The 144,179-nt window shown below is 37.6% G+C and overlaps 2 pseudogenes; both read right to left on the reverse strand.

The window, feature by feature from the left end:
- Window positions 1–7,481: 7,481 nt before the first annotated feature.
- Window positions 7,482–91,828, reverse strand: LOC143671840 (UV excision repair protein RAD23 homolog B pseudogene; annotated as a pseudogene).
- Window positions 91,829–98,033: 6,205 nt separating this feature from the next.
- On the reverse strand, window positions 98,034–99,934 carry LOC143671841 (dolichyl-diphosphooligosaccharide--protein glycosyltransferase subunit 1 pseudogene; annotated as a pseudogene).
- Between the last annotated feature and the right edge of the window lie 44,245 nt (window positions 99,935–144,179).

Here is a 144,179-nt window from a genome sequence, read left to right on the forward strand (position 1 = left end):
CACAACTTTAGGTTTTTGCTTCTAGCTGCTCTAAACTACTGGAGACTAAAAGAGATATTGATTTAATGATCCAGCCTTCATATTCATTTGTTAAATCCTATCTTCTCTGTTTAAATCCACCATCACCTTTGGTTTTTCCATCCCTCTCTTTATGGGTGTTTAGGCTATGACAATTCTAAATTTTTCATATTGGAAGTGTCTGTCACTAATATAGGGTGGGGAGATGGAACTATCTGATGTTCTGGAGAGGCTAGGCTAGGTTTCAGGACTTATCTGGACCAGGGACCCATCTGGAGGTTGTAGGTTTCTGCAAATATATGATAGTGCATGGAACCCTTGTGGAATTTCATATATTGCCTTAGGTGTTTTTAGGATTGGCTGGAATGGTCCTGGTTGAAGGACCTGTTTGGCAAGTTATGATAGGTGGCAATGTCTAACTGAAGCTTTTGTAAGAACAACCTCCAGAGTAGCCTCTCAACTCTATTCCAACTCTCCCTGCCACTGATACTTCTTTTCCCCTTTTTGGTCAGGATGGAATTGTTGATCCCACAGTGCCAGGGCCAGACTCACCTTTGGGAGTCATCTTCCATGCCACCCCACTGGATGTCATGTCCCATGTAGTGGGGAAGGCAATGATTTCACTTACAAAGTTAGGCTTAGAGAGAGTGAGGCCACATCTGAGAAACAAAAGAGGTCCTCCAAAAGTAACTCTTAGGCATATCTATAGGTAGGCTAGGATTCTCCACTACCTACATAAGCTTCACAAGAGTAAGCCTCAAGATCAAGGGCTTGGTCTATTGACTTGGGTTTTCCTAAATTTTGACAGAGTATCAGGGGATTCCATGATGGTAAAGTTTAATAGTTCCATATTTTTTTGTCCCAATCCTCAAGGGACTTTGCCAATATTTTTAATCATCTGGCTAATATACTCTAGGATATATCCAGGCATTACATTAAGCTATACAGGATTAAAGGACCACTTTCTTATTCTGGGCTTCTTGTGTTTAAACTGCTCAAATGAGGTATAGAGATAGGTTGAGTTAGATTATGTGCTAAAGAAAATTCAGGTTCCAGACCAAATAAACTTTCTTCCTTTGGTCTCAAAGAACATGTGTGATTCTGAAATATAGCCAATGTCTTCCTTAACCCTGGGTTGTGAATTACTTTAACCCCAACCTGATCAGCTTCATTCTTATCTCTAAATACCAGGTTACATATATATATAAAACAGCCTCTCAAAATCCAGAAATAATAATTACCACTCCAGACTAAATGGGTCTGCTATAGGATCTTAAAATTTAGGCCCCTGTTTTCTCATAAGCATTTTCTAAAAGAGACCATGCCATAATTGTTTTTTCATTTCTAGCTTATTTTGCCTCACTAAATGCCCCATGTATTCATCCACATCATTGCCTGCCTCACGACTTTGTTCCTTTTTGTAACAGTACAACATTTCATTATATGTATGCACAATCATGCACCAATCTACTTCTCAGTCAGTGCATCCTTCAGCTCCCTGCATTTATCAGGCATCATGTATAATGCCCAAAGTCCACAGTTCATCAATACTCTCAATTTTACATAATTTCATTGTTCCAAAAAGAAAGAAAACCAATAACACACCCTAGCCATATAGGAAATCTAAAACTCTTCTTAAGTCTTGTCTTGGGTATATACTAAGTAGTGCTATTGCTGGATCATTGGGCAACTCAGTATTTAGTTTCCTAAGGAAAAACCAAACAGTTTTCCATAGTGGCTGTACCATTATGCATGCCCACCAGCAGTACATAAATGTCCTAATTTCTCCACATCGTCTCCAGCATTTAGTGTTTTTTTTGGTTTAATAGCATCCATTCTTATAGGTGTGAGGTGGTATCTCATTGTAGTCTAGATCTGCGTTTCCCTAATGCTAATGAAAAAAGAGCATCTCTTCATGTGCTTTGAGCCATCTGTATTTGTGCTTCAGAAAAATGTCTATTCATATCTTCAGCCATTTTTTATTGGTTGTTTGTTCTTTTGTTGTATGATTTCTTTATGTATACAGGATATCAAACCTTTGTCCAATATGTGATTTCCAAATATTTTCTCCCATTGAGTTGGCTGCTTCTTCATCTTTTTGACAAAGTCTTTTGAGGTGCAGGAGCTTTTGATTTTGAAGAGTTCCCATTTATCTATTTTTTCTTTTGTTGCTTGTTCTTTCTGAGTAAAGTTTAGGAAGCCACCTCTTATTACTAGGTCTTGAAGATGTTTCCCTACATTTTCTTCTAGTAGCATTGTGGTGCTAGTTCTTATATTTAGGTGTTTGATCCACTTTGAGTTAATTTTTGTATAAGGTGTAATATAGAGGTCCTCTTTCATTCTTTTGGCTATTGGTATCCAGTTTTTCCATGCCCATTTATTGAAAAGGTTATTTTTGTCCCAGTTCAGTGGATTTGGAGGTCTTGTCAAAAATCAGTTGACCATAGATATTTTTTATCTGTTTCTGTACTCTAAATTCAATTCCATTGGTCAATACTTCTATCTTTTTGCCAATACCATGCTGTGACTTTGTAATAGGTTGTAAACTTAGGGAGTGTTAATCCTCCCACCTCATTTTTCTTTTTAGGATGCTTTTAACTATTCAGGGTCTCTTTCCCTTCCAGATGAACTTGGTAGTTAGTTTTTCCAAATCTTCAAAGTAGGTTGTTGGAAATTTGATTGGTACTGTGTTGAGTCTGTAGATCAATTTCAGAAGTATTGACAATTTAACTATATTTAGCCTTCCTATCCATGAGCAGGGAATGTCTTTCCGCTTATTTCTATCTTCTTTATTTTTTTTTAGCAATGTTATATGGTTTTCTGTCACAAGTCCTTTATGTCTCTAGTTAAGTTCATTCCTAAGTACTTGATTCTTTTAGTTGCTATTTTGAATGGAATTTTTTCCTTAACTGACTCCTCAGCTAGGTCATTGCTTGTGTATAGAAATGTTATTGATTTTTGCACATTAATTTTATATCCCATCACCTTGTTGAATTTGTTGATTAGCTCAAGTAACTTTGCTGTAGATTTCTCAGGATTTTCCAAGTGTAGCATAATGTCATCTCCAAATAATGAAAGTTTTATTCTTTCTTTCCAATTTGTATGCCTTTTATTTCTTTGTCCTGCCTGATAGCTCTAGTTAGAATCTTTAGCACAATGTTGAATAATAGTGGTGACAGTGGGCATCCTTGTCTCATTCCTGATCTTAGGGGGAAAGCTTTCAATCTCTCACCATTAAGTATGATGTTGGCTATGGGTTTTTGATGCATGCCCTTTATCATATTGAGGAATTTATCTTTGATTCCTATCTTTTGAACAGTTTCTATCAGAAAAGGATGTTGAATTTTGTCAACTGCTTTTTCAACATCAATTGAGATGATCATGTGAGTTTTCCCTTTTGATTTGTTAATGTGCTGTATTACATTAATTGATTTTCTAATGTTGAACCATACTTGCATTCCTGGTATATACCTCACTTGGTCATGGTGTATAATTCTTTCATTGTGTTGTTAGATTTGATTTGCTGCTATATTGTTGAGAATTTTTGCATCTATGTTCATTAGGGAGATTGGCCTGTTGTTTTCCTTTCTTATAGCGTCTTTACCCAGTTTTGGTATTAAAATGATAGCTTCATAAAATGAGTTAGGTGATGTTCCTTTTTCTTCAATTGTTTGGAAAAGTTTGAGCAGGATTGGTGTTAGTTCCTTTTGAAATGTTTGATAAAATTTCCCTGTGAAGCCACCTGGCCCTGGGCTTTTCTTTGTAGGAAGATTTTGATGACTGAATCTCTTTACTTGTGATTGGTTTGTTGCGATCTTCGATTTCTTTCTGAGTCAGTGTAGCTCGTTTGTGTGTTTCCAGGAATTTGTCCATTTCATCTAAGTTGTCTAGTTTGTTCACTTATAATTTTTCACAGTAGCCTTTTATGATTTGTTTTATTTATTCTGGGTCTTTGATAACACACCTTTTCTCCTTTCTGATTTTGTTTATTTGCATCTTTTCTCATTTTTTCTTTGTCAGTTTTGTTAGTGGGCAATCATTTTATTGATTTTCTCAAAGAACCACTTTTTGTTTTTATTAATTCTTTCTATTGTTCTCCTGTCCATTTATCTCTGCTTTAATCTTTGCTATTTTTCTTCTTCTTTTTGCTTTGGGGTTAGCTTGCATTTTTTTCTCAAGTTCCTGTAGGTGAGCAGTTAAGCCCTCAGTTTTTGCTCTTTTCTTGTCTTTTAATATAGGCATTTAGGGCAATAAATTTCCCTCTCAGCACAGCCTTTGCCAAATCCCATATGTTCTCATATGTTGTATTCTCATTTTCATTCATCTCCAGATAGCTACTGATTTCTCTAGTGAGTTCCTCTTTGACCCACTGGTTGTTTAAGAGTGTGTTATTTAATCTCCATATATTTGTGAGTGTTCTTGTTCTTTGGTGGTTATTGATATGCAACTCCATTTCATTGTATTCATAAAAAGTGCTTTGAATAATTTCAATATTTTTAAATTTATAAAGACCTGTTTTGTGCTGCAGCATATGATCTGTCCTCGAGAATATTCCATGAGCATCAGAGAAAAATGTATATCCTTGTGTTTTGGGTGCATTGACCTATATATGTTTGTTAGGTCCAATTCTTTTATCAAATTGTTTAACTTCTTTATTTCCTTGTTGATCTTCTGTCTGGTTGTTCTATCTATAGAGAGAGTGATGTACTGAAGTCTCCTACTATTACTGTTCAAACATCTATCACTCCCTTCAGTTTTGCCAGTGTCTGTCTCATGTATTTTGGAGCTTGGTGTTTGGGAGCATAAACATTTATGATTGCTATTTCTTCTTGATGAATTGTCCCTTTAATTAGTATATAGTGTCCTTCTTTGTTTCTTACATGTCTTTACATTTAAAGTCTATTTTGTCCAATATTACTAAAGCTACTCCTGTTTTCTTTTGGTTTCAACTTGCATGGAAAATCTTTTTTCGTCCTTTCACCTTCAATCTATTTGTATCCTTGAGTCTAAGATGAGTCTCTTGTAAGCAGCATACAGCTGGATTATATTTCTTAATCCATTCTGCCAATCTGCATCTTTTAATTGGCCAGTTTAGTCCGTTAACTTTCAAAGTTATTACTGAAAAGGTGTTTCTTGAGTCCACCAATTTATATTTTTTATTTTATTCATCAGATCTATATATTCTTTTCCCTCTTTCTCTTTTTATCCTTTAAGTTACCCTAACTGGTGCTCTTCAAATCTGTGCCCTCCTCCAGATCTCCCTATCATGTCATTTTTTTTTCAACTGGCAAGGCTCCCTTTAGTATTTCTCATAGATCTGGTCTCTTGTTGACAAATTCTTTCAGGATTTGTTTGTCTGTGAAGATTTTAATCTCTCCCTTAGTTTTGAAGGACAATTTGGCTTGGTGTAGAATTCTTGGCTGGAAGTTCTTTCTCTTTCAGGATCTTAAATATATCATACCACTGCCTTCTCACCTCCATGGTGCCAATTGAATAGTCTGAACTCAGTCTTTTGTGGTTTCCCTTGTATGTAGCAGATTGCTTTTCTCTTACTACTTTCATAATTTTCTGTTTCTCTTCAATGTTTGACAGACTGATTCATATGTGTCTTGGTGAAGGCCTATTTGGATTTATTCTATTTGGAGTTCATTGAGCATCTTTGACTTATATATTTATTTCCTTTATAAGGGTTGGGAAGTTTTCCCCCATTATATCTTCAACTACCCTTCCTAAAAATTTACTCCTCTCTTCTCCTTCTGGGACACCAATGATTCTTGTATTTGTGTGGTTTGTTTTGTCCATCATTTCCCTGAGATTTTATTCAAATTTTTCCATCTTTTTTGCCATTTACTGTTTTGAGTGTTCAAAATCAGGTATCCTGCCCTCTAGTTCACTTATTCTTTCTTCTTCCCCTTCAAATCTGCTGTTTTGTGTCTCTAGCATGTTTTTTATTTGGTCTACAGATTCTTTAATCTCTGTGATATCTGCTACATTTCTATTTATTTTTTCAAATTCCTGCTTATGTTCTTCTTGTGTCTTCTTGATCTCCTTTATGTCATTAACCATCCCACTTATTTTATTTGGTAGAGTTGTACGAACATCTTTGATTAGGTTTTCCAATGCCTGTGTCTCCTCTGGAGTTTTAATTTGGTCATTAGGCTTGGCCATATCTGTGTGCATTATGATACGCTTAGTGATCTTCTGTTGTTTTTGACACATGTAAACATCTTGATTGATTTACTTTGGAAGTTGATTTCCTTCAGCAGTTGAAAGACTTGTGTTTGCTGGATGGATGTGTAGCAGGATGCAGAGCACAGAGTGGGGCACAACAGTAGAGTGATGCTTTGCAGATCAGGAATAGGTGCAGGTTGGGGAGGCTATGCTGATGCTTGTGAATGTGGGTACCCAGCGGCTGGGGCGGACGTGGCTCTGTGGGTGCACAGGTCTGGACGGTGTTGCCCATTGTGTGCATGCACAGAGCTATGGCAGTGGATCTGTGTTATGTGGGTATGGGCTGGGGGCAGATGTGACCTGGCTTTGAAGGTCAGCTCTTTTCCAGAACTGAGGGCATGACTGGGGGCCAATATGAATGCGTGGATATAGGAGTGCCATAATCTGCTGTACCTGTGCAGAGAGCTCAGGGGAGGTGTGGGGTGGGACAATGTGATTATACGTGCTAAGGGTGGGTGTAATTTTGTATGAAGGTAAGCACCTGCAGCCTTTATGCACTGGCGACAGCCTGCAGGGTGCCGGGAGGGGGAGGTAGTGCCCAGTAGATGTGCTGGAGAAGTGGGTTGAGCTGCTCTTGAAGTGGAGATGTGGGTTGGGTAAACATGTGAGGGGTTGACAGGGTGGGTGCACTTGGGGCATAGGGAGTGGGGATGGGTGACAGGGTTCCGGTGCATGGGGTTTGGGGTGAGTCAGGGGTCATGGGACTGCATTGGTGAGGTTAGTGCATTCAAGGAATGTGGCTTGGCTTACTTCCTAGTCCCTGCCTCCCTGTCTGCACACACCTGAGGGCTCTGGGTTCTGCGCTATGTTTCTTGCACCAGATGGATGTCTCTGGCTCTCTGCTTCTCAGTTCCTCAGCTTTTTCAACTAGGACCACCCTATGTAGAGCAGAAGATTCTCCCAGGTCAGTTACACTCTGGAATTGCCATCCTAGTTGTCCTCCTACCCTTCACTAAGTTTTCCTTGGAGCAGGGCTGAACTTGATCTGTCCTATTCCACCATCTTCCTGGAATTTGGTTGTATAATATTTTACAGGTTGTATGGATCTGCAGCATCTGCTAATAAGCAGACATGCACTCTATTTATCACTGCCCTATGTCCACCCCCAACAATCTATTAACTTATACAAAGCATTGTGGATATGAGTCCAAATCATCGCAGACAATCCAGTGAACAAAGTTAGTGTAACTCTGCAATGCTGTGAAATGTAAGGTAAAAAAAAAAATCCCCTTTCAATCTTCATCAAAGTTCTCCTGTAGAAGAAAACTGGTTGCTAAATTCACATTCCTTTCACCAGCAAAATGTGCTTATATCACAATTCCTTCCTTCAGGAAATCCTAATGCCTTTAACCTTTCTTTCTTTTTTTTAGCATGGGCAGGCACCAGGAATCGAACCTGGGTCTCTGACATGGCAGACGAGAATTCAGCCACTGAGCCACCATTGCACAACCCCCTTTAACCTTTCTATAGTTTCTTTTTTTCCTGAGACATCACCTGAATGTAGTTCACATGACCACCTCCAGCTTCTGCCATTCTTTCACTGCCAGCTCCACCCCCTCTCTTTGACTACCTGCTTCTTGAAATGGTTCATTTAATATCCAAATAAAATACTCCTGGTATTGGCTAATTTAATGAAGGAACTGAGAATTCTGTTGACCTATCTCTTCCAGCAATACTGTAAGCAGAGTAAGATTCTGTTGAATGATTTGTCTCATCTGTTGGAACTGAGGCTGATTTTATAAAAATTCAAGCAAATGTCTTCCAGAAATTGTTGTACTTGTTGGGCTGCATCCACTGCTGAAGAATGAAGAGCCTAAGTACTAGCTGCTTGAGGGGGGTCCACCACAGCCTGTCATTCGCTATCTCCAGGGATTCCCATAAAAAGATTCTCCACTGTTCTGTCAGGGTTGTTGAAACTGGCTCTCAGGGCTGCAATTACTTGCTCTCATTCATGACCCATTGACATGATCTCAGTTACCATATTCTCAGGACTGACCTATCACAGGTGCACTTGTTGCATCTTCAAAAGACTTGACTGAGAATAATTTCCTGATGTCAGTTGATGTTGGGCTAATAGCTGCTGCTATCTCTGCTGGCTTTTCTGCAGGTTTCTCCTATTTAATTGCAGATGTAAGTTCAGAAGATGCTGTTGTTGATGCTGAAGTGATGGATGTAGATAATGAAATGGGAGCCAAACCTGGGGCAGGGGTTAGGGCCTGAGCCAGGGCTGCTGCTGTGGAGGAAGTAACTGCAGCAGTGGTGGCAAGGTTTGTTTGCTGAATTGTAACTGGTGCTGGTATTGTCACTGCTTTTGACTTCATCACTATAACCACCACGAAGTTTTTCTCATTAATTTCATTTTCTTTGAGAGCAGTATCATCATTAAGGATTTTGCGTGCATTAATTAATTTTTGACCAGCTATTGGAAAGGTATCTTTCCCTTTTTCAGATTCAATCTTTTCTATCAGTGCTTTCACTGTCTCTTCCATGTCATTGTCAATTTGAAGGTCTGCTGCTGTAATGTCTTCAGGGTGACCTGTATGGTGCTGCCATGCTGCTCCTCTTATGGGTCTGCTCTGGGCACTGACCACTGGGTGGGGTCTGTGGCCTGGGGTCACCACACTCCTCACACATTTGGGAGGGAGACGGGGGGGGGGGTGATGATGTTGCCAGACAAAGGCTGGGATTCTTTTGCTTGATGTGTTCAATAACCAATTCCTGAGACATTCGGGTTTCAAAGAGAGAGTTTATTACTAAGCACATTGTAGGAGAGCAGATGGCCTATAAGTGAAAATTTGTCTCCATGAACTGCAGTAATTCTGATAGTTTTATTAGAGAAAAAGATGAGCAGGTTTTAGGATAATGAGCAGTGGCCCCAGATGATGTAATTAGAGTGATCTAATTATTGAGCATGTGCAGATTTGATGACATGCTTAGTCACTAGTAAGAAAATGGTGGAATGAGGTATTGGCGACTTATATGTAGGTTAAAGTCTAAGCTTCTGTACATGTCAAGTGAGCCCATTTTAGTTAGATCCAGTATAAGTTATCGAGATTAATTTGAATTTGGGGTGGGCTAGTTTTGGACTGACACAGGACCCTTCATTAATAAATATTAGGGGTTGTCTTTGGGGATGACAAGACTCTAAAGTTGAACAACTGGATAACTTGGTACAAACGAAGGTTAGTCACATGATTGTAACAATCACAGGGACAAAAGGTAAGGGCTATACAATCATTATCAGATCAAAGCAGCTGGATTACAATTTAGAGATTTCAAGAATTTCCCTCTGTCTACTCCAATATACCAGAAAACACAAAGGAATACCTTTAAAATGAATCAGTAATCAAAATCATGCATTAAATCCTAACTTCTTGGTTACAGGGGCTTGTACAGGAGTGACCTTTCCCACAACCCTGCACAGGGCTGTGCCACTGCCTCTGCAACTTCAGCCTTTCCTGTGATCTTGGGCCACTGTGCTTCCTTACACATGCAGCACCAGCCACTGGGTCTGCAGGGGGCCAAAGGGCTCTGAGGGATGAGCAGAGAATCTGCTAGCTCACCCCAGGATCACTGTGAATCACCAAGACCTATTTATTTATTTGTTTATTATTATTTGTTTTGTATGGGCAGGCACCAGGAATTGAACCCACGTCTCCAGCATACCAGGTGAGAATTCTGTTTGCTGAGCCACCGTCACAACACCCAAACATCAGGAGTAAATATTTTTAAACTAACTTTCTTGCAGGTTATTTCATTCATACAAAATGTTGATTGAAACCTTGGCAGTGGAAAGTTAAGAGGATTTTAGTTTAAAAATAAATAAGGCACAGATTGATATGACAACTACATAAAGGTTGCATAGTAGATACTTTTGTAAAAAAAAGTCTCATATTTAACTGACAAGTGTTAAAACCTCCCCATTGGTAGGTGTTTTCATTCCTACAGCCATCCAGTGCCTTTCTTAAAGTATCATTCCCCCCACTTTTTTTTCTTACAGCTGAGAAATGACACTCAGATAACTTATTTATGAAGCAGAAACAACTCAAAACAAGAGAAATACAATTTTAATCCAGATCTAACTCCAAAGTCCATGTTCTTTTTTACCTGCTTCTGTTTATGATCAATAGACAATATATAGCTGTGAGATGATTGACAAATGACCATGTGACAGAGTTCAGTTAACTGGCTTATGTGCAAAAATGAAACTGTGACTTGTTTCACAGCACGCAGTTTCAATCCATTGTAGTGCCTTCTAAGGTACAGATGTCATAATTCAATATATGGGAGATCACTTTTATAGAGTTCCATTAGAGAAAAGAAGGAGAGAAGAGAAAAACTGTTAAAAGTGGGTGGTGATATATGAATTGACAGTCATTTCATATTAGAATATATTAGGGATTGAACTATTTACATTTCCTGCATGTAAATGACGTTGAATCTCATGGTAAGGCCTCAGGTGAACACATACGTATCACTGACAGTCACTTTAAATTTTGAAACAGGAACCATGCTATGTTATAGGTGTTACTTCTAGACTGTTTTACTGTGCCAGTTTGAAACTGTTGCATACCCCAGAAAAGCCATTTTCTTTAATCTTCATTCAATATTGCTGAGTGGGATCTACTTTATTGTTTCCGTGGAGATGTGACCCAACCAATTGTGGGTGGTAACTTTTGATTAGTTGATTTCCATGGAGATAATGTCTCCACCTATTCAAGGTGGGGTTGCTAACTCCAGAAACCATTTCAGAGAAAGCCTTTAGAGCCCACACAGCCAGATAACTTTGGAGATGCAGAAGGAAATCATCCCAGGGGAAGCCTTATGAAATGAGGAAATAAAATTAGCAGACATTGCCATGTGTCCTCCCAGCTGTCAAAGGTGTCCAGAAGCAAAAGACCCCAGCAGATACCAGCCACATGTCTTCCCAGCTGATAGAGGTGTTCCAGACAGCATCAGCCTTTCTTGAGTGAAGGTAACCTCTTGTTCATGCCTTAATTTGGACATTTTCTTGGCTTAGAACTGTAAACTTGCATCTTAATAAATACCCTTTGTAAAAGGTGCTCCATTTCTGGTATATTGCATTCTGGCAGCTTAACAAACTAACATTTAATATACTTTCTTTCCTGGTATATATTTTTCTTATACTTCAGTTATAAAGAACAAATGCCCATTCAGTGCAAATTATTAAATGGACACAATAAATATTAATAGAAACTGTTTTCTAAAAATGTCAGCATTTGTCCTCCTGGAAGAAGATTGTTTTTTTATCCCTATGTGATGGTTAAGGTCACATATTAACTTGGCTAGTTATGGAATCAGTTTTCAGTTAAATAAGCACTGGCCTAATTTGTTACTGTGGTGATATTTCCTGGATTTAAATTTTGAATAAATTGATCACATCTATGGCTGATTATGTCTACAATCACCTAAGGAGATTGCCTTCAGAAATTAAAGAAGTCCTATTTAATTAGTTGAGGCCTTAAAGGGAGAAGTGATGATTTCAGCTTTCAGAAGGAAGAATGTTTATCTCTATTTCAAAAAGCCAGCTTCTGCTGTGAAATTCATGGAAAACCTACATCAGAGTTCTCAGCTTATGGTCTACCCTTCAGAATTCAGATTTGCCCTTCCCAACAGCCACAGGAGCCAATTCCTATAATAAAATCTCCTGTCAGTTCTGTTTCTCTGGAGAAACCTGACTTACACATGCTATAAATTTGATTAGCTTTTAGCTGGAGAAAATCCACCAGATGGCAACCTTATCTGCATGAGAAACATGATGTGCAATCCTCTGCTACCCATTACAGATCCCTTGAGCCAGATGCTCCCTGATTAGTGGCTGATTTCTATAGTGATCCCAGTTAAGGGATGCTTGGTAGTCACTTGGAAGTGTTTTTTAGAAGGTAGGGGATGTGCAGAGTTGGGGCATACTCAGTATCAAGCATGAAATATTTTAGTAGCATTATTTTTTAGTAATTAAAAGGAGAAAATTAATAGTGTTTGTTTCCTTGTTACCATCTAAAAATATTTCTGATTTGAAGGTAAAGGGAACCACATTCATTTCTACAGTATATGATGCTGCAGATAGTATTATTTCCTCATAGATCAAAGGTTATTCTGGTTGGATTTTTTTGTATTTAATAGCAATCTGGTAGCTCACTGGCTTGTAGCTTAAAATGCAAACTGTCTTCCTTATTTCTAAAGCTGACAGTATGCAGAGAATACTGCTGGGGCTATTTAACATGTCCTTTATTATTTTCTGTTTCTAAACAACCTGCCCTGAGGTACTAATTAAATGGAAAACTATTGCATATACTTAGCAAATACTGTTGTGTTTTTCCATACAAATAAACTTGTGGTCAAGGTGAAAGTCATTAATGGGTTAGTTATATGAACTGCAAATTTCTGAAAATATGCATGATAGTCAATGTTTCATGAAAGGAAAGATAGTGAATTTTTGAAATTTTCATTTCTGAATAACTAGAGTTTTAATTACATCTGGCATTTCATCAATGAATCTGTTTCCAAAGCAGTATGTTTGACCTAGAGTAGAATATAGCTATGTAGGACATTTACTTAGATATTTATGATACCTAACAGATTGTCTATTTTTATCACTGTAATTGACTTTTTGCATCTGTATGTTTTCCAAAATTCATATATAACTTGCCAAATATGTTTTTTTCTCAGTCTTCTGGTTACTTTTTATATCTTTATAGAGGCATATTTTACATGTATATATATAATCCACCTATTCAACGACAATTCAATGATATTTAATAAATTTAAGTCTACTGAACATTTTAAAAGCTGATATAACCATACATACATGTTGTTCCTCATTACATGACAAGTAACTTTGCATTTTGGCAGTTCATCTATCCTTGGTTCCTAACATGCCTACTTTTAGATATCGTTTACATGAATGAAGGTCAGAAAATATGACTGTGTGCCTGAAATTTGGTAGTGTCAGTACCTCGGAGCCTCATCTTCTAGATTGAGGGGACACCTTCACATCATATTTCAGGCTTCGTTTTCAGATAATATTAACAAATTTAATCTTCAGTACTATCTAGACTTCTGGAACTAGTGACTATTATTTTAATATAAGACTTGTGCAGTACTGACTTTATGTTAAGTATTTTGTAACAGATTAAAAACTTCTTGCTCTTGAAGAACTTACAAAGTAATTGAAAAATTAATCTAGGTATAAAGAGACCTTCAGAAAAGTCATTAGACTCCATTCACTTATTCCTTTATCCCTTTCTTTCCTAATTTTTCTTTTCCCATTCCATAGATATATATATTACTTTCTGTCTTTTGTTCTGCCTCCTAGATTTGCCCCAATGGTTCCAAGTTTAACTTGCATCAGCAGAATGTACAAAAAAACTGATGTCTATCTTCTATTAAATATTAGTTCCCTTCTTCATATGTGTGGACCAAAGGCTATATTGTAAAATAGTAGAAAATATCCAGGTCAGTGTTACTATTGGTTCTTTCACTGATGTTGGTCAAGTACTGATGATGTCCCTCTCATTTGAAAGAGTTTCTTTGTCCTCAATCCCCCACTATTTGAGCAAATAAATTCCTGAGCTTAAGAACTTTATACCTATATGCATAGCAGTGAAAGAGCCGTACAAAACTGTCAAAAACAACCATTTCAGCACTCTGCAGATGGATTCAAGGATACCTCAAATTGAGAACTTCTGAACTTTGGGTGAACAATTCTATGGCATTCTTACTGCCACCCCTCCCTCCACCCAGTTATGTAGATATAGTAGTTCAATCATGGTGGGATAAGCTGTAGAAACTAGCAACTTTGTGCTGTGCCTGAAAGGAACTCACTTGACTTGGAGCATTGTCAATTAAAGTGGCAATCTCAATGGCATGCGAACAGGGAGAGCTGCTAGCCTAAGGTTGCAGGACATTTGGAGCAGGCAAAGGAGCAGTAAACTATCTAGGCATTCCAGGAAACAAGATGACACATATCCTGGGTTGACTGGAGGCTGTCCCCATGCATAACAGAGACAACTGGTGGGCCCAAACTACCCATACATCACTGACCTATGGTGTCTGTGTGCATGCACAAAGGAGAATCAAAGACCAGCGGAAAGTAAAAGGTGGAGTAGAATTGAAAGCAATCCAGATACAGATCCACATACAGATCCATCAACAGATAATGGAAGCACACTGGCTGGAGTGTTCGAGCACAACTTTGGAACAGTCTTTGGCTAAACACTAAGCTATACAGACACAGGAGTATCTTCTAGGAATTAAGGCTTAAAAAATATAGAAGGTGGAAAAATCTAAGCAGAGACATCAGCAACCCCATTGCAGTGGAAGCATACATCATAAATTTAATCCAAACAACTTAATAAGCAATCAATCAACCAATCAAACAAGTAAAAGCAATCTTCAGGAGGCAAAATCAGAAACCAGAGTTGTTACAGTATATTATCTAAAATGTCCAATTTTATACATTCATAAAAATATATAAGATATAAATGATAAAAACATTGCTTTAGCAAGTTAAAATTTCCTGCAAAGAAAAGTCCAGGTCCACATAGCCACAGCGATAAATTCTGTAAAATATTTGAAGGAAAAAAATCACACTAGTCCTTCACAAACTCTTTCAGAAAACAGAGAACTGAAGACTTCCCAATTCCTGCTATGAGGCCAGTTTTTCTCCTATACCAAAGACAGATAAAGACATTACAAAAAAAGAAAACTACAGGCTGATATCCCTTGTGAACATAGATGTAAAAATTCTGAACATAGTATTAGCAAACCAAATTTGGCAAAATATAAAAATGATTATAAAATGTGACTAAGTGGGATTTATTTCAGAAATACAGTATTGGATTAATATTGAATAATCAATCAATTTAATATACTATGTTAATAGAATAAAGGACAAAAATAAATGATTATCTCAATAGACACAGAAAAAGCATTAGACAAAATCCAATACTATCTTATTGCTAACATCATACTTAGTGGTGAGATACTGGATGCTTTTCCCCTAAGATAAGGAATAAGATAATGGTGTCTGCTTTTGTCACTTATTTTCAATATTTTACTGGAGGTTCTAGACAGGGTAATTAGGCAAGAATAGAAAATAGAAGGCATCAAGATTGAAAAGAGGTAAAACTGCCTTTAGTCACAGATGAAATTATCTAATGTATAGAAAACACTAAGTAATCTATGAAAAACCCTGAGAATAATAAAAGAGTTCAGCAAGATTATAAGATAAACAATCAATATACAAAAATCAATTGTGTTTTTATACACTTGGAGTGAACAACCCAAAAAGCAAATTAGGAAAATAATTCAAGAGCATCAAAAATAATAAAATACTTAGGAATACATTTAATGAAAGCAAATATTATACTCTGAAAAATATAAAACGCTTCTAAGATTAAAGATGATCTGAATATATAGAGAGATGTTCGATGTGAATAGATTTGGAACCTCAATGTTGTAAGATTGCAATTTTTCCCCAAGGTGACTTATAAATTTTGCAGTCCCTATCAATATCCCAGCTGTCTTTTATCTTTGGTAGAAATTGACAAGCTACTTATAAAATTAATATGGAAATGCAAAGTTTCTAGAATAGCAAAACTAAATTTGAAAAATAACAACAAAGTAAGAAGACAGATTATATCCTATTTCAAAATTTACTATAAAGCTACAGTAATCAAGATGGTATGGTATTGGCATAAAGATACAGATCAGTGGAAAAAAACTGTAAGTCTATAAATAAACCCATTATATGTGGTCAGTCGAACTTTGACCAAGGTCCCAAGACAATTTAATAGGGGAAGGATGGTCTTTGCAACCATTTGACTATCCACATTATGTCCCAAAGTGAACTAACACAAAAAAGTTACTCAAATAGTTCATAGGTCTATATATAAAAACAAAAACTTCTAGAAGAAAATATTGGACAAAATCTTTGTAAACTTTGGTTAGGCAAAGAATTCTTAGACATGACACCAAAAATATGAGTGACAAAAGAAAAATTTGATAAATTGGATTTTATCAAAATTTAAAACTTTTGTGCTTCAAAGGATACCACTATGAGTTGAAAAGACAACCAATAGAATAAGAGAAATTATTTGTAAATCATATATCTGGTGAGGGACTCATATATAGAATATATAAAGAACTCTTACAACTCCATGATAAAAATACAAATAAAAAGTGGGCAAAATAATTGAATAGGCATATAAAGGTGAATAGGCACATAAAACAGTGTTCAGCATCATTAGTCATCATGAAAATGTAAAGGAAAACCACATTGAGATATCAATTCATACCCACTAGGATGATTATAATAAAACAATACAGACAATAACAGCTTTGTGCAACAGAGGATGTGGATAAAGCACAACCCTCATGCATTGCCGGTGGGAAGGTAAAATAGTATATCCTAATTGGAAAACAATTTGGCAGTTCCTTAAAATGTTGACCATAAACTTACTATATAACCCAGCAATTCAAGTCTTAGGCATACACCAAAGAGAATTGAAAACATATCACACAAAAATTTGTATGCAAATATTCAAGTAGCATTATTCATAATAACCAAAATCTGGGAGCAACTCAAATGTCCATCAATTTGTAAATGGATAAACAAAATATGTATATATCCATACAATGGAATACTATCGAGCAATAGAAAGAATGAAATAATGATACATCCTGCAACGTGTATGAACCTCAAAAACATTACGCTAAGTCAAAGAAGCTAAACAAAAGATTCCATTTATGTAAAATATCCAGAAAAGACAAATTTACAGTTAGAAAGCAGATCAATGATTGCCTGGGCTTGGGAGTGGGGGTTGGGATTGACTTCAAGAAAATTATTTGGGAGGTGATAGAAATATTTGAAAACTGGATTTGGTGATGGTTGCAAAAGCCTATAAATTTACTGGAAATAATTGACTTGTGTACATACAATGGTTGAATTTTATGATATATAAATTACAGTTAAGTGAATCTGAAAAAACAATACCAATCATATTCCAAAGAACTAACTACAATAAGATAACTCTCATCAGTTCATTCACACCTATGATATTAATTCTTGTTCCACTTGGGTCCACTGCATTCTGAGCAGTTGGCATTCATGAACTACTTATATTTTTGGACTTAAAATGAGTCCTTAAAACTCTTAGTCCATTAATTTAGTCCAAAATCCATCTAAGCAATGTCATCTCAGAAACCTGTAGCAAACAGTCCTTATCCACAAACCTCTGGGAATCTCTTCCTTTGTTGAAGACACAAATTTCAATCAGTACTTTACAGCAAAGATTTCATGCAAGCATCAAGAAGAATAAACCTGTTAAATACTGAGATGGAGGGGCTATGGTTAACTGATTACAGTAACCAATAATATTAGAATGAAGTGGAGTAAAAGTCTCTACTGACATACAGTACATAAACATTTCATAAGAATTTGATCAATGTTTCCCCTGGGAGTAAGAACATATTTAATAACTAAGGCATTGACTAGTCTCCAGTGCCTTTTCATAAAGTGTACAGTTTCTGAAATACTTAAATTAGTAACTTGTCATCCATACAAATTCAACCTAGAAATGACTGAGCAACTCTTCCTAACTGACGGTTCTTCCCATTCAACTCTTACATTAGTGTTGTATTGATTATGAAATATGGAGAAGGTATCCTGAAATTTTTCTTTTTTTTAAATTGAGGCTTCTATCTTGGGAATACAAAATAAAACAATTTGTCAAAGGAGATTAAGATAGAATCATGTGTACCTGCGAAACAATACTTGGTTATTTAGTATACAGAAGGATAATAAAATGTTTTAAAGTAACCATAGAGGAAGGTAACATGGTTATAAGAAAACTTAGTTCTTTCACAAGTAAGGAACATTTGTTCTCTGTTTGCACCTTTGGGTGTATTTTGTTGTTGTTTTTAATCAAGGACATATTAAAGACAATAAATGCAGACAAAATTATACTCATGTTTTCTGAAATCTCTGCTAATAAGTCAGGTTAGGCAGAAGGTAAATAATAACCTCCTATTACCCTTTGATAAGAGTGTGAAGACCAAATTATCATTTTTTAAACTTTGTCCTTTGAAGTAACTATAAGTTTACATAAGCTTGCAAAAAATGTACAAGAAAGGTCTGTACATCTTACCCCTAACATTCTCTAATATTAATTGATATTACTAAAACCCCATGAAGTTTATTCAGATTTCACTAGTTATACTTGAACCCGTGTGTGTATGTGTTTGTATGTAGCTCTATGCAATTTTATCACATGTGTATCTTTTTATAACCACCATCACAATCAAGATACTCAGCTGTACTATTACCACAAGAATACCTCATGTTACCCCTTTTATAGTCACATCAATCTCTAATCTCTTCTCCATCTCTATAATTACGTTATTTCATAAATCTTACATAAATGGAATCATACAATGTATGAACTTTTGGAGATTTTATTTTCTCTCAAGATAATGCCTTTTGGATTCATCCAAGCTGTTTCATGTATCAGTATTCATTCCTTTTTACTTCTGAGTAGTATTCCATGGTATGGATATAACACAATGTGTTTAATCATTCATCCACTGAAGCATATTTGGATAATTTCCAGTTTTTTCACAATTACAAATAAAACTGTTATGAACATTTGTGTATAAATTTCTGCATGGAATTAGGTCATCTTTTCTGTAGGATAAATGCCCAAAAGTACAATTGCTAAGTTGGATAAGTCAATTCTTAGATTTCAAAGGAAATGCCAAACTATTTTCCAGACTGCTTGTACCATTTTACATTCCCACTAGCAATATATGAGTGACCCAGTTTACCTGTATCTTCACCACCATTTGGTGCTATCACTATTTTTCACTTTAGCAATTCTGGTAGGTGTGTAGTGATATCTCATTGTGGTTTTAATTTTTCATTTCTCTATTGGCTAATTATGTTGAACTTCTTTTCATGTGCTTATTTGCCATCTGTATATTCTATTGGGTGAAATGTCTGTGCATGTAATTTTTCCATTTTCTAATTGGATTATTTGCATTTTAAAAAACGTTTTGTGAAAGAGTCCTTTGTTTGTTAACTTTGAAGTTTGAGAGTTCTTTATATATTCTAGATAAAAGGCATTCACCAGATATGTGATTTACAAATATTTCCTCTGAGGCTAATATTTGTCTTTTCATGCTCTTAACAGAATTTTTCACAGAGAAAAAGTTTTAAATTTTGATGAAGTACATTTTGTCAATATTTTCACTTAAAAATTTTTTTATTAATTAAAAAAATACAAGAAAGCAACACAAACATTCTTAATATATGATCATTCCGTTCTACCTATATAATCAGTAAGTCACAATATCATCACATAGTTGCATATTCATCATCATGATCATTTCTTAGAACATTTGCATCAATTCAGAAAAAGAATTAAAAAGACTACAGAAAAATAAAACAAAATCAGAAAAAAATATATACATAACATACCCCTTACCCCTCCCTTTCATTGATCGCTAGCATTTCAAACTAAATTTATTTTAACATGTGTTCTCCCTATTATTTATTTTTATTCCATATATTCTACTCGTTTCTTGACAAGGTAGATAAAAGGAGCATCAGAGACAAGGTTTTCACAATCACACAGTCACATTGTGAAAGCTATATCATTATTCAATCATCATCAAGAAACATGGCTACTGGAACACAGCTCTACATTTTCAGGCAGTTCCCTCCAGCCTCTCCATTACATCTTGGATAACGTGATGATATCTACTTAATGCGTAAGAATAACCTCCAGGATAACCTCTTGACTCTGGAATCTCTCAGCCGTTGAATCTTTGTCTCGTTTCACTCTTCCCTTTTTTGTTGAGAGGGTTTTCTCAATCCCTTGATGCTGGGTCTCAGCTCATTCTAGGGTTTGCTCAATCCCTTGATGCTAATTTCCTAGAAATTCTAAGATTTCTGTCCCACTTGCTAGGAAGGTCCACACACCTGGGAGTCATGTCCCATGTAGACAGGGGGAGGGTCGTGAGTTTGCTTGTTGTGTTGGTTGGAGAGAGAGGCCACATCTGAGCAAAAAAAGAGGCTCTCTTGGGGCTGACTCTTACACCAAATTTTAAGTAGGCTTGACCTATCCTTTGTGGGGTTAAGTTTCATATGAACAAATCCCAAGACTGGGAGCTCAGCCTATAGCTTTGGTTGTCCACACTGCTTGTGAGAATATCAAGAATTCAACTTGGGGAGGTTGAATGTTCCCCCATTCTCACCATTCCCTGAAGGGGACTTTGCAAATACTTTTCCAGTCACTGATCAAATCACTCTGGGATTCATCGGGGCATCACTCTGGACAAACCAACAAAATCTCATGTCCTACCCAAGTTTCCATGTACTTATGGTGTTCAACCAAGCTATCTACATGAGTTATATTAGGAAATGCACTAGTCAAAATATAAATTTTACCAAATAAACAATTTTTGTTTTAGTCACACATAAGTTGAAATTTTAAAATATTGATTACCATCTATTTTCAACACCCTGCAGTAATGACATTCCTTTGTTCTTCCTCATGCAAAAACGTTTTTTAAATTTGTACATTTAGTCACTATCGTTATATGCTCTAAGCATTCCTAGCTTATACCATCTCAATATTTATTGTCTATCTTTCTTTCTGATTTCATTTATGTCCCCAGCCCTCTTCCCTCTATCATTCTCATATTTAGCTTCATTCAGTGTTCTAACATCATTGTATTACACTTAGGTGGTATTATGCTGTTCATTTCTGAGTTTTTATATTCAGTCCTGTTGCACAGTCTGTATCCCTTTAGCTCCAGTTACACAATATCTTACCCTATTTCTATCTCCTGATGATCTCTGTTACCAATGAAATATTCCAAGTTTATTCACTAATGTCAGTTCATATCAGTGAGACCATACAGTATTTGCCCTTTTGTTTTTGGCTAATCTCACTCAGCATAATGTCCTTAAGGTCCATCCATGTTGTTACATACTTCATAACTTTATTCTGTCTTACAGCTGCATAATATTCCATTGTATGTATATGCCACAGTTTGTTTAGCTGCCCGTCTGTTGATGGACATTTTGGCTGTTTCCATCTCTTGGTAATTGTAAATAATACTGTGATAAACATTGGTGTGCAAATGTCCATTTGTGCCCTTGCCCTCATGTCCTTTAAGTAGAGACAGCATATAGATGGATCCTGTTTTTAAATCCATTCTGCCAGTCTATGTCTTTTGATCGGGGAGTTTAATCCATTAACATTTAGTGTTATTACTGCATGGGTAGTACTTTCTTCTACCATGTTACCTTTTGGATTTTATATGTCATATCTAATTTTCCTTCTTTTTACCTTTACTCATAGTCTTCCTTTCTACACTCTTCTCCAGACCTCTCTCTTCTGTCTTTTCATATCTGTCTCAAGTGCTCCCTTTAGTATTTCTTGCAGAGCTGGTCTCTTGGTCACAAATTCTCTCGTTGACTTTTTCGTCTGAAAATGTTTTATTTTCTCTCTCATTTTTGAAGAACAATTTTGCTGGATATAGAATTCTTGGTTGGCAGTTTTTCTCTTTTAATAATTTAAATATATCATCCCACTGTCTTCTTGCCTCCATGGTTTCTGCTGAGAAATCTACACATAGTCTTATTGGGCTTCCCTTGTATGTGATGGATTGCTTTTCTCTTGCTGCTTTCAAGATTCTCCCTTTCTCTTTTACCTCCAACATTCTGAGTAGTAAATGTCTTGGAGTATGTCTATTTGGATCTATTCTCTTTGGGGTACACTGCACTTCTTGGATGTGTAATTTTAAGTCTTTCATAAGAGTTGGGAAATTTTCAGTGATAATTTCCTCCATTAGTTTTTCTCCTCCTTTTCCCTTCTCTTGTCCTTCTGGGACACCCACAACACGTATATTCATGTGCTTCATATTGTCCTTCAATTCCCTGAGTCCCTGCTCATATTTTTCCATTTTTTCCCTATATTTTCTTTTTCTTGTCAGATTTCAGATATTCCATCCTCCAGTTCACTAATCCTATCTTCTGCCTCTCTAAATCTACCATTGTAGGTTTCCATTGTTTTTTTCATCTCTTCTACCATGCCCTTCATTCCTATAAGTTCTGTGACTTGTTCTTTCAGACTTTTGATTTCTTCTTTTTGTTCATTCCTTGCCTTCTTTATATCCTCCCTCAATTCATTGATTTGGTTTTTGATTTGGTTTTCCATGTCTGTTCGTATATTCTGCATTAATTGTTTCAGCTCCTGTATTTCATTTGAATTGTTGGTTTGTTCCTTTGACTGGGCCATATCTTCAATTTTCATAGTATGATTTGTAATTTTTGCTGGCATCTAGGCATTTAATTACCTTAATTAGTTTATTCTGGAGATTGCTTTCACTCCTTCTATCTAGGGTTTCTCACTGGATGAATTTGTTGTCTATCTGTTCTTTGACATTCAGTTCAGCTTTTTCTGGACCTCTAGCTTAGGTTTTGTTTAACAGAGGAGAATTTTTCAGTTCTTGTTTTCTTGTTTCTTGCCCTGCTTGTTTGGTGCCTTTCCCCCCCACTCTTAGAAGGGTCTACGTATGTATTATAGACCCCAGCCGGATTTCCCCAGACCAAACTGGCCTTCTATCAGGAGGAAAGAGTCGCCTGCATCGGTTTTCCCTGAAGGTGAGACCCAGCATGTTGAAAGACTTTCCTGTGAAGTCTCTGGACTCTGTTTTTCTTATTCTGCCCAGTATGTGGCACTTATCTGCCTGCAGGTCCCACCAGCATAAGCTGATGTGGTACATTTAACTTTGGCAGACTCTCCCTGCTGGGGGCATGGTGGAGACAGAGGAGACGTTGTAGGCTGGTTTTAATGGTTTCAAATTACCAAGTCCTGGTGTCTGAATTCCTTGAGGGAGGGACTCCACCTGAGTTGGCCTTCACCCCTCCCCTGGGGAAGGCACAGGCTCCAGACAAGGCCTCAAATGAGCTTGTTTCTGCCTATGCCTGGTGCAGTTGCAGCCTGAGAAGCCCTGCCACTGTATCCAAAGGCAGTCACGCCTTTGTAGAAACACAGGCACAAAAACCTCTGTTTCCTTTTTTTTTTTTTTCCTTTTTCCATCAGCCCTGCCCCCTTGGCACCAGGGCAAAAATGAGCAACCTCTGCTTTGACCAGGTTTACCTGAGCTGGGGGCCTATTTTTAGTAGTCAGAATTTGTTAATTAATTCCATGATTCGCATTTAGTTGGGCTCAGCCCCTGCTGCTTGTAAAGTTCCTTTCCTTTCCCCTCTGGGAAGCAGCCTGTGGGGCAGTGGCACTGTCCACTGTGGCTTGGGGAACTCACAATTCTGGGGGGGCTTGCAGCTGGTCCAGTTGGTCCAGACTGGGGTATGCTGTGTGTCCAATCACTGACATTGCCCCTGGAGCTGTTCTGTACTGTTTCTGGTTGTTTAGTAGCTGTTCTGGAGGACGAACTAAAACGCGCACATTGTTAAGCCACCATCTTGATTATCTATCAACATTTTCACTTTTTAACTGTGCTATTTGGTCTCCAGTCTGAGAACTTTCTTCAGTCCCAGACATTTTTGTCAATATCCTTTTCTAGAAACCTTATACTTTTGTATTTTAAATTCATGTCCTTTATCCATTTTGAGTTAAATTCACGTAAAGCCTGAAGTATATGTCATGTTCTTTTCTTTTTTTATTACTAATGAATATCCAATTTTTCCAGTACCATTTATTGAAAAAGCTATCCTTCCTCCACTGAATTGTTTTTGTGCTTTGTCAAAAATTAATTTGGCATACTTGTGGGGATAAGTTCCTTGTTCTCTGTTTTGTTCTATTGATCTGTGTCTATCCTAGGCAATTTTTCATTAATAGAGGGTAAACCAAATTCTAGTTTTGCAATATTGTAATATTTGGAAGTAATATTTCACAAGCTTTTATTTCTTATGAAAAAGTTCATTAAAACGGAGGCAACTTTAGCAAAATTTTCACACATTTCATTGCTTATTATCAGATTTAGCATTATAAGACAAGGCAAATGAAAATTTCCACTCTAGAAGCCTTCTACAACTTTCTATAACCTTTCAGACTTTGTCTTTCCCTCTCCTCCTGTTCTAGTTTGCTAGCTGCTGGAATGCAACACACCAGAGATGGATTGACTTTTAATAAAAGGGGATTTATTTCATTAGTTCTTCAGAGGAAAGGCAGATAACTTTCAACTGAGGTTCTTTCTTACATGGGAAGGCACAGGGTGGTCTCTGCTGGCCTTCTCTCCAGGCCTCTGGGTTCCAACAACTTTTCCCAGGGTAATTTCTTTCTGGATCTCCAAAGGCCTGGGCTGAGCTGCGAGTGCTGAGATGAGGTAGGCTGAGCTGCTTGGCCTATGCTACATTGAACTCTGTCATTTAAGCACCAGCCAATTAAGTCAAACATCATTCATTGCAGCAGGCATGCGTCTTAGCCAACTGCAGATGTAATCAGCAACAGATGAGGTTCACGTACCATTGGCTCATATCCACAGCAAGAGAACTAGGTGCCTTCACCTGGCCAAGTTGACAACTGAATCTAACTACCACATGTCCACCACTTGTCACCTTGGCAACTACATGCATCCCCTTAAACAACATTAAGGTGCAAAAAGTTCTCTTCTGGCCGTGGACCTGTGAATCTCAAAACAAGTTGCCTGGTGCCAATATGCAAAGGAAGGACAGTCACAGTTTCCATAGGGAGAAATTGGAAGGAAAACCTGCAGGGCAAACACCATTGGATTTCAAAGTCTGAAAGTCATTTATCCTTCAGCTTTAGAAAGTGGCAGTCCCACCCTCTCAAAGGGCCTATGCCATGGCCCATCTCTTTCCAAATCAACCTCGGGGAACATTGAGAAGACCACTTTTTTCTTGGCTCCACTCTCTCCAGGCATCAGGGCCACCCCTGGGATCTCCACCATTTCCAGGGCACATGCTCAACCCCTCCATGTGGTGGCAGCCAGGCTCTCCCCAGTCCCCTAAGGAGTATGCTGTACCTTCTCCAAGGCCTGAGGCTGCACAACTCTTCCACTGTAATAAAGTGCAAAATATCCTCACCCTTCAGGGTAAATTCACCCTCTCCATGTATATGGGTGAGTCCACTCTCCTGGCCAAGGTTTCTTGACTTCAGATCCAAACTTCCATGGTTCTCACTCTGCGAACTCCAATCTCTCCCTTTTGCATCCACCTCTGTCCAGGTTGGCAGTGATTCAATTTACACCAACAGTCTCTTCAAACAATCCAGGACTTCTCCATCATTATCTTCACAATTCCTCCAAAATCTTCCCCTTAGCCACCTGAAAAACTATTCCAACATATCTCATATTTGCAAACTGCAGCAGCACCCCACTCTCCGGTACCAAATCTGTTCTAGTTTGCTAGCTGCTGGAATGCAACACACCAGAGACAGACTGGCTTTTAATAAAAGGGGATTTATTTCATTAGTTCTTCAGAGGAATGGCAGCTAACTTTCAACTGAAGTTATGTGGGAAGGCACAGGGTGGTCTCTGCTGGCCTTCTCTCCAGGCCTCTGGGTTCTAAAAACTTTTCCTGGGGTAATTTCTTTCTGCATCTCCAAAGGCCTGGGCTGAGCTGTGAGTGCTGAGATGAGGTAGGCTGAGCTTCTTGGGCTATGCTACATTGAACCCTCTCATTTAAGCACCAGACAATTAAGTCAAACATCATTCATTGCAGCAGGCACGCCTCCTAGCCAACTGCAGATGTAATCAGCAACGGATGAGGTTCACGTACCATTAGCTCATGTCCACAGCAACAGAACTTGGTGCCTTCACCTGGCCACATTGGCAACTGAATCTAACTACCACACCTCCTTTCCATTCTAGGACAAGAAAAATGCTTTTAAGAAAAAAAATGACTACTTTTACATTGATAAACAAACCACAAGTATTGCCTTATATAGTCAGATTTATTTTCTTGTTGTTCCTACTATAGTTTCAACCACTCATATTCTACCTTTTAACTAAATTAACTAACCTCCATTTCACAGAAGAAAATCTGAGGAGTAAATAATTGAAAATTGTCATCCATCACAATTTAGACAAATTAACAAAACTTATGGATACCCATAACACAACTTTCTACAGCTTCACACATGTCTTTACTCTTTAAAGTGTCAAAAATAATCATTACAGTAACATGACCTAAGACATAACAACCCTATGGTATATAAAGGCAGAAAGAAAATTTATATTACCTTGAAATTATACTTAGTAATCATTTTATAGTATTGCATTTCACTTATAAATTAAAAAGTAATCAAATATTATTCACTAATTAGCTTGATTTGCTATTAATTTAAGTATTTACTTTACCTAAGGATCTTGAAAATTATGTTCAAACTACAAAACATGATTATGTTGATGTAAAACATTTTTCAGAATATAAAATAACTGAGCATAAGAAAAATTTACATCTTTCATAATCTGTAAGATTATGTAAGAGTAATGTCAGCCTATTTGATTAGCAAACTGAAATTAGAAGTTTAGGAAACTCATATTAAGTAGTCTCCTTGTAAAAGAAAAAATCTAATGAAAAATAAAATGTATACTTTATTATACTTACTATACATTTGAGAAGATGCTTAGACCTATGTTTTACTTTATTACTCCAAAATTACAAACCCAATCTCAATTGTCCAAAGATTGACCTTGATTATGCAAGCATGAATTCTTAAAATAATTCTGCACTAGCTGTCATGGTGAGGTTCATGTGTCACCTTGGCCAAGTGGTGGTACCTGTTTGTCTGGTTGGGCAAGTGCTGGCCTGTCTGTTTCTATGAGGACATTTCATAGAATGAAATCACGATCATGCCAGCTGCATCCACAGCTGATTTCATTTGTAATCAGCCAAGGGGAGTGTCTTCTGCAATGAGCGATGCTTAATCTAATCACTGGAAGCCTTTTAAGGTGGATTCAGAAGAGACAGACTCTCTTCCTGCTTTGGCTGGTGAGCCTCTCCTGTGGAGTTCATCCAGACCCTCCATCGGAACCGTCAGCTTCACAGCCTGCCCTACAGATTTTGGACTCTATGTTCCCATGGTTACATGAGGCACATTTACAAATTTTATAGTTACAAATATTTCCTGTTGATTCTGCTTCTCTAGAGAACCCTAACTAATACAACTTGGTAGCAGAAGTGGAATTGTTCTTAAGAAGCAGAATCTTAAAAATGGGTTTTTATGAATGGTTTTCTACTCTGACTGGACTCAAAGGCACTAAGGACTCTGATTCCCATAATCAGAATGACACTGCCAATCCATGGAGTGAGTTGGCAGAAGAGATAGTCAAAATATCACCATTCGATTCTTCTAATGCTTTGCTTGTACAAAGCCAGGCTTTGGGGGATAATATTTTTGACACATTTATGGAGTTCTGTGGAAATAGGAGGTATAGAGATGTTGGCTGCTTGTTGGTAGATGCAACGGATACATTAATGAGTGAAAGAGATGGGGTTAAGTCTTCAAACGAGAAGCTTAAGCAACATCTGACAGAGGTAGAAGTTTCTATGAGTGTCCTGAAGAAAAATCTTATTTTCTGTAGCTGTAGACTTGAGATCTCTGAAAGCAAGACTCAAAATCTTATTGTTAGAGTAGCAACTTTAGAATATAAACTGAAATCTCAATCTTGCATGGGGTCTGCTGTTAAAGTGAGGGCATTGATTGGAAAGGAATGGGTCTCTGAAAAATGGGATGGTGACATACGGATTGATAACGATATTGGGGGCGAGGTTGAAACCCTAGGTCATGCTGAGTCTTCTCTAGATAACCCTGTAATAGTCTGTCCTGAGGACATAGCTGCCCCACCTCCAGCTAGCCTTGAGGAATTGGAACACCCAATCTTCTCCTGAAAGGATTAGCCCTAGAGTGATTAATCCTGTTTCACAAGATGAAACTGAAAGTGAATGTCCTGAAGCAAATGGTTTGGAAGATATCTTTAATTCTGTTCATGACCCACCCCCACCACCCCTCATTTCTTCCAAACCTATAACTAGACTAAAGTCCCAAGAGGCCCCTAAAGGTGAGGGACAAAGTATCACACGTGAGGAGGTACATTATACTCCAAAAGAACTGTGAGTTTTCCAATTTATATAGACAGAAATCGGGAGAACATGTGTGGCAATGGATTTTAAGGGTGTGGGATAATGGTGGGAGGAATGTAAGGGTGGATCAGGCTGAAGTTATTGATATGGGCCCACTAAGCAGAGATTCTGCATTCAATGTTATAGCTTGAGGGGTTAGAAAAGGCATTAACAGTTTGTTTGGATGGTTGGTTGAAACATGGATCAAAAGGTGGCCAACATTACCTGAGGTTGAAATGCCAGAACTTCCCTGGTATAATGTAGATGAGAGGACCCAGAGGCTTAGAGAGATTGCAATGTTAGAGTGGATTTATCATGCAAAGCCTGCTCTTACACCCCAGGAATGTCCGGAGGATGCACCTTTCACCAGAACAATGAGAAATAAACTTGTGATACTAGTGCCAACATCCCTGAAGCGCTCTGTAGTTGCACTTCTCTGTCGGTCAGATATTACTGCGGGAATTGCTGTCACAGAGCTGGAGTCCTTAAACACGATGGGGATGACTGGATCCTCAGTTTGCAAAAGCCAGGTGGCAGCACTTAATCACCAAAGACAGGGTGGACATGGCTATTATAATAGACTGCAAAATCAATGCGGGAGTCAAAATAATCTGACGCACAGAGATTTGTGGTATTGGCTAGTAAATCATGGGGTACCTAGAAATACAATAAATGGGCAGTCTACGAAACTCTTGTTTGAGATGTATAAACAAAAGAGTTCTAGATCAAGTGAACAGAAGTCTAACCTGAATTACACAAACACAGAGTCACGGCCCCTTAATCAATTTCCAGAGTTGAGACAGTTTACAGACCCAGAGCCCCTTGAATGAAGGGGAGGCCAGGTCCCTTTGGGGGAGAATGATGTTACACTGCCACAAATTTATACTGTTAATCTTCGGCCAAGCCTTCCCCAAGGAAACTGATGGCTTTTTACCAGGGTAACTGTGCATTGGGGAAAAGGAAATGATCAGATATTCAGGGATTATTAGACATTGGTTCAGAAATGAAATTAATTCCAGGGAACCCAAATGTCACTCAGGTCCACCTGTCAGAGTGGGGGCTTATGGAGGCCAGGTGATCAATGGAGTTTTGTCTCAGGTCCATCTTACAATGGGTCCAGTGGGCCCCCAGACCCATCCTGTAGTTATTTCCCCAGTTACAGAATGTATAATTGGAATAGACATACTGAGCAACTGGCAGAATCACTACATTGGCTCTCTAACTCATGCAGTGAGGGCTATTATGGTGGGAAAGGCCAAGTGGAAGCCACTAGAACTGCCCCTACCTAGTAACATAGTAAATCAGAAGAAATACCAATTCCTGAAGGGATTGCAGAGATTACTGCCACTCTTATGGACTTGAAGGATGCAAGGTAGTGATTCCCACCACATTCCCATTCATCACTCCTATTTGGCCTGTGCAGAAAACAGATGGGTCTTGTAGAATAGGAGTGGATTATTGTAAATTCAATCAGGTGGTAACTCCAATTGCAGCTGCTGTTCCAGATGTGGTATCATTGCTTGAACAAATCAATAAATCCCCTGGTACCTGGTATGCAGCTATTGATCTGACAAATGCTTTTTTCTCAATAGTTGTTAGTATGGACCACCAGAAATAGTTTTCTTTCAGCTGGCAAGGCCAGCAATATACTTTCACTGTCTTACCTCAAGGGTATATCAACTCTCCAGCTGTAAGTCATAATCTTGTCTGCAGGGACCTTGATCGTTTCTGCCTCCCACAAGACATCACACTGGTCCATTATATTGATGATATCATGTTGATTGGACCTAGTGATAAAGAAGGAACAACTACTCTAGACTTACTGTTAAGGCATTTGCATGTCAGAGGATGGGAGATAAATCCAAGAAAAATACAGGGGCCTTCCACCTTACTGGAATTTCTAGGTGTCCAGTGGTGTGGCACATATTGAGATATCCCTTCTAAGGTGAAGGATAAGTTGCCACATCTGGCCCTTATTATGACCAAAAAAGAGACGCAATGCCTAGTTGGACTCTTTGGATTTTGTTGACAACATATTCCTCATTTGGGTGTGCTACTCTGGCCCATTTATCGAGTTACCAGTAAAGATGCTAATTTTGAGTGGAGATGTGAACAAGAGGAGGCATTGTGACAGTTCCGGGCTGCTGTACAAGTTGCTCTCCACTTGAACCATATGATCCAGCAGATCCATTCATACTGGAAGTGTTGGTGGCAAATAGAGATACTGTTTGGAGCATTTGGCAGGCCCCTATAGGAGAATCACAACACAGACCCTTAAGATTTTGGAGCAAAGCATTACTGTCTACTGCAGATAACTACTCTCTCTCTCTCTCTCTCTCTTTTTGTTTGAGAAACAGATTTTGGCCTGCTACTGGGCCTTAGTAGAGACTGAACACTTAACCTTGGGCCACCAAGTTATCATGAGACCTGAGCTGCCTGTCATGAGCTGAGTGTTGTCTGACCGACCAAGCCATAAAGTTGTGCATGCACAGCAGCACTCTATCATAAAATGAAAATGGTATATACGAGATAGGGCCAGAGCAGGTCCTGAAGGCACAAGTAAGTTACATGAGAAAGTGGTGCAAATGATCATGGTCTCCACTCCTACCACATTACCTTCTCTTTCCCAGACCAGAGCTATGGTCTTTTGGGGAGTTCCTTACAGCGAACTGACTGAGGAAAAGAAAACCCAGGCCTGGTTTGCAGATGGTTGAGCATGATACACAGGTACCACCCAAAAGTGGACAGCTGCAGCACTACAACCCCTTTCTGGCATGTCCTTGAAAGACAGTTTTAAGGGGAAATCCTCCCAGTGGGCAGAACTTCGAGCAGTGCACCTGGTTGTTCATTTTGCTTGGAAGGAAAACTGGCCAGAGGTGCGTTTGTATACTGACTCATGGGCCGTTGCTAATGGTTTGGGCTGGATAGTCAAGGACTTGAAATGACCATAATTGGAAAACTGGTAACAAAGAGATCTGGGGAAGAGGTATGTGGATATACCTTTCTGAGTGGGCTAAAAACATGAAGATATTTGTGTCGCATGTGAATGCACACCAGAGGGTGACTTCAGCAGAAGGTTTTAATAGTCAAGTGGATAAGATGACCCATTCTGTGGATACCAGCCAGCCTTTTCCCCAGCAATTCCAGTCATCACCCAATGGGCTCTTGGACAAAGTGGTCATGGTGGTAGGGTTGGAGGTTATGCATGGGTTCAGCAATGTGGACTTCCACTCACAAAGGATGATCTGGCTACAGATACTGCTGAGTGCCCAATCTGCCAGCAGCAGAGATCCACACTCAGACCCCAATATGGCACCATTGCTCTGAGGTGATGGCATGTTGGGTAGCTGATGGCTGGTTAGCTGATGGCTGGGTGTAAGTGGCCATACTGAGTCAGTCACACAGACACATAGCACACAGCACACGACTCAGGAGACAACCTTCAGGGGTGAGTGGAAGGCGTCCACTTTATTGAAGAAGTGCACAGGCTTATATAGGCTGGGAGCATGCAGGAACACATGTCGGATGGAGATTGGTGGCCATTGTTGCTAGGGCGGAGGGCAGATTTCTGGGATTGGTCATCATTGTTGCCTTGCATCAACCACGGCAGCCAGGTGAGTGATATTTTATGGCTTCTCCAACAATGGCAGGTTGATTACATTGTACCACTCCCTTCATGGAAGGGGCAGCAATTTGTTCCAACTGGAATAGATGCATACTGTGGATTTGGGTTTCCTTTCCCTGCATGCAATACTTCTGTCAAAACTACCATCTGTGGGCTTTCAGAATGCCTTATCCATCATCATGGCATTCCACACAGCATTGTTTCTTATCAAGGAACACACTTCACAGTAAATGAAGTGTGGAAATGGGCACATACTCATGAAATTCTCTGGTCTTAACATGTTCCCCGTCATCCAGAAGCAGCTGGATTGTTAGAATGGTGGAATGGCTTTTTGAAACTCAATTACAGTGCCAATTAGATGGCAATATCTTGAAGGCATGAGGTAATGTTCTCCAAGAAGCTGTGTATGCTCTGAATCAGCATCTGCTGTATGGTGCTGTTTCTCCCATAGCCAGGATCCATGGGTCCAGGAACCAAGTGGTGGTAATGGGAGTGGCACCACTCACTATTACCCCTAGTGATCTGCTAGGAAAATTTTTGCTTCCTGTCCCTGCAATCCAGTGAGCTCTGTTGGTCTATAGGTTTTCATTCCAAAAGGGGCAGTGCTTCACCAGGAGAAACAACAATGATTCCTTTGAATTGCAATCTAAGACTGCCACCTGGTCACTTTGGGCTACTCATGACCCTATATCAACAAGCCAAGAAGGGATTACATTATTGGCTGGGGTGATTTGACCCTGACTATCAAGGGGAAATAGGTCTGCACCTACACAATGAAGGTAAAGAAGTGTTTTCCTGAAATATAGGAGATCCCCTAGGATGTCTTTTATTACTACCATGCTTTGTGATTAAAATCACTGGAAAACTGCAACAACACAATCTCGGCAGAACTACCAATGGGTCTGAAACTTCAGGAATGAAGGTTTGGGTCACCCTACCAGACAAAGAACCATGGGCAGCTGAAGTGCTTGCTGAAGGTCAAGGGAACATGGAATGGGTAGTGGAAGTAGGTAGTGATAAATATTAACTGCAACCACATGATCAGTTACAGAAACAAGGGCTGTAATGTTGTTTTGTTCATGTTACACTATTTAAGTTATAAGATATCAAGTTTAAGAACGAATATTACCCAAGGACTTGCACCCTATTCTGGAGAGATTTAATGTGTTTCCAGTTATTTTAAGGACAGTTGAGTATTGTCAGGTGAATGAAAAAAATGTGTTTGATTTTTTATTTAGAAATTAGGTATAGATTAAGGTGATGTGTATAGCTGCCAAGTTGACAAAGAGTGGACTGTCATGGTGAGGTTCATGTGTCAACTTGGTCATGTTGTGGTACCTGTTTATCTGGTTGGACAAGTGCTGGCCTGTCTGTTGCTATGAGGACATTTCATAGAATTAAATCATGATCACATCGGCTGCATCTGTAGCTGATTCCATATGTAATCAGCCAAGGGGAGTGTCTTCTGCAATGAGTGATGCTTAATCTAATCACTGGAACCCTTTTAAGGATGATTCAGAAGAGACAGGCTCTCTTCCTGCTTCAGCCAGTGAGCCTCTCCTGTGGAGTTCATCCAGACTGTCCATCAGAATGGTCAGAATCACAGCCTGCCCTACAGATTTTGGATTCTATGTTCCCATGGTTACATGAAACACTTTTATAAATTTTATATTTATGAATATTTCCTGTTCATTCTGTTTCTCTAGAGAACACTAATTAATAAACTATCCATATCTGTAAGGATTTTTACAAATGTATAGGACATATAAAGTATTAGAAGTTCATCTTTTAAAAGCTTTCTTACATTTATAGGATTATTAGATTTGTATAAGTGCTTCTTTACCTATAAACAAATCATAACTGACTTTCTTTAATTGATGTTATTATATAATTTGTTAGTACCTCTTGTTGGGGATTGAATCATGTCCCCTACAAGACATGTTTTAAGTCCTAATCCCTGGTCCTGTGGGTGTGAACTCATTTGTAAATGGGATACTCAAAGATCCTATTCAGATGAGGCCAAATAATATCAGGTGGGCCTTAATCCAATATAACTTGTAAATAAAGGAAATCTGGACTTGGAAGTAGAACCTTCAGGAGGAGACTGAGAAAGAGAAATGGTCATATGGCAGAGGCAGAGATCGATTGCCCGCAAGCCACCACCAGAATGCTATAGACTTCAGGGAAACTATAGCCTGCTGGTACCTTTATTTTTAACTTTTAACCTCCAACACTGTGAAACAATAAATTCCTGTTGTTTAAGCAACCAGTCTATGGTGTTTGTCATAGCAGCTTTGGCAAACTTAAGACAACTTTCATAAGTAGGGAAATAGTTCATGCTTATATACTTAGAGAAAAAGACATTTTTGAATTACAGCCACATAGAACACATATACATGGAGAATTTTTTGTCTTAGGTCTACAACTTCTGCCACAGATCAAGAGTTGACACATAACAGGTGGGGCAGGATGGTGGGGCAGAGAGGTGTGGAATTTAGTTCATCCTCCAGGGCAGTAAGTAAATAGCCAGGAACTGAATGGAACAACTTCTGGGAGGAAATCAATGATTGGACACATAGTGTACACCAGTCAGGAATGGGTGAAACTGTGAGTCTCACAAGCTGCAGAGGCTGGCATCCCTCCTCGATGGGCATGGCAGTCAGATTCCCAAGGGAAAAAGAAACAGGTCTTACCAGGAACAAGGAACGTAGCTCAGCCAAGCTCCAATTGCAGAATTAATTAACAAATTTGGACTACTGAAAATAGGTCTGAAGCACAGATAAATCTGGAGTAATCCCTAAAGGAACCAGGAGTTTTCACCCCAGCAGATAGGGGACAGGGATGATGGAAAAAAATGAGGCTTTTTAATTTTTTTAAATTTTATTTATTAAACATACCAAAATACAACACAAACCTTCTTACCATATGATCATTCCATTCTACATATATAATTGGTAATTCATAATATCATCACATGGTTGTATATTCATCATCATGATCATTTCTTATAACATTTGCATCCATTCAGAAAAAGAAATAAAAAGAAAACAGAAAAAATTCATACATGCCACACCCCCACCCCTCCCTTTCACTGATCACTAGCATTTCAATCAACTAAATTTATTTTAACATTTGTTCCCCCTATTATTTATTTATTTTTAATCCATATGTTTTACTCGTCTGTTGATAAGGTAGGTAAAAGGAGCATCAGACCCAAGATTTTCACAATCATACAGTCACATTGCAAAAGCTCTATCATTATACAATCATCTTCAAGAAACATGGCTAGTGGAATACAGCTTTACATTTTCATGTTCCCTCCAGCCTCTCCATTACACCTTAACTAAAAAGGTAATATCTATATTATGTTTAAAGAATAACCTCCAGGATAACTTTTCAACTTTGTTTGGACTCTCTCAGCCATTGACAGTTTATTTTGTCTCATTTCACTCTTCCCCTTTTTTGGTGGAGAAGGTTTTCTCAATCCCTTGATGCTGAGTCTCAGCTCATTCTAGGATTTCTGTCCCACTTTGCCAGGAAGGTCCACACCCCTAGGAGTCATGTCCCATGTAGCCAGGGGAAGGGTGGTGAATTTGTTATTGTGTTGGCTAAGAGAGATAGGTCACATATGAGGAACAAAAGAGGTTCTCTTGGGGGTGACTCTTAGGCCTAATTTTAAGTAGGCTTGACCTATTCTTTGTGGGGTTAAGTTTCATATGAACAAGCCCCAAGATTGGGGACTCAGCCTATTGCTTTGGTTGTACCCATTGCTTGTGAGAATATCAAGAATTCCCCACTTGGGGAAGTTGAATTTCCCCCCCTTTTCACCATTCCCCCAAGGGGACTTTGCAAATACTTTTTTATTCACTGTTCAAATCACTCTGGGATTTATCAGGGCATCACTGTACAAACCTACAGAATCTCATGCCCTACTCAAGGTTCCATGTACTATGGTGTTCAACTAAGCTGACAACATAAATTATATTAGGAAATGCACTAGTCAAAATATAAATTTTGCACCAAACAAACATTTCTTGCTTTAGTCTCAAGCATAAGTTAAAGTTTTAAAATATGAATTACTATCTATTTTCAACACCCTACAGTACTGACATTCCTTTGTTCTTCTTCATGTGAAAGCATTTTTAAATTTGTTCCTTTAGTCAGTACCATTATACACACACCACAGGACTTTTGAATTGGAGAGCACAAAATAAAGGAAAAGTGCTGGGCCTCAAGAAAAAGGGTCACATAGAGTCTGGAGACACATAGAGCTGTATTCCAAATCCAACTCTTGATTGGAAAACCTGGGGAGCTGGGGTCCAGCTCTGAAAAGTCTCTCTCTCTCTCTCTCTCTCTCTTTTTTTTTTTTTTTTTTTTACTTTTTAGCAGCTCATTAGATAGAACTTCCAACACTCTCAGGCTTCAGCACTGCTCCAGGCAAAGGCAGAACTAAGGCATTTCTGAGAGACAAAGTAACTAGTCAGGTGAATTGGTATAATTCCCTAAAGGGTGCATCTTCCCCAAGGAAACGGTCATGGGGAAGCTCAAATGGCTGCCCTCTTTTAGAGAATTCAGGCCCCAGGGTTTGGAAAACAGAAGCTATGAAATCTTGCCTACTACTTCAGCCTCTGTGTCAACTATACCACTGACAGGGAGAGGCTGCAGAGAATTAAAAGCACTGCATCACTTTACAATGGTGAGAAGCTGCAGGCTCACAGGCACCATAAACTGGGCAGGATAGGAAAAGCATAGATTCTAGAAGCTTAATAGGAAAGTCTGCCAACCTGCTGGGTCTTATCCTCAGGGAAACTTAATACTGATTACAGCCTCCTCCTGAGACGTAGGCCTGTCTTGTCTGGGAAAATCTGCCTGGGGTCAGTCATCTGAGGAGACCCTCTTAAAAAAAGGTTTCGTATAGGCAGGGCAAGAACCAGAAAAACAAGAGGTGAAAAATGATGATCAGTTAAACAGTACCTATACTAAAGATGTAGAATAAGTTGAACTGAATACCAAAGAACAGATAGAGAACAAAGCCAACCAACAAGGAAATAGATAAAACAACTTCCAGAATAAACTAATTGAGGCTATCAAATGCCTAGACTCCAGCAAAAAATAATGAGTCTTACTAGGGAATTCAATAATATGGCCCAGTCAAAAGAACAAGCCAACATTTCAAATGAGATACAGGAATTGAAGTAACTAATTCAGGATGCTCTAAATACTGAATTTAGATGCTCTGAATTACACACATATAGAACATTTATGATGTGAAAAATCACATAAAAAATCAAATCAATGAGTTGAGGGAAGATATGACCAAAGAGATGAAGGACATAAAGAAGACATTGGGTGAACATAAAGAAGATCTTCAAAGTTTAATAAAACAAATGGCAGAACTTATGGGAATCAAAGGCACAACTGAAGAGATGTAAAGAAAAAATGGAGATGTACAACAGCAGATTTGAAGAGGCAGAAGAATGGATTAGTGAACCAGAGGACAGGACATCTGAAATCCTACACACAAAAGAACAGATAAGGAAAAGAATGGAAAAATATGAGCAGGATCTAAAGGAATTAAATGACAAGATGAAATGCATGAATATACATGTTATGGCTGTCTGTGTCAGTTTGAATCTGTTGTGTACCCCAGAAAAGCCAAGTTCTCTAGTCTTCATTCAATATTTCTGGGTGGGATGTTTCTGATTGTTTCCAGGGAGGTGTGACCCACCCAACTTTGGGTGGTAACTTTTGATTAGATGGTTTCCATGGAGTTGTGTCTCCACCAATTCAAGATGTGTTTACTTACTGGAACCATTTAAGAGGGAACCATTTTGGAAAAATCTCAGAACCAAGAAAGCCCACACAGCCAGAGATCTTTGGAGATACTGGAGAACATCTCCAGGGAATCCTTTGAAATGACAAGCCAGGAGAGAAAGCTAGCAGACCTTGACATGTGCCTTTCCAGATGACAGAGGTGTTCTGAACCCATCAGCCTTTCTTGAATCAAGGTATCTTTCCCTGAGTGCCTTAGTTTGGAAATTTTCATAGCTTTGGAATGGTAAAACATGCAATTTGTAAATTCCTCTTATTAAAAGACATCCCATTTCAGGTGTATTGCATTCTGGCACCTTATATACCAAAAGGTAATTTACATACTGAAAATTTCCCATCATTTATAAAAGACATAAAATTTCAGATCCAAGAAATGCAGCATACCACAAACAGGATAGATTCAAATAGATCTCCTCCAAGACACTTATTAATCAGATTGTCAAATGTCAAAGACAAAGAGATTATTCTCAAAGCAGCGAGGGAAAAGCAATCCGTCACATACAAGGGAAGCATGATAAGACTATGTGTGGATTTCTCAGCAGAAACCATGAGGGCAAGAAGACAATGGCATGATATATTTAAAATTATGAAAGAGAAAATCTACCAATTAATAATTCTATATGCACCAAAACAGTCCTTCAAATATGAGGGGGCATTGTGTAGTGCAATAGTGGCTCAGTGGCAGAATTCTTGCCTGTCATGATGGAGACCCGGGTTTGATTCCCGGAGCCTGCCCATGCCAAAAAAAAAATTAGAAGGAATTAAAATCTTTTCAGACAAACAGTCAATGCGAGAGCTTCTGACTAAGAGACCAGCTCTACAAGAAATATTAAAGGGAGCACTACAGGCAGGTAGGAAAAGACAGGAGAGAGAGGTCTGGAGAAGAGTGTAGAAATTAAGACTATCTGTATAGATAAACAAGAGAAAAAAATTAGGTACTACTTAAAATATCCAAAAGACAAAATGGTAGAAGAATGTACTATTCCAGTAGCCTTGATTTTTGAAGATGATTGTGTAATTATACAACTTTTACAATGTGACCATGAGACTATGAAAACCTTGAGTCTGATGCTTCCTTTATCCAGGATATGGACAGATAAGTCAAAAAAAACTAAGCACAATAAATACATAAATAATAGGAGGGCTAAAGGGTAGAAAAAAATTGGGTAGATTGCAATACTAGTGGTCAGTGATAGGGAAGGGTATGGGGTATGGGATATATGGTTTTTTTCTTTTGTCTTTTTATTTCCTTTTCTGGGGTGATTCAAATGTTCTAAAAATGATCATGATGATGAATACACAACTATGTGATGATATTGTGAACCATTAATTGTATACTTTGGATGGACTGTTTGGTGGGTGAGCACACATCAATAAAAATATAAAAAGAAAAAGTTAACACATAACAGAATGTTCAATAGGGCTGATTGTAAAAAGTCAGAAATAGATAACACTATAATATCTGATGGTAGCAACGTAATATAAGTACACTGTATGTAGCTGAATGTGAGTATGCTTGAGGGAGAAGGGCTGAGGGCATGTATGACACCAGAAGGAAAGATAGAGGATAAAGATTGGTATGCTATAATTTAGTGATGCCTGTAGTGTACATTGATGATGATTAAATATATGAGTGCATGAGTGTTTTTGCATGCAGGAGAACAAATCATTTTTTGTTTTTTGAAATCAACATTTCAAAGGTGTTGAAATGGGATGGTATATGGGGAAAAATACAATCAATGAAAACTAGGGTCTATAGTTAACAGTAATGTAATATACTTCCACTGAATGTAACAAAAACAATATGCCAAAGCTAAATGTCAGTTACCGGGGAATATAAGGGAGGGGTATAGGGATTACTTATGGAGGAAAGGGAAATATCCTCATATAGATTGTAGTTCTGAAGGCATGACTATACTATTGTACTAGGGACCAATGACTTTTTATTTAGGTGGGATTGAATGATTTCTGAATAAAACTGTTTAAAAATGAATAGAAAGAAACAAGTGCTGGGAAAAATGTGGAGAGAGAGATGTACTACTTACTATTGGTAGGGTAACAGAGTGATGCAGTCCTTCTGGAGGGCAATGTGGTGGCTCCAGAGGAGGCTAGGTGTGGAGCTTCCAGAAGATCCTGCAATCCCATTGCTAGGTGTATATTTGGAGGACCTGAGGGTGGGGATAGGAATGGACATTTGCATACTGGTGTTTATGGTGGCAGTGTTCATGATTTGCAATGGATGGGGGTGGCCTAAGGGTACTCCACTGAGGAATGGAAGGGGAAACCACGTGTGTACACATACAATGGACCACTGAGGGGCTGCAAGAAGGAATGAAGTTATGAGGCATGCAAGGAAGTAAATTAACCTTGAGGACAGTATGTTGAGTGAAATAAGCCAGAAACAAAATGACAAATATTAGTACTCCTGACTAATATTGACTAATTATCATGTGCAAACTCTGAGAATTGAATTCGAGAGCATAGGTTATCTGGTGAAGGCCTATTGTAAAATTCCTAGAGTGTAAGCTCTTATAGAAGTCACATCTATTCCTGAGATATAACTGTTATTTCTAAATTCTGAGAGGTGGAGCTCTTTGTGTATAACCTGGTAATTCTCTGGAACTTTGGATATCTGTGTGACACCTGAAACTCAGAGTTAGAAGTCTGTAGCTATGAAAGTCAGCAGTACCCAATACAGCAAGTGTTTAAAAACTGAAAAAGAGATCAGACTTTATTTAGACATATTAATGAAGCTGATCTGGTTAGGACTAAGGTAAATTAGACTAAAGGGTAAAGGATGATATTCACTGTATTTTAATACTTCAGGTTCTGTGTGAGACCAAAGGAAGAGATGTTTATTTGGTGAAAAATTTATAAATTTTGGTAGCATACTATCTAGTTCAACTTGTATGATCAGTTTATCTGAACACCATAAGTATATGGAAACTTGAATAGAGAGTTGAGATCTTGCTGGTTTGTACAGGTTGGTGTGGTGCCGCATTACATCCCAAAGTAATCTGGGCAGAAGATTAAAAGCATTTGCATTGTCCTCTTGAGGCACAGGGGAAAATGGTGGAATATTAAACTTCCCCACCCAGGGAAGACCTGAGATTCCCACAATCATTGGAGAGTGCCAATTTGATGGGTCAAGCCCTCTATCTTGAGGTTGCCTTTATGAAACTTATTCCTACAGAGGGGAAGTTAAGCCTACTTATGATTTTACCTGAGAGTCACCACCAGAGAACTTCTTTTGTTGCTCAGATGTGGCTTCTCTCTTTAAGCCAACTCCACAGTTGAATCCACTGCCCTCCCTATGTGGGACATGACTCCCAGGAATGTAAATCTCCCTGGCAACATGGGACATGACTCCCAGAGATGAGCCTGGCCCCGACAATGTGGAAGTTAGAAAGTCTTCTTGTCCAAAAGGGATAAGAGAAAGGAGAGAAAATAAAATTTGGGTGGCTGAGAGATTTCAAATAGAGTTGAGGGGTTATCCTAGACGTTATTCTCATGCAATATATAGATATCCCTGTTCAATTTTTGTGTAATGGAGTAGCTAGAGAGAAATACCTGAAACTGTTTAACAGTAATCAAAAACTTTTTAAATTGTATAACATAACATATATACAAAGCAAAGAGAGAAAAAAAGCAATAGTTTTCAAAGCACTCTTCAACAAGTTGTTATAGGACAGATCCTAGAGTTTGTCATGGGCTACCATATCATCATCTCAGAATTTTCCTTCTAGCTTCTCCAGAAGATTGGTGCTAGAAGGAATAAACATTTTTTTCATCATCATAATCGACTTTTCTTGTTGTTAAAAATAACATATATAGAGTGCCAAGATGGTGGCTTAGCAAGGTGTGGGATTTAGTTCATCCTCCAGAACAGCTACTAAATAGCCAGGAACAGTACAGAACAACTGCTGGGACCAAGTAAGTGACCGGACACACAGCGTACCCCTGTCTGGACCGGCTGGACAGGTTGAGTGCCACCCAGAACAGTGAGTGCCCCAAGCCACGGCGGCTGGCGCCCCTCCCCCACAGGCTGCTTCCCAGAGGGGAAAGGAAGGAACTTTACTGAGGCTGAGGGCAACTAAGTTTCAATTGTGGAATTAATTCACAAACTCTAACTACTAAAAATAGGCCCCAGCTCAGCTGAACCTCAACAGAGCAGAGGTTGCTGATTTTTGCCCCAATGCTGAGGGGGCAGGGCTGAAAGTAAAAGAAAAAAGAAAAAAAGAAACAGAGGTATTTTGGATTGGATAGCACATAATACTTGAAAGGGTCTGGGCCCTGAAGGAAAGGAGGGGGCATATAGGATCTGAAGGTACACAAAGCAACATACCAATTTATGCTCTTGATTGGCAAACCCGAGGAATATGGGTCCTGCTCTGGGAAGGATTTTTCTCTTTCTTTTTTGTGCCTATGTTTCTACAAAGGCTTGACTGCCTCTGGATACAGCAGCAGGGCTTCTCAGGCTGCAACTGCCCCAGGCATATGCAGAAACAAACTTGCTTGAGAGCTTGTCTGGAGACTGTGCCTTCCCCAGGAGAGGGGTGAGGCCCAGGTCAGTTGTATTCACTGCCTCAAGGAATTCAGACCACAGAGTTTGGAAAAACTGAAGCAATTAAAGTCAGCTTACAACCTCTCCTCTGTCTCCACCATGCCCCCAGCAGGGAGAGTCTGCTGACGTTAAAGGTACCACATCATCTTATACTGGTGGGACCTGCAGGAAGAAAATTGCCACATACTGGGAAGAATGGGAAAAACACAGAGTCCAGAGACTTCACAGGAAAGCCTTTCAATCTGCTGGGTTTCACCCTCACAGCAAACTGCTGCAGGTGACTCTTTCCTCTTGACAAGAGGCCAGTTTGATCTGGGAAAGTTGGGCTGTGGTCTATAATAACTAAGTAGATCATCCTAAGGGTGTGTGTGTGGGGGAAGGCACCATACAGGCAGGGTAAGAAACAAGAAAACAAGAATGAAAAATTCTGCTCTGTTAAACAAAACTTAAACTAGTGGTTCAGAATAAGCTGAACTGAATGTCAAAGAACAGATAGACAACAAAGTCATCCAGCAAGAAAATCCTAGGTAAAAGAAGTGAAAACAATCTCCAGTAAAACTAATTAAGGTAGTTAAATGCCTAGATGCCAGCAAAAATAATGAATCACACTAGGAAAATTGAAGACATGGCCCAGTCAAAGGAACAAACCAATAATTCAAATGAGGTACAGGAGTTGAAACAATTAATTCAGAATGTTCGAACATACATGGAAAATGTCATCAAAACTCAAATCAATGAATTGAGAGAGGCTATAAAGAAGGTAAGGAATGAACAAAAAGAAGAAATAAAAAGTCTGAAAAAAACAAACTGCAGAAGTTATGGGAATGACAGGTACAGGAGAAGAGATGAAAAAAAAATGGAAAGTTACAATGTCAGATTTCAAGAGGTAGAAGATAGGATTAGTGAACTGAAGGATGGAACATCTGAAATCCTAAAAGCAAAAGAAAATATAGGGAAAAGAATGGAAAAATATGAGCTGGAACACAGGGAATTGAATGACAACGTAAAGTGCACAAATAGATGTGCTGTGGGTGTTCCAGAAGAAGAAGAGAAAGGAAAAGGAGGAGAAAAACTAATGGAGGAAATTATCACTGAAAATTTCCCAACTCTTATGAGAGACTTAAAATTACAGATCCAAGAAGTGCAGCATACCCCGAACAGAATAGATCCAAATAGATGTACTCCAACACACGTGCTAATCAGAATGTCAGAGGTCAAAGAGAAAGAGAGAATCTTGAAAGCAGCAAGAGAAAAGCAATCCATCATGTACAAGGGAAGCCCAATAAGATTATGTGTAGATTTCTAAGCAGAAACAATGGAGGCGAGAAGATGGTGGGAAGATATATTTAAATAACTAAAAGAGAAAAACTTCCAACCAAGAATTCTATATCCAGCAAAACTGTCCTTCAAAAATGAGGGAGACATTAAAACATTTTCAGTCAAAAAAATCACTGAGAGAATTTGTGACCAAGAGACCAGCTCTGCAAGAAATACTAAAGAAAACACTAGAGGCAGATACAAAACGACAGGAAAGAGAGGTGTGGAGAAGAGTATAAAAATGAAGACTACCAGTAAAGGTAAAAAGAAGAAAAATTAGATATGACGTATAAAATCCAAAAGGTAAAATGTGAGAAGAAAGTACTACCATACAGTAAAAACACTAAATATTAATGGATTAAACTCCCCAATCAAAAGACATAGTCTGGCAGAATGGATTAAAAAACAGGACCTATCTATATGTGTTCTACAGGAAACACATTTTAGACCCAAGGATAAACATAGGTTGAAAGTGAAAGGTTGGTAAAAGATATTTCATGCAAATAACAATCAGAAAAGATTGTTTCTGTAAAACAGTTAAAACAGCCAGTTGAAAGAGACAAAGAAGGATACTATGTACTGATAAAAGGAACAATTCAACAAGAAGACATAACAATCATAAATATTTATGCACCAAGCCAGAATGCTCCAAAATATATGAGGCAAACATGGAAAACCCTGAAAGAGAAACAGATTCATCTACTATAATAGTTGGAGACTTCAATTCCCCACTCTCATCAAGGACAGAACATCTAGACAGAGGATCAATTAAGAAACAGAATTTGAATAATACAATAAATGAGCTAGACCTAACAGAGATTTATAGAACACTACACCGTACAACAGCAGGATACATCTTTTTCTCAAGTGCTCATGGATTATTCTCAAAGATAGACCATTTGCTGGGTCACAAAGCAAGTCTCAATAAATTTAAAAAGATTGAAATCATACAAATCACTTTCCCAGATCTTAAAGGAATGAAGTTGGAAATCAATAATAGGCAGAGTGCCAGAAAACTCACAAATATATAGAGGCTCAGCACCACACTCTTAAACAACCAGTGTGTCAAGGAAGAAATTACAAGAGAAATCAGTAAATATCTCGAGGCAAATGAAAATGAAAACATGACATCAAAATTTACGTGATGCAGCAAAGGCAGTGCTAAGAGGGAAATTTATTGCCCTAAATGCCTATATCAAAAAAGAAGAAAGGGCAAAAATTGAGGAATTAACTGTCCACTTGGAAGAACTAGAAAAAGATCAGTAAAGTAACCCCAAAGCAAGGAAAGGAAGGAAATAATGAAGTTTAGAGCAGAAATAAATTAAACTGAAAGCATGAAAACACTTGAGTAAATCAATGAAACCAGAAGTTGATTCTATGAGAAAATCCATAAACTTGATGAGCCCTTAGCAAGGTCGAAAAAAGAAGAAAAGAGAGGATGTAAATAAATAAAATCAGAAATGGAAGAGGAGACATAACCAATGACCCCACAGAAATAAAGGAAGTAAAGAGAGGATACTATGAACAACTTTATACTAATAAATTCGACAATGTAGATGAAATAGACAACTTTCTAGAAAGGTAAGAACAACCACCATTGACTCGAGAAGAAATAGACGACCATAACAAACCAATGACAATTAAAGAAATTGAGTGTGTCATCAAGAAGGTCCCCCAAAAGATGGCCTCACTTGTGAATTTTACCAAACATTCCAGAAAGAATTAGTACCAATCCTGCTGAAACTCTTCAAAAAAATTGAAGAGGAGGGAAAGCTACCTAACTCATTCTATGAATTCAAAATCACCCTCATACCAAAGCAAGACAAAGATATTACAAAAAAGACAAACAAAAAAACTACAGACCAATCTCTCTAGTGAATATAGATGCAAAAATCCTCAACAAAATTCTTGCAAATATAATCCAGTAGCACATTGAAAGAATTACACACCATGACCAAGTAGGATTCATCCCAGGTATGCAAGGATGGTTCAACATAAGGAAATCAATCAATGTAATACACCATATCAACAAATCAAAGCAGAAAAACCATATGGTCATCTCGATTGATGCAGAAAAGGTATTTGACAAAATTCAACATCCTTTCCTGTTGAAAACACTTCAAAGGATAGGAATAGAAGGGAACTCCCTCAACATGATAAAGGGAATATATGAAAAACCCACAGCTAACATCATCCTCATTGGTGAAAAACTGAAAACTTTCCCCCAAGATCAGGAACAAGACACAGGTGTTGACTATCACCACTGTTATTCAACATTATGTTGGAAGTTCTAGCCAGAGAAATTAGACAAGAAAAAGAAATAGAAGACATCAAAATTGGAAAGGAAGAATTAAAACTCTCACTGTTTGCAGATGATACGATACTGTGTGTAAAAAACCCTGAAAAATCCACAGCAAAACTACTAGAGCTAATAAATGAGCACAGCAAAGTGGCAGGTTACAAGATCAACTCTCAAAAATCTATAGTGTTTCTATACACTACTAATGAACAATCTGAAGGGGAAATCAAGAAAAAAATCCATTTATGTGTTAGTTAGATTCAGTTGTCAACTTGGCCAGGTGAGCATACCTAGTCTTGTTACTGTGAACATAAGTCAATGGTACATGAACCTCATCTGTTGCTAATTACATCTGCAGTCGGCCAGGAGGTGTGTCTGCTGCAATGAGTGACATTTGACTTAATTGGCTGGTGCTTAAATGAGAGATCGCAATGTAGCACAGCTAAGTAGCTTGGCATTCCTCAGCTCAGCACTTGCAGCTCAGCCCAGGCCTTTGGAGGTGCAGAAAGAAGTCACCCCGGGGAAAGTTGTTAGAACCCAGGGACCTGGAGAGAAGACCAGCAGAGACCATCCTGTGCCTTCCACATAAGAAAGAACCTCAGTGGAAAGTTAGCTGCCTTTCCTCTGAAGAACCAACAAAATAAATCCCCTTTTATTAAAAACCAGTCAGTCTCTGGTGTGTTGCATTCTGGTAGGTAGCAAACTAGAACAATTTACTATTGCTACCAAAAGAATAAAGTATTTAGGAATAAATTTAACTAAAGAGACAAAAGACCTCTGGAAAGAAAATTTACAAGAAATCACAGAAGACCTAAATAAATGGAAGGACATACCATGTTCATGAATTAGAAGACTAAATATAGTTAAGCTTACAATTCTACCTAAATTGATTTACAGATTCAATGCAATATCAATTAAAATTCGAACAACTTACTTTTCAGAAATAGAAAAACCAATAACCAAATTTATCTGGAAGGTCAGGGTGCCTCGAATAGCTAAAAGTATCCTGAGAAAGAAAAATGAAGTTGGAGGTCTCACGCTACCTGACATTAAGGTGTATTATGAAGCTACAGTGGTCAAAACAGCATGGTACTGGCATAAAGATAGATGTACTGACCAATGGAATCGAATAGCATGTTCAAATCTAGACCCTCCCATTTATGGACAATTTATCTTTGATAAGGCAGTCAAACCAACTCACCTGGGACAGAGCAGTCTCTTCAATAAATGGTGCCTATAGAACTGGATATCCATATGCAAAAGAATGAAAGAGGATCCATATCTCACACCCTATACAAAAATTAACTCAAAATGGATCAAAGACCCAAACTTAGATCTAAGACCACAAAACTGTTAGAAGAAAATGTAGGGAAATATCTTATAAATCTTATAATAGGAGACGGTTTCCTAGACCTTACACCCAAAGCATGAGCATTGAAGAAATAAATAAATAAATGGGAACTCCTCAAAATTAAACACGATGGTGCATCAAAGAACTTCATCAATATATTAAAAAGATAGCCTACACAATGGGAGACAATATTTGGAAACAATATATCAGATGAAGGTCTAGTATCCAGAATATATAAAGAGATTGCTCAACTCAACAACAAAAACACAGACAACCCAATTGCAAAATGGACAAAAGACTTGAACAGATACTTCTCAGAAGAGGAATCACAAATGGCCAAAAGGCACATGAAAAGATGTTCAACTTCTCTGGCTATTAGGGAAAGGCAAATCGAAAACACAATGAGATATCATCTCACACCCACCAGAATGGCCATTATCAATAAAACAGAAAATGACAAGTGCTGGAGAGGATGTGGAGAAAAAGGCACACTTATCCACTGTTGGTGGGAATGCCAAATGGTACAACTGCTGTGGAAGGCAGATTAGTGATTCCTCAGGAAGCTAAGTATAGAATTGCCATATGACCCAGCAATACCATTGCTAGGTATCTATTCAGAGGACACGAGGGCTGTGGTATTTAGATTCAGTTGTCAACTTGGCCAGGTGAAGGCACCTAGTTTTGTTGCTGCAGACATGAGCCAATGGTACGTGAACCTCATCTGTTGCTGATTACATCTGCAGTTGGCTAGGAGGCGTGCCTGTGGCAATGAATGATGTTTGACTTAATTGGCTGGTGCTTAAATGAGAGAGCGCAACGTAGCACTGCCCAAGCAGCTTGACATACCTCATCTCATCACTCGCAGCTCAGCCTGGGCCTTGGAGATGCAGTAAGGAATCACCCGGGGAAAGTTGGTGGAACCCAGAAGCCTGGAGAGAAGGCCAGCATAGATTACCCTGAACCTTCCCATGTAAGAAAGACCCTCAGATGAAAGTTAGCTGCCTTTCCTCTGAAGAACTAACAAAATAAATCCCCTTTTATTAAAAGCCAATCTGTCTGTAGTGTGTTGCATTCTGGCAGTTAGCAAACTAGAACAAGGGCAAAGACATAAATGGACATTTGCACCCAAATTTTATAGCAGCATTATTTACAATTTCAAAGAGATGGAAACAGCCCCCAAAGTTCATCAACAGACAAGTGGCTAAACAAGCTGTGGTATATACATATGATGGAATATTATGCAACTGTAAGAAAGAATAAAGTTATGAAGTATGTAACAACATGAATGGACCTTAAGGGCATTATGCTGAGTGAGATTGGCCAGAAACAAAAGGACAAATACTGTATGGTCTCACTGATAAGAACTGACATTAGTGAATAAACTTGGAGAATTTCACTGGTAACAGGGACCATCAGGAGATAGAAATAGGATAAGATATTGATTGTAATTGTAATTGGAGCTGAAGGGATACAGATTATGCAACAGGTCTGATTTTAAAAACTCAGGAAAGGATAGCAAAATACCCCTAAGTGTAATACAATTATGTTAGAACAGTGAATGAAGCTGAATGTGAGAATAATAGAGGGAGGAGTGTTGGGGGCACAATGAAATCAGAAAGAAAGATAGATGATAAAGACTGAGATGGTATAATCTAGGAATGCCTAGAGTGTATAATGATAGTGACTAAATGTACAAATTTTAAAATGTTTTTACACTAGGAAGAGCAAAGGAATGTCATTACTGCAGTCTGTTGAAAATGGATGGTAATTAATATTTAAAAATTGTACCTTGTGTGTGAGACTAAAGCAAAAAATGTTTATTTGGTACAAAATTTATATTTTCACTAGTGCAGTTCCTAATATAACTTATGTGAACAGCTTAATTGAACACCATAAGTAAATGGAACCTTGAATAAGGAATCAGATTTTGTAGGTTTGTCCAGAGTGATACCCCAATAAATCCCAGAGTCATTTGAACAGTGAGTAAAAACGTATTTGTAAAGTCCCCTTGAGAGAATGATGAGAATGGGGGAAAATTCATCTTTCCCAAGTGGAGAATTCTTGATATTCTCATAAGCAGTGGGGACAAAAAAAGCAATAGGCTGAGTCCCCAATCTTGGGGTTTGTTCATATAAAACTTAACCCCACAAGGGATAGGCTAAGCCTACTTAAAATTGGTCCTAAGAGTCATCCCAAATAGAACCTCTTTTGTTGCTCAGATGTGGCCTCTCTCTCCAGCCAACACAATAACAAACTCACCGCCCTCCCCCTGGCTAGGTGGGACATGATTCCCAGGGGTATGGACCTTCCTGGTAATGTGGGACAGAAATCCTAGAATGAGATGAGACTCAGCATCAAGGGATTGAGAAAACCTTCTCGACCAAAAGGGGAAGAGTGAAATGAGACAAAATAAAGTGTCAATAGCTGAGAGATTTCAAACAGAGTTGAGAGGTTATCCTGGAGGTTATTCTTATGCAGTAAATAGAAATCACCTCATTAGTCAAGATGTAATGGAGAGGCTGAAGGGAATTGCCTGAAAATGTAGAGCTGTGTTCCAGTAGCTATGTTTCTTGAAGATGATTGTATAATGGTACAGCTTCCACAATGTGACTGTGTGATTGTGAAAACCTTATGTCTGATGCTCCTTTTATCTACCTTATCAACAGATGAGTAAAACATACAACATAAAAATAAATAACGTGGGAACAAGTGTTAAAATAAATTTAGTAGATTGAAACACTAATGATCAATGAAAGGGAGGGGTAAGGTGTATGGTATGTATGAATTTTTTTCTGTTGTCTTTTTATTTCTTTTTCCGAATTCATGCAAATGTTCTAAAAAATGATCATGATGATGATGAATATGCAACTATGTGATGATACTGTGAATTACTGATTATATATTTAGAACGGAATGATCATATGTTAAGAATGTTTTTGTTTGTTTGTTGTTATTTTTTTAATAAAAAAATCCATATATACAAAAAAGCAATAAATTTCAGAGCACAATGCAACTATCAGTTGTAGAACAATTGCACAGTTTGGTATTCATTTCAATTCTCCTAATTTAGGTTTTTACTTCTAGCTGCTCTAAGATACTGGAGACTGAAAGAAATATAAATATGGTGATTCAGCAATCATACTCATTTATTAAACCCTACCTTCTCTATAACTTCACCACTACATTTGATCACTCTCCCACTTTCTAGGGGAATTTTGGCTATGTCCATTCTAACCTTTTCATGTTGGAAGGGGTTGTTAATAATATGTGTTAGGGAAAAGAAACTAGCTGATATTCTTTAGAGCCTGGCCCCTCTGGGTTCCAGGACCTATTTGGTCCAGGGACCTATCTGGAGAATGTAGATTCTGGAAAGTAATCATAGTGCATGGATCCTTTTTAGAATCTCTAATAGAGGCCCAGGTGTTATTTAGGTTTGACAGGAATGGTTTTGGCTGGGCTTTGGCAAACCATGGTAGATAGCTATATCTAGCTGAGGCTTGCATAAGAGTAATTTTCAGAGTAGTCTCTCGACTCCATTTGAACTCTCTCTGCAACTGATACCTTATTTGTTACATTTTTTCCCTTTTTTGGTTAGGATGGCATTGTTGATTCCATGGTGCCAGTGTCAGATTCATCCCTGGGAATCATCTCCCATGGTGCTGTGCCAGGGATACTTTCATCCCTGGATGTCATGTCCCATGTAGGGGGTAGGGTAATGATTTCACTTGCAGAGTTGGACTTAAAGAGAGTGAGGCCACATCTGAGCAACAAAAGAGGTTCCCCAAAGTAACTCCTAGGCATACCTATAGGTAAGCTAAGCTTCTCCACTACATAGATAAGCTTCACAAGAGCAATCCTCAAGATCAAGGCTAGCCCTCCAATAACCTTTATTCTTGAAGGTGATTGAATAACTATAGGGCTTTTAAGGTGTGTCCATGTGAGTGTGAAAACCTTGTGGCTCACATTCCCTTTCTCCAGTGTATGGACAGATGAATATGAAAAAAAAAAAAGACAAAAACTTAAATAATAAGGGGGGTGGGGGAATGGGAATGGGATTGTCAAAAATACATTGTGATGATAAATGTGCAGCTATTTGATGATACTGTGAACCACTTTTGTACACTATGGATGATTATATGGTATGTGAATATATCATATATCTCAATAAAATTGCTAAAAACGTGAACACATAAATACAAAATGTCAAAGTCTGACTATGAAAGAACCATTCTCCTTCAGTGGACACAAAATATTGATTTGTGTTCACAAAAAGACAAACAGAAAATCTAATCAAACAAGATTCTCTGTTTTTCATCCAACAGAGACTAGACCTCCACCATCCATCAAACATAAATCACAAAATGGTCAGGCAGGCAAAACAAATTCCCAGTCATTGCTGCCACCAAAATGGAATAACTTTTTTGTTCTGTGTAAACATGAAACAAAAATCAGCAGAGAAGGGGTGAAAACTTAGACAAACAGTGTGCTGGCTTGAAAGGATGTATGTATGCTAGAAAAGCCATGATTTAATCAAAATCCCATTTCATAAAGGTAGAATAATCCCTATTCAATACTGTATGTTTGAAATGTAATCAGATCATCTCCCTGGAGATGTGATTTAATCAAGAGTGGTTGTTAAACTGAATTAGGTCATGACATGACTCTACCCATTTGGGTGGGTCTTGAAAAGTTTCTCGAGTCCCATAAAAGCAGAAACATTTTGGAGAATAAGAGAGATCCGGAGAGAGCAGAGAATGCCACAGCACCATGAAGCAGAGAGTCTACCAACTGGCGACCTTTGGAGATGAAGAAGGAAAATGCCTCCCAGGGAGCTTCATGAAACAGAAAGCTAGCATATGGTGCTGTGTTCACAATGAACCCTTTCAGCTGAGAGAGAGAAGCCCTGACTATGTTTGCCATGTGCCTTCTCACTTGAGAGAGAAACCCTGAACTTCATTGGCCTTCTTGAACCAAGGTATCCTTCCCTGGATGCCTTAGATTGGACATTTCTATAAACTTGTTTTAATAAGGACATTTTCTCGGCCTTAGAAGCTGTAAACTAGCAACTTATTAAATTCCCCTTTTTAAAAGTCATTCCATTTCTAGTATATTGCATTCTGCCTGCTAGAGAACTAGAATAAACAGAATCACCAAAGTTAAAGTTCTATGGCTCCTTGGAATTCACTCTGATAACCAAGAAAAATGTGCTTGGGCTTAAATGGATGATGAGGTACATTTCTTAAGTAATGACTTTCACTTGTCTCTATCAGGTGAGTCAATCTAGGCATCTCTGTGGACCTTACAAAACTGCTAATGTATAATTTTCAAACAGGTAAAATCACAACTCTTGAGCAAATATATAATGAACACATGTCAAATATTTTATTTAATTCATTAATTAATTAGGGAACCAAGAAGATATCATGACTGGTTCAAATGCCATATTAAAATAGAAGTTATTGTTAGGAAGATAACATTGCTGGTTAGATACAAGACTAGGTAATTGCCAAAGGGCCATAAACCTTTGGAGTTATCTGTCCACTTAGAAATAATTTGCTTCTCTACTCGACAAAAATCTTCATTTTCAACATCACTAAATCTGAAATCTTAAATAAATAAAAATAGTGAGTTTAACAAATTATTTTCCTGGTTCATCTAGACTAGGGGTTGGGAAATGATACGCGTGAGTTGAATTTGGCCATGATTATTTGTTTATGTAAGATAAATGGCTACTTTTGCACTATAGTGGAAGAATTGAGTAGCTGCAAAAGAGACCATATGGCCTACAAAGCTGGCCCTTTGCATAAAGTTTGTTCACTATTGCCCTACACAATACATGAATAGACTTTACCACGTTTTGATTTTGAAAGTATGTACCGCTCCTTCTTCATTATTTCTAAGTTTTGGATGATTTTTCCCACTACTGCCCTAATTTTGCCTTGGTGAAAAATGCTCTCTTCCTCTTTTGTGTTCATGTATTTTTTTTTTTAACTTTTTTTATTGTGTAGTATAACATATATACAAAGCAAAGAAAAAAAGAAGCAATAGTTTTCAAAGCACTCTTCAACAAGTGGTTACAGGACAGATCCCAGGGTTTGTCATGGGCTGCCATATGATCCTCTTGTATTTTCCCTTCTAGCTGTTCCAGAGTATAGGAGACTAGAGGACTTAAATACTTTTTTATCATCACAATCGACATTTTTTCCTTCTTTTATGGTGAACAATGACATATATACAAAAAAGCTATAAATTTAAAAGCACAGCACAATTAGTTGTCAAACATATTTCAGACTTTGGTATGGGTTACAATTTGACAATTTTAGGTTTTTACTTCTAGCTCCTCCAAAGTACTGGAGACAAAAAGAGATATCAATTTAATGATCCAACATTCATATTCATTTGTTAAGTCCTATCTTCTATGTATAATTACACCATCACCTTTGAGGTTTCCATACTTCTCTTTGGGGTTGTTTGGGCTATGGCTATTCTAACTTTTTGATATAGGAAGGGTCTATCATTAATATGGGGTAGGAGTTGGAACTATCTGTTGTTCTGGAGAGGCTGGCTAGGTTTCAGGACTTATCTGGACCAGGGATCCATCTGGAGGTTGTAGGTTTCTGGAAAGTTACTCTAGTGCCTAGAACCCTTGTGGAATCTTATATATTGCCCTAGGTGTTCTTTAGGATTGGCTGGAATGGTCCTGGTTGGGGATTGGCAGGTTATGATAGGTAGCAAGGTCTAACTGAAGCTTGCATAAGAACAATCTCCAGAGAAGCCTCTCAACTCTATTTGAACTCTCTCTGCCACTGATACTTTATTAATTACACATCCATTCACCCTTTTGATTTGGATGTAATTGTTGATCCCACGGTGCCCAGTCTAGATTTATTCCTGGGAGTCTTATCCCACATCCCTGGATGTCATGTCCCGTGTAGGGGAGAGGGAAATTCTTTCACTTCCAGAATTGGGCTTAGAGAGACTGAGGCCACATCTGAGCAACAAACAGAGGTCCTACAGAAGTAATTCTTAGGCATGCCTAAAGGTAGTCTAAGCTTATTTGCTACCTACATAAGCTTCAGAAGAGTAAGCCTCATGATCAACGGCATGGCCTATTGATTTGGGTATCCCTAAAGTTTGACAAAGTATCGGAGGATTCCATGATAGTAAGGTTTAATAATTTCATAGTCTTTCTCCCCTCCCTCAGGAGACTTTGCCAATACTTTTTGATTATCTGCTTAATATACTCTGGGACATTTCCAGGCATTACAATAATCTATGCAGGATTAAAGAACCTCTTTCTTATTCTGTGCTTCCTGTGTTTCAGTTGTTCAAATGAGCTATACAGATAGGTTGAATTAGATTATGTACTACAGAAAATTTCAGTTCTAGATCATATAAACCTGTCTTCCCTTGGTCTCAAAGAGTATGTGTGGTTCTAAAATATACACACTGTCTTCCTTACCCCTATGTTCTGAATTACACTAACCACAACCTGTTCAGCTTCATTCTTACCTCTAAAAATCAGGTTATGTATGTAAAACAGCCTCCCAAATTCCAGAAAATAATAACCACCACTCCAGGCTTAATATGTCTGTTCTAAAAACTTACAATCTAAGCCCTTGTTTTCTTATAAGCATTTTCTAAATGTGACCATACCGTTGTTTTTTTTTTGTTTGTTTCTGTCCTATTTTGTCTCACCAAATGTCCCACATGTTCATTCACATCAATACATGCCTTATGACATTGTTCCTTTTTGTAGCAACAAAACCTTTGTTCATAAGTATACGCCATCGTTTGCCAATCTTCTTCTCTGTTAATGCCTTCTTCAGCCACCTGCACTCATGGGGCATCATGTGGCGGGCACAAAGTCCACAGTTCATCCACATTATCAACTTTAGATAATTTCATTGTTTCCAAGTGTCAGAAAACCAATAAACACACCTCACCAAATAGGAAATCTAAACCTCCTCTTAACTCTTGTCCCTCACCCCATTATTTACCTCTGCTGTTGCAGTGCTGGGCTGATGTTTCTTATGAACATAACCATACACTGGACTTAAACACTCTTCATACGAGAAACATATTTTTGAAGTAATTCTTCTGAGAACTCATTCATATTTCTTGTGTGAGTCAATGGGACACGTAGGTCTATACAACCCCTTTCAATCTTGTTCATCATCAACATGGTAATATTACTTCTAGACCCACTAGAAAATCACCTTCATTCCTATCTATTCCCTTTCATTGGAGTTCAAACTCATTAGCTAATGGCTCACCCATCTCTGCCTTCTATGTATCTCTAAGTCCCCTATATACTGTGTTATAAGCCTCTGATTATACCTTTATGCTGGTCATAAAAGTGGAGTCATACAGTATCTGTCCTTTTGTGTCTGGCTAATTTCACCCAGCATTATGTCTCAAGGCTCATTCAGTTTGTCATGTGCTTCAGGACATCATTTTGTCTTACTGCTGCATAATATTCCATTGTATGTATATACCATATTTTCTTGATCCGCTCATCTGTTGATGGGCATTTGGTTTGTTTCTGTCTTTTGGCAATTGTGAATAATGCTGTTATGAACATCAGTGTGAAAGTATCTGTTTGGGTCATTGCTTTCAGCTGTACTGTGTAGATACCAAGTAGTGCTATTGCTGGGTCATATGGTGGTCTAGTTTGCCAACTGCTGGAATGCAATATACCAGAAATGGAATGGCTTTAAAAAAGGGGAATTTAATAAGTTGCTAGTTTACAGTTCTAAGGCTGAGAAAAATGTCCCAATTAAAACAAATATAGAAATGTCCAATCTAAGGCATCCAGGGAAAGATACTTGGTTCAAGAAGGCCAATGAAGTTCAGGGCTTCTCTCTCAAGAAATAAGGCACATGGCAAACATGGTCATGATTTCTCACTCATCTGGAAAGGTATGTGGTGAACACAGCATCATCTGCTAGCTTTCTCTCCAGGCTTCCTGTTTCATGAAGCTACCCAGGAAGCATTTTCCTTCTTCATCTCCAAAGGTCGCTGGCTGGTGGACTCTGCTTCTCGTTACTGTGTCATGCTGCTCTGCTCTCTCTGAATCTCCCATTTTCTCCAAAATGTTTCCTCATTTATAGAATTCCAGTAAGCTAATCAAGACCCACCCAAATGGGTGGACACATGACTCCACCTAATCCAGTTTAACAACCACACTTGATTGAATCACGTCTCCAGGGGGATGATTAGTTTCAAACATGCAATGCTGAATAGGGATTAGAAGAAATAGCTGCCTTTACAAAATGGGATTAGGATTAAAACATGTCTTTTCTAGGGTACATACATCCTTTCAAACCAGCACATTCCACCCTCTGGACCCTAAAAAAGGCACGTTTTCTCCATATACAAAATACATTCATTCCATAACAATATCAGAGAGCCTTAAACCATTTCAGTAACATTACAAATATGATACAAGGTTAAAACTAGTACAAAATCTCAAAGTTAGTTACAAGCATGGTCTGTCCTAAGGTAAAATTCTCTCCACTGGCTCTGGACCTATAAAACTCAGAACAAGTTATTTCTGCCAACATACAAAGGAAGAACAGTTATGGGATGCATATACCCATTTCCATAGGGAGGAAAGAACGCAGAGGTCACCGGACCCAAGCAGTTTTGAAAACTCTCAGGGCAAAGTCCATTAGATTTCAATGTCTGAAAGTCATTTATCTTCAGGGCTTCTGAAAGTGGCAGTCCCACCTTTTCCAAAGGCCTACACAGAGGCCTGCTTCTCTCCAAATGCAACCTTGAGGGATATTGGCGAGACCACCTTTTTCTTGGCTCCACCCTCTCCAAAGATCAAGGATGCATGGGAGCTCTCTGCCATCTCTGGGGCACATGCTCAACCCCTCCATGTGGTGGCAGTCAGGTTCTCCCCAAACCCCAAGGAATGTGCTTCACCCTTTCCAAGGCCTGAGGTGGCATAACTCTTTGACTGCAATGAGGTGAAAAGCCCATCCTCTGCCTTTGTGGCAAACTCACCCTTTCTATGGGCTTGGGTTGGCCCACTCTCCTGGCCAGAGGCTTCTTGCCTTCAGACCCCGGCCTTCATGGTTTTGCCTCTGAAGTTATTTTACCTCCAATGTGTCCCTTTTCTGAACCCCCCAGTCCAGACTGGCAGTGGCTCTGTTTATACAGGTTCCACAGCACTCTCATTGGCTTTCTATGCAGTAGCATTGAATCATGCCCATCAGACATAAGGGGTTTCCACAAATCCTTCCTGGATAATCCCATGACCAATTCTGGCTTTCTATGAAATGGCTGAATGGTTTCACATTTGGCCAAATCCTCACATGGGGCACCATTCTTTGGGGTCTTCCTTTCTGGAAGCCCAGAATTCTCCAGAACATTGATTTCTGGTTTCTTTGTACCCAAGAGTTCAGTTCTCAGCTTATCTCTTTCCTGTTGCATTTCGCTATAAGCTGCAAGGAGAAACCAGGCTGCACTTTCCACATTTAATTTGGAAATCTCTTCTGATAAATATCTAAATTCATGGCTTTTAAAATCTGCCTTCCAGCCAAAGCCACTATTTTGCCAGATTATCTGCTATTTTAAAACAAGGTTTACATTTTGTCCAGTTTGCAATAGCACATGCCTCATTTCTGTTTAAGGCCTTATCAGAAGTATCTTTATAGTCCACATTTCTACCAACAGTCTCTTCAAAGCATTATAGGCCTTCTCTATCAAGCTCCTCACAACTCCTCCAAATCATCCCCTTATCCATTTAAAAAGCCATTCCAGCATGTTTTGTATTTGCAAACAGCTGCAGCACCCCTGTACTACTCTCTGGTACCAAAATCTGTTCTAGTTTGCTAGCTGCTGGAATGCAATATACAAGAAATGGAGTGGCTTTTAAAAAGGGAAATTTAATAAGTTGCTAGTTTACAGTTCTAAGGCTGAGAAAATGTTCTAATTAAAACAAGTCTATAGAAATGTCCAATATAAGGCATCCAGGGAGAGATACCTTGATTCAAGAAGGCTGATGAAGGTCAGGGTTTCTTTCTCAAGTGAGAAGGTACATGGCAAACATGGTTAGAGTTTCTCACTCATCTGGAAAGGCATATGGTGAACACGAGATCATCTGCTTGCTTTTTCTCCTGGCTTCCTGTTTCATGAAGCTCCCCGGGAGGCATTTTCCTTCTTCATCTCCAAAGGTCACTGGCTGGTGGACTCTGCTTCTCATGGCTATGTCATTCTGCTCTGCTCTTTCCAAACCTCCCTTTCTTGAAAATGTTTCCTCTTTTATAGGATTCCAGTAAACTAATCAAGACCCACCCAAATGGGTGGAGACCTGCCTCCACCTAATCCAGTTTAACAACCACTCTTGATTAAATCACACCTCAAAGGAGATGATCTAATTACAGTTTCAAGCATACAATGTTGAATAGGGATTAGAAGAAACGGCTGCCTCTACAAAATGGGATTAGGATTAAACATGGCTTTTCTAGGTTACATACTTCCTTTCAAACAAGCACATAGGGCATCTCAATATTTTGCTTCCTAAGGAACTACCAAACAGTCTACCACAGTGGCTACCCCATTATACATTTCCATCAGCAGTGCATAAGTGTCCCAGTTTCTCCACATCCTCTCCAACATGCGTAGTTTCCCGTTTGTTAAACAGCAGCCATTCTTATAGGTGTGAGGTGGTATTCGTCATTGTATTGATCTGCATTTCCCTTATAGCCAATGAAAATGAGCATCTCTTCATGTGCTTTTGAGCCACCTGTATTTGCTCTTAAAAATAATGTCTATTTTTATCTTTAGCATATTTTATAAATGGATTGTTTGTTTTTTCGTTGTTGAGTTGCGTGATTTCTTTGTGTATGCAGGAAATCAAACCTTTGTCTTATATGTGAATTCCAAATATTTTCTCCCATTGAGTTGTCTGCCTCTTCACCATTTTAACAAAGTCTTTTGAAGTGCAGAAGCATTTGATTTTGAGGAGTTCTCATTTATCTATTTTTTCTTTTGTTGCTTGTGCTTTGGGTAAAAACTTTAGGAAGCTGCCTCCCAAGGTCTTGAAGATGTTTCTCTACATTTTCTTCTAGAAGCTTTATGGTGCTAGTTCTTATATTTAGGTGTTTGGTCTACTTTGAGTTAATTTTTGTGTCACTGTAAGACAGGGGTCCTCTTTCTTCTCTAGGCTATAGATATCCAGTTCTTCCATGCCCAATTATTGAAAAGATTATTTTGTGCCAGTTTAGAGGATTTGGAGGACTTATCAAAAAGCAGTTGACCATAGATTTGGTGGTCTATTTCTGCACTCTTGATTCCATTGGTCAGTGCTTCTGTCTTTGTGCAAGTACCATGCTGTTTTGACCACTGTGGCTTTATACTATGTTTTAAAGTGAGGGAGTGTTAATACTCCCACTTCATTCTTCTTTTTTAGGATGCTTCTAGCTATTCAGGGTCTCTTTCCCTTCCACATGAATTTAGTAGTTAACGTTTCCAAATCTCGAAAGCAGCGGTTGTTGGAATTTTGATTGGTACTGTGTTGAATCTGTAGATCAATTTGGGGAGAGTCTACCTCTTAACTATATTTAGCCTTCCTATTCATGAACAGGGAATGTCTTTCCACATATTTGGATCTCCTTTGATTTCTTTTAGCAATGCATATAGTTTCCTGTGTACAAGTCCTTTACGTCCCAGTTAAGTTCATTCCTAAGTATTTGATTCTTTTAGTTGCTATTTTGAAAGGATTTTTTCCTTAGCTGACTCCTCAGCTAGCTCATTGCTTGTGTATAGAAATGTTACTGATTTTTGCACATTAATTTTATATTCCACCACCTTGCTCAATTTGTTTATTAGCTTAAGTAACTTTGCTGTAGCTTTCTCAGAACTTCCAAGGATAGTACCATATCATCTGCAAATTATGAGAGTTTTACTTCTTCCTTTCCAATTTTGATGTCTTTTATTTCTTTGTTCTGTCTGATTGTTCTAGCTAGAACTTCTAGCACAATGTTGAATAATAGTGGTGGCAGTAGGCATCCTTGTCTCATCCCTGATATTAGGGGTAAGGCTTTTAATTTCTCTCCATTGAGTACAATGCTCGCTATTGTTTTTTTTTATATGTATATATTTCCTTTATCATATTGCAATAATTATTTTTGATTCTTATCTTTTGGATTGTTTTTATCAGGAAAGGATACCGAATTTTGTCAAATATCTTTTCAGCACCAATTGAGATGGTCATGTGATTTTTCTGTTTTGATTTGTTAATGTGCTCTATTACATTAATTGATTTTCTTGTGTCAAACCATCTTTGCATTCGTGGCATAAACCCTACTTACTCATGGTGTATAATTCTCCTGAAGTGTTGCTGGATTCGATTTGCAAGTATTTTGATGAGAATTTTTGCATCTATGTTCATTAAGGAAATTGGCCTATAGTTTTCCTTTCTTATAGCATTTTTACTCAGTTTTGGTATTAAAATGATATTAGCCTCATAAAATGAGTTAAGTAGAGTTCCTCTTTTCTCAATTTTTTGGAAAGGTTTGAGCAGAATTGGTGTTAGTTCTTTGCAAAATGTTTAATAAAATTCCCCTGTGAAGCCATATGGCCCTAGGCTTTTCTTTGTAGGAAGATTTTTGATGACTGATTGAATCACTTTACTTGTGATTGACTTGTTGAGATCTTCTATTGCTTCCTGAGTCAGTGTAGTTTGTTCCTGTGTTTTCAGGAATTTGTCCATTTCATCTAAGTTGTCGAGTTTGTTGTTGTATAGATGTTCACAGTATCCTTTTATGATTTATTTTATTTCTTCAGGGTCTGTGGTAACACACCCCTTCTCAAGTCTGACTTTGTTTATTTGCATCCTTCCTCTATTTTTTCTTCATCAGTCTTGCTAGTGTCCTATCAATGTTATTCATTTTCTCTAAGAACCAACTTCTGGTTTTATTGACTCTTTCTTTTGTTCTCCCATTCATTTATCTGTGCTTTAATCTTTGTTATTTCTCTTCTTCTATTTGCTTTGGGGTTAGTTTGCTGTTCTTTCTCAAGTTCCTCCAGGTGTGCTCTTAAGTCTAGATTTTTGCTCTTTCTTGTTTTTTGATATAGGCATTTAAGGCAATAATTTTTCCTCTCAGCACAGCTTTGGCTGCATCCCATAAGTTATGATAAGTTGTATTCTCATTTTCCTTCATTTCCAGATAGCTACTGATTTCTCTAGCGATTTCTTCTTTGACCCACTGGTTGTTTGAGTGTGTTATTTAATCTCCATATATTTTTTAATTTTCTCATTCTTTGGTGATTATTGAGATCCAGCTGCATCCCATTGTGATCAGAGAAAGTATTTGAATAATTTTCAGTGTTTTTAAATTATAAAGACCTGTTTTGTGTCCCAGTACATGATCTATCCTGGAGAACATTCCATGAGCACTAGAGAAGAATGCATATCCTTGTGCTTTTGGAGTGCAATGACCTATATATGTCTGTTAGGTCTAATTCATTTATCAAGCTTTTAAATTTCTCTATTTCCTTGTTGATCTTCTGTCTGGTTGTTCTATCTATAGAGGAGAGCAGTGTATTGAAGTCTTCTACTATTATTGTTGAAAGGTCTATTGCTCCCTTCAGTTTTGCCAATGTCTGTCTCATGTACTTTGGAACTCCTTGATTGGGAACAAAAACATTTATGATTGTTATATCTTCTTGGTGAATTGACTGTTTAATTAGTATACAGTGTCCCTCTTTGTCTCTAGTGATACGTTTACATCTAAAGTCTATTTTGTTTGACATTAGTACTCTTGCTTTCTTTTGGTTATGACTTGCACGGAAAATCTTTTCCATTCTTTCAGTTGCAATCTATTTGTATACTTGTGTCTAAGATATGTCTCTTGTAAGCAGCATATACCTGAATTATGTTTCTTAATCCATTTTGCCAATCTGTATCTTTTCTTTGGTAAGTGTAGTCCGTTAACATTGAAAGTTATTACTGAAAAAGTGGTTCCTGATCCCACCAACTTAACTTATTTATTCTATTTTTCAGATTTATATATTATTTTCCCTCTTTCTCTTTGTATTCTTTAAATTACCCTTAATGGTACTCTTCAATTCTGTACCCTCCTTCAGACCGCCCTCTCCTGTCTTTTTTTTTAGCTGGCAGAACTCCTTTTAGTATTTCTTGTAGGGCTGGTCTCTTGTTGACAAATTCTTTCAGGATTTCTTTGTCTGAAAACTTTAATCTCCCCCTCAATTTTGAATGGAATTTGCCTGGGTACAGAATCTTTGGCTGGAAGTCTTTCTCTTTCAGGATCTTGAATATATCATATCTCTGCTTTCTTGCCTCCAGGGTGCTAGTTGAGTAGTCTGAACTCAGTCTTATTTGATTTCCCTTGTATGAAGTAGATTTTTTTCTCTCGCTGCTTTAAAGATTTTCTGCTTCTCCTCAACATTTGAAAGACTGATTAGTATGTTCCTTGGGGAAGGCCTATTTGGATTTATTCTGTTTGGAGTTCGTTGGGTTTCTTTGACTTGTATGTTTATTTCCTTTATGTGGGCTGGGAAGTTTTTCCCCATTATATCTTCAACTAGTATTCCAAGCCCTTTACTCCTCTTTTCTCCTTCTGGGACACCAATGACTCTCATATTTGTGCTCTTTGTTTTGTCTATCATTTCCCTGAGTTCACATTCAATTATTTCCATCTTTTTTGCCATTTGCTGTTCTGAGTCTTTCAAGTCAGTTATCTTGTCCTCTATATCACTTATTCTTTCTTCTGTCTCTTCAAATCTGGTGTTGTGTTCCTCTAGTATGTTTTTTATTTGGTCAACAAAGTCTTTAATCTCTGTGATTTCCACTATTTTTCTATTTATTCTTTCAAATACCTCTTTGTGCTCTTTTAGTGTCTTATTGAATTCCTTTATGTCATTTGCTATCCCACTTATTTTGTTAAGTAGAATTGTATGAACATCTTTGATTAGTTGTTCAAATGTCTGTGTCTTCTCTGGTGTTTTCATTTGGTCATTAGGCATGGCTATATCTGTATGCATTGTGATATGCTTAGTGACCTTCTGCTTTCTTTGTGGTATGTAAATATATTGATTGATTTACTTTGGGAGTTGATTTCTTTCAGTAGTCTAAGGCCTTGTGTTTGTGGGATGGCTGTACAGTAAGGAACAGGGCATGGGATGGAACACTCCATATGGTGATTTGTTTATGGGCAGGTATGGGTGTAGGTTGGGGATGTTACCCTGATGCTTGTGATTATGGGCACCCAGCAGCCAGGTATGATGTAGTTGTGCAGGTTCACTGTTCTGAGGGACTTAACCCTGGTATGCACTGGTCGCAGGCATGGGGCCCTTTGTGCGCATGTGTAGAGCTGTGGCAGCAGGTCGGTCTTATGTCTTCATGGATTGGGGGCAGATGTAACCTGCCTGCACAAGTTGGCATGTTCTCAAAGCTGGAAATTGAGTCTGAGGCCTGTGTGCATGAGCGGTTCTAGGACTGCTGCAATGTTCAGTTCCCAGAGCTGAATGATGTGTTTGGGGCCTGTGCTTATGCATGGGCCTGAGAATGCCATAAATAGATGTGCTGAGCTCAGTGAGGGCAGGGTGAGGCTGTGCAACACTATGGGTGGGGGCAGGGGTAACCTAGGTATGGAGATTAGTGTCTGCAACCTTTATGTGCTAGCAACAGCCTGTAGGGAACAGGGAGTGTAAAGTAGTGCTTGGGATGGGTGCAGGAGAGGTGAGTTGGGCTGTACTTGGGATGGGGATGTGGGGCATGTACCTGAACTGGGAGCTGGTTGGATGGGGGCGCCTGGAGTTTGGGTAATGGGAGCAAGTGACATGGTTCAGGTGCGTGGGTTGTGGGGTGAGTTGCCAATCACAGGGTTACACTGATGAGGGTAACACATCCAAGGAAAGTGGCCAGGCTTACTTCCTAGTCCCATGCTCTCACCCATACACTCCCACGGGCTCCTTGGCTCCACACCTCTGTGCCAGGTTCCAGCTTTCTACCTCTCAGTTGCACTGCCTCTGCAACCAGTGCTGCCACATGTGGTGCAGAAGGCTCTCCCAGGTCAACCACACTCCCAAATTGCTGCTTCAGTCACCCTCCTGTTCCTTCTCTGACTTTTCCATAGAACTGTGCTAATCTCGAGCCACTCTAGTTGGCCATCTCCCCAGAAGTCTCTCCTCATGCGTTTTTTTTTTCATCTCTCATGACATTGTATTAAAATCATCTTCTTTTCCATAATAGATTTAAACTTATCAAGAACCCCTCATTCATGTGTGTTTCTGCTATAGCACTTAGCAGTGTCTTGCAAATAGTTGATATTCAATACATCTTTGTTGAAATGAACTAATCAAGGATAAAATGTGAAATGTGAAAACTCTATGTATGTATTTCTTTTAGTTTCCAGTATGTTAGAGAAGTAAAAACCTAAAATTGTGGAATTCTAACCCATGTCAAACTCTGGAATATGTTTGATAACTAATTGTTGCTCTGTGCTTTGAAATTTATTGCTTTTTCGTATATATGTTATTTATCACAAAAAAGAAAAAAGTCAATTGTAATGATAAGAAAAATAGCTATTCCTTCTAGCCTCCCATATTCTGGAGCAGCTAGAAGGAAAAACCTGAGAGGATGGTATGGTAGTCCATGATAAACTCTGGGATCTGTCCTGTAACTACTAGTTGAGGAGTGCTCTGAAAATTATTGCTTTTCTTTCTTTGCTTTGCATATATGTTATAGTATATGATTAAAAAGTTAAAAAAGAAACAAATATGATGCTAACTTATTTTATCTGCTTCCTTATAAAAAACCATCCTGCCTAAAACAAATCTGACTGAAAAATTCCTACCAAAGAGATATTAAAATATAACTTTGGAAATCTAAATAAAGAACAATATGTCAATATTTTGAATTCAAGTTACAATCAATAAATTTAGATATTTCAATTGAGTAATTATTTCATCAAAATAGATGAATTTTTACAAAATATGTAAGAATCAGGATGTATGGACTTATAATGTTTCTTATTTTGGGAGAATCAACTACTTTGTGCTTTATATTTGAGAGTTCCTCGGTGGGCAAGTTATTGTTCACATCAAAGTTGCATCTCCAGGGAGCTAGCTTCTCAAACAGTAGAGCAGAACATTATCCCAATACATATCAATCTTAGGCACCAATATAAATTATTACATGTTTCTAATAGTAGCTAAGAAATATGGAGCATTGGCTATGTGCATTTACTTCACAATACTCCTATTGAATTGTGTCCCCCAAAAAGATATGTTCAAATCCTAACCCCCAACCCCATGAATATGACCCAATTTGAAGATAAGGTCTTTGTAGATGTGATTAGTTAAAAGGAGACCAACCTGGTTTGAGGTGGGGCCTAATCCAATATGTTTTGTGTCCCTGCAGGATGACAGAAATGTGCATATAGGGACAGATATAGGGGGCAATGCCATGTGACAACAGAAACAGAGATTGAAGTGCTGCAGCTGTAAACCTAGGGATACCAAGGATTGCTGTCAAATCACAGAAGGCAGGAAGAGCCGTGTTTCAGATAAGCATGACTCTGCTCACAACTTGGCTTCAGATTAGGTTATTTCCGCAGAGATGTGACCTATCTAATTGTGGGTGGGATTTTTTTATTAGGTGGAGATATGACCCCACCCACTCAAGGTGAGTCTTAATCCACTTATTGGAGTCCTTTAAGAGGAAGACATTTTGGAAAGAACAGATAGATGCTTGGAGAGCTGACACAAAGAGCAGAGAGGTGAAATCCATACTCAGATGTTTGGAGATGTTAAGCTAAGAGACAAAACCCAGAATCTTGCCCAGAGAAGCTAAGTGAGGACCACAGATGCTTAGAGAGAAAGCCACTGGAATCAGGAGCTGAGAAAGCCAGTTAAAATTAAGAGCTGGGAAAGAAGGATAGCAGATGTCACCATGTGCCTTCCCATGTGAGAGAGAAACCTGGATGCCATCAAAATTTCTTCAGAGTCAAGGTATTTTTCTCTGGATGCCTTAATTTGGAAATTTTCATGGCCATAGGACTGTAAATTTGTAACTTAATAAATCCCCTCTGAAAAAGCAAAAAAAAACCTCTATGTAAAATTATGTAAATGCAAACATTATAAATTTTTCTGCTTAATTTATTTTCTCTCAGTACCCAATCACTTATTTATAATGCAACTTATAGTTTATCCAACTCTGTGATATAAATAGCATTTTCCAGTTACCTAACTATTTGGAATGTCTCTAGACCCCAAATAAATAACTTGCATTTCATTAGCAGTTTTTCTTAATAGAAATTAACACCATTGACCAATAAAAGTCTATCTGGTATTGGCAGTAGGAAGATGGTTGAAACCTTCTGTTTATATAAAAATATACTCCAAATTAAAAAAAAAAAGATTGGAAACATGTTGTGACAAAGGAGATCTTTATTACTTTCATATATAATATGTAGTATACAAGTTATAGTTTGGAAGATGATGTTTTGGATTTTCCAGGACATTAGGATGGTTCATGAAGACAAGTAGGCAATGTCACATTGACTGCCCCCAAATTCCAGGTCACCATGCAAATTGTACTCAGCAAATATCATCTGAATTAATTTGAAACTTTGAAATAGGATTTTATCTTATCAAAGAGCATTACAAAATGTCTAAGCAGCAAATACTCTTATTTTTAACCTATAAATAAGAAATTCAAGCACAGCCTTCACTCTGGTTCATTTGACATTGGGCTAAATCCTTCTCTTAAAAAATGCCTCTAAATATAAAGCATACTCATACAACTTAATATATTTATAAAATGTGTGAATTTTGAAAATAGATAATTTTAAGCATACTTAAAATATTCCCCTTGTCTCCAAGTTTATCTGAGTCTGTATTTTTCTCTTAAGGTTTTTAAATGTTTTGTCCTGAAGTATGTTCAGCTAATGTCAGATAACTAGCTCTTTTTAAAAACCAATTAAGTGGGCCAGTCCTTTCAGATATTTGAGTGAAAATGTGATTTAGTTGATTTCACAAGTAACAATTTAGCTTCAATAAAAAGAGGCTCCTAGTTTTCTCTACGGACTTATCTAACACAAATGACTACCAATTAAAGTACACTCTTTCCACTAGGATTTATAGCACCATTTTTCTACTTATGTTATAAAGCTCTCAATGGAAAAAAAGGTTTTCATCTGTAAAGAATTAATTCCCAACAGAAATATTATATATTGTTTGACATCAATTATTATACATTTCTTAATGCCTTTGCCAAAGGAAGCACACATCAATCATCACATTAAAATGATGGAGGCTATGGGAAAGATGAACTTCATTGGAGGAAAGTGAAACCATTGAGTATATAAAATAACTCATTCAACTTTATAGAATCTTAATTTTGCTTTACTAAATTTGTACTGTTTTTAATTTGTTTTCTGTTATTGGGTAAAATTATACAAACTTTTTCTCTTTCATTGAGAATTATGCACTCTTATTCACTCTCCTTTGGTTCATAAATCCATATATGAAATGTATTTATTGCTCACAATAAAATTTGTGAAACTTTAGATCTATAGTCCCTAGACTACTAGTAAGGCTTAAATGTTAAGATTTAATCAGATGTTAATAGGTCACTTCATTAATACTGATCACAATAGCTTAATTATTTGTGTGGTGATTGTAAAATTTAGTTAGGTGGTCACAATTAATTGATCTTCATGCCATAATCCATTCATAATATTCACTTAAACATGGGGTATAAATTCCTCATTAAAATGAAAGCATGTCACATTTATTTTAAGAAACCTACAAATAGAATTTGAATTATAAATGTAAATTCCCATTGTAAACACAATAAGTATAAAAAAAATTTGTATCATTTATTATTTTATGATGATGATAACTAACAAAATAGTAATTATCTTATAGCTTGGCTTTTTGTGAACTTTAAGTCAAAGCTTGCCATAATACCATCATAGACAGTTATTAATTCCACTTGCATGTGACACTATGTTGGGTATTATTCAAAAGCAGTAACACAAAAAATGGTTCTAACCCCTAAATGTTTATAAGCTATAAAAATTACCACTGACAAAGACTTTAATACTTCTTTACAACAAAATGTCCTCATAAAATCTCAGAATTAGAAGGAAAGTCATCTATCCAATTTCCCACTCAATGCAGAAATCTTAGCTATAATTTGAATGATAGGCAGTGTCACATAGTAGGGAAAAAAGAGCTTTGGAGTGAGACGTGAATTCAGATTCCAGCTTTACTGTTCATAAGCTGTGTGACCTTGTCCAATTTATGTAATATGGCTTTCTATCTCCTAATCTGTAAGAAATGATGGATGATAAGGATTATCTTGGCTGACATTTACTGGAGCACTCACTAGGTGATAGACACTGACCCTTATATAATAAGCACTTGCTAAATTTTACTTACCCTTCTTCATCTCTCATTTTTAGGATTTCCCAAGTTCCATATGTTAGTTTTTGAGCATAACCTAAAATACTTTGAATTTGTCAGGCACAGTTCAATAAGGCCAGTGGCTAAGCATGAGCTGAGGTTTACCTTTAGCATACTCAGCTTTCCCTTCTTGCATTCATGTTTCCTCTGTGGTACTCCCTCTTTCTCTAAAGAATGCATAATACTGAAGTACAGGAATCAGCAAGGTTGTCCCATTGACTAAATCAACCATCCACCTGGTTTTTGTACAGCTCATGAACTAAGAATGTTTTTTACATATTCAAGTGTTTGAAAAAATCAAATTAAGGATAATGTTTTGTGTTATAGGAAAATTGCATGAAATTCAAATTTCAGTGTACATAAATAAAATTTTATTGTAAGGCAGCCATGGCAATTCATTTATGTATTGTTTGTGACTGATTTTACACTACATCAGCATAGTTTAATAATTGTGACAGAGACCTCATGACCTACAAATCCAAAAATATGTACTATCTGGCTTTTTACAGAAAAAGTTTGCCTACTCCTAGTGTAACAGAAACAGCATAAGCTTTGGAGTTGAAAAATCTGGAATAAATTTCTACCTTAACAAATAGGTTAACCCTCATATAAAATTGAAACCCCAAAGCACAATGCTGTAAACAAGATAGATGTTTACTTCATTTTTACAATGAGGAAGTATAGAGGTAGACTGTCCAGAACTGGTATAGATGTTGTCAGAGTTTCTGACACCTACCTATCTATTCTGCCATCCTTAGCACTACCTTCCACACTCAAGGTAACCTTATGATATACAAAGACTTACAGAACTCTGGCCATCCTATCTGCAATTTCTGGGCCAATAGAAGGAACGATAATTGAGAAGAGGCCAATGGGTCCTCCTCCAAGGTGAGTGATCAGTCTTTAAAAGAGCCTTCTTGAAAGTCCTACACTTACATGTCATTGACAAGAATCTAGTTTTTTGATCACATTTATCTGAAAAGAGAGATTGAAAAATGTAATCTTTCAGCTTGGTGCATTGCCATCCCAAATAAAATGGTGGTTCTATTTTTAATGAGGAAGTGGACAATGAGGACAGAATATGCAACTAGCAATTTGTGCCACAATTACTTACTAGGTGCATCATTTAAATTGTCATTAGTAAAATGGTGTGATGGCTAGGTTCTGGTATCAACTTGGCAAAATAATTATGCCTAGTTGTCTGGTCAGTAAGCACTGGCCTGATCTTTGATGCAAGGATATTTCATGACTGTTGATAAACTGAAGACTGGTGTATTAAGTCATCAGTTAGCTGATTGCATCTGTGGCTGATTACGTATGTGATCAAATGAGGCATGCCTCCCACAATGAGATAATTCAATCAGATGGAGGGTTTATCTGATCACTGCTTCTTCAGCCAGTGAGCCTGTGCTCTGGAGTTCATTCAGACCCTTCATCAGAGCTCCCAGCTTCACATACTGCCCTCTGGATTTTGGACTCTTCCCATCTTATGGTTGCATGAGAAACCTTTATAAATCTCATATTTACAGGTCTCTCCTGTTGGTTCTGTTTCTCTAGAGAACCCCAAATAACAGAGCTTGGCACTAGGAGTAGTTCTTGAGAAGCAGAATCTTAAAAATGGGATTTTGCAATTGTTTTTCTACTCTGACTAGAGTCAGAGGCACTGCTGACTCTGTTTCCAGTGATCAAGATGGCACTGACAGTTCATGGGGTAAGTTGGCAAAAGAAATATTCAAAATATCACCATTAGATTCTGTATTCTTATGTATATATGAGGCAAGGCTCTAGGTAATAATGTTTGACACCTATAGATAGTTTTGTGGAATTAAGAGGTATAACGATGGTGGCTGGTTGTTGTTAGATATGCTGGATACACTGATGATGGAAAGGGATGAGTTAAAGGCTTCAAATTTGAAACTTCAGTGCCATATGAATGGTGTAAAAGTTTTCATGTGTGCCCTGAAGGAAAATCTTATTTCTTGTGGTCACAGACTTGTGATCTCTGAAAAACAGACACAAATCCTCATTGTGTGAATAGCAGATTTACAATGTAAATGAAAATCTCAGACTTGCAGGGTGTCTGCTGTTAAAGTAAGGGCTTGATTGGAAAAGAATAGGATCCTGAAACATGGGGTGGTGATATATGGCCTAATAATGATGGCAATGTGGAGATGGGGTATCTGGAGTCTGTTGAGCCTTTGTTAGAGAGATCCATAATGGACTACCCTGAGGAAAGAGTTTCCCAACTTCCAGCCTGTCTTGAGGAAACAGCTTCCTGGTCTCCAATCTCCTTAGAGAAGTCTACCACTCAACCTCCTTGTAATGAAATTAATCTTTCACTGCCTGCTAACCCTGTAACCACCTTGCCTGGGGGAAACAGCCCTCACTCTTTGGTGTGGAATGACTAATCCTGTTTCACTAGATATAACTTCAATGGAATTCCCTGAAGTAATTGACTTGAAAGATGCTTCTATTTCTTTTCATGACCCACAACCACCACTCCTCTTTTCTTCAAGACCTATAAGTAGACTAAACTAGGCCCCAAAAGGTGAGGTATGCTATACTCCAAAAGAACTTCATGAGTCTTCCAATCTGTATAGAAAGGAAACAGAGGAATATGTGTGGGAGTGGATATTAAGGGTGCGGGGAAATGGTGGAAAGAACATAAGTTGAATCAAGTTGAATTTATTAATATGGTCCCACTAAGCAGAGATTCTGCATTCAATGTTGTAGCTCAAGGGGTTGGAAGAGGCATTGGGCTGGTTTGAAAGGATTATGTGCCCTAGAAAAACCATTTTGTAATCCTAATCCATATTGTAGAGTGTGGGGCCCAGGGTATTTTGATGATGCAAACAGCCTGTTAAAATGGCTGCCTAAAGTACTTCTGGGTCTGAGCTTCTTGAAGAGAGTAACTCAGCATATGTTATATAACCATGATTCAGCACCTGCTACATAACCATGTAACCTTTTGGCATGTTGCCACCTTTGTGTAACAATGGTATAAAAAGCTGTCACTGCACAGATTGCAGCACAGAGGGAGATGGATAAAGCCTAATCAGTCTACTGGTGGCTCCTTGTGATTTCTTTCTGGGCCAGAATGACAGAACCTTGAACTGGGACCTGACATAGAGGTAGCCATTTCTTTTAATCCAACTGCAGGTTGGAAACTTGATTAGATTATCTCCATGGTTTGATTAGGGGAGATGTGACTTCACCCATTCCAGGTGGGTCTTGATTAGTTTACTGGAATCCTTTAAAGGAGGAAACATTTTGGAAAAAGTGACACAGCCCTGAGACCCAGGAAAGCCCATGCAGCCAGAGACCTTTGGAGATGTAGAAGGAAAACACCCCTGCGGAAGCTTTCTGAAACAAGAAGTGTGGAGAGAAGGCTAGCAAATGTTGCCATGTTCACCATGTGCCTTACCAGTGGAGAGAGAAACCCTGAATTTCATAATTCTTTCTTGAGTTGTTGGTGCTTTAATTTGGACTTTTTATAGACTTGCTTTAATTGGAACACTTTTACAGCCTTAGAACTGTAACCTTGGGATTTAATACATTCTCCTTTTAAAAAGCTGTTCTGTTTCTGGTACATCTCATTACGGCAGCTAGCAAATCAGAACAGGCATTAATAGTTTGGAAGGTGGGCTGAAACATGGATAAAAATGTGGCCAACCTTACCTGAGGTCGAAATGCCAGACCTGCCTTGGTATAATGTAGATGAGGGGATCCAGAGGCTTAGAGAGATGGGAATGTTAGAGTGGATTTATCATGGAAGACCTACTCACACACCCCAGGAATGTCCAGAGGATACGTCTTTCACCAGGACCTTGAGAAATGAATTCATGAGACTAGCCCCATCATCTCTGAAGAGCTCTGCAGTCACCATTCTCTGTAGCTCAGCTATTACTGAGGGAACTGCTATCACTGAGCTGGAATCTCTAAATACAATGGGGATGATCAGATCCCAAGTTAGCAGAAGCCATGTGGTGACAGTTAATTACCATAGACAAGCTGGACATTGTCACCATAATGGACAGCAGACTCAAAGCAGCAGTAAAAATAATCTGACTCACAGAGACTTGTGACATTGGCTAGTAGATCTTGGGGTACCTAGAAGTAAGATAGATGGGCAGTCTAATAAATTATTGTTTGAGCTGTATAAAGTAGAAAAATTCTAGGTGTCAAGTGAGCATAAGTACTTGAATTACAAAAACAGGGAATCACAGCCCCTTAATCAATTCCCAGACTTGAGACAGTTTACAGACTCAGAACTCCTCAAATGAAGGGAGGGGGTACCTTTGGGGAAGTACCCTTTTACAATACCCAAAATTTACACTATTACTGTTGCTCCCTGCCTTCCCCAAGGAAACCTATGACATTCTACTAGGGTTAATTTACAGTGGGGAAAAGGAAATTATCAGATATTTTGTGGATTATTAGACACTGACTGTTCTAGTTTGCTAGCTGCTGGAATGCAATATACCAGAAACAAAATGGCTTTTAAAAAGGGGAATTTAATAAGTTGCTAGTTTGCAGTTCTAAGGCTGAGAAAATGTCCTAATTAAAACAAGTATATAGAAATGTCCAGTCCAGGGAAATAACTTGGTTCAAGAAGGCTGATGAAGTTCAGGGCTTCTTTCTCAAGTGGAAGGGCACATGGCAAACACAGCCAGAGTTTCTCTCTCATCCAGAAAGGCACATGGTGTACACGGTCAGGGTTCCTCTCTCATCTGGAAGGGCACATGGTGAACACAGTGTCATCTGCTAGGTTCTTATCCTGGCTTCCTGTTTCATGAAGCTCCCTGGGAGGCATTTTCCTTTTTCATCTCCAAAGGTCGCTGGCTGGTGAACTCTGCTTCATGGTGCTACAGCAATCTCTGCTCTTTCCAAATCTCTGAATCTTCTTCATTCTCCAAAATGTTTCCTCTTTTATATGACTCCAGAAACTTCTCAAGACCCATCCAAATGGGATGAGGCATGTCATCACCTAATCCAGTTTAACAACCACTCTTGATTAAATCACATCTCCAGGTAGATGATATGATTACAGCTTCAAACATACAGTATTGAATGGGGATTATTCTACCTTAATGAAATGGGATTTTGATTAAAACATGGCTTTTCCAGGGGACATACATCCTTTCAAACCAGCACACTGGCTTAGATATGACACTAATTCCAGGAAACCCAAAACATTCAGAGTAAGGGCTTGGGGAAGTTAGGTGATTGCTAGAGTTTTAACTCAGTTCCATATCACAGTGGGTCCAGTGTGTCCCTGGACCCATTCTGTGGTCATTTCTCCAGTTTCAGAATGCATAATTGGAATCAACATACTCAGCACCTAGCAGAATACCCACATTGACTCTCTGACTCATGGAGTGGGGCTATTATGGTAGGAAATGCCAAGTAGAAGCCACTAGAACTGCCCCTACCTAGCAAAACAGTGAATCAGAAGCAATACCATGTCCCTGGAGGGATTGCAGAGATTACTGCCACTCTTAAGGACTTGAAGGATGCAGGGGTGATGAGTCCCACCACATCTCCATTCAACTCTCTTATTTGGCCTGTGCAGAAAACACATGAGTCCTGTAGGATGACACTTAATCATCATAAACTTAACGAAGTGGTGACTCTAATTGCACCTGCTGTCCCAGTTGTGGTACCATTGCTTGAGCAAACCAACACATCACCTGGTACCTGGTATGCAGATATTGATCTAGCAAGTGCATTTTTCACAATAGCTGTCAGCAAGGACCACAAGAAATGGTTTGCATTCAGCTGGCAAGGCCAGCAGTATACCTTCACTCTTTGGCCTCAGGGGTATATTAATTCTCCAGCCCTATGTCACAATCTTGTCCCCAGGGACCTTGATCGTTTCTCCCTGCCATAAGACATCACACTGCTCCGTTATATTGATGATATCATACTAATTGGACCTAGTGAGCAAGAAGTAGCAACAACCCTAGACTTTTTTGTATGGCATTTGTGGGTAAGGGGATGGGAGATAAATCCAACAAAAATAAGGGACCCTCTACCTCAGTGAAAGTTCTAAGTGTCCAGTGGTGTGGAGCATGTGAAGATATCTCTCCTAAGGTAAAAGATAAGCTGTTGATTCTGGCCCCTCCTACAACCAGAAAGGAGGCATGATGCCCAGTTTGCCTCTTTGGATTTTGGAGACAACATATTCCTCACTTGGGTGTACCATTCCAGACCATTTACCGAGGAAAGCTGCTAGTTTTGCGTGGAAACTGGAATAAAAAGAAACTTTACAACAGGTTCAGGCTGCTGTGCAAGCTACTCTGCCACTTGGGCCATATGATACAGCAGATCCAATGTTGGTGGAAGTATCAGTGTCAAAAAGGGATGCTGTATGAAGCTTTTGGCAGGCCTCTATAGGGGAATCCCAACACAGATTCTTAGGATTTTGGACAAAAACCTTACCATCTGTTGCAGATAACTACTTTCCTTTTGAGAAACAGCTTTTAGCCTGCTACTTACTCTGCTTCTCAGCCTTAGTGGAGACTGAATGCTTAACCATGGGCCACCAAGTTGCCATGAGACCTGAGTTGCCTATCATAAGCTGAGTATTGTTTGAGCCAAACTCCATAAAGTTGGGTATGCACAGCAGCACTCTATCTTAAAATGGAAATGATATTTTAGAAATAGGGCTCGAGCAGGTCTTGAAGGCACAAGTAAGCTATATGAGGAAGTGGCCCGAATGCCCATGACCCCTACTCCTGCCACATTACCTTCTCTTTTCCAGAAGAAGGCTATAGGCTCATGAAGAGTTCTTTACAAACAGTTGACTGAGGAAGAGAAAATTCGGGCCTGGTTTACAGATGGTTTGGCAAGATATGGAGGTTCCACCAGGAAATGGACAGCTATAGCATTACAACCCCATTCTGAGATGTTCTTAAAGGCTGGTGGTGAGAGGAAATCCTCACAGTGGGTGGACCTTCGAGCAGTGCACCTGGTTGTTCATTTTGCTTGGAAGGAGAACTGGCCAGACATGTGCTTATATACTGACTCAGGGATTGTTGCTAATGGTTTGGCTGAATAGTCAAGAACTTGGAAGGAGAATGATTGGAAAATTGGTGACAAAGGGTTCTGGGGAAGAGGTATGTAGATAAACCTTTCTGAGTGGGCAAAGAAATCGAACATATTTGTGTTCCATCTGAATGCTCACCAAAGTGTGACTTCAACAGAGGAAGGTTTTAATAATCAATTGGATAAGATGAGCCATCCTGTGCATACAAGTCATCCTTTTGCCTCAGACACTCCTGCCATTGCTCAATGAACTCATAAACAAAATGGACACGGTGGTAGGGGTGGATGTCATGCATGAGTTCAGCAACATGGACTTCCATTCACCAAGGCTGACTTGGTTATGGCCACTTAGGACCCAAGCTGCAAATAGCAGAGAACCACACTCAGTCCCTGAAATGGCACCAGTCCCCAATGTGATCAGCTTGCTATCTGGTGGCAGATCGACTACATTGGACCACTTCCATCGTGGAAGGGGTAATGATTTGTTATAACTGGAATAGATACATACTCCAGATTTGGGTTTACATTCCCTGCATGCAATGCTTCTGCTAAAACTACCATGTATAGACTCACAGAATGCCTTATCCCCTGTCATGGTATTCCACATTGCATTGATTTTTATTAAAGAACTCACTTCACAGCATATGAAGTTTGAGAATGGGTACATGCTAATGGAATTCTCTGGTCTTAACATATTCCCCATCATGCGAGGCAGCTGAGTTGGATAGAATGCTGGAATAGCCTTAGGAAGACCCAACTATGGTGCCACCCAGGTGACAAAACCTTTCAAGGCTGGGGAAATGTTCTCAAGGAAGTAGGGTATGCTCTGAATCAGTGTCTGCTCTATGGTGCTGTTTTTCCTATAGCCAGGATTCACAGGTCCAGGAATCAAGGGGTGGAAATGGAAGTGGTACTACTCTTTATCAACCCTAGTGATCCACTAGGAAAATTTTGCTTCCTGTCCCTGAAGCCTTAAGCTCTGCTATGCAGGCCTTAGTTCCAAAAGGAGGAGTGCTTCTTCCAGGAGACACAACAACGATTCCATTGAATTGGGAATTAAGACTGTCACCTGGCCACTTTGGACTTCTCATGCCACTGAATCAAAAGGCATGAAAGGGTATTACTGGTCTGTCTGGGGTAATTGATCCTGACTATCAAGGGGAAATAGGACTGCAACTACACAATGGATGTAAAGAAGAATTTTCCTTGAATACAGGAGATCCCCTAGGTAGTCCCTTAGTACTACCATGCCTTGTGATTAAAGTCAATGCAAAACTGCAACAACCCAGTCCAGGCAGGGCTAACAATGTCTCAGAAACTTCAGGAATGAAGGTCTGGCTCACCTCACTTGGCTAAGAATCATGGCCAGCTGAAGAGCTTACTGATGGTAAAGGGAACATGGAATGTGTAATAGAATAACAGTGATAAATATGAACTAAAACATGTAACAAGTTACAGAAATGAGGACTGTGATTGCATGAATATTTTCTCCCTGTATTGTTACGAGTATGTTTGCATTTGTACATAAGCAAATATCTTGCTTTCCTCTCAGAATATGACATAAATTGTATTGTTCTTTTTTATTATATGGTATATCATCTATACAAAGCAAAGAAATAAAAAAGCAATAGTTTTCAAAGCCCTCTTCAACCAGTGGTTACAGGACAGACCCCAGAGTTTGACATGGGCTACCATTTGATCCCCTTATATTTTTCCTTCTAGCTGCTCCAGAATATGGGAGACGATAGGGCTTAAATTTTTTTATCATCATAATTGACTTTTTTTTAGCTTATTCTTTTAAAACTTTTTTATTGTTAAATATAACATATAAAAAGAAAAGGAAGCAATGATTTTCAAAGTATACTTCAATAAGTACATTTAGCACAGATTTCAGATTTTGTTATGGGTTACCATTCCAATATTTCAGATTTTTCCTTCTAGCTGCTCCAAAAACACTGGAGGCTAGAAGAAATATTTGTTTCTTTTTTGTGAAAAATGACATATATACTAAAAAGCAATAAATTTCAAAGCATGTTGCAACATTTAGTTGTATAACAGATTTCAGAGTTTCATATGGGTTACAATTCCACAATTTTAGGTTTTTACTACTAGCTGTTATAAGGTACTAGAGACTAAAAGAAATGTTAATATAATGATTCAGCAATCATACCCATTTGTTAAGCCCTACCTACCTTCTTTGTATAACTCCAACATCACCTCTGATCTTTCTTCCACTCTTTAGGAGTATTTGGGCTATGTTCATTCTTCCTTTTTCATGTTGGAAGGAGCTGTTGATAATATAGGATAGGGGGATGAAACAAGTTGATGTATTGGAGAGGCTGGGCCCTCTGCATTTCAGGACCCATTTGATCCAGGGACCTATCTGGAGGCTGAAGGTTTCTGGAAAGTTTCCCTAGTGCATGTAACCTTTGTAGAATCTTATAATGCCCTAGGTATTCTTTAGGGTTGGAAGGAACGTTTTTTTCCCACAACCACGCAGTCACATTGTGAAAGCTATATCATTATTCAATCATCTTCAAGAAACATGGCTACTGGAACCCAGCTCTAAATTTCAGGTAGTTACCTCCAGCCTCTCTGTTACACCTTAACTAAAAGGTGATATCTATTTAATGTGTAAGAATAATCCCCAGGATAACCTCTCAACTCTGTTTGGAATCTCTCAGCCATTGACACTTTATTTTGCCTCATTTCTCTATTCCCCCTTTTGGTCAAGAAGGTTTTCTCAATTCCTTGGTGCTGAGTCCCAGCTCATTCTAGGATTTCTGTCCCACGTTTCCAGGAAGGTCCACACCCTTAGGAGTCATGTCCCACGTAGAGGAGGGAAGGGCAGTGAGTTTGCTTGTCATGTTGGCTGAGAAAGAGAGGCACATCTGAGCAACAAAAGAGGTTCTCTTAGGGAAGACTCTTAGGCCTAATTTTGAGCAGGCCTAGCCTATGCTTTGAGGGGTTAAGTTTCATATGAACAACCCCCAAGATTGGGGACTCAGCTTATTACTTTGGTTGTCCTCACTGCTTGTGAGAATATCACAAATTCTCCACTTGGGAGTATTGAATTTTCCCCCTTTTTAACCATTCTCCCAAGGGGAGTTTGCAAATACTTTTTATTGACTGTTCAAATCACTCTGGGATTTATTGGGGCATCACTCTGGACAAACCTACAAAATCTGATGCCTATTCAAGGTTCCATGTACTTATGGTGTTCAATTAAGCTGTCCACATAAGTTATATTAGGAACTACACTAGTGAAAATATAAATTTTGCAGGAAATAAACATTTTTTGCTTTAGTCTCACACATAAGTTAAAATTTTAAAATATTAATTACCATCTATTTTCAGCAGCCTGCAGTAATAACATTCCTTTGTTCTTCCTCAGGCAAAAGCATTTTAAAATTTGTACATTTAGTCACTATCATTATATGCTCTAGGCATTCCTAGATTATACCATCTCAGTGTTTATCATCTATCTTTCTTTCTGATTTCATTTGTGCTCCCAGCCCTCATCCCTCTATCATTCTCACATGCAGCTTCATTCATTGTTCTAACATAATTGTGTTACACTTATGTAGTATTGTGCTATCCATTTCTGAGTTTTTACAATCAGTCCTGTTGCACAATCTGTATCCCTTCAGCACCAATTACCCAATATCTTACCCTATTTCTATCTCCTGATGGTCTCTGTCACCAATGAAATTTTCCAAATTTATTAACTAATGTCAGTTCATATCAGTGAGACCATGCAGCATTTGTCCTTCTGTTTCTGGCTAATTTCACTCTGCATAATGTCCTTTAAGTCCATCCATGTTGCTACATACCTCATACCTTTATTCTGTCTTACAGCTGAATAATATTCCATTGCCTATATATACCACAGCTTGTTTAGCCACTCATCTGCTGATGGACATTTTGGCTATTTCCATCTCTTGGCAATTGTAAATAATGCTTCTATGAACATTGGTGTGTAAATGTCCATTTGTGTCCTTTCCCTTATGTCCTCTGAGTAGATACCTACCATGGTATTGCTGGGTCATACGGCAATTCTATACTTAGCTTCCAGAGGAACCGCTAAACTGCCCTCCACAGCAGGTGTACCATTTGACATTCCCACCAACAGTGGATAAGTGTGCTTTTTTCTCCATATCCTCTCCAGCACTTGACATTTTGTTTTATTGATAATGGCCATCTGGAGGGTGTGAGATGATATCTCATTATGGTCTTGATTTGCATTTCCCTAGTAGCCGGGAAAGTTGAGCATCTTTTCATATGCCTTTGGCCATTTGTATTTCCTCTTCTGAGAAGTGTTTGTTCAAGTCTTTTGCCCATTTTGTAATTGGGTTGTCTGTCTTTTTGTTGTTGAGTTGAACAATCTCTATGTATTCTGGATACTAGACCTTTATCTGATATGTCATTTCCAAATATTGTCTCCCATTGTGCAGGCTGTCTTTTTAGGTTCTTGACAAAGTTCTTTGATGCACAAAAGTGTTTATTTTTAAGGAGTTCCCATTTATTTATTTATTTCTTCAATGCTCGTGCTTTGGGTGTAAGGTCTAGGAAACCACCTCCTATTATAAGATTTATATGATATTTCCCTACATTTTCTTCTAACAGTTTTATGATCTTGGATCTAATGTTCAGGTTTTTGATCCATTTTGAGTTAATTTTTGTGTAGGGTGTGAGATATGGATCCTCTTTCATTCTTTTGCATATGGATATCCAGTTCTCTAGGCACCATTTATTGAAGGGACTGTTCTATCCAGGTGACTAGGTTTAACTGCCTTATCAAAGATCAATTGTCCATAGATGAGAGGATCTATATCTAAACACTCTCTTCGATTACATTCGTCAATATATCTATCTTTATGCCAGTACCATGCTATTTTGACCACTGTAGCTTCATAACACACCTTAAAGTAAGGTAGCATGAGACCTCCGACTTCATTTTTCTTTCTCAGGATACTTTTAGCTATCCGGGGCTCCCTGCCCTTCCAGATAAATTTGGTTATTGGTTTTTCTATTTCTGAAAAGTAAGTTTTTGGGATTTTAATTGTTATTGCATTAAATCTGTAAATCAATTTAGGCAGAATTGACATCTTAACTATATTTAGTCTTCCAATTCATGAAAACAGTATGCCTTCCGTTTATTTAGGTTTTCTGTGATTTCTCCTACAAGTTTCTTGTAGTTTTCTCTGCATAGGTCTTTTGTCTCTTTAGTTAAATTTATTCCTAACTATTTTGTTCTTTTGGTTGCAATTGTAAATGAAATTTTTTACTTGATTTCCTCCTCAGATTGCTCATTACTAATGTATAGAAACACTGCAGTTGTTTGAGCGTTGATCCTGTAACCTGCCACTTCGCTATACTCATTTATTAATCCCAGTAGTTTGTTGTGGGTTTTTCTGGGTTTTTGACATACAGTATCACATCATTGGCAAACAGTGAGAGTTTTACTTCTTCCTTTCCAATTTTGATGCCTTGTATTTCTTTCATCATCTAATTACTCTGGCTAGAACTTCCAACACAATGTTGAAGAACACTGGTGATAGTGGACATCCTTGTCTTGCTCCTGAACTTAGGGGAAAAGTTTTCAGCTTTTCCCCACCAAGGATGATGTCAGCTGTGGGTGTTTCATATATTCCCTTTATCATTTTAAGGAAGTTCCCTTCTATTCCTATCCTTTGCAGTGTTTTCAACAAGAAAGGATGTTGAATTTTGTCAAATGCCCTTTCTGCATCAATCGAGATGATCATGTGGTTTTTCTGCTTTGATTTGTTGATATGGTGTATTACATTAATAGATTTTCTAATGTTGAACGATCCTTGCATACCTGGGATGAATCCTACTTGGTTATGATGTATAATTCTTTTAATGTGTTGCTGGATTCGATTTGCTAGAATTTTATTGAGGATTTTTGCATCTATATTCATTAGAGAGATTGGTCTGCAGTTTTCTTTTTTTTGCAATATCTTTGTCTGGATTTGGTATGAGGGTGATGTTGACTTCGTAGAATGAATTAGGTAGCTTTCCCTCCTCTTCAATTCTATGGAAGAGTTTGAGCAGTATTGGTACTAATTTTTTCTGGAATGTTTGGTAGAATTCACATGTGACTCCATCTGGTCCTGGACTTTTCTGTTTGGGGAGCTTCTTAATGACTGATTCAATTTCTTTACTTGTGATTGGTTTGTTGAGGTCGTCTATTACTTCTTGAGTCAAAGTTACTTGTTCCTGCCTTTCTAGGAAGTTGTCCATTTCATCTGCATTGTTGTATTTATTAGCATAAAGTTGTTCATAGTATCCTGTCATTACTTCCTTTATTTCTGTGGGGTCAGTGGTTATGTCTCCTCTTCCATTTCTGATCTTATTTATTTGCATCCTCTCTCTTCTTCTTTCTGTTAATCTTGCTAAGGGCCCATCAATCTTATTGATTTTCTCATAGAAGCAGCTTCTGGTTTTATTGATTTTTCTCAATTGTTTTCATATTCTCAGCATTTATTTCTGCTCTAATCTTTGTTATTTCTTTCCTTTTACTTGCTTTTGGGTAGTTTGCTGTTCTTTCTCTACTTCTTCCAAGTGGACAGTTAATTCCTCAATTTTTCCCCTTTCTTCTTTTTTGATATAGGCATTTAGGGCAATAAATTTCCCTCTTAGCACTGCCTTTGCTGCATCCCATGAGTTTTGATATGTTGTGTTTTAATTTTCATTTGCCTTGAGATATTTACTGATTTCTCTTGTAATTTCTTCCTTGACCCACTGGTTGTTTAAGAGTGTGTTGTTGAGCCTACATATATTTGTGGATTTTCTGGCACTCTGCTTGTTATTGATTTCCGACTTCATTCCTTTATGATTTGAGAAAATGTTTTGTATGATTTCTATCTTTTTTAAATTTATTAACACTTGCTTTGTGACCCAGCATATGGTCTATCTTTGAGAATGATCCATGAGCACTTGAGAAAAAAGGTGTATCCTGCAGTTGTGGGGTGTAGTGTTCTATAAATGTCTGTTAAGTCTAGCTCATTTATTGTATTATTCAAATTCTCTGTTTCTTTATTGATCCTCTGTCTAGATGTTCTATCCATTGATGAGAGTGGGGAATTTAAGTCTCAAACTATTATGGTAGATGTGTCTATTTCTCTTCTCAATTTTTTAAGGGTTTGCCACATGTATTTTGGAGCATTCTGGTTTGGTGCATAAATATTTATGATTGTTATGTCTTCATGCTGAATTGTTCCTTTTATTAGTGCATAGTATCCTTCTTTGTCTATTTTAAATGTTTTACATTTGAAATCTAATTTGTTGGATATTAATTTAGGTACTCCTGCTCTTTTCTGATTGTTATTTGCATGAAATATCTTTTCCCAACCTTTCACTTTCAACCTATGTTTATCTTTGGGTTGAAGATGTGTTTCCTGTATACAGCATATAGATGGGTCCTGTTTTTTAATCCATTTTGCCAGTCTATGTCTTTTAATTGGGGAGTTTAATCCATTAACATTTAATATTATTACTGTACGCATAGTACTTTCTTCTACCATTTTGCCTTTTGGATTTTATATGTCATATCTAATTTTCCTTCTTTTTACCTTTACTCATAGTCTTCCTTTCTACACTCTTCTCCACACCTCTCTCTTCTGACTTTTTGTATCTGTCTCTAGTGCTCCCTTTAGTATTTCTTGCAGAGCTGGTCTCTTGGTCACAAATTCTCTCTGTGATTTTTCATCTGAAAATGTTTTAATTTCTACCTCATTTTTGAAGGACAATTTTGCTGGATATAGAATTCTTGACTGGCAGTTTTTCTCTTTTAATAATTTAAATATATCATCCCACCGTTCTCACCTCCAGGGTTTCTGCTGAGAAATCTATGCATAGTCTTATTGGGCTTCCCTTGTATGTGATAGATTGCTTTTCTCTTGCTGCTTTCAAGATTCTCTCTTTCTCTTTGACCTCTGACATTCTGATTAGTAAATGTCTTGGAGTACCTCTGTTTGGATCTATTCTCTTTGGTGTATGCTGCACTTCTCGGATGTGTAATTTTAAGTCTTTCATAAGAGTTGGGAAATTTTCAGTGATAATTTCCTCCATTAGTTTTTCTCCTCCTTTTCCCTTCTTTTCTCCTTCTGGGACACCCATGACTTGTATATTCATGAGCTTCATATTGTCATTCAATTCCCTGAGTCCCTGCTCATATTTTTCCATTTTTTTCCCTACAGTTTCTGTTTCTTGTTGGATTTCAGATGTTCCATTCTTCAGTTCACTAATCCTATCTTCTGCCTCTCAAAATCTACCACTGTAGGTTTCCATTGTTTTTTTAATCTCTTCTACTGTCCTTTCATTCTTGTAAGTTCTGTGATTTGTTTTTTTCACTTTCCATTTCTTCTTTTTGTTCATTCCTTACCTTCTTTATATCCTCCATCAATTCATTGATTTGGTTTTTGATTTGGTTTTCCATGTCTGTTTGTATATTCCGAATTAATTGTTTCAGCTCCTGTATCTCATTTGAATTGTTGGTTTGTTCCTTTGACTGGGCCATATCTTCAATTTTCCTAGTGTGATTTGTTATTTTTTGCTGGTGTCTAGACATTTAATTACCTTAACTAGTTTATTCTGGAGATTGCTTCTTTTACCTAGGGTTTTATTGCTGAATGAATTTGTTCTCTATCTCATCTTTGACATTCAGTTCAGCTTTTTCTGGACCTCTAGCTTCAGTTTTGTTTAACAGAGGAGAATTTTTCAGTTTTTGTTTTCTTGTTTCTTGCCCTGCTTGTATGGTACCTTTTTACCCCCTCTCCCTTAGAAGGGTCTACGTAGGTATTATAGACCCCAGCTGGATTTTCCCAGACCAAACTGGCCTCCTATCAGGGGGAAAGAGTCACTTGCATTGGTTTTCCCTGAGGGTGAGACCCAGCAGGTTGGAAGATTTTCCTGTGAAGTCTCTGGACTCTGTTTTTCTTATCCTGCCCTGTATGTGGTGCTTGTCTGCCTGCAGGTCCTCCCAGAATAAGATGATTCAGTACCTTTAACTTTGGCAGACTCTCTCTGCTGGGGACGTGGTGGAGACAGAGGAGAGGCTGTAGGCTGGTTTTAATGGCTTCAAATTATCAAGCCCTAGTGTCTGAATTCCCTGAGTGAGGGATTCCACCTGAGTTGGGCTTCACCCCTCCCCTGGGGAAGGCACTGGCTCCAGACAAGCCCTCAAACAGGCTTGTTTCTGCCTATGCCTGGGGCAGTTGCAGTCTGAGAAGCCCTGCCACTGTATCCAAATGCAGTCAAGCCTTTGTAGAAACACAGCCACAAAAACCTCTGTTTCTTTGCTTTTTTTCTTTTTCTGTCAGCCCAATGAGCGACCTCCGCTTTGACCAGGTTTACCTGAGCTGGGGGCCTATTTTTAGTAGTCAGAATTTGTTAATTAATGCCACAATTGGTGTTTGGTTGGGCTCAGCCCCTGCTGCTGTTAATGTCTCTTTCCTTTCCCCTTTGGGAAGCAGCCTGTGGGGGAGGGGCACCGGCCACCACTCCTTGGGAAACTCACGGTTCTGGGGAGGCTCACAGCCGGTCCATCTGGTTCAGACTGGGGTACGCTGTGTTTCTGGTCACTGATGTGTCCCCAGGAGCTGTTCTGTACTGTTTCTGGTTATTTAGTAGTTGTTCTGGAGGATGAACTGAAACACGCACATTGCTAAGCCACCATCTTGGCCCCTCCTGAATCGTTCCATTTTTGATATGTGATCAATAACTCACAATATCATCACACAGTTGTATATTCATCATCATGATCATTTCTTAGAACATTTGCATCAATTCAGAAAAAGAAATAAGAAAACAGAAAAAAATCATACATACTATACCCCTTACCTCTCACTTTCTTTGATCACTAGCAATTCAATCTACTAAATTTATTTTAACATTTGTTCCCCCTACTATTTATTTATTTTTAATCCATATGTTTCACTCATCTGTCATTAAGGTAGATATAAGGAGCATCAGACACAAGGTTTTCACAATCATACCGTCACATTTTGAAAGCTATATCATCATACAATCATCTTCAAGAAACATGGCTTCTGGAACACAGCCATACATTTTCAGGTTGTTCCCTCAAGCCTCTCCATTACACTTTAAGTAAAAAGGTGATATCTATTTAATGTGTAAGAATAACGTCCAGGATAACCTGTTGATTCTGTTTGGAATTTCTCAGCCATTGACCCTTTATTTTGTCTCATTTCACTCTTCTCCATTTTGGTCAAGAAGTTTTTCTCAATCCCTTGATGCTGAGTCCCAGATCATTCTAGGATTTCTGTCCCACATTACCAGGAAATTCCACACCCCTGGGATCCACATGTCTGTTGATGGGTATTTGGTTTGTTTCCATCTTTTGGCGATTGTGAATAATGCTGCTGTGGACATCAGTGTGCAGATGTTTGTTTGTGTCATTGCTTTCAGCTCTTCTGGGTATATATCAAATAGTGCTATTGCTGGGTCATAGGGCAACTAGATGTTTAGTTTCCTAAGGAATCACCAAACAGTTTTTCATAGAGGCTGCACCATTATACATTTCCACCTGCAGTGCATAAGTATCCCAGTTTCTCCATATCCTCTCCAACATGTAGAGTCTCCTGTTTGTTTAATAGCAGCCATTCTTAAAGGTGTGAGGTGTTATCTCATTGTGTATTGATCTGCATTTCCCTTATAGCCAGTGAAAATGAGCATCTCTTCATGTGCTTTTGAGCCATCTGTAATTGCACTTCAGAAAAAATGCCTATTCACATCTTCAGCCCATTTTATAATCGGGCCGTTTGTTCTTTTGTTGTTGAGTTGTATGATTTCTTTGTATATACAGGAAATTTTTGTATATACGGGACAAACCTTTGTCCAATATATGATTTGCAAATATTTTCTCCCATTGAGTTGGCTGCTTCTTCAACTTTTTGACAAAGTATTTGAGGTGGAGAAGCATTTGATTTTGAGGAGTTCCCATTTGTTTATTTTTTCTTTTGTTGCTTGTGCTTTGGGTGTGAAGTTTAGGAAGCTACCTCCTATTACTAGGTCTTGAAGATGTTTCCCTATATTTTCTTCTAGAAGCGTTATGGAACTAGTTCTTATATTTAGATGTTTGATCCACTTTGAGTTAATTTTTGTGTAGAGTGTAATATAGGGGTCCTCTTTCATTCTCTTGGCTATTGATATCCAGCTCTTCCATGCCCAATTATTGAAAAGATTATTTTGGACCCATTCAGAGGATTTGGGGGCATTGTCAACAATCAATTGACCATGGATTTGGTGATCTATTTCTTCCCTCTTGATTTGATTCTGTTGGTCAATGCTTCTGTCTTTGTGACAGTACCATGCTGTTTTGACCCCTTTGGTTTATAATAGGTTTTAAAGTCAGGGAGTGTTCATCCTCCCACTTTATTCTTCTTTTTTTTAGGGTGCTTTTAGCTATTCAGGTTTTCTTTCCTTTCCAGATGAATTTGGTAGCTAACTTTTCCAAATCTTGAAATTAGGTTTTTGGAATTTTGATTGGTACTGTATTGAATCATTAGATCAATTTGGGGAGAATTGACATCTTAACTATATTTAGCCTTCTTATCCATGAGCAGGGACTGTCTTTCTACCTATTTAGAACTCCTTTGATTTCTTTTAGGAATGTTATGTAGTTTTCTGTGTACAAGTCCTTTATGTCCCCAGTTAAGTTCATTCCTAAATATTTGATTCTTTTTGATGTTATTTTGAATGGAATTTTTTCCTACTTCAGCCAACTCATTGCTTGTGTATAGAAATGTTACTGAATTTTGCACATTAATTTTATATCCTGCCACCTTGCTGAAATTGTTTATTATCTCAAGTAACTTTACTGTTGATTTCTCAGGATCTTCCAAGTATTATGTCATATCATCTGCAGGCAATGAGAGTTTTACTTCTTCCTTTTCAATTTGTATGTCTTTTATTTCTTTGTCCTGCCTAATTGGTCCAGCTAGAACTTCTTGCACAATGTATGATAATAGTGGTGACAGTGGTCATCCCCGTCTTGTACCTGATCTTGGGTGGGTGGGGAGCTTTCAGTCACTCTCCATTGAATACAATGTTGGCTATTGGTTTTTCATATATTCCCCATATCATATTGAGGTTGTTGCCTTTGATTCCTATCTTTTGGATTGTTTTTATCAGAAAAGGATGCTGAATTTTGTCAAATGCTTTTTAAGCCTCAATTGAGATGATAACTTGATTTTTCCCTTTCGATTTGTTAATGTGCTGTATTACATTAATTGATTTTCTTGCATGGAATCATCCTTGCATTCGTGGAATAAACCCCACTTGGTCATGGTGTATAATCCTTTCAATGTGTTGTTATATTCAATTTGCTAATTTTTCCATCTATGTTCATTATGGAGATTGGTCTGTAGTTTTCCTTTCTTATTGAAATGATATTAGCCCCATAAAATAAGTTAGGTGGAGTTCCTTTTTCCTCAATTTTTTTGGAAAAGTTTGAACAGGATTGGTGTTAGTTCTTTATGGAATGTTTCATAAAGTTTTCCTGTGAAGCCATCTGGCCCTGGGCTTTTCTTTGTATGAAGATTTTTGATGACTGATTAAATCTCTTTACTTGTGATTCATTTGTTGAGATCTTCTATTTCTTCCTGAGTCTGTGTAGCTTGTTTGTGTGTCTCTAGGAATTTTTCCATTTCATCTAAGTTGCCTAATTTGTAATCGTATAGTTGTTCATAGAATCTTCTTAAAAATTCTTTTATTTCTTCAGGGTTTGTGGTAACCCTTTCTCATTTCTGATTTTGTTTATTTGCATCCTCTATCTTTTTTTCTTTGTCAGTCTTGCTAGCGGCCCAACAATTTTATTGATTATCTCAGAGAAGCAACTTTTGGTTTTATTGATTCTTTGTATTGTTATTTTGTTCTCCCATTTATTTATCTCTGTTTTAATCTTTGTTGTTTCTCTTCTCCTGTGTGTTTTGGGGTTAGTTTGCTGTTCTTTCCTAAATTCCTCCAGGTATGTCATTACGTCCTCAATTTTTTCTCTTTCTTGTATTTTAATATAATCATTTAGGGCAACAAATTTCCCTCTTAACACAGCCTTTGCCACATCCTATAATCTGATAAGTTGTATTCTTATTCTCACTCATCTCCAGATAGCTGCTGATTTCTCTACAATTTCTTCTTTGACAGACTGGTTGTTTAAGAGTGTATCATTTAATCTCCATATATTTGTGAATGTTCTCATTCTTTGGTGATTATTGAGATCCAGCTTCATTCCATTGTGAGCAGAGAAAACTTTGAATAATTTCAATATTTTTCCATTTATAAAGACCTGTTTTGAGCTCCAGCATATGATCTATCCTGGAGAATGTAATATGAGTACTAGAGAAGAATATATGTCCTTGCACTTTGGGGTGCAATGACTTACATATATCTGTTAGGTCTAATTCATTTATCAAGTTATTTAACTTCTCTATTTCCTTGTTGATCTTTTGTCTTGTTGTTCTATCTATAGAGGAGAGTGGTGTATTGTAGTTTCCTAGTATTATTATTGAAATATCTATCACTTCCTTTAGTTTTGCCAATGTCTGTCTCATATACTTTGGAGCTCCTTTATTGGGAGCATAAACATTTATGATTGTTATATTTTCTTAATGAATTGACCCTTTAATTTGTATATAGTGTCCTTCTTTGTCTCTTATGATGTCTTTACATTTAAAGTCTATTTTGTCTGATATTAGTATAGCTACTCCTGCTTTCTTTTGGTTACAACTTGCCTGGACAATCTTTTTCCATCCTTTCACTTTCAATCTATTTGTATCCTAGATTCTAAGATGAGTCTCTTGTAAGCAGTGTTTAGCTGGATTATGTTTCTTAATACATTCTTCCAGTTTGTATCTTTTAAATGGTAAGTTAATCTGTTGACATTCAAAGTTATTACTGAAAGTGTGTTTTTCTACCATCTTATTTTTTAAATTTTATTTGTCAGATCTATGCATTCTTTGTCTTTGATTTCATTAATTACCCTTAGTGGTGCTCTTCAATTCTGTGCCCTCTTCCAGACCTCTTTCTCCTCTCTCTTTTTTTTAACCAGAAGAGTTCCTTTTCATATTTCTTGTAGGGCTAGTCTCTTGTTGACAAACTCCTTGTCTGTGAAAACTTGAATCTCTCCCTCAATTTTGAAGGACAGTTTGGCTGGGTACAGGATTCTTGGCTGGAAGACTTTCTCTTTCAGGATCTTGAACATATCATACCACTGCCTTCTTGCCTCTAGGGTGCTAGTTGAGTAGTCTGAGCTCAGTCTTATTTGATTTCCCTTGTATGGTAGATTGTTTTTCTCTTGCTGCTTTCAGCATTTTCTGCTTCTCTTCAACATTTGACAGACTAATTAGTATGTGCTTTGGGGAAGCCCTATTTGGATTTACTCTTTTTGGAGCTCTTTGGGATTCTTTGACTTGTATATTTGTGTCCTTTATGAAGTTTGGGAAGTTTTCCCCCATTATATCCTGAACCACTCTTCCTAGCTGTTTAGTCCTCTCTTCTTCTGGGACACCAATGATTCCTATATTTGTGTACTTTGTTTTTTCTATCATTGCTCTGAGTTCCCATTCAATTTTTCCATCTTTATTACCATTTGCTGTTTTGAGTCTTCGAAGTCAATTATGCTGTCCTCTATATCACTCATTCTTTCTTCTATCTCTTCAAGTCTGCTGTTGTGTGCTTCTTGTATATGTTTTATTTGGTCAACAGAGTCTTTAATCTCTGTGATATCCACTATTTTTCTATTTATTCTTTCAAATTCTTCTTTGTGCTCTTCTAGTGTCTTCTTGATCTCCGTTATGTCATTTTATATCCCACTTATTTTATTAAGTAGAGTTGCATGAGCATCTTTAATTAGTTGTTCCAATGTCAGCATCTCCTCTGGTGTTTTAAATTGGTCATTAGGCAGGGCTATATCTGTCTGCATTTTGATATGCTTAGTGATCTTCTGCTATCTTTGTGGCATTTAAATATCTTGATTGATTTAATTTGGGAGTTGATTTCTTTCAGTAGTCTAAGGCTTTGTGTTTGTGAGATGGTTGTACAGCAGGGAGCAGGGCATGGGGTGGAACACTCAATATGGTGATTTGTTTCAGGGCAGGTATAGGCACAAGTTGGAGATGCTATGCTGATGCTTGTGAATGTGAGTGCCCAGCGGCCAGGGAATATGTAGCTGTGCAGGTGCACCAGTCTGGGGGGGGGGGTGGCATAACCCTGGTGTGGCCTGGTCTAAGGCATGGGGCCCTTTGTGCACATGCATAGAGCTGTGGCAGCAGGCCAGTGTTATGCCTTCATGGATTGGGACAGATGTGACCCGGCTGCACAGGTCAGCACTTTCTCAGAGCTGAGAAGTGTGGCTGAGGTCCATGCACATGTGCGGTTCTAGGACTGCTGTAAAGTGTGGGTCTCAGAGCTGAATGACATGATTGGGGGCACCTGTGCATGCGTGGACCTGGGGGTGTGGTAAAGGGATGTGCAGAGCTCAGGCGGGGCCGAGTGAGGTTGTGCGACACTATGTGTGGGGGGAGTGTGGGGAGGGCAAGGGTTGCCTAGGCATGGACGATAGTGATCACAGCCTTTATGCACAGGCAACCGCCTGCAGGGAACAGGGAGGGGGAGGTAGTGGTTGGGAGGCATGCAGGAAAGGTGGGTTGGGCTGCACTTGGAGTGGGTTGTGGGGCAGGTACCTGCACTGGGGGCTGGTGTGGTGGGGGCACCTGGAGCACAGGGAATGGGAGCAGGTGATGGGGGTTGGGTGTATGAGATGTGAGATGAGTCTCCAGTCACAGGGCTGTGCTGGTGAGGGTGGCACATTCAAGGCACATGGCCTTGCTTACTTCCTCATCCTGGGCTCTTGTCCATGCACTCCTGCTGGCTCTGCAGCTCTGCCGCTTTGCAGCTCCATAGCGCTGTGCCATGCTCCAGCTTTCTGCCTCTCAGTTCCTCGGCCTCTGCAACCATGGCTACCACATGTGGTGCAGAAAGCTTTTCAAGGTCAACCGCATTCCTGAATCACCACCTCAGTCACCTTTCTGTCCCTTCTTTAACTTTTCCATGGTACAGGGTTAAGCTCAAGCTCCTCTTTTCAGCCATCTTCCCAGAAGTCTTCTGTATTGTTCTTGTTATAGTATTTTAAGTCATAGGATATTAAGTTAACAGTGAATTTTACCTAAGTATTCGCATCCTATTCTAGAGAGATGTAGTGCATTTCCGGTTGTATGCAGGACAGTTGAGTATTGTTAAGTAAACTATATGTCTGTTATTGTGATTTATTTGGAGTTCATCCAGACCCAGCATCAGAGCCACTAGCTTCACACCCTGCCCTATGGATTTTGGAGTTTTCCTATCCCACAGTTGCATAAGACACCTTTATAAATCTCATATTTACTTATCTCTCTTGTTGGTCTGTGTTCTAGTTTGTTAGCTGCCTGAATGCAATGTACTGGAAGTGGAATGGCTTTTAAATTGGAGAATTTAATAAGTTGCTAGTTTGCCATTCTAAGGCTGAGCAAATGTCAATTTAATGCATCCAGGGAAAGATACCCAGGTTCAAGAAGGCCGATGAAGTTCAATGTTTCTCTCTCAGCTGGAAGGGCACATGGCAAACATGACAGCATCTGTTGGCTTTCTCGTGGCTCTATAAAAGGGACTCTCTCCAAAACGTTTCCTCTTTTAAAGGATTCCAATAAGCAGCTCCACCTCCAAAGGGTGGAGACACACCCCATGGAAATAAACTATTCAAAAGTTACCACCCACAATTGGGTGGGTCCCATCTCCATGGGAACAAGCAAAATGCTCTCACCCAGCAATATTCAATGAGGATTAAAGGACATGGCTTTTCTGGGGTCCAACACAGATTCAAATCAGCACAGTCTGTTTCTCTAGAGAACCCTGACTAACGCAAATGGGGATTCAAATATACACTTCACAAATCTGTTGAGAAGATCAAATGGTATATATTTTAAAACTTCAACTTCTGTGTAAGACCAAGGGGAAAGATATTTACTGAGTGCAAAATTTATATTTTGGGTAGTGCATTTCCTAATATAATGGTCAGTTTAGTTAAGCATCATAAGTACATGGAATCTTGAATAGGGAGTGAGACTTTGTTGGCTTGTCCAGGTTAGTTTGATGCCCTGATATATCCCAGAGTAATTTTGGCAGAGAATAAAAAAGTATTTGCAAGGCCCTCTTGGGGCACTGGGAATATAAGAGGAAATATTAAATTTCCCCATTTGGAGAATTTCTGATATTCTTGCAAGCAGTGGAGACAACCAAACCAATAAGTGGAACTCTCAATCTTGGTGTTCACTCCTATGAAACTTATTCCTGCAAAGCATAGGCTAAGCTTACTTAAAATAAGCCTAAGTGTCATCCCCAGACAACCTCTTTTGTTGCTCAGATGTGGCCTCTCTCTCTAAGCCTGCATGGTAAGTGAACTCACTGACCTCCCCCACTATGTGGGACAGGACTCCAAGAGGTGTAAATCTCCCTAGCAACATGGAACAGAACTCCTGGGAGGAGCTGGGGCTTGGCATCAAGGGAATGAGAGAACATTGTTTACCTAAAGGGGGAGAAGAGAAATGAGACAAAATAAAATTTCAGTGGCTGAGAGATTTCAAACAGTCAAAAGGTTATCCTGGAGGTTATTCTTACACATTATATAGATATCCCTTTTTAGTTTATGGTGTATTGAAGTGGCTAGAGGGAAGTGCCTGAAAATGTTGAGCTATTTTCCAGTAGCCTTGATTTTTGAAGACGGTTGTACAACAATATAACTTTTACAATGTGACCGTGTGATTGTGAAAACTTTGTGTGTGATGCTCCTTTTATCTAGTATGGGCAGATGAGTGAAAAATATGGATAAAAATAAACAAATAATAGGGAGGACAAATGTTAAAATAAATTGTGTAGATGGAAATACTAGTGGTCAATGAGAGAGAGGGGTAAGGAATACAGGATGTATGAGTTTTTACCTTTTTCTGGAGTGGTGTAAATGTTCAAAAAACTGATCACGGTGATGAGTACCCAATTATGTGCTGATATTGTGAGCCATTGGTTATACACCATATATGGAATGTTTGTATATGATTCATTAGTAAAATTTTTTTTTAAAAAAGAGCAAATGGTGTCATATATGTAAAACACACTGGCACACTTGGTACTCAGTTATTGTTCTCTTACTCTTTTTTCTCTTTCAGGTCTTTGTTATACTCAAGCTGTTGTAAAATCAGTGCATGAATTATGGAGGTGTTGCATTTTAAACTTTATTTCTAATGGTTGAACAAAAAATTATGAATCAGCAAACAGATAAAAGAGAAAAAAAATTTTTTCATATAAAGAGTTCTCTAGAGATCTTATTTTCAAGCTTCTCACAGTAAAAACCCTTTGTAGATACATCCCAAATTTATTTTTAAATTAATATACACTTATTGTACTAATATATTGTGTCATTATGAACTTATTGAAAAATTAAGAATTATAAAAGAAGTAAAAAATAAATCTATATATAAGGGACTGGTATCCAGAACATATAAAAAACACAATTCAATAACAAAAAAAAATAACCTAATTTAAATGTGGGCAAAATATGAATAGACAGACATTTCTCCAAAGAAGATATACAAATGGCCAATAAGTACATGAAAAGGTACTTAACATCATTAGTCATTGGGAAAATGCAAATAAAATCCACAATATGATACCACTTCATACCCATGCACCACCTCCCACTTCCATATGTACTGATTCAGTAATAACTCAGTAATAATAATATAGGAAAAAAGCAATTTTAAACAAGCATCCAATGCTGAATCTTATGAGGGATTTCCTAAAGACCCAAAACACCTAGACAACAGTTTCCAAAAGTAAAGTCATTTTTATATCTCATCTTATGCCCCTTTGTAATACTTGGGGAATTTGTTATGTGGTTATTATCTTGAATATAAAAGATAAAAGTAAAAAAAAACAACATTTACTCTATTAACTTCAACATTTTAAAAATACTAATGGTAGCTATGGTCAGCCCTGGTTTGGAATACACACCTATTTAACTCTACATTCAAAGAAAAGCATCATGCATATGGACTTGCTATAGTGGGAAATTAAAATCACCAATTCATGTCAAGGGGCCAAAGGAAATGAATATTTTTTGTAACATCAGCTGAAAGAAAATGTATTTTTTTTAATACGAAAGAGGGTTCATTTCTTATGCCTCAACAACAAAGATAAACAACCCAATTTGAAAGTGGGCAATGGACATTTCTCCAAAGAAGCTATATAAATAGGCCACAAACACATTTATGAAACATTTATTTTCTATGAAGATAGGGATATGTAAATGAAAACTATGAGACAGCACTTCACCCCCACTGGGATGTCTATAATAAAAAAGACAGAGAAGTTTTGGACAGAATGTGGAGAAGTTGGACCCTCCTACGTTGCTGGTGGGAATGTAAAATAGTGCGAGCACTTTGGAAAATCGTTTAGCAGTTCCTCAACAAATTAAACATAGAAGTACCGTTTGACACAGCAATTTCACTTCTTGGTATATAACTTCAAGAATGAAAACAGGTGACCAAACAAAACTTCTGCACAAATGCTCATAGCAGCACTATTCAAAATAGTCAAAAAGCAGAACCAACCCAGATGTCTATGAATTGATGAATGGGTAAACAAAATGCGGTATATCTATACAAAGTAGTATTTTCAGCCATATAAAGGTACGAAGTACTGAAACATGCTACAAGGCGGATGAACCTTGAAAACATTATGGAAAGTGAAAGAAATCAGACATAGAAGACCACATATTGTGTGATTTCATTTATATGAAATAGCCAGAATAGGCAAATCCATAGAGACAGAAAGTAGATTAGCGGTTGCCAGAGGCTGGTGGGAGGAGGTAATGGGGAATGACTGCTTAATGGGTATGGGTTTTCCTTTTGGGAGAATAAAAATGTTTTCAAATTGTATGGTTGATAGTTAAGTTGTAAATGTACAAAAAGTCCTGAAATTATACATTTTAAATGGTTAAAATGGTGAATGTTATGTTATGTGTACTTTACCACAGAAAAGACAGTGTGCATACATTTTATTATAACTGTTCACTGGTAATTATTTGATCTTTCTTAGTTTTCTCCTCTGACCCCTTTCTTCCACTTTCATTAACCCTTTTTTGATTATCACACTGATTTCTTTGTTTTTGTTTCATAGCACTTTATACATATATTATATGTTGTATGTGGTAATTAATTTGTTATATATCTGTCTTCCCTTCTAGACTGTAAACTTCTCCAGGGCAGAAATAATAGTTTAATTACCTTTGTTACCTCAATCCTTAATTCATTCCTTCATTCAGGAGATATGGCCATAATTTGATATTGACACAGTGAAAAAATATAAAACAAAATAGAATTACTATGGCTAAGGGATTTAAAATGGAGTCAGGAGTCCATACAGGAAGTTAATATTATGCATGTCTCAGCCAGATAGCACAAACTGCCAAAGTATGCAAAAATTTCAAGCCTGGGATTAAAAGAAGTCACTATATCAGTATATCGGTACTTATTCAGTTCTTTCATCCTTTACTTACATGTTTGAAGAGACACTGTCCTCATTATTTGTCAACGGGATGTAAAACCAACCTTGATACACTGGTTTAAAAACTTGAATGGGAAGCCACTCCTTTTGGTAAGCTTATTAAATTAGCTGAACATTTTTAAAGAACTTTGGATCAACATAAAAATGTTAAAAAGACAAATAAAATCATAGCTTTGCAATTAGAGCAACTCTGAATGGGCGAAACAAAAAATTACTGAAGATTTCCCAGTAACCACTTCTAATCACAATAAGCACAAAAAAAGAGGTTCCTCCAAAGGAAGAAATATATATGGACAATAACTGTCTGTATTGGAAGCAACAGGGACACTGAAATGGAGATTGTCCATTTTTAAAGGGAAAAAAGCAAGCATTGGGCACATAAAAGCCCCAATTTTAAATGGATTCCTTATGCGCTTACTTTTAAAAAATTAGGTATTTTAGACTAAAGATAGCCATGAGCTACAGTGACCATGATAGGGAAGTTTTAGTTTAAATAAGGTTATACATTTGAGAAAGTACACTTGACAAAAAAGTTTCCTGGACTCCACCAAGGAATGGGGGTGCAGTTTTTAATTAGTATTAAAAAGTTTCTAAAAGATATAATGATTATAAAATAACTTCTTTAACAAAAACACAAAAAAACACTAATAAAAAATTTTTAAAATGTAAAGTAGGACAAGGACAGAAAGTCAGATCTTTAACATAAACTAGTAATTTTTACATCTCTATACGATATCTTTCTGTGATTCTAAGTCTGTTTTTTCCTAACTCAAGGATGAAAATTTTAAATTATATATACTAATTTAATATTGTTAATGTGAAAGAAAACAACTGCATCTTCTAAGTTATCAGTGTTAAGTACAGAAAAAAAGCATGCATTTTGGAAATATTCTTCCTTAACACATACAGATTTACTTATCAAATAAGCTAGTATTATATCTACTAGATGTATTTAACCAAATTGATTAACCAAAGTAGAAATCAATTTGTATTTAACCAAATCGATTCATTATTCTGACAAATTTTATTTTGACAGTAATTGCATTTTGTAAGATGTCAGTTTGAAGAGAGTTCCCAAAATCATTTTGGTAACTTAAGTATTTTAAGGTATACAGCATGTGTTTTTATTAAGAAAAAGAGAGTAGTTTTGTGCTAAAATAAATAACTGCTTGTTACAAAATGAGAAAGAAGAAATGTAGGACAAAACCAGAATAGATATAGAAACTTGTAGAAAGTTCATGGAAGAAGAATTTTATTTCTTGTGGTCAAAGTTGGGTAAGATTTGATGGGAATATTTTTAAGAGCCTTAGTATAAAGTAGTATACTGATGCAAAACTAGAATTTGGTTTTCTCTCTAATAAAATGACAATGTTTTCTTGAGTTATTGGTCTGTTTTTTTTAATATTTGCTTTTCTTTTTTATTTTTTTAAGTTAAAAATAAAGGATCAAGAGCTAGGCGTCTTGAGCTGCCTGAGGCAAGGCTTGTTTTGCATCCTGGAATGGCCTTTCTGCAAGCTGCAAGTGTCAGCATACCCTAGTTTCCATGCTCGGTGCCTCCCCCTCTCCTCCCTGCCTTGGGGGCCCATGTTGAACAATGGGCTGAGATGACAGAGCATCCAGGATGTGGTCCATCTTGGTGACCAGCTCTTGTCACTTTCCCAAGATAAGCTTCTCATTCTAGATGTGTGTATCATTCTTGAGATTGCCTGCCACCAGCTGCTCAGCTTCCACTGCTGACTTCCGTACCAGCCCCTTGACCTGGGAATTCAACTTCTGCTTTTTGCTCACTTTGTTGCACAGATCAGAGCCTTCTGTCTTCAGCCTGGACTGCAGCAGTGCGATCTCATTGGTCAAGGCCATGTATTCAGATTCCAGGCTCTTCTTCCCACTGTTGAGGGTGGAGACATCCTGGGACTGCTTGTACCTATTGACAGTCTCATCAAAAGTGACAGTAGAGACATATTCTCTTATTGACCAGAGTCAAGACCTGCTCTGTGATGCAGGCCACCATACTGGCTTCAGTGGCTGGATCCTTTGTAAAGGAAACATCCAGTTTGATGTAGATGATGATGGTGAAGAACAGCATGTAGTACGTAGCCACCACCAACAGGGTCTCCTGCAGCATAACATTCTTGTTGAATGTATAGTGGACCATGATGTCCTGAATGTGCTGTTTCACCATATTTTTCTTGTAGGCAACAATCACCAGGCAGCCAAAGGTATCCGAGTAGGTGTACTGTAGCTTTTCTGGGGCATGGCCAAGTTCATATGACTGTTGACTTGGATGCTCTTGGCTCCTTCGTGTAAGATAATCTTCACAGTCAGAGAATCTATCACCCACTCATCAAACACATGGTCCATGAACTTCATCTTCATTGGCTACTGGTCACCCAAATTATAAAGGTACTCATAGCTTGGGAGGTTGTAGCCAACGATGTAATGGGTCTTCTAGCCACAAAAGAGACGTAGTGAGGCAGGATTTCCATTTCCACAGAGTCATCCAGGATGAGGAGGTGGCTGCTAGAAGCATTGTCGATCTCATCCTGGTAGTAAACATCTTGGGCAGCAGCAGGAAGGATAGTCTTAAAAGACCAGATGGAGGATATTCCACTATCTGGATGTCTCTGGTAATCATAATGAGAAAAAAGCCCCTTAAGCATGGCCCCTGTGTTCTTCAAGTTCACATTCTTTTCCATAACAATATTACTCCAGTGAGAGACTTCAGTGACTTGACTCATGCTGGTGATGATCAGGAAAGTGCTGTTGTTCTCATAATGTACTTTAAAAACATCCTGATTATAGGCAGGTATGTCTTTGAAAGGCCCATAATCTAGGAGGTCCTCAGCATGTGTGAAGTTCCCCTGCTTGGTGTAATTGTCCACACTTTGGGAGGTGAGCTTCACATGCATAGTTAGTATGTTCATTGGATAGGGAGAATAGCAGTAATGGTTCCCTTCAAAAACCACAAAATGTTTCTCTGATTGGGTGATTTGGGTTGGGTACAGCTGAAGCACATGGGTATAGACTGCTTCCACAGTGACTGTGACCTTGGTCCTAGGATCCAGAACAGAGGGGAGCCTGACTGTGAAGAATCTCCTACTTTTGCCCTTAATTTTGATTTCTTGTACTTCTAGATTGTTCTGTTCTTCATCTTCACCTTTCAGCTTCATGCTGAGGTGCACAAGCTGGGCTTCAAGCTCAGGCTTGAGAGCCAGCAGAAAGGAGGTAGCATGGTTTATGGAGCCACTGCCTGGGTACACCAAGATCACTTCAGCTGTTACCTTGGCCAGGTGGCTTCTCAGGTCCACCATGTGCTTCATGTCCTCATTGACCAGCAGTGCTGCCTCCTAGGAGGCAATGCCTGATGCTGGGGTCCGGGCTCCAAGCAGCGGGAGCAGGAGCAGGCTGGCAAGAGGCATTTCCATGACCCAAACTAAGCTGTATTGGTCCGTTTTTAATAAGAGATTGTAAAGATTTTTTTCTGAATAAATCAGTGTAAAAAGCAGAGAGTCTGTTTTATCAGAATAACTTCTTGTACTTTATGTTGACTTTATCATGTCTTTGTTTATTTACTTTTAAAATCTTTGTCATTTTGGTTAAAAAGAGAGCCAAGTATTATTTCACAGTGACCTGTAATCCTATTTAACCAAGTGTTCAACCCTCCTGACAACTTTTGACATTTTGCCTTCTCAAATCAAAGCTAAATGATTCCTTTTTATTTCCAACTGTCTTTGGAATTTTCTAGAGGCCTCTGTAAAATCACAAAAATCTGCTATTTCACATGGTAGAAAGAGATTGGCTAAAAATAGGTTTATTTAGTATGTTATAAATTGCATATGTAGTGTTGTCAAATTAAAAGGGATTTTCTAACCTTCTGTTGGTTGGATATATGTAGCTAAAATATTATTAATCTATGCATATTCCAGAATTTATATAAAGTCTTAGAGATTTGTCAATATCCTCACTATCCATGAGATATCCTACAAGTGGTCTGTCTCATATTAGACAACAGTGTAATGTTGTCAAGCATAATTTTAGTTATACTTAAAAATAAGTTATAGGCAAGAAACCACCAAAGTTCCTTATCGATTGTATTTTTTCATAATGAACTTTCATTAAATCTTTCACCTTTATAAAACAACAATAAATTAACCATGGCAATTCTTTGTCTTTTATATTTTACATCTTTTGTAATCCACAGAATTTTTTGATTTTATTCTGATGCTTTCCTGAAAACACTCGCAATTAGCTATAGGCCAGAGTGTCTCAATTTCATCAGCAACAAAAAGGACTATCTCAGAGACCCATGGAAAAGTATGTAACATGATATTGCTTTAAGAACCTTAAGACCATACTATGGAACTAAGTCAGGATTTTCAGAAATCTAGTAGGAAGCTGATGGATGCATGAGATTGCTAACACAAGATGGAACAAAACAAAAATTAATTAAGACTGAATGAAATGATAAAAAATGATTATGGTTTTTCTTTGAAATTTTTCTGAAGTTTTAATGTTTTACTTTTTAAATACAAGGAATCCCTTTTGCTTTTCCCTTAAACCCTTTATTACTCATAAAACATTTGTCTTTTTCTCCTTGCCTGATACCCTAGAATTAGGAAAACCTCATTGAATATTCTTGTTTGATGGAAATATAATTATTTGCATAAATTCAATAAGAAAATTTCCTCCAAACTAACTGGATATAATTGGAAATGATGGTTATATAACCAAAGTTTTAACTGAAAGATCAAAATTGAAAATGATGCTGGCTGAAAAAACTTGGGGTGATTGGATTCTTAGCATATATCAAATCTTACTAATCTCTTTTGTTATCATAATCATAATGGTATCTCTTATTCGTTGTCTCATCTTTAGAACAGCAGACACAGCTATGTCCCTAAACATGCCAATTGAGCCAAACCCTTAATCTTAAAGCATGTACTTATAAAACTTATGATAAAACTAAGCCAAATTATAATTAATGCCTAATAATCACCTGCTGGAAACTTCCTTGTTGCTCAAATGTGGCCCCTCTCTAAGTCAAACTCTGCAAATAAATTCATTACCTTCCCCTCTACATGAAGAATAACTCCCAGGCATAAGCTTCCCTGGCCCCAAGGGATTAATACCAAAGGCTGATCAGCAATGCTCTCAGAAGAAGATCTTGATCAAAATAAAGTCACTATGGCTAAAAGATTTAAAATACAGTCATGAAGCCATTCAGGAAGTTTATTCTTATGCACATCTCAGCCAGATATCACAAACTGCCAAAATTTGCACAAACTACAAGCATAAAACATATCACAGAATGCTGAGGACATCTGGATGCAATAAACCAACCACAAGATGAAGATATCAAAAAACTATCTAACTTGAAGGACATTTGAGCCCTATGTAGTCTTCTTCAAATATCCTTGTTAGGAATCCCCAAACAAGACAATTTTGGTTGCTACCTGAATCTGTGCTCCCTGAGTTTTAACTCTAGGGCCCCAAATAAATTATTTTGTTGACTTGAAGCTCATTTTGTTATTTCTTGCTCTAAAATACACTTAAGCAACTTATTCACAGGATACTTAAATTGCTTTGTAAATATAGCACAAAACCTCAACAGGCACTTTCCCCTAACAATGATAAACTAAATGTATATGTATCCTAAGAATTTCTGTTGATGAATTAATAAGTAACTGTTAACTTTTTTGAAAACATTGTTAGACTTCTTTGAAAATTGATAAAGTCTAAGACATAATTAAGTTCCTAGTTTCAGGTTGTAAGTAATGAATGAGGAAAGAAGACAAAACAAGAAGCCCCAAATAACAAGTACCTAGAATAAAGGGATTATTGGGTGAATCTTTTGTTTTCTTGGTCCTAATAAGGTAGTGTTCAACAATACAGCATTCCTGTCATCTTAAATTTTCTTGAAGCCACTTTATCTGATTCTATTGGCTCATGCTAGTGTTCATATATTAGTCCATGTTTATTGTTGCTAGGGAACACTGTATTTAATTTCTACTACCCCAATCAGTTTTTAAAAGTAATCCAACATGAAATTTCACTTGTGATGCTAATTTTGCACATTTCAAGCTGAATAAAATCATAATAAATACTATGTGAAATATTATGATAATGACTAGTATATGTCAAGGATGTGCGAGGCTGTATTACTCAGATAACCCTCCAATTTAATGCTGCATTATGCTTTAGGAGAGGTCAGCCAGGAAATGGCCCAGGGCCTTTTAAAAATCCCTGTGTTCAGCCAATTCTATTAGTTTCAAGTGTTTTGCCTTTTTCCTCTGTGAGGATACATCAACTTAGCATAATAAGTCCAATTTTCAAAAGGCTTTATTTGATTTATTTCTTTTGTTAATTCAGATTTCAGCCTTAAAAAATAATGTGCTCTTATTTAAAGAGCCAGATTCCTCACACCAATCTGGTAGTAGAATTATAGAATTAGAAAAGACTTCTTGTAGAGGTTGATTACTGAAGCACATTTTAAATAACAAACTCAGAAGGAGAATTAACATTTTCTACTCATTATCCTGCTACTAGGATGTAAGGGTACCAAATACTCTGATTTCTTGCTTTAGAGGCTTTAATGTAGTTATTACCTCAAAAATGTGATTTCATTGCAAGTAAACAAGATTTGAAAATTTTAAATAAGAGCAGACAGAGAGTTTTTAAATGGATAGAGCTTCTTGTCAGTAAACAGGTAGCCAGCATTATCAAAGGAACTGCCTCGTGACATGCACAGAAAACCTATCACCCAAACTGAATCCACTAGTATTCTCTTAATTATTTGTTAAGATAGATACTGTTAAAGGATATTTTTATAGATAAAAACATGAGTCATGCAAATATAAAGTGAATATGTATTAAAGATTTTATTTAAATCATTAATTAATGAAAGAATAAGAAATATTATTGGCTCAAAGGAGAATTCAAAGAGCAGAGGCATATATCTTATGAAATGAATTTATAATCTGATTCAAAACTGACTTTATCCACAGCGAGAGAAGTAAATCAACTGTTTCTCCATTGGACAGAATATACTTGCATGTGACAAATAACTTGCCTTGCTTTCAGTTATCTCCAATTTATAGAGTTGCAAATTGATTTAAAGACAATAAAAAGCAGAGCTAACCCTGATTGGTAAGCTAGATAGGACACCCACTGATACATTTTTGCCCATTTTAATCTCTCACATTCTTTCCTGGCAATAGAAACACATAGAAGAAACAGTCACTTTCATTAAGGTGATTTAGGGTTTCTTTTCTTAAAATGTAGCCATTATATATTGCTATTGTAATTCATAGTTTTGTTGTTAATTTTGTATGTGGTTAATTTGCAAAATATGCCCTCGTTCTTCACGTGAGTGAATTGAAGGACAGACAGAGTGGCCTTGAAACTACAGGAGAGCATCTTATAACCCTTTTAAAAATCCTCTAATACCCCTCCAACTTCCCCACCACATGGAATGAGGAATTGTAAGGTGGCTCCCAAATTTCCCCACCCCGCAGTGTGTAGATGCTTTATATAATACCCTCCTTGCATGTGGATGGACCCTGTAAATGTGATGGCAAAAGGGATTGCTCAGATTTAATTAAGATCCATCATCATTAATTTTTGAGTTAATAAAAAGAGGGATTATCTTTGATGATTTTGACCCAATCAAGTTGCCCTTAAAGGAGACAAGAAGCAGCATACATGCTCCTAAAGGCCTTGAAGACACAGCCACCATGAGTTCTATAGTTGCAAGGTAATGAATTCTACCAAAAACTATGTGATTCTGACTCTCAGATTACACCTCAATCCTGGCTTATACCTTGATTTGAACTTGATGAAATCCTGACCAAAGGTTCTAGCTAATTCCTGCCTGCTCCTAACTGTAGGAACTGTGAGATAATAAATGGGTGATTTTTAAGCTGCTAAATTTGTGGGATTATGCTACACAACAACAGAAAATAAATACACCCCCTTTTTTACTAAGAAGAATTCCACCTAAAATAAATAAATAGATAAACAATCAAACAAGGCAAAAACAGGAATATTTTGAGATCTTGAATAGTATTGGTTGGTGCACATTTTGAATATAGGAGATCCTCATCCAAATAAATAAAGATAATTAGAATATCTGGAAGAAGCATGTTTGCTATCCAAAATAAATGGAAAGGGGTGGGCCACAGTGGCTAAGTGGCAGAGCACTCCCCTACCATGCCAGAGACCCAAGTTTGATTCCGGCGCCTGCCCATGTAAAAAAATTAAAAATAAAAATAAATGGAAAGATATATTTTGTTCATGTATTGGAATACACAGTATTGTTTAAAGAACATTTCTCCAAAATTGATCTATAGATTCAACAAAATCTTAATTAAATTCCCAGTTTGCTTTTCTGAAGAGATTGGAAAGTGGATTCCAAAACCCAGATGGAAATAGAAAGAATTTAAAATAACCAAGATTCCTCTGGAAAAGAAAAAGTTTGGGGGCTTACCTATTGATGAGTCTCATTATAAAGCTATAATAAGCAAATAGTGTGGTATTATCACCAAGATAGGCACTAACAGAACAGAATAGAGTCAAAAAATAAACCCACACATATTTTGACAGCCTTAAATTTTTTATTTTATTTTTATTATGGAAAATTTTAAACCTACTCAAAAATGGAGAAGAGAGTATAAACCACCAAGTAATAAACTTCAGTACAGGTTCAATAATTTTTGGCATTTTTCTGTTCTTCTTTAAAGCAATTCCCTGGTATCAAATTATTATTTCCATAAATAGTTAAGTATTTATCTTTAAGAGCGAAGGACTGAAAAAAAATTACACCATTATTAATACAGCATAACTCAAAAAACTTCTAATATCTAATCCAGTTGATTTGTTCAAGTCAGGCCTTATTTATTTTATTATTCAGTATGTGTTGTATTCAAAAATATTTTTTTAATTAGAGAAGTTGTAGGTTTGCATAAAAATCATGTAAAAACACAGTGTTCCAAGGGGTGCAAGGGTTGCTCAGTGGTAGAATTCTTGCCTGCCATTCAGGAGACCCAAGTTCAATTCTCAGCACATGCACCTCCCCACCCACCTCCCCCAAATTCAACAAATGGTGCTGAGATAAAAGGATAGTCACATAGAAAAAGAATGAAATGTGACTCCCACCATACAGCATACAAAACAAGCAAGCAGACAAATCAGAGTGTTCCCATATACCACCCTATTGTTGATATTTTGCATTAGTGTGGTACCTTTATTAAAATTGATGAAAGAATATTAAAATAGTATTACTAACTATCATCCATAGTTGACTTTAGGTGTATTTTCCCCATATACCACCTTGTATTAATGTTATACATTTGTTGTACCTCATGAAAGAACATTCTAATACTTATAATATTAAATATTAAATATTAATTCTAATACTTATAATAGCTCACTGCTACAATAGGAATGACTATATTACACAGTTCTATGTTTTATCTTTATGAATATTTTTTATTGTGAAACATAACATATATACAAAAAAACATACAATTCAAAGTACATTTTAACAAATAGTTATAGAACAGATATCAAAGTTTGGTAAAGGTTGCATTTCCACAATTTCAGACTTTTCCTTCTATCTGCTCCAAGACAGAAGATTAAAAGAAATATCAATATAATGAATCAGCAGCAATACTCATTTGTTAAATCCTATCTTCTCAATCATAACTCCTTCTCCTTTGATCTTTCACTGAATCTTTAGGGATGTTTGGGCTATGCTCATTCTAAACTATTTCTGCTGAAAAAGGGTGTTGACAGTATAGGATAGGGGGTGGAATTAGTTAATGTTCTTGAGATACTGGACCCTCTTTGTTTCAGGACTAATCTGATCTAGGAAACATCTGGAGGTTATAGGTCTCTGGAAAGTAAACTTAGTGCATGAAACTTCTGTGGACTCTCAGAGCCCTAGGTGTTTTTAGGGTTAACAGGAATAACGTTGGTTGGGGTTTGACAAATCATGGCAATTAGCAGTATCTAGCTGAAGCTTGCATTAGAGTAGCCTCCAGAATAGCCTCTCAACTCTGTTTGAACTCTCTTGTCACTGATACTTTATTTCATTACATTTCTTTTCCCACTTTTGATCAGGAAAGCATTTTCGATCCAATGTTGCCAGGGCCAGGTTCATTCCTGGAAGTCATGTCCCACATTGTCAGGGAGACTTTTACTCCTAAATGTCATATCTCATACAGGGGACAAGGTAATAATTTTTGTTGCAGAGTTGGTCTTAAGGAAAGAGGCTACATTTGAGTAATAAGGGAGGTTTTCTGGAAGTAACTCTTAGGCATAATTATAGTTAGGCTTAGCTTCTCCACTATAGAAAAGTTTCATAAAAGCAAGCTTCAAAATCAAGGGCTTGACATATTAAGTTGGGAGTCCTATTGTTTGAGAGAGTTTCAGGGATTTCGCAGGTGGAAAAGTTTAATCATTGTATATTAAGAGATGCTCATCTTCTTTAGTTATAAGGGAAATGCAAATAAAAAGTACAATGAGATATCATCTCAGATCTATAAGAATGGTGGCTATTAAGCAAAGAGGAAACTGCAAATGTTAAAGAGAGTGTGGAGAAATTAGAACACTTATTTATTGCTGGTGGGAATGTATAATAGTATAGCTGCCATGGGGATAGTTTGCTGGTTTCTTAGAAAACTAAATATCAAGTTGTCCTATGACTCAGCAATACCAATACTAGGTATATAACCAGAAGAGCTGAAAACAGTGACATGAATGGGCATTTGTACACGGATGTCCATAGTGACACTATCCATAATTGCCAAAAAGTGAAAACAATGCAAGTGCCCATCAACCAATGAGTGGATAAACAAAATGTGATGCATACACATGATGGAATATTATGCAGCAGTAAGATGAAATGATGTCCTGAAGCATATAACCACATGGATAAACATAGAGGATATAATGCTGAGTGAAATAAGCCAGACACAAAAGAATAAATATGGTATGATTTCGCTTTTGTGACTCTGGGAAAGAGGGCAAACTCCAAATTATACAGCCCAGAAGAAAATCTCTACTAATATATAGCAATGAACTAGATGCTGCATCTCTGCAGCTAGCGTATATAAATAACTTCACAAGCAGTGGCTTCCATATGTTTCACATTTTTAACATTGACCATTCATAATAAAGATTCTATAAAAAAGGAAAAAAATTGAAAATATAGTTTCATATTTTAATTAAGAATACAGGGTTAAGGAAGACATTGTCTATATTTTAGAACCTCATCTACTCTTTAAAACCAAAGGAAGAAAGGCCTATTTTGTCCAGAACCTATATTTTCTATAGCACATAATCTAGTTCAACCTGTCTATATAGATTATTTAAACAATCCAAACACAGGGAGCCCAGAATAAGAATGAGGGTGTTTAATCCTGTATAGCTTAATGTAATGCCTAGATAGATCCCGGAGTATATTAAGCAGATAATCAAAAAGTATTGGCAAAGTCCCTTGAGGGATGGGAGAAAAAACATGGAAATATTAAATATTACCACCAGGGAAACTCTGGATACTGTGTCAAATATTAGGGACCCCCAAATCAATAGGCCAAACCCTTGATCTTGAGGCTTGCTCTTGTGAGGCTTATGTACATAGTGGAAAATCTCAGCCTACCTATTGGTATGCCTAACAGTTACTTTCAGAGGGCCTTTTTTGTTGGTCAGATGTGACCTTTCTATCTCTGAGCCTAACTCTGCAAGTGGAATTATTGCCCTTCCCTTTATGTGGGACATGACATCCAGGGGTGAAAGTCTCCCTGGCAGTATGGGAGATGACTCCCCAGGATGAGCCTGGCCCTGGCACTGTGGGATCAACAATGCCATCCTGACCAAAAGAGGGATAAGAAGTGTAACTAATAAGGTATTAGTGACTGAGAGAGTTCAAATAAAGTCAAGAGGCTACTCTGGGGGTCACTCTTAGGCAAGCTTCAGTTAGACATTGCTACCTACCATAACTTACCAAACCCAACCAAATCATTCTTGCCAATCCTAAAGAACACCTAGGGCATTATATAAGATTCTTCAAAGGTTCCATGCACTAGGGTAACTTCCCAGAAAACTACAACCTCCAGATGGATTCCTGGACTGGATAAGTCTTGAAATGCAGAAGGACCAGCCCTTCTAGAACATCAACTAGTTCCATCTCCCATCCCCTATTATCTACAGCCCCTTCCAACATGAGAAAGAGTAGGAGAAAGACCAAGTCGATGGTGGAGTTATACAGAGAAGGTAGGGTTTAACAAATCAGTATGATTGATGAATCATTATATTGATATTTCTCTTCGTCTCCAGTTTCTTAGATTAGCTAGAAGTAAAAACCTAAAATTGTGAAATTATAACCCATTACAAACTCTGAAATCTGTTTGGCAACTAATTGTGATATACTTTCAAATTTGTTGCTGTTTTGTATATATGTTATTTTTTACAAAAAAAGAAGAAAAAGTTTATTGTGATGATGAACACACAACTGTATGATGATGTTGTGAACCATTCATTGTATGCTTTGGATGATTACTTGGTGTGCTGGTTTGAATCTGTTGTGTAACCCAGAAAAGCCATATCCTTTAATCCTTATTCAATATTGCTCGGTAGGAACTTTTTAATTATCCATGGAGATGTGACCCACCCAATTGTCTGTTGTAACTTTTTAAAAACTTTTTTATTGTATGATATAGCACATATACACTGTAAAGAAAGAAAAAAGCCATAGTTTCAAAGCATTCTTCAACAAGTAGTTATAGGACAGATCCCAGAGTTTGTCATGGGCTACCATACCATCCTCTCATAAATCTTTTCCTTCTAGCTGCTCCACAACATTGGAAGCTAGAAGGAATAAATATTTTTTATCATCACAATCGACTTTTTTCTTTTTTTGTGAAAAATAACATATATAAAAAAACAATAAGGGTGGGCCACGGTGGCTCAGCAGGAGGACCCGGGTTCGTTTCCCGGTGCCTGCCCATGTAAAAAAAAAGCAAAAAACAAAAACAATAACTTTCAAAGCACAGCACATCAATTAGTTGTAGAACAGATTTCAGAGTTTGATAGGATTTACAATTCCACAATTTTAGGTTTTTACCTCTAGCTTCTTTAAGATACTGGAGACTAAAAGAAATATCAATTTAATGATTCAGCAATCATTTATTTGTTAAACCCTATTTACTCTGTATAACTCCACCATCACCTTTGCTCTTTCTATCCCTCTCTTTAGGGATATTGGGTTAGGGCCATTGTAACTTTTTCAAGTTGAAAGGAGTTTTCAATAATATGGGGTGGGGAGATGGAACCAGCTGATGTTCTGAAGAGGCTGGACCTTCTAGGTTTCAGGACTTATCTGGTTCAGGGACCCATCTGGAGAATGTAGGTTTCTGTAAAATTACCCTAGTGCATGGAGCCTTTGTAGAATACTATATATTGCCTTAGGTGGTCTTTAGGATTGGCTGGAATGGTTTTGGTTGGGGGTTGGCAAGTTATGATAGGTAGCAATGTCTAATGGAAGCATGCATAATAGTGACCTCCAGAGTAGCCTTCTGACCCTATTTGAACTCTCCCAGCCACTGATACTTTATTAGTTACACTTCTTTTCCCCCTTTTGGTCAGGATGGCGTTGTTGATCCCATGGTATCAGGGCTAGACTCATTGCAAGTGGTAACTTTTGATTAGATGGTTTCCATGGAGACATAGCTCCATCCATTCAAGGTGGGGTTTTCTTACTGGAGCCCTTTAAAAGGGAACCATTTTGGAAAAAGTTTGAGAGCCCATGCAGCCAGAGACCTTTGGAGATTCAGAAGAAAATCAACCCCCAGGGGAACTACATGAAACAAGAAGCCTGGAGAGAAAGGTAGCAGACTTCACCGCATGCCCTCCCAGCTGGGAGAGAAACCCTGAAATTCATTGGCCTTTGAACAAAGGTATCATTTCCTGGATGCCTTAACTTGGGCATTTTTATATCATTGCTTTAATTTGGACATTTTCACAGCCTTAGAACTGTAAACTAGCAACTTATTAAATTTCCCTTTTTAAAAGCCCTTCTGGTATTTCACATTCCAGCAGCTGCAAAGTAGAATGTGGTATGTGAATATATAATACATATTAATAAAAATAAATAATTATTAAAATAGTTTCATTTTTTTTTTCTCTAGTCCCTCAAGGGATTTTGCCAATATATTTTAATTATGTACCTAACGTACTCTGGGATGTATCCAGGTATTACATTAATCTATATTTAATTCCAAGTCCTTGTTCCCATTCTGGGCTCCTTGTATTTGGGTTGTTTAAATGAGATATCCAGGCAGGGTGCATTAGGTTGGGTTCCACAGAAAATTAGGTTTGGGATCAAATAAATCTCTCTTGCTTTGGTTTCATACAGTGTGTGAAGCCCTCAAATACAGACAATAACATCTTTTGCCCTTTATTCCGATTTACCTTAGTCCCAACCACATCAGCTTCATTCTTATCTGTAATTGAAGTCTGATCTCTTTTTCAGTCTCTTTAATGGTTGTTGTATGTAACAATGATGACTTTTAGTGCCACAGAACTCCAACTTTGCGTCTTAAGTGTCACACAGGTACCCAAAGTTCCAGGGAAATGCCAGGTTATATACATACAGCAAAGCATCTAATAATCTAGAAATAACACTTAGAACTCCAGACTTAATGTGACTGCTATAAGAGTTCACAATCTACACCCTAATTTTCTTATCAGTATTTTCTAGAAGAGACCATACAACATTTTTGCTTTTATTTCTGGCTTATTTTGCACAGCATAATGTCCCCAAGGTTCATTCACCTTGCTACATCCCTCACAACTTTGTTCCATTCTGTAGCCACACAATATATCAACGTATGAATACACCACAGTTAAGTTTTCTGCTTCTCTGTCAATATACCCTTCACTCACTTCCATTCATTGAGCATCATGTAAAATATCCAAAGTCGACAATCATCAACACTGAATTTTAGACAATTTTCATTGCTCCAGAGAGAAAAATAACAGATATACACACACTAACCAAATAGAAAATCTAAAACTCCCCTTAACTCTTGTCCTCCTTTCCTAATTATTTACCTCTGGTATTGCTGTGGTACAATTGATGTCTTCCTGTTAGCTATAGGCCAGAGCATAAAAATAGTTTTCCCCATGTACCCCTCTATTATTTACTCTTTGTACAAGATTCATGCCTTTGAAGTAGTTTATGTAAGAACTTATTTATATTTGTAATGTTGATTGGTGGGCTACATGGCTCTATACAATGCCTTTCAATCATATTCACCTTCAATATGGTATTATTGCTTATAACCACACTTATAACCACCAACCATTCCCTTACATATAAGTTCAAACTTATTAGGTAAACATTCACCCATCTCTAGCTTCTGTGTATCTCTAGGTCCCATAAATTCTATATTATAAGCCTCTGAGCTTACCTTTACCAGGGTCATAATAGTGAAATCATACAGTTGCTATCCTTTTGTGTCTGACTTACTTCACTCAGCATTATGTCCTCCAGGTTCATATATGTTGTCACATGCTTCAGGACCTCATTTCACCTTACTGCTGCATAATATTCCATTGTGTATATATACCACATTTTGTTTATCCCCTCATTTGTTGATGGGCAGTTGTGTTGTTCTCATGTTTTGGCAATTGTGGATAATGCTGCCATGAACATCTGTGTGCAAGTTTCTGTTTGTTTCACTTCTTTCAGCTTTTTGGATATATACCAACTAGTGGTATTGCCTGGTCATAGGGCAACTTGATATTTAGCTTTCTGAGGAACTGCCAAACTGTTTTCCGCAGCAGCTGTACCATTAAACATTCTCACAACCAGTGAATAAGTGTCAAAACTTCTCCACATCCTCTCCAACATTTGTAGTTTTCTGTTTGGCTAATAGCAGCCTTTATTATAAATGTGAGGAGATATCCCATTGTAGTCTTGATCTGCATTTCTCTTGTAGCTAATGAAGATGAGCATCTCTTGATGTAGTTTTTAGCTATTTGTATTTGCTCTTTGGAAAAAATGTCTGTTCATATTTTTTGCCCATTTTATAATTGGGTTGTTTGTTTTTTGTTGGTGACATGTATAATTTCATTATGTATACAGGTTATCTAAACCTTTATCTGATATGTGGCTTTCAAATATGTTTTCCCATGAGATGGCTGCTGTTCTAGTTTGAAAGCTGCCAAAATGCAGTATACCAGAAATGGAGCAGATTTAATAAAGGGGAATTTAATAAGTTACAAGGTTACAGTTCTAAGGAAGTGGAAGTGCCCATATTAAAGCATCAACAAGAGGTTACCTTCACTCAGGTAAGGGCAATGGATCAGGAATACCTCTGTCAGCTTCATAGTCAGGTGGCTGGCATCAGCTGGTCCCTTGCTTTTGGGCTCTGTGGCTTTCAGCCTCTGTTCCAGCAGGGGATCTTCACTTTACTTCTCCAAGGCTAGCTTTCATCTCTTGGCTTCCCTCGCCTCTCACCAGGTTCTGGCTTGCTTATCATCTCATGGTGACATCTGCTGGACCTCAAGCATCTCCAAACATCTGTATCTCTATTCTGCATGTGTCCACATCTGTGTCAGCTCTGTTGTGAAGTTTCTGTTAGCTCTGAGGCCTCTGTCATTTCTGTAGGCTCTGCTCTGAAGTTTCTGTTGGCTCTGTCATTTCTGACTCTCTCCAAAATGTTTCCTCTTTTAAAAGATTTCACGGTGGTGCAAGTGTAGATCAATCGTAGAATTCTTGCCTGTCATGTGGTAGACACAGGTTCAATTCTTGGCACATGCACTTCCCAAATAAACAAAGAAACCAACAAAAACAAACAAAAAATTCAACAAATGGTGCTGCAATAATGGGATACTCACATGGATAAAGAATGAAATGTGACCCCACCATACAGCATACAGGAAGAGAAAAAAGGATTCCAGTAAACTAATCAAGATCCACCTGAAATGGTTGGAGTCACATCGCTATGTAATCAAAAGATCAAACCCACAATTGGATGTGTCACATCTCCGTAGAGATAACCTAGTCAAAAGTTGCTGCCCTTAAGTATTGAATTAGGATTAGAAGAAACAGTTGCCTTCACAAGATTGACTCAGGATTAAGGCATGGCTTTTCTGGGGTACATAACAATTTTAAAGCAGCACAGCTGCCTCTTCACCTATTTGACAAAGTCCTTTGAGGCACAGAAGCATTTGATTTTGAAGAGTTCCCATTTATCTATTTTTTCTTTCATTGCTTGTAATTTGAGTGTAAAATTTAGGAAGTTACCGCCTATTACTAGCTCTTGAAGATGTTTTCCTATATTGTCTTGTAGGAGTTTTATGATACTTGCTCTTATATTTAGTTTTTTAATCCACTTTGAGTTAATTTTTGTATAGAATATAAATTAGGGGTCCTCTTTCATTCTTTTGGCTATTGATATCCAGCTCCCCCATGCCCATTTATTGAAAAAACTATCCTGTCCCAATTCAGTGGATTTGGGGACATCACTGAAGATCAATTTACCATAGATTTGGTGACCTATCTCTGCACACTCAATTTGATTTCTTTCGTCAATACTTGTATCTTTTCACCAGCACCTTTCTGTTTTGACCACTGTAGCTTTATAATAAGCTTTAAAATAAGGAAGTGTTAATCCTCCAACTTTACTCCCCCTTTTTTGCGACATTTTTAGCCATTTTAGGTCTCTCTCACTTCCAAAAAATTTGATAACTAGCTTTTCCAAGTCTTCAAATTAGGTTGTTGGTATTTTGATTGGTATTGCATTGAATTTTAGATCAATTTGGGGAGAATGAACCACATTTAACCTTCCTGTCATGAGCATGAAATGTCTTTCCACTTATTTAGATCTTCTTTTACTTCTTTTAGCAATGTTTTGTAGTTTTTTGTGTATGGATCCTTCACATCCCTGGTTAAATTTATTCCTAGATTCTTGATTCTTAGTTGCTATTTTGAATGGAATGTTTTCCTTAATCATCTCCTAAATTAGGTCATTGCTTGTGATTTTTAAGTTTTTGTTTTTGTTTTTTCGGTATGTTGTATGGCCTGGGTCACATTTCATTCTTTCTCCATACAAGTATTCTGTTATTGCAGCACAATTTGTTGAATTTTTGTTGCTTACTTATTTTGCATGTTTATTTATTTTGGGGAAGCACATGTGCCGGGAATTGAACATGGGTCTTCCACATGGCAGGTGAGAATTATACCGCTGAACTACCCTTGCACCCCCAGGTCATTGCTTGTGTATGTAAACGTTACTGATTTTTGCATATGAATCTTGTATTCCACTACTTTACTGAATTTGTTTATTAATTCAAGTAGTTTGGCCATAGATTTCTGAGGATTTCCAAGTGTAGGATCACATCATCTGCAAATTATGAAATGTTTATTTCTTCCTTTGCAATTTGGATGCCTTGTATTTCTTTTTCCTGCCTGATTGCTCTAGCTAAAGCTTCCAGTAAAATGTTGAATAACAGTGGTGGCAATGGGTACCCTTGTCTCATTCCTGATCTTATTGAGAATACTTTCAATCTTGCACCATTAACTGTGATGCTGGCTATGGTGGTTTTTTTTTTTTTTTTAATATATGCCCTTTATAATATTAAAGAAGTTTCCTTTGATTCCTACATTTTGAAGCATTTTTATCAGAAAAGGATGCTTAATTTTGTCAAATGCATTTTCAGCATCAATCGAGATGATCATCTAATTTCTCTTTTTTGATTTATGTGCTGTATTACATTGATTTTCTTCTGTTGAACCATGTTTGCAGTGATGGAATAAATCTCAGTTTGTTGTGGTATATAATATTTTTAAAATGTCATTAGATTTAATTTGCAAGTATTTTATTATGAAGTTTTGCCTCTCTATTCATTAGGGAGATTGGCCTGTAGTTTTCCTTTCTTGTAGCATCTTTTCCCAGTTTTGGAATTAGAGTGATAGAGTGATGTAAGTAGCATTGCTTTCCCCTCAAATTTTTGAAGAGTTTGAGCAGGAATGATGTTAGTTCCTTTTGAAATGTTTGATAAAATTCCCCTGTGAAGCCATCTGGGCTTCTTTTTGTAGGAAGATTTTTGATGACTGATTGCATCTTTTCCCTTGTGATTGCTTTGTTGAAATCTTCTATTTCTTCTAAAATCAGGGCAGGTAGTTTGTGTGTTTCTAGGAATTTGTCCATTTCATCTAAGTTTTCTAGTTTGTTGGCATATAGTTGTTCATGTATCCTCTTATAGTTTTTTTTTTATTTATTTCTTCGGAGTCCATGGTAACGATCCCCCTCTCATTTCTGATTTTATTTGCATGAGCTCTCTCTTTTTCATTGTCAACCTAGCTAGGGGTTCATTGATCTTATTGATTTTCTCAAAGGACTAAATTTATGTTTTATTGATTCTATTGTTTTTGTTCTCCCATTCACTTATTTCTGCTTTAATATTTGTTATTTCTCTTCTTCTACTTGCTTTTAGGTTAGTTTGCTGTTCTTTCTCAAGTTCCTCCAGGTGAATATTTAAGTCCTCAATCTTTGCTCATTCTTCTTCTTTTCTCTCTCTCTCTTTTTTATGGGCAGGCACCGGGAATTGAGTCATTCTTCTTTTTTAATACAGGCATTTAGGTCAGTAAATTTCCCTCTCAGCACTACTTTTGCCACATCCCCTAAGTTCTGATATGTTGTATTCTCATATTCCTACATCTCCACATAGGTACTGATCTCTCCAGCAATTTCTTCTTTGACTCATTCATTTTTTAAGAGTGTGTTATTTAATCTCCATATATTTGTGAAAGTTCTGGTGCCTTGGTGGTTATTGATGTCCAGCTTCATTCCATTGTGATCAGAGAAAGTGCTTTGAATAATTTCAATCTTTTTAAATTTATAAAGATCTGTTTTGTGCCCCTGCATATAATGTATCTTGAATAGCATTTCATGAGCACTAGGGAAGAGTGTATATCCTGGTGTTTTGTGTTGTAACAATCTATATATGTCTGTTAGGTCCAGTTCATTTATCACATTGTTTGAGTTCTTTATTTCCTTGTTGATCCTCTGTCTGGTTGTTCTATCTATAGAGGAGAGTGGTGTATTGAAGGCAAGGTGGAGTGGAATGAGTCTTTTTAGCTGGCTAATATTCAGACCAACTTCACCCTGCTTCTAGCCCTCCTCCTAGGGAGAGGGCCCCCAGTCTCTACCAAAGACTCAGGTGTCCATATTGGCCTGTCTCAGGGGCAGGGGCAGGCACTGCACACTGGCTGGCTGGTCTCTATGTGCATAGAAAGCAAAGTCTTATGGCTTCTGGGTTCCCCACTGGAGCTCCCCACTGTGGAGCTGCAAGGGAGGATCTCCCAAGCTAGCTGCAGGGGTAGACTGGTGTGCATGGGTGGTCTGCTCCTTCAAGAGCCATACTTTACTGCATGCTACCTCCTGCCCATGGTGCAGTCACAGTCAGGCACAATGACTCCATTCTCTCTATCCCAATTTCTCTGCTTTTTCATACAGGACCTCCATATATAGAGTAGAAGAACCTTTCCTGTTACTTGCTCCCTGGAACTGCAGTCCTGGTCGTTTTTTGTCACTTCTCTCTTTGTCCCACAGAGCAAGGGTGAACTCAGCCTAACCTATTCCATCATCTTCCTGGAAGTCTCATGTTTTATCTTTTAATTTTTATTCTAGTAGCATATAAGACCTAAAATTTCTCCTTTAACTGCATTCACATATATAATTCATTGCTATTAGTTACAGTCATAATAATGTGCTACCATCTCCACTATACATTTCCAAACACTTACAATCAACCTAATAGAAATTCTGTGCTAAAGTATTAAATTCCCAGTCTCTAACCCAAGTCTATAACCTGATAACCTATATTCTAGATTCTAACTCTATGAGTTTCCTTATTGTAATTAGTTCATATTAGTAAGATCATGCAATTTTTGTCCTTTTCTGTCTGGCTTATTTCACTCAACATGATGTCCTCAAAGTTCAACCATGTTGTATACATCAGGACTATTCCTTTTTATGGCTGAACAATATTCCATTGTATGCATCTACCACATATTTTTATCTGTTCATCAGTTAAACGACACTTGTGTTGCTTCCATATTTTGGCAATTGTGCATAATATCTTTATAAAATTCCACATACAAATACCTGTTTGAGTTATTGATTTCAATTCTTTTGTGTATATACCTAGTAGTGGAATTGCCAGATCATATGTTAATTCTATACTTAGCCTCCGGAGGAACTGTCAAACTGCTTTCCACAGTGGCTGCACAATTTTACATTCCTGCCAGCAATGAATGAGTGTTCCTATTTCTCCGTATGCTTTCTAACACTTGTAGCTTTCTGTTTCTTTAATAGTGGAAATTCTAGTGAGCGCAAAATGATAGCTTATTGTGACTTTGATTTGCATAACCCTAATATCTAGTGATGCTGAGCACCTTTTCATGTGTTTTTTCACCATTTGCATACAAACATGAAATTTGCCCAGCTTTAGTTGGCTTTTTTTATCTTTTTATTGCTTGTTGTATGATTTCATGATATATTTTGGATATTAAACCTTTATTGGATATGTGGTTACCAAATATATGCTCCCATTGAATAGGTTGATTTTTCAATTTCATAGCAAAGTTCTATGACTTACAAATTTTTTAATTTGAAGGAAGTCTTATTTATTTAGTTTTTTCTTTCATGTCTTGTACTTTAGTTGTGAATTCTAAGAAACCATGCCCAAATGAAGATCATGAAGATGCTTCCCTACATTTTCTTCTAGGAGTTTTATGGTCTTGACTCTAATATTTAGGTCTGACATCCATTTTGAGTTGATTGTTGTATAACGTGTTATATAGGGGTTCTGTTTCACTGTTTTACATATGGATTTCCAGTTCCCCCGGCACCATTTGTTGAAGAGACTATTCTGTCCCAGTGGAGTGTACTTTGCAGCCTTGCCAGTTATCAATTGGCCATAGATGTGAGAATCTATTTCTGAACTCTTCATTTGTTTCCATTGGTCATTGTATCTATCTCTAAGCCAGTACCATGCTATTTTGACCACCATAGCTTTGTAATATGCTTTAAGGTCTGGGAATGTGAGTCCTCCAACTTACCTATTCTTTTTCATGATGTTTTTGGTTATTCAGGGCCCTTTACCCTTCCAAATATATTTGATAATTGGCTTTTCCATTTCTGAAAAGTAGGCTGTTGGAACTTTGATTGTGATTGCTTTGAATTTAAAAAGCATTTTATGTAGAATTGACATCTTAACTCTATATAGTCTTCCAATTCATGAACATAGAATGTTATTCCACTTATTTAGGTCTTTTAAATTTTTTTAGCAATGTTTTTAAATTTTCTGTGCACAAGTCCTTCACATTCTTCATTAAATTTATTTCTAGATATTTGATTCTTTTAGTTGCAATTGTAAATGTATTTTTAATGTCCTTTTCTATTTCCTCATTAATAGTATACAAAAACACTACTGATACTTGCATATTGATCTTGTATCCTGCCACTTTGCTGAATTCATTTATTAGCTCTACTAGTTTTTTTTTGTCAGTTTTTCAGGATTTTCTATATATATTATGTCATCTGTAACTAGGGAAATTTTTACTTCTATCTTTCCAATTTGGATTCATTTTATATCTTTTTCTTGCCTAACTTCTCTGACTATAACTTCCAGTACAATGTTGAATAATAGTGGTGACAGTGGACATTGTTGTCTTATCCCAGATCTTAGAGGGAAAGCTTTCGGTCTTTCATCATTGAGTATGAGGTTAGCTGTAGGGTTTTCATATATATCTTTTATCATGTTGAGAATGTTTCCTTCTATTTCTTTATTTCTAATTGCAGTTATTAAGAAATGATGCTGGATTTTGTCAAGTGAATTTCTTTTTACTTCAGCAGAGATTATAATGTGTTTTTTCCCTCACTATGCTAATGTAGTGCATTACATTAGTTGATTTTGTTATGTAGAACCAACTTTGCATACCTGAGCTAAAACCACTTGCTCATCATGTCAAATTCTTTTAATGTGCTGTTGGATTCCATTTGCAAGTATTTTACTGAGGATTTTTGTGTTTATATTTATTAGAGAAATTTGGTATGTAATTTTCTTTTCTTATAATATATTTATCTGGCTTTGGGATTAGGGTGATGTTGGTGCTCCCTCCTCTTCAATTTTTTTGGAAGAGCTTGAGCAGGGCTGGTATTAATTCTAGTTGGAATGATTGGTAGAATCCACCTGGGAAGATATCTCATCTCATATATTTCTTATATTTGTTTGGAGGTTTTTACTGATTCAATCCCTTTACTTGTAATTTGTCTACTGAGGTCTTCTATTTCTTTTAGAGTCAGTGTAAGTTTTTTTGCCATTTCTAGTAATTTGTCCATTTCATCTAAATTGTCTAATTTGTTGCATACAGTTATTCACACTTTCCTCTTATGATACTTTTTATTTCTGTGGGGTTAGTAAAAATGCCCTCTCATTTTATTTATTTGCTTCTTCTTTCTTTCTTTTTTCTTGTCAGTCTAGCTAAGGTTTGTCAATTTTATTGATTTTTTTTCAAAGGAACAACTTTTGATTTTGTTGATTCTCTCTACTGGTTTTTGATTCACAATTTCATATATTTCTTCTCTAATTTTGTTATTTCTTTCCTTCTGCTTCTTTTGGGATTATTTTGCTGTGTGTGTTTTTTTTTCTATTTCCTCCAGGTGTGCAGTTGCTCTTTGATTTTAGCTCTTTCTTCTTTATTAATGTAAGGTTTTAGGACTGGAAATTTCCCTCTCTACACACTGTCTTCACTGCATCCCATAGATTTTATATTTGTGTTCTCATTTTATCTCAAGATATTTACTGATTTCTCTTGTAATTTCTTCTTTGAACTATGAGTGCTTAAAAGTGCGCTATTTAATTTCCATGTCTATCTGTTGAAAATTATATTAGAATCAATTGAATGAGATTTTCATTGAATGCCTACTGTGTGTTTGACACCAGTGTTCAGTGAACATAATCTTTACTGACTATACAAAGCCCTTATATTTCTTCTTTCTGGGAAATTTTTGAAGGTGTGCACTCGGGAACTCATCTATCTCTTTTCCACCTCAGCCCACTTGGTCTGAATATTAGAGGACATTCTATAGATGCATGCTGAAAACTTTCCAGACCGATGCATATCCTGCATTTGTATGTCTCAAAATTGAGCACTTTACATCCCCAACGCCACACATTATAGTTAACTTGCATCATGTATAGATTTAAACTGACATAAAAATGAATGTGTTTTCTTGTACTACTGAGATTTGTTTCATACATTGTCAACATTCATTTTTTTGTTTTAGACATTGATTAGTGTTTAATCAGCATGCATTTTCCTTTTTCTTTCCTATGAGTATACAGGTTTTTGATCAGGTAGCTGTTTCTATTCCAAGCAGCTAAAATATACATTCACATATTAACACATATGTGCACATATTTATGCTTTCCACTGGGTATGAGGCTATGTCATTAGAGTGTTTTTCTATGTATACAATTGAGAAACCTTCGTGGATGTCAAATAATGTGACTTCATATGGGAGAGAGAATGTGGAAATAGATGAATAAGATAATGGTAAGGAACGTGTTGGTGGGTAATATGACACTCCCTCAATTTTCCAATGCTAGACCAAGAAAAAGGGAATATCTCAAGAGTACTTGGCTCAAGAGGAATGTGAGTTAATACATAATGAGTGCAGGGTTTCTATTTAGGATAATGGGATAGTTCTGGTAGTGGATGGTGTTGAAGGTAGTACAACATTGTGAATGCAATTAACAGCACTGAAACATATATCTGAATACGCAGACTCCAACTAAATTGCATTTAATTGAAAATAAGTAATATGCATTAATAATATGAATTAATAACACTTTTTTATAAAACTCCTTGAACTCATCATATAAGAATAATTTTGCTATTTCCACTATCAGGGGATGCCATGTGCCAAGCATACCTAAGAGAACTTATTATGAATTATCTCATTTAATTTTTATAATGGTTTCATGAGGTAGGCACTGTAACTAATCACATTTTGCAAATGAGAAACTCAGGTTCAGAGGTGGTAAGTAATTTGCCCAAGGTCACAGAGCTAATAAGCAACATAGCTAAACTTCAAAACCAAAAGTGCCAGATTCCAACTTCTGGGAAGATGGCAGAATGGGATAGGTCGAATTCACCCCTGGTCCAAAGACTAGGTAGAGAAGGGAAAGAAAAAAGACTGGGAGAGCGATTTGGGTGTAAGTGACCTGGGAGGGTTTCTACATCACATAGGGAGGCCCTGGTTGAAAAAGCAGAAGAACTGTGACACAGAGAGCCAGAGACTGACTGTTAGTGCAGACAGGCTAGCACCTCCACTTCCAGGTGGAGGCCCAGAGCCATCAGGATTGCATGGACAGGGAGATGGAGACAAGGAAGTAAGCCATGTCATGTTCCTTGAACTTGCAACCTCACCATGCCCCGTGACCCATGACTCTTCCCATACCCCATGCACCTGAACCCTATCACCTGCCCCCCCCACAGCACTCCAAGCACTCCTGCGTCAACCACCCTACTCGAGCATCCCCACCCCACACCCCTCCCCCATGCATGTGTGCAAGTCTGTCCCAGCCCTACTCACTACTCCTGTGCAAGTCCACGGTCTCGCCCACCCTCCCACACCTCCAAAGACTCGTGTACCTGTGCCCAGCCCCTTGACACTTATGTCCTGCTCCTTGTCCCCTGCAGGGAGCCACCTTCGCATCCAGGCTGAAGGCAATCACCTTCATACTCCATCCATGCAAGCACCCAGTCCATACAGTCACTCAACCCCACCCGGACTTCCCCTGAGCTCTGCATCTGTGCACACCAGCATCTGGCCCCCAAGACAAGTGCACGAACATGCGCCCACCCATGCCACGTGCCCTCAGCTCTGAGCAAGAAATGACCTCCTCATCCTGCCACACCCACACCCAGCCCACACAAGCACAATCTCACCCCACTGCCCCTGAGTTTGTGCATGTGCACACCAGGGCCCTGTCCCCCAGATCCACGCACATCAGGTATGCCCCCCACAACCATGCATACCAGGTCCCTGTCCACTAAATCCACACACTGGCACAGCCACATCCTCCCTGTCAGGCACCCATATGTCCATGCATGGGCCACTTGACCCCTGCATCGCACCCATCTTACCCCACACATGTGCATTCCCTTGCCCCACCTCATGGCATGAATACCATTCTCCCTCACTTGGCAGGTGTTCTCGGGCACATCTGTGCCACGTAGCCTCTACCCTGAAAAAATGGGCACCTTTATTTCACCCCACCCCTGCACCTGTGGACCCATACAAGGGCCCTGCTCACCCATCAACACTCACCACTCACACACATCCCATAACCTCTGTGACCTGTGTCCTGGTCCTAAACAGTTGTGTATCTGCATCCCGGCCAACCTAGACCCTTTCCTCTGTGTAAGGACACGCCTGCTACCCAAACTCCCTGTGCCCCAATTTCTATGCCTTGTATCCCACACCTTGACACCTACAACACACACGATTCATGCACCCACCCACATCCTGCCCACATACCAACCTTAGCACAGCTGCTGAGCACTCCCATCCACTGCCTGCTGTGTCCTATTTCTGTGATCCCACAGCACACCCTGAGGTGCACTCCAAGGCCTACCTGAGGTGCATCTCATCCCCATGGATCCCGCACCGCATGTCCACAACCCTGTGACCTGCACCTCAGAGTCACAGGCAGCAGAGTAGAGTCCCTGACCCATGCATATACCTGAACCACAACCCATCACTGCACTGTTGTGCTCCTCCACACCCCACCCACATCCTCTTCCATGCACATCCTGCAAATACAAAGTTTTAGACTACTGAAGGAAATCAACTTCCAAAGTAACCTTATCAAGATATTTATATGCTGTGAAGAAAACAGAAGATGCAGAGGGCTACAGTTCAGTCTAATCACCAAAATAAAACACCAAAGGAGACATGGAATTCAGAGCAACAAATCAAAAAAGTTCATATAACTTTAATAAATAAATCAGTGGGATGGCTAATGACATAAAGGAGATCAAGAAGACACTAGAAGAACATAAAGAGGAATTTGAAAGAATAAATGGAAAAACAGCAGATATCACAGAGATTAAAGATGCTGTAGACCAAATAAAAAATGTACTAGAGACACACAACAGCAGATTTGAAGAGTCAGAAGAAAGAATAAGCAAACTAGAGGACAGAACAACTAATTTTGAACACACAAAAGAGCAAATGACAAAAAGATGTGAAAATTTGAATTGTATCTCAGGGAAATGATGGACAAAACAATGTGCACAAATCATTGGTGTCCCTGAAGGAGAAGAGAAGAGTAAAGGGTCAGGAAGATTAGTGGAGGATATAATGGGGGAAAACTTCCCAACTTTAATGAAAGACATAAATATGCAAATCAAAGAAGCCTAATGAACTCTAAATAGAATGAATCCAAATAGGCCTATCCCAAGACACATACTAATCAGTTTGTCAAATGTTGCAGAAAGCATAAAATCCTGAAAGTGGCAAGAGAGAAACAAACTATTACATACAAGGGAAACCACATAAGACTGAATTCAGACAAATCAACTGGCACTAGGGAGTTGAGCAGGCAGTGGTATGATATATTTAAGATCCTGAAAGGGAAAGACTTTCAGCCAAGACTTCTGTATCAGCCAAATTGTCCTTCAAAACTGAGGGAGAGATTAAAATTTTCACAGATAAACAAAGGCTGAGAGAATATGACAAAAAGAGACCAGCTCTAGACTTCCGGAGAAGATGGCGCGGGTCTTAGTTCCTCCTCCAGAAAAGCAACTAAAGAAACAGAAACAATACGAAACAGCTCCCGGAGCCACGGCAGAGACCAAAAAGACAGCGTACCCCATTCTGGAATGGCTGAACAGGCAGGGAGAATCCGCTGCGTTGAGATAGCCGGGAGGCGCGCGTTTTCCCGGCCAGGGCGGCTGGCGACTGGGGTCCCCTCCACGCACGTGGCTCCCCGGTCTGACTGGGAATGTTGGATAGCGGGGCCCTCCCGCCACGCTTGGAGTCTCGGGCCAGCTGGGCAATTTGGACCGGCACTTCCCGAAGCCGCGGCGGCCGGTTGCCCCCCCTTTCATGCGCGGTTTCCCGGGCCGACTGCGATTCGGATTGGCAAGTTAAAGGAGCCACAGCATCTTTTACTGGTGGGCCCCGCAGACAGACGAGCGCCACGAGCGCCACCTACTGGGCAGGAAAAGAAAAACAGAGCCCAGAGACTTCACAGAAAAACCTTTCAACCAGCTGGGTCCCACACCCAGGGAAATCTGATCAAATGCCCAGACACCAGCAGAAAATAATGGATGACGCTCGGAAAATTGAAGATATGGCCCAACAAAGGAACAAACCAATAGTTCAAATGAGATACAGGAGCTGAGACAACTAATGCTGAATGTACGAACAGAAATGGAAAAACTCTTCAAAAACCAAATCAATAAACTGAGGGAGGACATGAAGAAGACATGGGCTGAACAAAAAGAAGAAATAGAAAATCTGAAAAAACAAATCACAGAACTTATGGGAGTGAAGGACAAAGAAGAAAAAATGGAAAAAACAATGGATACCTACAATGGTAGATCTAAAGAGACAGAAGCTACAATTAGTGAACTGGAGGATGGAACATCTGAATTCCAAAAAGAAACAGAAACCATAGGGAAAAGAATGGAAAAACTTGAGCAGGGGATCAGGGAACTGAATGACAATATGAAGTGCACAAATATACGTGTTGTGGGTGTCCCAGAAGGAGAAGAGAAGGGAAAAGGAGGAGAAAAACTAATGGAAGAAATTATCACTGAAAATTTCCCAACTTTTATGAAAGACCTAAATTTACGGATCCTAGAAGTGCAGCGCACCCCAAAGAGAATAGACCCAAATAGGCGTTCTCCAAGACACTTACTAGTTAGAATGTCAGAGGTCAAAGAGAAAGAGAGGATCTTGAAAGCAGCAAGAGAAAAACAATCTGTCACATACAAGGGAAACCCAATAAGACTATGTGTAGATTTCTCAGCAGAAACCATGGAAGCTAGAAGACAGTGGGATGATATATTTAAATTACTAAAAAAGAAAAACTGCCAACCAAGACTTCTATATCCAGCAAAATTGTCCTTCAAAATGAGAGAGAAATTAAAACATTTATAGACAAAAAGTCACTGAGAGAATTTGTGACCAAGAGACCAGCTCTGCAAGAAATACTAAAGGGAGCACTAGAGTCAGATATGAAAAGACAGAAGAGAGAGGTATGGAGTAAAGTGTAGAAAGAAGGAAAGTCAGATATGATATATATAATACAAAAGCCAAAATGATAGAGGAAAATATTATCCAAACAGTAATAACACTAAAAGTTAATGGACTGAATTTCCCAATCAAAAGACATAGAATGGCAGAATGGATTACGACCCAGCAATACCACTGCTAGGTATCTACTCAAAGGACTTAAGGGCAAAGACACAGACGGACATTTGCACACCAGTGTTTATAGCAGCATTATCTACAATTGCTAAGAGATGGAAACAGCCAAAATGTCCATCAACAGACGAGTGGCTAAACAAACTGTGGCGTATACCTACGATGGAATATTATGCAGGTTTAAGACAGACTAAACTTATGAAGCATGTAATAACATGGATGGACCTAGAGAACATTATGCTGAGTGAGTCTAGCCAAAAACTAAAGGACAAATACTGTATGGTCCCACTGATGTGAACCGACATTCGAGAATCAGCTTGGAATATATCATTGGTAACAGAGACCAGCAGGAGTTAGAAACAGGGTAAGATAATGGGTAATTGGAGCTGAAGGGATACAGATTGTGCAGCAGGACTAGATACAAAAACTCAAAAATGGACAGCACAATAATACCTAAGTGTAATGTAACTATGTTGAAACACTGAATGAAGCTGCACCTGAAATATGGTTTTTTGTTTGTTTGTTTGTTTGCATCTTTTGTTTTTGTTTTTTTCTTTTTCCTTTATATATATATATATTTTTATTAGTATTATTATTTTAATTCTCTTTTCTATATTAACATTCTATATCCTTTTCTGCTGTTTTGCTAGTTCTTTTCCTAAATCGATGCAAATGTACTAAGAAATGATGATCATACATCTATGTGATGATACTAAGAATTACTGAGTGCATGTGTAGAATGGAATGATTTCTAAATGTTGTGTTAATTTCTTTTCTTTTTTTTGATTAATAAAAAAAATTAAAAAAAAAAAAGAGACCAGCTCTACAAGAAATACTAAAGGTAGTTCTGTCAGCTGAAAAAAAAAGACAGTAGAAGGAGGCCTGGAGAAGGGCACAGAATTGAAGAGTGCCAGTAAGGGAAACTTAAAGGATAAAAAGAGAAAGAAGGAAAAGAACATATAGATCTGACAAATAAAAATCCAAATATACGATTGTGGATTCAAGAAATACCTTTACAGTAATAACTTTGAATGTTAATGGACTAAACCTACAAATTGCAAATTAAAAGATACAGGTTGGCAGAATAGATTAAGAAATATAATCAATCTACATGCTGCTTATAAGAAACTCATCCTAGACACAAGGATATGAATAGATTGAAAGTGAAAGGATGGAAAAGTTGTTCCATGTAAACTGTATCCAAAAGAAAGCAGGAGTAGTTATACTAATATCAGACAGTACAGACTTTAAATGTAAAGACACCATAAGAGATAAAGAAGAACACTATATATTAGTAGAAGGGACAATTAACCAAGAAGAAATAATAATCATAAATGTCTATGCCCTCAATCAAGGAACTCCAAAGTACATGAGACAGACATAGGTAAAACTGAAGGGAGCAATAGTCATTTCAACAATAATAGTAGGGGACTTAAATATACCACTCCTCTCTATAGACAGAAAAACCAGACAGATGATCAATAAAGAAATAGAGAACTTAAACAATTTGATAAATAAATTAGACCTAACAGACATATGTAGGTCCTTACACCTCATAACACAAGGATATACATTCTTCTCTAGTGCTCATGGACATTCTCCAGGATAGATTACATGCTGGGGCATAAAACAGGTCTTTATAAATTTAAAAACATTGAAATTATTCAAGGCACTTTCTCTGATCACAATGGAGTGAAGCTGTTCTGTTTCTGTGTAACGTTCCTGGAGGCTTGCAGCCTCGTTCCTGGTTTCGTGCAACAATCTTCATGGTAGTTTCCTCAACCCCTTGTGCTAAGCTGGTCTCAGCAAGTGGTGCCCAACATGGTGCTCAAAGAAGATTCACCAGAGCAAAAATTGAAATGGTCACATCATGAATCCCTGAGTGGATTTAAAGGCCTCTTGAGTCTGGGGAACAGAAACTGAAGTGTGTTAGAGTGTTCACAATCCTAAACTGGATGATTGCTGGAGAAATGACTGATTGTCTGACATCATAGGCTCATAGTTATGCTCAAGTGCATGATATCTCAGTGCTGAATCTGTGCTAAATTCCCAACTAATGCAGCTGAAGGTCTTCTGCGATCAAATAACATCAACCACTAAACAACTGGACTGGGCTAAATCTGACAACTGTTCAAGGAGGAACTTATGCTGTTATGCATGTAAAATATATAAATATATCCCTTATAATTAAGATTCTATTGAAGATGCTTTACAAAAAATAGATAAGGAAGTAAAAGTCATATACTCTTTCCCCAGACCAGGGTAGCTAGTATAAAATACTGTACCAGCTGGGTAATATTTGTCTGTCTCCTAACAAATTGTACTGGGTGTCCCAAACTATGCAAATCTAGGTAATATTTCTTTTCTGTTTTATGAATGTTATACTGGCTATAAAATGTTTCTTTTCTTGCCCAAAACCAGATGGCTTAATCTATTAATCTAAAGTAATATTGCTGTAAGTGGATCTGTTCTTAATGTATACTCTTGTTGTACTGGCTAAATGATGCTTAAATCATGTAAATATCTAAATTTCTTTAAGCCTGTATAAAGATATTTTAATATTTTGTCCTTTATTTATATAAAATATTTATATAAAAATATACATAATAAGCCAAAATAACCATGGTTTACATCATGAACAAATCAGATTCTGAGGGCCAAACAGTAAGGGAAAGATACATTTGTGGAGTCTGTTCTGTTAAGAAAGAGGAGAAACTTAAGAGAAGAAGAGAGAAAAGAATCTTATGAGAGAGGGAAAGCACCTCATCAGAATCTTATGCTCTGCTATGGATCTTAACTAAGGAGACTCTGAATGCTGTCCCCAAGATTGCTGTGGGTTTTTGCTAATGAGAGTTAAAATGCTGCTTCTGAAACTGTCCAGCACTTCTCTACAGGTGTTGGTGCCATCTTAACTGGTGATGCAACTATGCTTTGTTTTTGAAGATTCTTTTAATTATTTTCTTTAATTACTTCCCTAATGTGTTAGTTAGATTCAGTTGTCAACTTGGCCAGGTGAGCATACCTAGTCTTGTTGCTGCGGACATAAGCCAATGGTGCGTGAACCTCATCTGTTGCCAATTACATCTGCAGTCAGCTAGGAGGCGTGTCTGCTGCAATGAGTGACGTTTGACTTAATTGGCTGGTGCTTAAATGGGAAATTGCAATGTAGCACAGCTAAGCAGCTCAGCATTCCTCATCTCAGCCCTAGCAGCTCAGCCCAGGCCTTTGGAGATGCAGAAAGAAGTCACCCCGGGGAAAGTTGTTGGAACCCAGGGGCCTAGAGAGAAGACCAGCAGAGACCATCTTGTGCCTTCCACGTAAGAAAGAACCTCAGTGGAAAGTTAGCTGCCTTTTCTCTGAAGAACCAACAAAATAAATCCCCTTTTATTAAAAGCCAATCCATCTCTGGTGTGTTGCATTCCGGCAGCTAGCAAACTAGAACACCTAATAAAATCTGTTTTTATATATTAAAAAAATCTTCCTAAAAGAAAAGCCTAGGCCCCATATTGTTTAACATAGGAATTTTATCAAACATTCCAAAAAGGACTAACACCAATCCTGCTCAAACTTTTCCAAAAAATTGAGGAAAAGGAACACTACCTAACTCATTTTATGACGCTAACATCATTTTGACACAAAAACCAGGTAAAGATGTTACAAAAAAGGAAAACCACAAATCAATCTCTGTAATGAACATAGATGCAAAAATTCTTAAGAAAATATTATCAAATCAAATCCAGCAGCACATTAAAATAATTATACACCATGACCAAGTGGGGTTTATACCAGGAATGCAAGGATGATTCAACACAAGAAAATCAGTTTATGTAATACAGCACATTAACAAATTGAAAAGGAAAAAATAATATCATCTTCTTGGCTTGTGCTGAAAAAGCATTTGACAAAATTCAACATCCTTTTCTGATAAAAACACTTCAAAGGATAGGAATAAAAGGCAATTTCCTCAACGTGATTAAAGGCAATATGAAAAACCCACAGCCAGCATCATGCTCAACGGTGAGAGGCTAAAAGCTGTCCCCTTAAGATTGGGAAAATTACAAGGATGCCCTCCTTCACCACTATTATTCAACATTGCACTAGAAGTTCTAGTGAAAATAGTCAGGCAGGAAAAAGAAATAAATGACTTCCAAAGTGGAAAGGAAGAAGTAAAATATTTATTATTTGCAGATGACATGATACTATACTTGGAAAATCTTGAAAATATAACACGAAGTTACTTGGCCTAATAAACAAATTCAGCAAGGTGGCAGGTTATAAAATTAATGTGCAAAAATCAGTAATGTTCTCTATACACAAGCAATGACGTTGCTTGTGTATAGAGTCAAATAAGGAAAAAATTCCATTCAAAATAGCAACTAAAAGAATCAAGTATCTAGGAATGAACTTAACTAGGGATATAAAGGACTTGTACACAGAAGGCTACATAACACTGTTAAAAGAAATCAAAGAAGATCTAAATAGGTGGAAAGACATTCCATGCTCATGGATAGGATGGTTAAATGTAGTTAAGATGAAAGTTCTACCCAAATTGATCTACAGATTCTATGCAGTGCCAATCAAAAATCCAACAACCTACCTTGAAGACTTGGAAAAGCTAGCTACCAAATTCATCTGGAAGGGAAAGAGATCCTGAATAGCTAAAAGCATCCTAAAAAAGAGAATGAAGTGGGAGGATTAACACTCCCTGATTTTAAATCCTATTGTAAAGCCACGGTGGTCAAAACAGTATGGTACTGGGAAAAAGATAGAAGTTTGACCAATCAAATTGAATCGAGAGCACCCACCAAATCAATGCTAAACTGATCTTCAACAAGGCCACCAAATTTACTGAACTGAGACAAAATAGTCTTTTCAATAAATGGGCATTGGAAAACTGGATATCAATAGCCAGAAGAATGAAAGAGGACCCTTACCTTACACCTACACAAAATTAATTCAAATTGTATCAAACACCTAAATATAAGAACCAGTACCATAAAGCTCTTCAAAGAAAATGTAGGGAAACATCTTCAATACCAAGTAATAGGAGGTAGCTTCCCAACTTTACATTCAAAGCACAAGCAACAAAAAAAATTGATAAATGGGAACTTCTCAAAATCAAATGCATTTGTGCCTTAAAAGACTTTGTCAAAAAGGTGAAGGGACAGCCAACTCAATGGGAAAAAATATTTGGAAATCACACATCAGATACAGATTTGATACCCTGTATACATAAAGAAATCATGCAACTCAACAACAAAAGAACAAACAACCCAATTATAAAGTGGGCTAAAGATACGAATAGACATTTTTCTGAAGAGTAATTACAGATGGCTCAAAGTGACATGAAAAGGTGCTCATTATCATTAGCTATAAGGAAACTGCAGATCAAGACTACACTAAGACACAACCTCACACCTATAATAATGGCTGCTATTAAACAAACAGTAAACTACAAATGTGGAGAGGATGTAGAGAAATTGGGCCACTGCTGGTGGGAATGTATAATGGTACAGCCGCTATGCAGGACAATGTGGTGGTTCCTCAGAAAACCAAATATCAAGTTGCCCTATGACTCAGCAATAAAACTACTCAGTGTATATCCAAAAGAGCTGAAAGCAGTGACACAAACAGAGATTTACACACTTATATTCATAGGAGCACTACTCACAATCGCTAAAAGATGGAAACAATCCCAGTAAACATCAATTGATGAGTGGATTAATAAAATGTGGCATATCCTTACAATGGAATACTATGCAGCAGGAAGATGAAATGACATCCTGAACCACATGAGAAGATGGATGATCCTTGAGGACAATGCTGAGTGAAATAAGTCAGACACAAAAGGACAGATACTGTATGATTCAACTTTTATGACCATGGTAAATGTAAAATCAGAAGCTTATAATACAGAATATAGAGGACCTAGAAATACACAGAAGCTTGACATGGGTGAACAGTTTGCTAATGAGGCTGAACTTAATTGTAAGGGAACAGCAGAAGTAAAGGCAGTTCACTAGTGGGTCTATGAGTAATATTACCATATTGAATGTGAACATGATTGAAAGGGGTTGGATAGACTCATGTGTCCCACCAATTAACACTACAAATATAAATAAGTTCTTGCATGAACTACTGCAAAAGTATGAATGTTATACAAAGAGTGCATAATTTGGGGATATAGAGAGAAAATGCTATTGCCTGCTATGGGTTATGTTTAACAGGAAAATATCAACAGTACCACAGCAATACCAGGGGTACTTAATGGGGGGAGGAACAAGAGTTAGGGGGAGGTTTGGATTTTCTATTTGGTGAGGTTGTGTTTATTGGCTATTTTTTCCTTGGGAATGATGAAATTATCTAAAATTGAGAGTGTTGATGAACTGTTGACTTTGGACATTATACAGGAGGTCCGGTAGATAGATGTGACTGAAAGATGCACTGAGAAATAGATTGGCGAATGACCATGCAACCATATGATCGAACATAGTGCTGCTTGAGAAAAAAATGAAGTCGTGAGACATCCAATGATGTAAATGAAATTGTGGCACATTTGGTGAGGCAAAATAAGCCAGAAACAAAACAGCAAATATTGTATGATCTTACTTTGAAAGTACGTACAAGAAAACTGGAGCCCAGATTGTAAGCTCTTATAGCAGTCACATTTAACCCAGAGTGGTAGTTGTTATTTCTGGATTTTGAGGGGCTGTTTTATATATATATATATATGTATAATCTGGTACTTAGATAAAAGAATGAAGCCAATTGGTTTGGAATTAAGGTAATTCAGAATATGAGGGTAAGGAAGACATTGCCTGTATTTTAGATCTTCACCTACTCTTTGAGACCAAAGGAAGAAAGCTTTATTATGTACAGAACCTGAGTTTTCCCTAGCGTGTAATTTAACTCAACCTTTCTGGATAGATCTTTTACACAATTCAAACACAGGGAGCCCAAAGTAAGAATGAGAGCCTTTAATCCTGTATAACTTAATGTAATGCCCAGATACACCCTTACTAAACAGATAATCAAAAAGCATTGGCAAAGTCCCTTGAGGGATGGGAGAAAACTTATGGGACTATTAAACTTTACCACTGGGGAAACCCTGAATACTGTACCAAATATTTGGGACACCCAAATCAATAGGCCAAGCTCTTGACCTTAAAGCTTGCTCTTGTGAAGCTTATGTATGTAGCAAAGAAATTGAGCTTATCCATAGGTATACCTAAGAGTCACCTCCAGAGGACCTCTTTTGTTGTTCAGATGTGGCCTTTCTCTCTCTAAGCCCAGTTCTGTAAGTGAAACTCTTGCCCTTCCCACTATGTGGGACATGATATTCAGGGATGAAAGTCTCCATGGTGTTGTGGGAGATTACCTCCAGGGATAAGCCTGGCCCAGGCACTGTGATATAAACAATTCCATCTTGAACAAAAGGGGAAAAACAAGTGTAACAAATAAGGTATCATGGCTGAGAGATTTCAAATAGAGTTGAGGGGCTACACTAGAGTTCACCCGTTTGCATGCTTCAGTTAGATATTGCCACCTATCATAACTTGCCAAACCGCAATGAAAACCATTATATAAGATTCTACAAGGTTCTATGCACTAGGTTAACTCTCCAAAACCTGCAAGTGCCAGATGGACCCCTGGAACAGATAATTCCTGAAATGTAAAGGGGCCAGCCCTTCAAAAACATCAATTAATTTCATTCTGCTATCCCATATTATCAACAGCCCCTTCCAACATGAAAAAGTTACAATGGGCATACCCAAATTCCCCTAAAGAGTGGGAGAAAGATCAAAGATGAAGGTGGGGCTATACAGAGAAGTTCAGTGAGTGTGAGTGCTGAATTCTTATATTGATATTTCTTTTCTACTCCAGTACCGTAGAAGAGCTAGAAATAAAAACCAAAAATTTTGTAGAATTTTAACCCATCTCAAACTCTGAAATTTGTTCTACAACTAATTGTTGTGATAAATTTATAGCTTTTATTTATAAATGTTATCTAAAGAGAAGGAGGAGTATAATAGGGAAGATATGATCTACCAAATGAGTATGACTGCTGAATCATTATATTGATATCTCATTGATCTCCAATGTCTTGGAGCATCTAGAAGAAAAAAAAAGGAAATTCATGAAACTATAACCCATATCAAGTGATAAAATCTGTTCTCTAACTACTTTTAAAAATGTATTTGGAAATTTACTGGGTTTTTTTTTTTTTTGTATATATGTCATATTTCACAATTAAAAAAAAGCTCAAAAGTGCCAGGTTCCAGAGAGTAGAGGCTCATAAGTCCATGTTATACTTCTTCTTTTTTTTTTACTTTTTAAAATTCAACATAACAATATACAAACACAAACATTCTTACCATATGATCCATGTTATACTTCTTGCTTAATGTTTTCTATGATATTTTCAGAAACAAAAGCCATATGCTTTTCCTCATTAGTAATTTCCTTAGTGTGTAGATGAAGGTTCCACCTCATCAGGTTAGCAGTGTGAGAGAAATAGGTCAAGAACACAGAATGAAAATGTTCTTTCAAGAAAGCAGGAAGAAGTTGAACTGAGGGGATTGGCAGAAGTCCTCTCCATCTCACATGATTAATCTGGGAATTTTGAGAAAGTAGCAACTTCTCTGAATTGCATGTCACCAGAAATTTGTGTTACATGAAAACAAAGTTACATCCTTTTATTAATTAGAGAAGTTGTGAGTTTACAGAAAAAATCATGCGTAAAATTCAGGGTTCCCATATACCACTTCATAATTAATACCTTGCATTGGTGTGGTACATTTGTTAAAATTGATGAAAGCATGTTTTTATAATTGCATTATTAAATTACAGTTCATGTTTAACTACGGTTTCATTCTTTATGTTGTGCAGCTCCATGGATTTAAAAAACATTCTAATCACTATAAACAACTTAAACTGTCCCATTTTAACCACATTCAAATATATAATCACTACTGTTAATTATGTTCATGATGCTGTGCTACCATCACCATCATCTATTACCAAACATTTCCATCAACCCAAATAGAAACTGTCCATTTTAACCCTTAACTCCCTATGCCACACTCCCACCCTCTCCCCTGGATTTATATTCTAAATTCTGACTGAATGGGTTTTCTTACTGTAGTTATTTTATATCAGTAAGATCATACAATATATTTCTATTGTATCTGCCTTGTTTAACTCAACATGATGTCTTCAAGGTTCATCCATGTTGTTGCATGTATCAGAATTCTTTCTGTTTAGGGCTGAATAATATTCCACAGTGTGTATACACCACAATTTGATTATTCATTCATCAGTTTATGGACATTTGGGTTGCTTCAATCTTGTGGCAATTGTGAATAATGCTACTATGAATACCAGTTTGCAAATATCCGTTGAAGTCCCTGCTTTCAATTCTTTTGAGTATATACATAGAAGTGGGATTGCAGGGTCATATGGTAATTCTGTACATTCTGAGGAGCTGCGAAAGTGTCTTCCACAATGGCTGCACCATTTACATTCCCATCAGCAATGAATGAATGCTCTTATTTCTCTACATCCTCTCCAACACTTGTAATTTTCTGTTATTTTAATTATAGCTTTTCTAGTGGCTGTGAAATGGTATCTCATGGTGCATTTACTTTGCATTTCCCTAAGGGTTAATGAGGCAGAGCATCATTTCATATGCATTTTGGCCATTTGTATATCTTCTTTGGAGAAATGTCTATTTAATTCTTTAGTTCATTTTTAATTGGGCTAACATTTTAAAATTGTTGTTGAGATTTTCCCATTCTGTTCGAGATTTCTCAGCCATTGACACTTTATTTTGTCTCATTTCACTCTTCCCCCTTTTGATCTAGAAGGTTTTCTCAATCCCTTGAAGCTGAGCCCCAGCTCATTTTAGGATTTTTGTCCCATGTTGCCAGGAAGGTTTACACCCCTGGGAGTCATGTCCCACATAGAGAGAGTGAGAGGGCAGTGAGTTTGCTTGTCATGTTGGCTGAGAGAGAGAGGCCACATTTGAGCAACAAAAGAGGTTCTCTGGGGGTGACTTTTAGGTCTAATTTTAAATAGGCTTAGCCTATCCTTTGAGGGGATAAGTTTCATATGAACAACCCCCAAGAGTGAGGGCCCAGCCTATTGCTTTGGTTGTCCCAACTGCTTGTGAGAATATCAGGAATTCTCCACATGGGGAGGCTGAATTTTCCCCCTTTCTTGCCACTCCTCTAAAGAGACTTTGCAAATACTTTTTTATTCACTGTTCAGAACACTCTAAGATTTATTGGGGCAACACTCTGGACAAACTTACAAAATGTCATGCCACTCATCTGTTGATGGACATTTTGGTGGTTTCCATCTCTTGGCAATTGTAAATAATGCTGTTATAAACATTGTTGTTCACATGTCCATTTGTGTCTTTGCCCTCATATCCTCTTAGTAAGTAGATACCTAGCAATGGTATTGCCAGATCATATGGCAATTCTATACTTAGCTCCCTGAGAAACTGCATTCCACAGTTGTATCATTTGACATTCCCACAACAGTGGATAAGTGTGCCTCTTTCTCCACATCCTCTCCAGCACAGTCATTTTCTGTTTTATTGATAATGGCCATTCTGGTGGGTGTGAGATGATATCTATTTGTGGTTTTGATTTGCATTTCCCTAATAGCCAGGGAAGTTGAGCATTGTTTCATGTGCCTTTTGGCCACTTGTATTTCCTCTTCTGAGAAGTGTCTGTTCATGTCTTTTGCCCATTTTGTAATTAGGTTGTTTGTCTTTCCGTTGCTGAGTTAAACAGTCCCTTTATATATTCTGTATACTAGACCTTTATCTGATATATCATTTCCAAATATTGTCTCCCATTGTGTAGGCTGTCTTTTTGCTTTCTTGACAAAGTTCTTTGATGCACAAAAGTATTTAATTTTGAAGAGTTCTCATTTTTTTCTTTCTTTCTTAAATGCTTGTACTTTGGGCATAAGATCTAGGACACTGTCTTTTATTATAAGATATTTCCCTACATTTTCTTCTGAAAGTTTTATGATCATAGATCTAATGTTTAGGTCTTTCATCCATTTTGAGTTAATTTTTGTATAGCATATGGATCATCTTTCATTCTTTTGCATGTGGATATCCAGTTCTCTAGGCACTATTTATTGAAGAGACTGTTCTATCCCAGGTGAATTGGCTTGACTGCCTTATCAAAGATCAATTGTCCATAGATGAGAGGGTCTATATCTGAACACTCTATTTGATTCCATTGGTTAATATACCTATCTTTATGTCAGTACCATTCTATTTTGACCACTGTAGCTTTGTAATACACCTTAAAGTCAGGTAGTGTGAGACTTATGACTTCATTTTTCTTTCTCAGAAAATTATCAGAATTTTTAGCTATTCACTGCATCCTGTCCTTCCAGATAAATTTGGGTTTGGTTTTTCTATTTCTGAAAAGTAAGTTTTGGGGATTTTAATTGGTACTGCATTGAATCTGTAATCAATTTAGGTGAATTGTCATCTTAACTGTATTTAGTCTTCCAATCCATGAACACGGTATGCCCTTCTATTTATTTAGTTCTTCTGTTATTTCTTTTACCAATTTCTCACAGTTTTCTTTGTATAGGTCTTTTGTATCCTTAGTTAAATTTATTCCTAAATATTTTACTCTTTCGGTTGCAATTGTAAATGGAATTTTTTTCTTGATTTCCCCCTCAGATTGCTCATTACTAGTGTATAGAAACACTACAGATTTTTGAGTGCTGATCTTGTAACCTGCCACTTTGCTGTATTCATTTATTAGCTCTAGTAGTTTTGCTGTGGTTTTCTTCAGGGTTTGGCCCCTTACATTTCCATATAAGTTTGATGATTGGCTTTTCCATTTCTGCCAAGAAGGTTGTTGGAATTTTGATTAGGATTGTGTTGAATCTGTAAATCACTTTGGGTGAAATTGACATCTTAAGAATTTTATCTTCCATGTTACAGGATATCCTTCCACTTATTTAAGTCATCTTTGGTTTCTTTTAATAATATCTTGTATATTTCTCCATACAGGTTCTTTACATCCTTCATTAGATTTAGTCCTAGATATTTGATTATTTTACTTGAGGTTCTAAATGGAATTTTTCTTCTAACTGTTCCTCACTAGTGTATAAAAGCACTACTTATTTTTAAAAACATTAATATTGATAAATGTTCACACACATTTATTCCATACATGGTGTATGATCAATGGCTCACAATATCATCACATAGTTGTGTATTCATCATCATGATCATTTTTTAGAAGATTTGCATTACTCCAGAAAAAAAAAGAAAAAGAAAAAGAACTTATACATCTCATACTCCTTACCACCCCCTCTCATTGTCCAATGGTATTTCCATCTACTCAATTTATTTTACCCTTTGTCCCCCCTATTATTTATTTTTTATTCATATGTTTTACTCATCTATCCATACCCTGGATAAAAGGAGCATCAGACAAAAGGTTTTCACAATCCCACAGTCACATTGTGAAAGTGATATCTTCATACAATCCTCTTCAAGGATAAAGGTTACTGGAACACAACTCCATAGTCCAGGTACTTCCATCCAGCCACTTCAATACACCATAAACTAAAAAGGGATAATCTGCAGGATAATTCTTCAACTATGTAATCTCTCAGCCTCTGAAACTTTATTTTGTCTCATTTCTTTCTTTCTTCTCTCCTTTGGTCAAGAAGACTTTCTCAATCCCTTGTTACCAGGTTCCAGCTCATCCTGGTATTTCTGTCCCATCTTGCTAGGGAGATTTATACTCCTGGGAGTCATGTCCTAAGTGGAGGAGAGGACGGTGAGTTCACTTGTCAAGTTGGCTTAGAGGGTGAAGCTGCATTTGAGCAACAAAAGAGGTTCTCTGGGGGTGACTCTTAGGTCTAACTTTAAGTAGATTTAGCCTATTCTTTTCAGGAATAAGTTTCATAGGGGTGAACCCCACGATTAAGGACTCAGCCTATTGATTTAGTTGTTCCCACTGCTTGTAAGATATCAGAAATTCTCCAAATGGGGAAGTTGAATATTTTGCCTTTCTCCCCATCTCCCAGGGGAATTTTGCAAATACTTTTTTATTCTCTACCCAAATTACTCTGGGATATATCAGGGCATCACACTAAACTGGACAAACCAACGAAGTCTTATGCCCTATTCAAGATTCCATGTACTTAAGGTGTTTAAACAAACTGACCATACAAGTTAAATCAGGAAATGCAAAATATAAATTTTGCACCAAATATACACCTCTCCCTTTGGTCTCATGCAAGTTAAAGTTTTAAAATATAGATGATATCATCCTTTATCCTGTATCCTGATTTACTTTAGTCCTATCCAGATTAGCTTCATTCATATCTCTAGATGAAATTGCTTTTTTCAACTTTTGAAACAGTTCCTGTATGGGGAGGTGATGATTTTCATAGCTTCAGAGTTTTAACTCTGAGTCTCAGGTCAAATGAATACCCGAAGTTTCAAGGAATGACCAGGTTATATAAAAAAACACAGAATCTCAGAATTTAGTAACAGTTACAGTTTATGAATACATGTGGCTCCTGTAAGAGCTTACAATCTAGGACCCTTTACAACAGGCCTCAACCTGATAACCCATACTCTTGTCTTCAATTCATCGACTTTTATATTATAGTTAGACCATATGAGTGAGGCATGATAATATTTGTCTTTTTGTTTCTGACATTTCATTCAGCATACAGTCCTTAGGGTACATTCACCTAGTTGTATACGTCACAACTTCATTTTTTCTTGCAGCCACTCAGTAGTTCATTGTATGTATATACATAGTTTCCCCTTCTTTCCCTCAGTCATTGTAATCTTAGACCACCTCCATCCATTGTGACCACCTCCATCCATTGTGAATCATGAATACTGCCGTTATAAATATTGGTGTGCAAATGTCCATTCCTGTCCCCACACTTAGTTTCTCCAGGTATATACTGAGCAATGGGGTTGCAGGATCATATGGCAACCCCACCCCTAGCCACCTGTGGAACCACCACACTGCCCTCCAAGGTGTTGCATCTCTTAGTTCCTTACCAACCAGTGAATAGGTACATCTCTCTCTGCACATTTTCTCTAGCACTTGTTTCTCTCCATTCATTTTCAGTTGTATTTGCACATTATACAATTCAACCTAAGTAATAGACATGTTTTCACCATGATAATCTATATGCAAACAATTCCTTTTCTTTCACGAATAATCCATAGGCCTTCCCCATGCCCCCTGCCTGTTGACACTTAGTTTTGGCATAACACTTATGTTACATTCAGTGAAAGCATATTACAATGTTACTGTTGACTATAGACCCTAGATTGCACTGATTTGACTTTTCCTGTATACCATCTCCTTTCCAACCCCCTGCAATGCTGGCATTCATTTGTTCTCCTTCACATAAAAATGTTTTGTATTTGTACATTTAATCACCATCATTGTCCACTCTAGGCATTCCTAAGTTAAACCATTTCAGTCTTTATTCTCTATATTTCCTTCAGGTTTCACATGTGCCCCCAGCCCTCCTCCCTCAACTGTACTCACATTCAGCTTCATTCAATATACTTATGTTATTGTGCTACCATCAGGTAATATTGTGCTATCCATTTCTAAATTTTTACAATTAGTCCTGTTGCACAATCTCTATTCTTTCAGCACCAAATGCCCAATCTGTACCATACTTGTATCTCCTGAAAACCTTTGTTCTTAACTTCAACTCTCAAAGTTTATTCATTAATATCAGTTCATATTAGTTAGGCCGTATAGTATTTCTCCTTTTGTTTCTGGCTAATTTCACTCAGCATAATGTCCTCAAGGTTCATCCACATTGTTACATGCTTCATGACTTTATTCTGTCTTATAGCTGTGTAGTATTCCATTATATGTATATACCACAGCTTGCTTAGACACTCATCCATTGATGGACATTTGGGCTGTTTCTATCTCCTGGCAATCATAAATAATGCTGCTATAAACATTGTTGTGAAAATGTTCATTCGTGTCCTTGCCTTCAGCTCCTCTGAATATATACCTAGTTTTGGGATTGCTAGGTCATATGCCAATTCTCTACTTAGCTTCCTAAAGAGTCACCAAACTGCCTTCCAGAGTGGTTGTACCATTTTACATTCCCACCAACAACAAATAAGTGTGCATCTTTCTCCACATCTTCTCCAGCACTTGTTTTCTATTTTTTTTTATAATGGCCTTTCTAGTGGGTGTGAGAAGATATCTCATTATGGTTTTAACTTGCATTTCCCTAATAGCCAGTGAAGTTAAGCACCTTTTCATGTGCCTTTTAGTAATTTGTACTTCCTCTTTTCAGAAGTGTCTGTTCATGTCTTTTGCCCATTTTTTAATTGGGCAATTTTATTCATAATAGCCAAAAAGTAGAAATAACCTGGTTGTCTTTCAAAAGATGAATGGTTAAAGAAACTGTGGTACATGCATACCATGGAATGTTACCCAATATAAAAAAGGAATAAACTATTAAAACATGCAATAACTTGAATGAAACTTAAGGAAATTATGCTGAGTGAAAAAAGCCAAACTCAAAAGGATACATAGTGCATTATTCCAATTATGTAACGTTCATGAAATAATACAATTACAGAGATGAAGAACTGATCAGTAGTTGCCATGCATTAGGGATAAGGAGAGGGGATAGTGTGGATATAAAGGGTTAACATGAGGGGGTCTTGTGAAGACAGTGTCATTAACTAATTTTTTTTACATGGGCAGGCATTGGGAAATGAGCCCAGGTCTCTGGTATGGCAGACAAGAACTCTGACACTGAGCCACCGTGGCCCACTCCCATTAACTATTTTTTTTTATGTTTTTTTTTTATTAATTAAAAAAAGAATTAACAAAACAATTAGAAATCATTCCATTCTACATGTACAATCAGTAATTCTTAATAACATCACATAGTTGCATATTCATCATTTCTTAGTACATTTGCATCGATTTAGAAAAAGAAATAAAAAGACAACAGAATAAGAATTAAAACAATAATAGAAAGAAAAGAAAAACCCTATACCTCACATGCAGCTTCATTCAGTGTTTTAACATAGTTGCATTACAATTGGGTAGTATTCTGCTGTCCATTTCTGAGTTTTTATATCCAGTCCCGTTGTACAGTTTGTATGCCTTCAGCTCCAATTACCCCTTCTCTTTTTTTTTTTAATTAACGGAAAAAAAGAAATTAACCCAACATTTAGAAATCATACCATTCTACATATGCAATCAGTAATTCTTAACATCATCACATAGATGCATGATCATCATTTCTTAGTACATTTGCATCGGTTTAGAAGAACTAGCAACATAACCGAAAAAGATATAGAATGTTGATATAGAGAAAAAAATAAAAGTAATAATAGTAAGAACAAAACAAAACAAAACAAAACAAAAACCTATAGCTCAGATGCAGCTTCATTCAGTGTTTTAACATGATTACTTTACAATTAGGTATTATTGTGCTGTCCATTTTTGAGTTTTTGTATCTAGTCCTATTGCACAGTCTGTATCCCATCAGCTCCAATTACCCATTATCTTACCCTGTTTCTAACTCCTGCTGAACTCTGTTACCAATGACATATTCCAAGTTTATTCTCGAGTGTTGATTCACATCATTGGGACCATACAGTATTTGTCTTTTAGTTTTTGGCTAGAATCACTCAGCATAATGTTCTCTAGGTCCATCCATGTTATTACATGCTTCATAAGTTTATCCTGTCTTAAAGCTGCATAGCCATTAACTATTTTGATTGTGGTGGTGTTTACACAAGAGGACATATATGATAATTTTTCATGTGCACACAGCGTCACACAAAGACACAGATAAGCACAGTATGACTGTTGAGATCTGAAAAGGCTCTATGGGTTGTACCAAAGTCAATCTCTTGATTTTACTATTTTGTATTATTGTAGTATAAGTTGTTATCATTGGGGGAGGCTGAGGAAAGGGTTCACAGGACCTCACTGTACATTTCTTTTGCAACCTCCTGTAAATCTATAATAATCACAAAGTAAACAACTTATGCATATATAAAACATATGCAGATGAATGAGTGTTATCTTCAAAATAATAATCATTTCTTAAGTGAAATCTGGGGTCAAGATGTTGTTTAATATAAAGTTGAGTAAATACGTTTTTAAAGACCACCCATTCTATTAAATAGTCTGTTTTAGAAATTCCAATAAAAATATCCTTAATCTCTCAAAGTGAAATTTACCAACCAGTAACATAATGTAATTGGAATACATCAGCTTCCCTTAAAATAGATAAATTCTGAGGCCTATATAATATATTAATCCTTCCACCACTCTATTATGTTTACTAAAACCACAGACATCCTAATTTTCCCAATGCAAGTCTTAATTGACCTCTCTGTAACATTTGATGTTGTTAACCAATTTCTTCTTTTTAGAATGTTCTATTTCCAGGTGTATGGGTGGTGCAGTGGTAGAATGCTTGCCTTCCATATGGGAGACAAGGGCTCAATTCCCAGACCATGCATCACTCCCCCCCAAACAAAAAGTAGGGGAGAATGTTCTTTTTCCTCAGCTTTGTGATATTGCTTTTTTGTAAAATTCTTGGTTCTCCTCCTGTCTCTACAAGCCCTCTTTATTTAGTTTTTTTCTATCTCATTTTATATGCTCACATAGCTTCAAAAATAAAATCTATGCTAATGCCCCTCACATTTTTTTTACAATAGCAATCTCATCCCTAAATTTTAGCTCATATTATAAACTATTACTTAATAATATTCACAATTTTAGGCTCATATTATCAATTACTTCTTAATAATATTCACTTGAATGTCCTTCCACCATGTTCATTTAATTTAATCACCCATTATTCTTCTTTCTATGTGCCCCAAATACAAATGCTCAATAAATGTCTAAATTAAAATATAAATGTTCTTGATATTTTAAATGACAACTAATTCTTGCATTCTCAAAAATTAGAAAACACAGTAAAAATTTTTACTTTTCCTTATCACTCATAAATCTAGTTAATCATGAAATGCTTTTAATAAAATAGCATTTTCTTAGTATTTCTCAAATTCAGGCTCTCAACATTCTCATAGTCACTCCTTTAATTAAAGTCTTCATTA

This window comes from Tamandua tetradactyla, chromosome X (genome assembly GCF_023851605.1).
Source record: "Tamandua tetradactyla isolate mTamTet1 chromosome X, mTamTet1.pri, whole genome shotgun sequence".
NCBI classification, from domain to species: Eukaryota; Metazoa; Chordata; class Mammalia; order Pilosa; family Myrmecophagidae; genus Tamandua; species Tamandua tetradactyla.